The 142,844-nt window shown below is 49.5% G+C and overlaps 1 protein-coding gene across 3 annotated transcripts; it reads left to right on the forward strand.

The window, feature by feature from the left end:
• The first annotated feature begins 14,686 nt into the window (after positions 1–14,686).
• On the forward strand, positions 14,687–91,185 carry SH3BP4 (SH3 domain binding protein 4). 3 transcript variants are annotated; one of them, XM_084779880.1, is made up of 6 exons: positions 14,687–14,915; positions 47,059–47,128; positions 76,190–76,435; positions 82,130–84,483; positions 89,659–89,847; positions 90,562–91,185. In XM_084779880.1, the coding sequence occupies exons 3-6, from the start codon at positions 76,318–76,320 to the stop codon at positions 90,784–90,786; spliced, it is 2,886 nt and encodes a 961-aa protein (XP_084636006.1). In that variant the 5' UTR covers positions 14,687–14,915; positions 47,059–47,128; positions 76,190–76,317; the 3' UTR covers positions 90,787–91,185. The 3 variants fall into 3 exon arrangements, with proteins under 3 accessions (XP_084636006.1, XP_084636008.1, XP_084636007.1); XM_084779881.1 differs by lacking the exon at positions 14,687–14,915 and adding an exon at positions 15,039–15,303; XM_084779882.1 differs by lacking the exon at positions 47,059–47,128.
• The last annotated feature ends 51,659 nt before the right edge of the window (positions 91,186–142,844 follow it).

The raw sequence follows: 142,844 nt of genomic DNA on the forward strand, positions 1-142,844 counted from the left end.
AACAGGGTTCTATGTCTGTATTCACAAGTCAGAAGGAGAGAAAGGGATCCCTGAAAGTTGCCCTCTGACCTGCATACCAGTGCTGTGCCACACACATGTATGTGGGCACACATGTAATAAAAATTAACAAGCTAAAAGAAGAGTCTGTTTATTCCACCCTTACTTCCAGATGTGTGCGGCCAGATGTGCCCAGCACTCAGCCAGTGTGGCTACCGTCACTGAAGCAAGGCAGTGGCACCCAGGGCAATCTCTGGAAAACTGAGAATGACGCGATCAGCACATGTGCATGACCCTTTAGAAGCCCAGTGGAGCTGTGAGCAAGACTGGCCACAGTGTTTTCGGAGAACTTACTATTATGTGGCACTTGTGGCTTCATGCCACTTGCAATTTCCCAGGGATTTGTTCTGGGTGAAAAAACACTTTAGCCCAAGATCACAATAGCTAGGAAATGCTGTTCTGAAATGTACACGTGTCCCTAAGACTATGGGGGTGGGGGCTGGGAAGATGGTTCCATAGTTCAGAGCTCTTGCAGAGAATTGGAGTTTGGTGCCCAGTGCCCATGCCCAGCAAGCTAGCAGCAGTCATCTGTAACTCCAGCTCCAGGGGATCTGAGACTGTCAGCCTCCCCAGGCAGCAGCACCCAAGTACTCACACGAACACACACAGACACATTCAATAAAAAAAGAATAATAAAATAAATATTTTGAAGCCATTAAATAAAGGACAATCAGAGTCACATCGTGACTCTGCCCACAGGGGACTGAGAAGCAAGATCCGGAGACCAGGGGACAAAGAGCTGAGTAGCTCAAGCTAAAGTAGCCCAGCCTCAAGGTGCTGGGTACAGTGTCAGGAAGATGTTCCTGTGGGGACTGCTGATAAAGACTTGGAATGCAAAGGCACTGAACATTCCAAACAAGTGTCTAAACAGAGCATCAGTCCCTGGGGCCATGGAAGCTCCCAGCTGAGAGATGCAGGTTACTCAGGAGAAGAAGATGTCCACGAACTAACCACCTACAGTTCCACCCCACAGTCTCTGCCATGAGGAACTGCAAACCCACAGCAGACATTTTAACCTTTTGCAGGGCACAATGGTGTGTGCTTGTCATCTTGGCACTCAAGTGCCAAGACAAGGGAGTGGCACGTTTGAGCGGGGTTCCATGCCAGCTTCTGTTACATTAAAACTGTCAAAAAAGAAGGCAAGAAAGATGAACCTTTTAAAATGTGCAGTATGTGCTTCCATGCTTTTAATACAGTCTCCATTCATACTTTGAGACTATTGTCTTCTGTTGGTGTCTAAAAGGGCCTCTCACATGTTAGGTACACCTACTCTGACACACTGTGAGAGCCTCAGTTGTGGAATGTCCATCCTGTTTGTCTAGTGTAAGGCCCAGGACTGGCCGAGGACACCCCAAGGCCATGTCAGCAGCACAATGGAGATTTATTTGCCCCAGAGAAACAAAGGCCAGGCAATGAAAAGACAAAGACAGAGGACAAGAGAGAAAGGGAAGGGAACAAGGGACCAAGGGAGCAGGGGTGTTTGTTCCAGAAGGGGACAGGACAAAGGACTGCCCCTGGATAGAGAGGAGGCAGACATAGCCCGTAGACAAATGGCAGTGTATAAAGGTTCAAGGGGAAGCCTCATATTAGGATGACCTGTTTAATTTTGATTGGGCATATTAATTAGGTGAGCCAAAGGGGGCTTTTGATTGCTAGACGTCAATACTTTGAAAGCTGGACCTTGCTAGTCAGCTTCAGGAGGAGGAAGTGGCCAAATGAGGGAATAGACCTTGGTGGCTAGCTTTAGGGATGTAATATAATGGTTCTAAGCTAGGCACAGGAATGCGGGAGAAGGGCAAGGGCCGCCAGAGCCATGTTTGCCATGCTCAGGCTGGCTAGAGTCCCTTCACGTAGAGCAGGGTGTTGTCAGTCCCTCAGAAGCACACCCATGAGAGTATTTTCTGATACATTTTTTGGAGGCCTGGTTGCTCTGTGTAGCCTTGGCTGTCCTGGATTCACTTGTAGACCAGGCTGGCCTCGAACTCACAGAGATCCGCCTGCCTCTGTCTCCCCTAGTGCTGGGATTACAGGTGTGTGCCACTGTGCCTAGCTAAGAGTGCTTTCTTAATGGGTAAAGAAGTGATAACATGAATAAAAGGTTTCTGTCAAAGGTGAAACACCCACACACATCAAAGCAGAGGAATGCACAGCACCCTTAGCTCTTAGGTGTTAAAAAACCACTTGTGGAGCCATGTGTGGTGTCACACATCTATAATCCTAGCACCAGGGAAATGTAGGCAGAAGGACCAAAAAAATTCAAGGTCATCTTTGGTTGCATAGAGTTGGAGGAAATACACAAATGTACATAGCACACGCGCGTACACACACACACACACACACACACACACACACACACACACACGCGCGCGCGCGCACACACACACACACACCTACCTCAAATCAGCTACAACAAAACCCACATGTGGTCTAGAGTCACCAGCGTTTAACACTAATCTCAAATCTGTTTCCCCTGACTGTGACTCCACCCAGAATGGGCAATGAAAATACGAATGTGGTTTACGTGGCTGAAAGGTAGAGACATCTCTTATCACATGAGAGAAGAAGAGAAGGGAGGAAGGAAAGAAGACAGCGGGAAGGAGCGGGGGCAGCGAGGGATGGTGAATATGCCCTTTACAGCATTTTACACAGCACGTGCGGAGAGAGGAGTTCCACCCACCTGTAGGTGGAAGAGCAAAACAGAAGAAAAACCTACAGATGGTGTTGTGCAGTGATTTCCTTTGGGTTGAAACATTCCCTCTGTGTGGAGGAGGGAGGTTCTTAAGATGGGGGAAGTAAAGAAAATGTGCAAGGCTCTAGAAGCCTACAAAGTCTCAAGGCTCCCAGGCTCCTCTGGGAAAGGTGGGCTGTAAACAGTGGCTGCAGGGAGAAGTCTTCTGTGACGATGTCTCCACGTCTGCAAGCTGAGTGGGGAGCTCTCGGGATGCAGGGCAGTGGTCATCCATGCTGCGGGGGCGGTTTTTAGTGATGAGCTGCCTTTGAGTTCACCATGCTCCTGGATAGGATTCCAGTAAGTTCTTTGCTTCCTCAAGCTACACTGCTTTGAATCATTTCTTCAGCCTGTAATTAGTGCTCTGTCTATGATGAAAACATGTTTACTTCTCTCCAGGAAAAGTCATTCAACAAGTGGGAGCTGCAGAGGTGGCTCGGCAGTTATAAGCAAGCAGGGCTCTTGCAGAAGACCCAAGTTCAGTTCTAAGCACCCACACTGGAAAGCTCACAACGACACGTTACTCCAGCTCTGGGGGATTCAACTCACTCTTCTGGTCTCTGAAGGCAGTGCACCCACATGCACATAACCACACTTTTTTTTTTTAAATTTGCAGAATGAAAAAAGTAATGTACCAACTGAGTTTTCTAAAGAAATTACATCCATAGCAGTCTGTAGTATTTAAAAACACAAATTGTCTTCCAGACACAGATAATTACCATTTTAATATAAATTGACAAATTATATGTATTTATGAGTTACAAATGGATTGCTGGTGTGCTATATGAATGTATATGTAATTAAATCAAGATACTTATCATGTCCATCCCAAACACTCCTCTCTTTTTGTGGTGGCACTATTTGAAACTATACCTAGTGATTTTGAAATGTATAATACAGTGTTATTTACCATCTCTTGGTTACTTTCCTTGTTGCAGCGATGAAGTACCTGGCCAAAGCAACTCAAGGGAGAAAGAGTTTTTATTGGCTCACACTGAGATACGGTCTGTGATGGTGGGGAAATCTTGGTGCCAGGAGCTTGAGGAGGCAGCTGGTCAAATTGAAGTGAATGCTCCCTGTTCAGCTAGTTTTCTTCTCTTTCCACAGTACAAGATCCCAGGCCAGGGAACCGTGCTGTCTACCTTCAGAGTAGGTCTTCTCTCCTCAGTTAACCTAATTAACTAAGACAACACCTCACAGGCGTACCAGGAGGCTTATAACCCATTCTAGATCCTTCCAAGTTGACAACTGACCGTGACCATAAAGATAACTCTATTTGCATACCATGCAACAGAACTTGGGAAAGAAAAGCAACTCAGTGTATCTCTCTGGTCTGAGGTGAGGCTGCCTATCCTCTGCTCCACCTCGCCCCACCCCTACTCCAACCCCATAACTACCATTTTAATCTCTGTGTCTGTTGTTTTAAACTCTACAGATGAGTGGGAACACGTGGCATTTGTCGATCTGTGCCTGGTTTATTTCACTTAGCATAATCGCTCCCCAGTTTCATCCAGATTGCCAGAACCGACAGAACTTCCTTCTCTGCTAGACCTGGTAGCATTTGAGTTGCCCGTATGCCTCTATTTAGCTTCATTCACCTGCCAACGAGAACTTAGGTTCCGTAGCCATCATGGAGAACAGTGTCGCAACCTCCAGGGGAGTGCACGCATCCTCTGGCATTCTCATTTCAAAACTCCTGGGTAAATATGCAGAAGTAGGAATGTTGGATCATGCTAAGTCTATTTTCAGTTCGCAGAGAACTCTCAGTACTGTTTTCCATAGTAGCTGCGCTAATTTTCATCATCACCAACAAAGTGCAAGTGTCTCATTTCTTCTGTATCCTTGACAATTTGCATGCACATTTGTGTATGAATTGTGCGCGTGTGTGTGTGTGTGTGTGTGTGTGTGTGTGTGTGTGTGTGTGTTGCTGGAGACTGAACCCAAGGTCTTGGCTACATCCTCAGTAGCAGATACCCTAAGCAAATATCCTAAGTCTTCCTTTCCCTCAGCTACCTCTTCAGTGCTTATTATTTATATTTTATTTGTTTGATTGCTTTTTAATTTGTTTTTGTTTTGCTGTTTTAAGACAGGGTCTCCCTCTGGTGCCCACACTGGCTTTGGACTCACTTAAATGCAGGCTGGCCTTGAATTTGCTGCTTCTTCCTTCTGGGTAGCAGGGATTACAAGTCTAAACAACTAGACTTGGTTTTTCCTCCTCCTCCTCCTTCTCTTTCTCCTCCTCTTCCTCATCTTTTTCCAAGTTTTGTTTTTATTGTGTGTATGTGTGTGGGTATGTACACATGAGTACAAGTGCCCTAGGAGACCAGAGGTGTCAGATCCTTCTGGAACTGAACTTACAAGTCCTAGTGAGCTGCTATTCACAGCAGGTGCTAGGAAGTGAGCTCAGGTCCTCTGCAAGAACGGTATGTGTTCTTGGTTACTGAGCCATCTCTTCTGTCCTGGATACCTTTCATTTCCTTGATAATACACAGTCTGATAACTGCGAGTTGACACCTAACACTGTGGTTTACATTCCCCCAAATGGTTAGTGATATTAAACATGTTTACATACTTCTACTGACAGTCTGTCTATCCTATTGGGGAAATGTTTATTTCAAATCCCTTGCCCATTTTATAATCAGATTTTTTTTTACACGTAGAATTGCTTGAATTCCCTGTATAGTATTGAGTGTTCTGAGATAAAGCACTCAGTCTTGGAAAGAAGCTTGTTAAGACTCAAGATGTTCAAAGGGGAGGTGAAACATTCCATCCTGCAGGGAATTTGGTTAAACCTCATGAAGTCAAACAATTCAGCAGCCTTGGGAAGTCCCTGAAGCTAACCAGGTTCACTAGGCCCCTCCCTAACTAAGCATATATAAACAGTAAGAACTGCTAAGAGACAAACAGGAAATCAACCCTTTTCTCCCCTGAGTCACTCTTGGATATGACATGTATCACGACAGCAGACGCAAACTAGAACAGTCCACCCAGCAGCTTATCACTTCATCTAGGTCATTTGACTTACTGATGTAACTTACAATACTCTCTCAGGAGCCTCTGTATTTCTATGGTAGTTGTGATAGCTCTCTCCTTCCTGGTTCACCATGTCTTCTCTCTTTCCCTTGTAGTTAGTCAAGCTGAGGGCTGTTGGCTTTATATTTTCAATAAACCAACTCTTACTTTTTCTGGGCTTTCGGATTACTTTCCTCATCTGCACTTCATCTACCTCTGTTCTTTATTGTGTTCCCCCCCCCCCCATTCTGCTAACATTGTATACAGCCTGTTCTTTTTCTGTGTTCTGGAGGCTTGATGCCTCCAGGAGCACTGCCAGTCCCTGCCCCTAGGTGCTTCTCAAGTAGAAAGGGCTAGAACACAATGTCTTCTGCTCAGCACCTAGCACACTGCTTGGTACACAGTAAGAACTTCAGACACAGTCGCCGCATGCGTAAGTGAATAAAGGAGGGAAGTAGTGCATAGTTAGAATTACTTCCACAAGTTTCCTCAGCCATTTTGCCTGCATTGGATTCTGGATGGACCTTCTAGATTGTACACTGAGAGTCTAGTGCTCCCATGATGTCCTAGGTGTGTGTGTGTGTGTGTGTGTGTGTGTGTGTGTGTGTGTGTGTGTGTGTTTAAGGTAAAATAACCACGATGGATAGACTTAACATTTTAGAGTTTGAAGAACAAACATTTCCCAGTATAGCAAACAGGTCACCCAATGCTCTCTGACTTAATTAGATGTTTTTTCTTATATGAGTATCCTCATAAACTCTTGGTGAAGCTGTATTCTCTGGGCTGGTAAGGAAGTGGCAAAGAATAAAGCAGTGCCTGGAGGCCTGTGAGTTTTGGTTCCTTACCCGGTCCCCTTTGAATCCCTCCAACTTCACCGCATCCATTCCCACCTCTCTGAGTTCTTTTGGTTAAGCAACCACACACAGCTCTTCCCAGCTGCAAGGTCTCTGCGCTTGCTGCCCCTGCCTGCCACACCCCTCCCTTCTCCCGCTGTATCTGACCTCCGCTACACCCAGAGCTTTTGCTTTGTTCTTCACAGCTCCTTGGGTTTTCTTTAATGTCCCTATCATGGGCTTATGGCTCTTTCCTTCTCCATACTAGCACCCCAGGGCATGAGCAGATCTGCCTGTCTCTCTGGGGCTCATCCTGGGCCGTGCCCAGGGGTTGGCACATGGTAGAAAGTAAACAAGTACCTGTCTCAACAGCCCTTGCTGTGCTTTAGTACTATTCGGCTGTCCTAGTAGACATGTCTGGTTTTGTTTAATGTTTTTTTTAGAAAGAAGGATATATTTACTTGATTCTGAAATATGTAATTTCCTCTTGCATACTTGCAATGTCATGAAAATGAGGAACTGTTAAAAAGTAAATTATGGATCAGCATCTCACTGTTTAATCTGAGAAATAATATATAAAGAAGGATTGCAGGTGTAGTTCAGTGGTAGAAGGATTTCTTAGCATGTTAGCTGAGGTCTTGGGTTTGATTCCCAGCACACGCACAGTCATTGTACACACACATATAGTCATTGCAACTCATTGCAAACAGTGAGTCTTAGACTTTTATCCCATAACAATAAAATACGTAACATTTTAGGCTGAATTTAAAATTGGATTCATGCTTAAAATGTGTGTAGAATTTGTTTTCAAAGCAAGAAAAGCTAAGGGGTATGGGAGTAGTGTACCCTCAGTTCTGAATTCTGAGAATTCAGCTGTGCCCCTTGGTGTCACATACACGGTTGACCCCAGTGCCAAGGCTATTACTTTTTTAGACTCACAGCTGACTTTCATAGTTTTATTTTTGGAAGTGAGGTTGAGGTTTATTTAAAAAAAAAAAAAGAGGTTTAACACAGATTTAAATGTGGGTGTTAAGAGGAAAAGAGAACTGCCTTTTAAATTTTATTTTGTGTGTTCTTCAAGACACAGTTTCTCTGTGTAGCCCTGGCTGTCCTAGAACTCACTCTGTAGAACAGGCTGGCCTCCAACTCAGAGATCCTCCTGCCTCTGCCTCTGCCTCCCTAGTACTGGGGTTAAAGGTATGAACCACCATGTCCAGATTAAAATATTAATGTTTTAACTTTTGTTGCTGCTATTATTTACTTACTTACTTATTCATCCCTGCCTGATATTACAGGCACCTACCTAGTTTGCGTGCCGGCGGAATTGAACCTAGGGTTTTGTGCATGCCAGGTAAGTACTTTACCAACTGAGTTATGTCTCCCAGTGTATTGATTTGCTTATTTTGTTGTTGAATTGTTAAGACCAGGACTTGCTGTGTAGCCCAGGCTGGCCTCAGGCTTGAGGTTCTACCAGCTTGGCCCCTGAGTGCTAGATGACGCATGAGCACCAGCACACCCGGCTCGTAGTTCACTCTTCCCACTGCAATTAGCAAAGGGTAAGCGACAGTAGCTTGTTATGAGCCGAACTTTCTACTCAAAATATTACCCTAAGAATCATGTACATACGTTGTCAGTTTTAAAACAAACACAATGAAAGTAGATGGAATTTCCTGCAGATTCGGTTAAATAGTCTCTTAAATGTGAATTTTAAGCAAGGGGCATTTGTTACTGAGAGAAAGCCTGAGTCTTTAAGGAAGCAACTTTGTCTTCAGTCCTTCTTCCTCAGGCTGTCTGAAGAGTAGCTGTGGGGCTGTCCTCAGAGCCCTGGGGGTTTAAGGGCAGGCAATCTCTCTTCACACTCAAAGCCAGACACAACAGCTTTGAATTCCTTTCTTATTTTTTAAAAAACGTTTTTTAAAAACTCATTCCCCGCTCGTGTGTGTGTGTGTGTGTGTGTGTGTGTGTGTGTGTGTGTGTGTGTATGCATGTGCATGTTTGTGGGGTGCTCATGTATTGGGTCTGGTGTCAAGCAAATGAAACACAAAGGACACCCTGTAGTGGAGCAAAATGTTTATTTTCCAGGCAACAGGTACTGGCAGCCAGGGATGCAGCTCCAAGCCCCAAGCTCCCGGGGGGTGGGGGTGGGGGGGTGGGGTAGCTGCGACAAAAGCAACAAACCATAAGCAGAAAGGTATAAACGAAAAGCGGGAGGGAAGTCTTATCTGGACTGGTCAGTACCAGATGGACTCCTTATTTTAACAAGGCAGGGGTTGGCAGGATATGATAAGGACCAGGGAGCCAGCAGTGTGTGGAGTCAGCAACAGCAATCTAACTTGGGACTGGGAACATCTGTGTGTCCTTGGCTAGTGGGTGGTCTCTTTGTTCTGATGGGTTCCCCCCACCCCCAGAACTGAAGGCCTGTGTGTTAAGATGGAGGGGGGCAGGCCTAAGATGCAATCTGGTTTGCAAGTCCTTTCCCAGGAGGCTACAGGTGTTCCATGCCTTTGGTGCTGGAGCTATAGAGGAGTGATCCAGGTGATGTGGATACTGGGAGCTGAACTCTAGTCCTCTGGGGAGCAGTACAAGCTCTTAACTGTCGAACCATCTCTGCAGCCCCAAATTTTAAGTTCTTTTCACTCATTCAGCTGAATGGATTTGTGTTAGATGATTGATGGATAACAACTGTGGCCTGTTGTACATGTAACTCTCTCTTCAAATACTATTGTACGGCTCTCATGCTCCACTGGAAAAGCATCAGATACTGCATGCCGTCATCTCTTCTTTAGCTAGGTTATATATGTACGCATTTTTATTTATCCTTAGAGAACGTCCTACATGTATACAATGAAACATGATCATACCCATCTGCCATTCCCGTTAACTTTCCCTGGGTCACCTCTCCTAGTTCCAAGCCGTCTGCTTTTGCCTTTTCACTAACTCACTAAGCCCAGTGACCATTGCCTATCTGTGCATGGGTGTGGGGTCATCCAGTGAGAGGGGGGAACCCCACCAGTGGTTAGTTGCATCCTAGCAGCTCTCGACTTTTCACACCACTGTTTTGATCCGTATTGATTTCATTCCTCTGAAGAAACAGTATCTTTTTTTTTATTTTGTGGCTGAGCACGCACAGTAATAGATGGACAGGTGCTTTACTGATGGGCCTGCTTTTGATTCCTAAGTAGTTATTCCCTATATGACATTTTACAGGTGGCCAGAGTGTTGTGGCACACTAGAGTGTGTCTGCAGAGTTCAGGACAGTAAGCTACTTTGGCATTAGTGTCTTTGCTGGGGGCTCAGCACACAGCAGGACAGCAGCGTTTGGAGCAGGTGGAACATTGCTGGGTTTTAGAACTAGGTATTCTGTGTGGAGTCTCTTTTCTCCGCGTCTCAATTTCCTGGACACAGAGGTCAGAAGTCAGTGGCTTTTGCATCAGTGTAACAAAATAACAAAGTAACAAAATACCTCCTCTGGAGGGTGAGTGAAGCTGAGAGATTAATTTTGACTCACAGTTTCAGAGGGTTTTTCAGTTTGGAAGGTAAGGGGTGGGTGGGGGCTTAGTCCCGGTGGAGGGATGCTTAAGAGGCTTGCTAACGTCTTGGGTGGTCAGGAAGCAGAGCAGAAGACCCTGGGGCCAGGCTCTCACACAGAAAGCCCCAGCAACGAAAGCTTCTACAGCTTCGCCACCCCCTCCCCCAACCCCCAAAAGCACCACTAGGCTGGGGAATGAAGCTTCAAAACGTGATTCCTTGGGTAAATTTGAGGCTTAACAACACGTGAGACATCCCCAAAGGGCAGTTTCATAGTACACTGAGCACGCACCTGCAGAGAAACCAAGGCAGAGCTTAACCAAGTCTTGAACAGCCTCCCTACCCTGCTTCCTAAAAGCAATGTGAACATCTCTTTGAAAAAGGACATTTAATTTTTGTTGTTGTTGTTTTGCTTTTTTTGTTTATGTTCTCTTTTTCTCTTTTGTTTTTCCAAGACAGGATTTCTCTGTGTAGCCTTGGCTGTCCTGGACTCCCCTTGTTGGCCAGCCTGGCCTCAAACTCATAGAGATTCGCCTGCCTCTGTCTCCCTGAGTTCTGGGATTAAAGGCGCGTTCCACTACACACAGTATAAAAGGATATTTCTATTTAGAGTTTACTTAAAAACCTGGCTCATTCATCTGGATTTAATATGAACCAAAGAGTTATTTGTCAGAACATGTATATACAAATAACAGGCTGTGTCTGTAAGTAATGTACTATGTGCCTGTTATCTTAATCAATCCCTGCAAGCATCATACCCATCTTCCTTTCTTCCTTTACATTTCTTTCTCTATGGGGAGAGGGCTGTGCATGTGTCACAGCATGGGTATAGAGGTCAGAGGAAACCTTCTTCCATCATCTGTGGTCCTGGGATTAAACTCAGGCTGTCAGGCTTTACACAACAGGTGCTTTCACTTGCTGCCCCATCATCTGACCTACCCAACCACACCTATCCTACAATGAGAAAACAGGCACAGGGTGGCCTCACTTGATGTTACCCAGGCATCAGGTGGTGGAGGTAGCACTTGAGCCCAGATAATCAGATTTTCCAGCCCACCACACTGTCTTTCAGTGCATGTTCATGTGTCTATCCGTAAGTTTACATATCAAATTCACACAATGTGTGTGTGTGTGTGTGTGTGTGTGTGTGTATACATGTACATAGTCTTAATCCTCATTGAAAACTTAGACTAAGCCTCTAGACAGACAAATAATCCACCTACATCATGAGATTTTCAAGAGAGGGTTTGACTCAGAATCAATGTTTGCATTTATACCACACTTTTATGTGTATGTATATATGCATAATTTTTTTTTGTTTTTGTGTATGTTTTGAGACAAGGTCTCATGGATGCTAGGCTGACCTGGAGCCCACTCTGTAGGAGAAGCTGTCCTTGAATTCCTGATCCTCCTGCCTCTGTCTCCCAAATGATGGGACTATAGGTATATGGCACTGTACCCAGCTCTTGGAATCGCTCATTTTCTCCTTCCTTCCGTCTTAAGAGATCTTAAAAAAAAAAAAAAAAAAAAAAAGAGCAAGTCGTAGAAACTGGTGGAGCCGCAAAGCCATCGGTTCAACAGGAAGCATATCTAGAGACCTCGGTCCTTCCAGAACACGCATAATGCGTCACAGATGACTTAACCCAAACACACAGTGTTCTCTCTCTCTGGTTTAATTCTCCCAAAGTCAGATGTGACTTATGATAGGAAGGAGTGGCCTTCTCTCCTTCTTCCTTACTTTGCTTCAAGATCCTGGATTGAGTTCACTCCTGCAGGCCGGCTGGCTTGAAGACTAGACCGCAGACTCTGTCCGGTGGGCACTGGAGCCCACGCCCTCTGCTCCTGTAGGAAAAGCACTTAGTTCATTCGTGTTGCGGTCTGGATTTCTGGCCAGCTTCATACTGCGATGTGTGCTACGTGGACCTTCGCTTTCTCACCTCATTGCTCCCTTTTGTGCTTTTTCCTCAGTGTAGCTGAGGAGCCTCTCATGTGCTGGGCCACCTGCCGTGTTTCAGTAATCATCGTTTTATACCTTCGATCATTTACAACTCGCTTGACTTTTTCAATGTGTTGTAAATATTTCTTCTTCTGAGACAGAGTCAGTCTTCCTACAGATCCTAAGCTGTCTTCAAATTCCCAATCCTCCTGTTTTATCTTTCTGAATGCTGGGATTAAGGTACATGCCGCCTAAACCAACAAGCCTCCCGTCCCAAGACAGGATTTAAAAAAAAAAAAGATTTTATTTTCGTTTCATGTAAGTGAGTGTCTTGCTTGAATGTGTGTCTGTGTAACAAAGTGTGCCTGGTGCCCAGGGAAGGCAGAAGAGGGCGTCAGATCCCCTGAAACTCCAGTTAGAGATGCTTGTAAGTAGCCACAAGGGAGCTGGGAACGGAAGCTCAGTCCTCTGGAAAAACAGCCAGTGCTCTTAACCTCTGATCCATCTTTCCAGTCTCCAAGACAGGGTCTTACGCATCCTAGGCTGACCTTGACTTTACTGTGTAGTGGAGTACGACCTTCAACTTTTACTCCTCCTGCTTCCTTCAATCCCAATCCCTGTTCTTCCATCTCTTAAGTGCAGGCTTGAGCCACCACATCCTCGGCCCCCTACTTATTTAACACTGAGGATGCAACCTAGGGCTTTGTTCTTGTTGGGCAAGCACTCTACCCACTGAGCTATATCCCCAGCCCATGGTCATTTGTTATTCCCCCTCCTTCTGACATAATTTAGACGTTCGTTATTTGATGTAGCAGTAATACAAATAGCTAATATTTAGTACCGGCTACCTTGTCCTAGGCACTCTGCGCAGACTTATGCTCTGTATTTAATGTTCATACTCATATAGGTAAGTGAGCTTCAGAGAGGCCCAGGGATTACAATGCAGCAGCCGACTGGCTCCTGGCATGCCCTCCACAGTCTGGATGCTTTTGTCCCCTCCCCCCAACACAGGCTATGTACCTTTAGGAGATGGCTGCTGCTTGTTGTTGTTGTTGTTGTTGTTGTTGTTGTTCTTCTTCTTCTTCTTCTTCTTCTTCTTCTTTTCTTTTTCTTCTTCTTCTCCTTCTCCTCCTCCTCCTCCTCCTCCTCCTTCTTCTTCTTTTTCAAGACCGGGTTTCTCTGTGTAGCCTTGGCTGTCCTGGACTCGCTTTGTAGACCAGGCTGGCCTCGAACTCACAGCAATTGGCCTGCCTCTGCCTCCCTAGTGCTGGCATTAAAGGCCTGTGCCACCACACCCGGCAGGAGGTGGCTTCTTTTAAGGTCTACAGGTGCATTTTAGGAGCAATTGTACTCATGTTCTAAGAGAACACGAAATGTCACCCTCTGAGCCCTGGATTGACCTGTATGTTTACCTGAATCCACCAGGGCTGTACCTAGAGTAAATAATCCTCCATTCCTCTGAAGGGAGGCTCCCAGACCGGAGTGTGCAAGGCTTTCGGGGAAGGGGCGCATAAAGAACATGGGGGATAGAAAACTCCTGGCCAGAATCCCGGCTCTGACGCCCCCAACCCCCGGCGGATATGACAATCTGTGTTAACGTCTAAAGTCACTTTGAAAATAAAAAACGGTTTCTGTCGCTAGCGATGATAGTGAGGGCAGCAGGCTCAATGGGCTGCTGGGTTTGGATCTGTGACAACATTAAAGATGTGCTTGCTACTAGCTCCAAATTGCAGCCTCAGATCCCTGCCACTCTTTGCCACCGCAGTCAAAGGCTGGTTCGACTTCAGTGAGGCAGTCAACCCCACCAGCCTCTGTCCACTCCTGTGAGATGACTCATGAGAGCAGCCAAGCGTGGGCTTTTGCTCCGTGGCTTCGCAGTGCATTTATTCACTGAGCTCGTGCCCGAGCTTCTGCTTCTTTGCCAGGGAAGCCTGGGCAGAGGGAAGTGTAAATATGCTGACATGTATTGAGTTTGCAGTCTGCCTAGCAGGCAGATCTCCTCCCCTTGTAGTTGTTCCGTAAGCTGACTTTTTTTTCTTACTGTTTAACCACTGCCGGGGGACCGGAGGCGCCACCAAAACCGAGCACCAGCGGCCTCCACCAGATATTTTCTGAGTTCAGGGGCAAAGACCCCTCCTCCCCAAGGTCTCAACCCCACTCCCTCAGCTGGCGCTGTTAAGGAGGAACACAAGGAATGTTGGCGGGAATCGGGCCCCAGCAGAAGAGGCGCCAGGCAGCCAAGCGGCTTTTCTCTGCAAGCGGCCGCTCGATCGGCCCCTCCCCTCCAGGACGCCCCTCCTCCTGCATCCAGGCCCCGCCTTCGCTAAGAACTGCTTTCCCCCAGCTCCAAACACAGCCCCTATTCGCTCCAGCCTCTTATTGGACACGCCCCTTTGTTCACGCCCCGCCCACGTTCCGCCCAGTCTCATCTAGGCCCCGCCTCTCCGCCAGAGACTGTTACTAGAATGAGGTTCCGCCCCCGGTCTCTACGCCCCAGCCAGGGCTTGACCCCGCCTCTCGCTTCCGCTCCGCCCCCAGACTTAGCCCCGCCCCTCCCGCGGTCTCGCTTGTGTTCCGCCCTCCTAGCGCCCGCTGCTTGCGCCCGGGCCCCGCCCGCACTCGCGCCCCGCCCCGGCCCAGACCACCTCTGCGCCCGCGGGCGGGGGCCGAGCGCTCTGGGCTGTCGCGGCGTCTAGGCACCTCATCATCTCCGCTGCCTCGATCGCTGCCGCTTTGGTTCTTGGAGCAGCGGGCGTCCCCGGCCGGGCGAGCCCCGCACGGCGAGGGAGCCGCAGGACCCTTGGGGCGCCATGCGAGCCAGGTAGGCGCGGCGAGAAGCCCGGGGCCGGACGGCGCACCCGACACCCGCGCGCGGTGTGGCTTCGGGCGGCATCCCGGGCACAGGGGCGCGGCCAACCCAGAGCAGCTCCAGCTCTGGGTTTCCTGCCCTCTGTGGTCACAGCCCAGCTCGAGCTACGGATCGTAGTCGCTAGGGCCTGGGGCGCGGGGAGGCCGGGGAGGGGTCTCGGCGCCACCCGCGCGGTTCTGGGGAGGAGCGTAGAGCGCGCGGCTCCGGGTTAAACTTGGTGACAATGCACATTTCAACTTCTTCGGAGAGCCCTCCTGGAGGATGAAATTGAAAACTCCAGTTTCTGTCTTGGCTATCGAGTGACCGAGCAGCCTCGAGGTGACAGCGCTGGAGTGTGCGGGTAGGAGCAGAGGGATAGAGGAACCTTGTTCTGCAAGTGCTGTTTACCGGGAAGCCGCTCTGCGCCGCCGACTGACTCTTGTTAGAAGGTCCCAGTTTGGGGGCCAGGAGGCTCCTAGCTGGGTGGGATCTGGAGATGCAGTGTGCATGTTTTGGGGGACTTGGCGGTGCGGACTGAGGGACTGACTGGCTGGCGCTGGCCCTTCCGGGTGTGGGTCGCCGGCAGATGCCGCGCGGGAGGAGCGGTGGAGAGCTGGGTGGCCTCTCTGCGTGCGCAGAAGGTTGTGGAGCCTCGTGAATCAATGAGATTTGAAAGAGAATACCGTGCTGGGCTTAGTTCATATTTATTCTTCCCTTGTTAGCGCAGCAGATTGGTGTTCTGTGATTTAGCAGCAGAAATAAAGTTTGCATAACTTTTGCTCTGATTATAAAAGCAACGAGTGCCCAGAGCACAAATAAACAACCTAAGAGACCCACGCTGATCCCTCATTCGTGGTGGTGGTGGTAGTGGGGAGTACGGGGCGGGGGCGGAGAATGTCACAATCTTGTAGATTTAATCATTGGATTATACCTGGCACCCTCTTGCCTAACCCCAAGAAAACCCTCATGAAGCCGTCCCCTCTCCGCCTGATTGTCTCCAGAGTCCCAAGTTAGGATATTTTTGGCCTGCCTCACCACAAAGGCTGTTTCTGATAGACGTGAATCCCTTCTTGATGTGCTGGGGTTTCTATGAGATGGGTGGGTCCAGATGGAGAGAAGTGAAGACCCAGTACCTCAGCCCTGTCTGTGGCTTTGCTACCGAGCCTTGTTAAAAAAAAAAAAAAAAGATAGTTATGATTCCCAATCTGCTTCCTAGGCCACCATAAAAATTAATGGGTGGTTTGCAGAGTGTTTTGGCATCCTTAGGTGGACAGCGGCTGTATTTCAGTGTGCTGGGGAGCATTTAGCTGTTCCACGGTTGTCATCCAGTAAAACAGGCTACCTAGAGCTTGGCTACCCGGCTCAGGAAGCAGGATCCAGGCAGGCCCCAGGGATCCCAGAGTGTACACTCTTACTCCTCTTCCAAGGGAGAGGTTTGGAAGTAGCTGGTGTTCTCAAGGTTCCTTCCCTACTGCACCTCTTGGACTTGGGAGTGAGGTGGTGTGCCCCCTTGGACTTGGGGGTGAGGTGGGCATTGGTGCCTGGTGTATGTAAAGTTGTAGAATGCCCTACAAAATGCCTGCCCACAGCTCCCTCCAAGAGGGAACAGTTGGTTCTGGGAGGACGCTTGAAGTGAACAACCTGGTTTCCCAGCGATTTGTTTTATGTCTCACGTGTTTACACCGGCTGAACAATGACCGGCTCCGCTGCCGGCTGCAGAAATGCCAGCAAGGCCTCTGTGGACTTTCCTTTCTTTCCTGTTGTCCCCAGGTCCTGGCACCAGGCTTTTAATGTTCTTAAAGAACAATTAATAGGCATCCAGACAGAGAGGTGAGGCACAGGCTGCCTTTTGTCCTCACCCTGTCTCCCCGCCAAAAGCCAGGCTGGAAGGTTCTCTTCATGACACTGGTGATTCTTTGATAGTTTCGTTTTTAATTGTTGTTCCCATCAGCTCTTTGATGTGGCCGGGGGTCTGGTTGCAGATGTGAGCTCAGACAGGGGCTTGGAAAAGGCCAGAAAGCTGGCTGGAAAAATCGTTGATGAGGCATCCTTCACTCTCCAGCCATTGTTAATAGAAGTTGTGCTGTTAGTTTTCTGGGTGGAGGTAGAAAGGGAGGAGGGGGGTGGTCTTCCTGGAATTTTTCCTTTGCTGTTTGGTAAGCCCGCAGGAGGCTGGAATTACTCCCCTCCAGGCTGTTTGCATAGACTTTCTTTTTATTCTAATGTTGGTTTCTAGTCTGATAATGAGATAGAATGAATGATGAATGGGGTTTACACCCTCCTTTCCTGGGAGGCCTCCTGGCTTTGAGTCCTCTGTTCCCAGCCAATTAAGAGCCCTTAGCTTTCTGAAACTGCATGGTGTGTGTGTGTGTGTGTGTGTGTGTGTGTGTGTGTGTGTGTGTCTACTCCTGGGAGAGAAGGCCATTGATGTCTCTCAGAGAATGCTTGACCAGAAGGAGGCTAGAGCCACTGCGTTCCTAACTTGTAATCCTGGCTCCCGGCAGGGTATCTTAACTCCCTGTTGGAGTCCTATCTAGCAAGTAGACAGCCTTGGGGCTTCCTATTGCTTTGTTATTTTCAGGCTTGACACCTGTGTGGGGTTGTGTTACCGTCTTTTCTCCTGAGACTTGGAATCAGGTCCCTGGGACATCTCTCAGGGCCCTAGAGATAAAGCACCAAGGTTTCTTTGTCCCATGGCTACAATTCGACAACCGGGAATGGGGATACCCAGCAGATAGCCATGCTCACGGCAGTTTGCCACCCCATTTCCAACACAGCTTCTAGTGGCTTCAGCTAGGTCCTGGCTCCACAGAAACTCACACAACACAAGCTCTGCAGCTGCCCCTCTTTGGAGAAGTGACAAGAAAATTATTGACCAAACCCCAAGACACCCAGGGAACAATGCATCTGCATTCAGTGTCCTCCAAGAAGCCTTGGCCAGATACTCAGTAGGCCCCAGGGTATCTGTGTTGCATAACTCCACACCCCAGGCATGGAGGCCAGCTCTGGGAGAAGATACAAGTCCGTAGAGGGCAGAGATTGCACCGTGTTTCAGAAATGAAGGCTTTGAGGTTGAGTTTAAAGGAGGGGGAGGTGACAGCCTCTATAGAAAATCTAGTCTCCTGCCCACCGTGCTACGCACCTTCAGTTGTCAGCAAGCTATGGATCACTGGTACCCGTTTGATGCCACTCAAGAGCACTAGACATTAGTTGTGTAACACTTTCCTCTGTTGCATCCTGTAGGGGATGCTCCTTAAACAGGAAGGTAAGCAACTCAAAATAGTTTCAGGAAGTTCCTAAAACTGACCAGATTCACTAGATCCCTTTTCAGAGTAAGCAATAAAATGCAGAGAGCCACCACTCTCAGACAAGCTAATCTGCAAAGATGACTCGGAGATCAGATCAGCTGCCCGGAAGAAGCAGAAGCCGCCATTCCTAGCTGCCTGGAAGAGGCATAGACAAATGGACTCTCTTAGAAAGGACACTGCTCAACCTGTTGAGCCTCCAACAGGCTATGCAGTGTGCTCCAGGTTCCCAGCTTTTGTGAACTGTTACCCATGCTGGAGTGGGCCTTGGCGATCCAGCTGTCTTTCAGTCATTTCTGCTCCTGTAAGTAACCCCTCACCTACACTTCTCTAAGTAACCCCAAATAAAACACATTGATTCACCTAGTTGGACTTTGGTGGTATTTGTACTTTGGTCTGTCGTGGGCTTCCCTGTCTGGGGTGAATAGACATGTGTAGTGTCTCCCCAGGAAAAGCCTTGTCACATAACAACATCACACACCGAGAACCCAGTGACCCTTTCTGTGCCTTTTTGGAGTCTTCCTGTATGCACTTTAGGGAGTCTGCACAGATACTGTTGTCGATAGGAAAGCTGGCAGCATTTTGCTGAATCTTGCACCTCAAAGAGTTTAATGCATGCTTGAGCCAGCATTTGAACCTGGATTCATGCATTCCAGAGGCCTCCCATCATCCCTCACCGAGTGCCGAAATTAAGGAAGCAAGCGCTCCCAGTCATGCGTTTGGGAGTGTTAAGAAACAGGCATGGAGATAGCTGGATGCCATCTTTCTTGCACAATTCTAAACTAGCTCACACTCTGAAGGTGGTGAAACCTTTCCAGCCGTGTGGAAGGCAGCCAGCCTGCACCTCCAGTCCTGCAGCGGATGCCCTCACCCTGCCTGTGTGCTGAGCAGAGCTTGGATGTTTCTAGAAGATCTGAGGTTCTGCATGCAGATGGAAGAAGTCAGGCAGAATCGACCGGAGGCCTGCCCTTGTCCCTTTGAGAGACATGTTCTGGCCTGATGACGTCACAAAGAATCAAGATTATAGGGAGACTGTTCAGTAAACGTGAGATAAGGGTTCCACCTTCCTCTTTACAGCCAAATAAATGACACACTCATGAGATTATTCTTATCTGCTCAATGGAGGCTTGTCCCAGGAGAGCTTTGTGGATGCCTGTTAGCCCAACTCTTCTGAGCTGATTAAACAAAAAAAACCAAGCCTCTCTTTGAGAGAACTTTATGGATCCAAATTCTTACTCGGCCTTCTCCTGGCCACCATGACGATCTCAGGGACCCTCCTGAAATCTGAGGGCCTGTTTACCCAGCCGCAGGTGTAGGAGGCTAGGAGCCAGGTGTGTGCTGGGAACCTGCTCCGGGGGAGAAAAACAAAGAGCCTGAATGGGACCATCTGCCAATTTCTGTGGTGTAAACATTCCCAGCCTAGCTGATTTGAAGCTCCCAGTGTGGGCTGGCAAAATTCCTACACATTTAACTATATGTGGGAGTCAAGAAAATTAAAAAAACTGGTTCCAGCTCCCCTTGCATATGCTGAGCCCCTCTAACCCGTTCAGTAGGATGACTAGTTGCTTTGCTTGGGCAAGGTACTCCAGGAAGTAAATGATACAAAAGGTTTTGAGGGACGCCATGCAACCAAGTTTGACCAGCAAGGGGTCTTCAAAACTCAGTCTGCTTTAAAATCACTAGGGACCTCTCTGGGTATGGGCCTCCTGGTCTGTGGAGATAGGGGTGTGTGTGTGTGTGTGTGTGTGTGTGTGTGTGTGTGTGTGTGTGTGTGTGTGTGTGTGTGTTGTAAGATCAACCTTGCTGTCATCCTAGGGAGTTATCCACTTTGTAAAAATTCTAGATGTTTATTTAATTTGCTTACACATATATGTGCACCACATGAGTGCCTAGTTCCAGAGGAGGAAGTTCCAGAGGAGGAAGTCAGAAGAGGGTGCCTGATCCTCTGAGCCTGGAATCACTGGTGATACCACCATGTGGGTGCTGGGAACTGAACCTGGGCCCTCTGCAAGAGTGACAAGTGCTCCTAACCACTGAGCCATCTCTCCAGTTGCTTTCTAAGAAAAGGTTTTCCCTTGGCCTCAGACTCACCAAGTAGGCTGGACCGGCTGACCAGTGAGTCCCCTCGCCCAGAGATTACAAGCATGCATCCCCATGCCAGCTTTATTTTAAAAGTGGGCTGTTGGGGTTGAATTCAGGTCTTCCTGTTTTTCAAGGCAAACACTTTAACCTACTGAGCTGTCAAGTCCCCAGCCTGTCTGTAACTTTCAAAAGTGCCAGGTAATGCTAACAAGAACCCAGGCTTGGATACAGTAAGGCATTCCTGTGAGAAGGGAATTGGACAGGCAGCTTGGGATGAAACATGGCCAAAATCCTGAGTTTTAAGTTGGGGGTGGGGCCTGACGTTTCTCTGGTGTAGAAGATTATTCAGGGAAGTGCCCTGTTGTGGGGGAGAGGCAGGCAGAGGCCAGTTTTCACACTGCTCTGTTGGAGTCTTGTGTGGCCTTTTCATCACAGGATAATGGTAGGACCTTCCTTGTTGGGTCTTGGTTGCTTAAGACTGAGTAGAATGGCTTTGGTCCTTGGGTGTGTTTGAGGAGGTGATCTTGGAAGTTAAAGCAGAGGTAAGGAAGCCCAGCAGCCTTCCTGGGAACTACTCAGGTAAAGGAGGGAGAAAATCCAGGCCTCAATCAAGGGTCTTTTTTAAAAACCACTGGGCTTAGCACACATATAAGGAGCTTATGTTTTATCTACGATGATTAGCAGTAAAATGATTTTAAAATCTAGTTTTCTTTAGTAGCACTAAGTACACAAGAGAGAAGTGTCCTTCAGCCGCTAGCCATGGTTAGCAAGGCATCTTCAGCCCTAGCCAGATGTGTTTAGCAGGTCTGGTTGGGAGGAGGCATTGAAATCCGCTGGGTGGGGCTGGAGAAATGGGCATCTTGGTTAAGAGCCCTGGCTGCTCTCCCAAAGGACCTGGGTTCAATTCCCAGCACCCACATAGCAGCTCACAACTGTCTATGACTCTAGTGCCAGGATATCTGACAACCTCACTCAGACATACATGCAGGCAGAACATCAATGCACATAAAGATAAATAAATCATTTAAAAAAGAAAGAAAGAAAGAAAGAAAGAAAGAAAGGAATCTCCTGAGTGTAGTATGTGTAGTATTTAAGGAGACACCAGGTCACAGACATGGGAGAGTAGGACCACAGGAGACAGAACAGGCCTGGGCTCTTCTCTCCTTTGTGGGAGGAAGGGCTCCGGACGCTTACTGTGAAGCTGCCACCTTGGAGCACCAGTGAAGGAGGGCAGGAAGGCTGAGGGTGAGCCATTGCAGAAGCAGGTGGGGGCGTCAGGTGCTGTGTGAGGAAAGGGAACTGAGAGCCCTAGGTTGAAGCAGTAAGAGAAGCAGGAGGGTAAGCAGAAGTTGAGGGTAAGCAGATAGACAGGATGGGCGGAGCCGGCGTTGGGCAGACATCAATCATATGGGCTGTAGGATGGAAGGGCCCAGGGAGGAGTCAGAGACGTTCCTCATGACCAGCAGGTTAAGAGTAACGTAACCTCCGCGTACCTGCCCAGGTATCATGGTTGCAGCTTTTTGCACAGCCCTTGTGGAAATGAGGAGCTCTTTCTTGTTCTAAAGACACGGCTCATGGGATACTTTCATCCACTTAAGCCTCCCTGAACAGAGCGTCTCTGGCTTCCCAAGATTAGGAGCTGCCCTGCATCGCTTATCTGTGTGTCCAGTGTGCGTGGGTGAGTGTGTGTAACTTAACCTGTGTGTGGGTGTGCACCTCTGTCCAAGTGACCATCCATGTGTGTACACATGTGTGCAGAAGCCAGAGGACAGCCTTGGGTATCACTCCTCAGGCACCGTCTCCTTGGCTTTAGTTTATTGAGACATTATCTCGCACTGACCTGGAACTCAGCAGTCAGCTCCAGAGGTCAGTCTGTCTTTTCTGTCTGTCTCTGACTGCCCAGTGTTAGGATAAAAAGTGTGTGTCGTCACACTCTGGTTTTAGTTTTATTGGGTCCTGGGGCTCGAACTTAAGTCCTTTACTGCCTGACCTTCTCAGCCCCGCCCTTTACGCCTTATAATCTATGCATCTTTCATGCACAGTAGGCCTTCAGCCACAGCGTGTGAGATGGGGGAGGGTAGGAGGGAGCGAGCGAGGGAGATTGATTGATGAATTATTTGGGGGTGGTGTAGTTGTCAAGTGAAATACAGTGATGACTCTGTCCTGCCGTACAGTGACAAGCCTAATTTTCTGTGCTTAGGCATCTTGGTACTCTAAAACTTAGAATATATGACCAGAGTAATTTCTGGCTTTAGTATTCTGGCTTATGCATAATAATCAGCTTACTTATCAGTGCTGTCAAGTATTCATCCCGGAGTTGTATGCAGTTTAATTTTTAAGTAGTGCAGACATACCCTGTCTTTGCTTACCAGTGTTATGTTATTGCTCTTTGTAAAGGGGCTTGAATGTTCAATAGCTTTAGGATGCAGAATGGTCCGTGGAATACCCTAAAACATTTCAAGGGCGTTTAAGCATCTGAAATTCATCTGAACTATGGCTCTGACAGGCAGCAATGTCAAGAGTTTGCATGTAGCTCATGTGTAAATGGAAAATCGGGGTACTGTGTAATGATCTAGCTGAAACCAACTCAAAGGTGTTGATATATTGCATAGAAAAAAAATCATGTAGCATGCTGGCCCACAGCATCCATGTGCGGCCCAGTGGTGCATAGAGGGTGGACAGAGTGCAGCCCCATGGTCCTGTCTGCTACAGTTTGCCCTTTGCCTCAGTCCTCTCAGGACATCCTACCACAAAACTTGTGTCGTCTTGTCGCTGTGCTTTGCTTCAGAAATCTGCCCCTGATGCCTTTGCAAGAGCAGTTCTATTGCTGGCAGGATCGGGGAGCCATTGAACAGCTCACCTTTTAAGCGGGTGGGGCCAGGAAATGGCATTTGAATTTGGTACCTCTCCAAGTCTGTAGAGGAGGTGAGACTGTGGGTGACATCAGGATCCATCCCCGACAGCCATCAGCCACTGCAGACCGCTGCTGTTCACACCTGCACACTTAGTTTTGTTTGTATTTTTATCAGAATTGTTTGGATAGAGGCAAAAGACATGTCACTGGCCACAACACACACGTGCACGCACGCGTGCACATATATACACACACACTTGAAATGACTGTTTTTTTTAAACATACGAGTATTTTTCTGTGGTTTCAGATTCTTCCTTCCTTCCTTTATTGTGCTTTTTTCCTTCTAGCCGGCATTGCGGCCATGTCTGTTAGTAGCTGTTTCTTTGTGGTCAGTCAAATCTGAACCAGGCTACTTTGCATAACTCCTAAGTCACCTAGGAAGATCCCGGCTGGGAATTAGCTAACTGACTGCCTACCAGTTTCTCCTAGCACACTGCCTTTGCACCAGGCCTTTGTGACAGACAATAGCTGAACGAGGACTTGGGTGAGCTGGAATTTGAGAAGTTCCTTTTCCCAAGGGGCCTCTCCAGTGGCCTTTCGCTGGGCCTGCTTCAGTTTTGAGGAGAGAAACATCACAGTGCAGAGGGACCTGGGCTTCCCAGTGTGTCACACATCTTCCTTTTGGACGAGGGGCCTGTAAGTGGTGACCTCAGGGCTGACCTCCTGCTGTTGGGGTATCCAAATGAGAAGTATCTATACCCTGTCCAAGGTGGATTTGGGATTCGTTCTGGCTTGGGGCCTCTTCTGAATCTTGTTGCACACTGGCGTTGTTTTTAAGGTGGAGCAAATAGAGCATTTTATGGCCAGGGGAGTCACCTGATCAGGGACATCTCAGCATCAGAACAGAGTGCCAGGTTTTGATGCTTTGGACATTCCATCTGACCTTTAAAGATCAAACATGTTTACCTTGCCCTTTGTTCAAGGACCTGGGAGGAGGAGGAAGAGATGGAGCAGGATGGAGGTAGAGGAGGTAGGATAAGGAAGAGGAGGAAGAAGAGAGATGAGGTGCTGCAGTTTGCTCCCTAGGCTCCAGGCATAGGCTGGTCTGTTCTGCCTCACAGCATAGAAAGACCCTGGCCAGGCGGAAGCAGGCTGCTGGAGGCTTCTGTATTGTGCTTGGCGTGGGGCTTGGGAAGCGTTGACAAAGTAGACACTTACCTAAAAATTAGTACAACCTCACCCCAACCAAAACCCATCTTGGCATTGGATTCACATTATTACTCAATAATTTCATGTTCCTTTTAGAACAGAAGGAAGTGTTAAAGGGGGAGAGGGAAGTTCACACCAGCAACGGTCCACACAAGGATGGCGGAGCCATTCCCGTTGTTGTGGGAGTGACTGGGATACTTCATGGTGCTTCTGGCATACAGGGTTTTTTGTTTCTGTGTTTATAAATACATTACTCCCCCACTCCCTCCCCGAGACAGGGTTTCTCATGTCGCTTGCCTGTCCTGGACTTGATCTGTAGACCAAGCTGGCTTCGAACTCACAGAAGTCCGTCTGCCTGTCTCCTTGAATGCTGAGACTGAAGGTGTGCACCACTACGCCCATCTAAATAATTTTTTGGTTGGGGTTTACCATGAACATTTCACATTATTTTACCAGACTGGTTCTCACACTGTTGCTCTGGCTAGCCTGAAATTCACTGAATAGACCAAGTTGGTCTTGAACTCAGAGGAGATTCTCTCGCCTCTGTGTCCAGAGTCCTGAGTGCTGGCATTGAAGGCATGCTTACCATGTGACCACACAGATCATATATGTGCTGAATATAAGCTGCATTCCAGGGAACAACTCATAAGTATAAGCAAGCATCTTTCAGTATAAACTTCCCTCCGAATGACACTTACTTTTATTTTGTTCAAAATCTATAAAGCGCTTCCCACCATTTTAACTGATGGTGACTGTCATGGCTGTATAGTGAAGGCCCCCCCACCAGGCAGTGGGGGCCATTTCTGATTGCTCTCAAGGCTGCTTCCCTTGCTTACCCCTCTGAGGGGCTGACTCCCCAAGGCATACTGCTCTTAGACATTGTGCTTCTGTTGGGACCCTGGAGTGGGTTTTGGGGGCCGGGGGGGGGGAGTGGCACTGCACCTAGGACGGGGAGGACAGGTGGTGACTTCCATGTGTTCGGCTTGCAGAGCCGAGGCCCTGAGCTGTCTTCAGGTTGTACCGTAGTGTCTGGAGGTTTATGGACACTTGATCGGAAAGACTGCGTTGTGATTTCGCCCAGGGAACGAACGGTGCCGAGCTGACTTTTGGAACCTCTGAGTTCATTGAGAGAAGTTCCTGGTCCCGGCTGTTGATGGCCACACTTCTGTCTCCAGACTGCAGTCCCGTGTCACAGGACTTCTCCAGTCTGGCGAGAGAGGAAAGCCAGTCTACGGGTGGAATATTTTTTTGGCCTGTCTCCTGGGAACGGTTTTGGCACTAGCTGTTTGTGTGACTCATCTACCTATTGCTTACATGAAGCAGCATTTCGGGGGCCTTGTAAAGACCCTAAGGAGGTAAGGAGGGTCACTGGCTGGCTTGGCTGGCAATCTGGAACGCGCAGGGCTCATTAGCTTTGTTATTTGGTTCAGAGTGCCAGGTGCTCCCTGTTTGAGGTCGACCTCTGGGTTTAAAGTTAACTCTTTCACTGCCTGACTAGGCAGGTAGAGGAGGTATTGGGGACCCCAGAGACAGCTCTGCCTGGGTCACTGCCCATCGCAGGGCGAGTGTTAAAGCACACAGGGAAGGACGGTAGGGCTTGCAGGTTGAAGTTGGGCCGGGCGGGAGAAGATTCCCAAAGAGCTTTATGACATGAAGGAATAAGTAGGCCAACCTAGGTATGGTAGGACTTTTGGGGGCCAGTGGGTAGTCAGGTACCATGCATGGGGAATCCAAAGAACCGAAAGGGTTGCAGTAGTGACAGAGTTTCTGGAGTACTCAGAAACCAGAGGCCCTTCTGGGTTTCTGTCAGCTTTGAACTTCATTTGAGGACATTGGGGACATTTGATTAGATGTGTAGGCATGATTTGAAAGGCCAGAATGCAAGCAACCCAGGGGGTGAGCAGTCCAGGAGGTGGCATAGCTTGGGAGGTAACCTGGCAAGGGGCTGAGCCCTTGGGTCCTTTCTCACCCTGGGTCCCTTCATCATAGTCTCGCTGTGCAGAGGAATTGGGCTCCTTGCCTGTAACCTCACAGGTGGAACATTTTCCTCTAGTCTTGTTGTGGGATGTGCCCTCTGTTGAAGAGCCTTTCCTTACAGCTGGACATTTTATCGCCCGGTTGCCTCTGCCAATGGGAATAGCTGCACTGAGTCGGCCTTTTCTGAGGTTGATCAGGCAGGCCAGTCTACTGTGAAGACCATCTTTTTAGCACCCACGTTTACTATTAACTTTTAGTTCCCCGACGACCAGGATAATGTCTCTTTAATGCACGTACACCTGGATTCTCTCAAGTATTATTTGGGAAACTTGGATACAGCCTGCTTCTTAGAAAGAATCTGTGGTCTTCCGCATCCCCAGGGAGAGGTCAGAGGATGCGGCCATGAAACCGAAGAAAGGTATCATGAGCACCTTTTAAAAAACTCATCTGGAGACTGACTGCTCGTTAAGCGCGAGTGTGGTTCTCACTACAGAGAGAAGGAATGCTTCCTCTGAGCAGGAGAAGAGTGGCCACACCAGCGATTATTTCTGCAGTCAATACTGTGCCAGGAGGTTGGGTAACAGGTGACGACAGAGCAAAATGCCGATTGACTGCTTAGCATATGATGGGAAACTGGGCATTATGGGAAAATCGCAGGCGCTTGTGACTCTGAGATTATTAATTTGTTTGTGGTTGTCTTTTACCTTCTGTCGGTGCTGCTGGCAATCGTTTTGCTGAGCTCCCGCCCATGGCCTTGGAAAGGAACATGCAAATATCGGCTTGGTGTGAGATGTGACATGGAGGCGTCTCTCCCTGCTCAAGGAAACAAAGCAAAGCAGGCCTTTTAGCAAAGAGGGTCAGAGGCACGGTGCCTGGTATTTGCAGAGTCTTGCCAGGCAGTTACTACAGCGCGATCTTTGATTTATTCAGTCTCCAGGGATACTCACAGGGCTAAATGGTCCTGACCCTGGGTTATTGAGGAAGAACTGTAGCCAGATGATGATGCAGGAGAACCCGGGGCTCTGTCTCTGAAAACAGCGGGCAAACATGGCTAACCTGAGTACTTCCATCTTGGGCTTAACTCCCTGCCCCTCTCTGCCTCTTAAATACCTGGTGCCTGCGGTTTCTTGGGCTGTGGCTACTGTTTTGCCACTGTGAATTTGAAGGTTCCTCATATGAATTTGAAGGTTCTGGAGAAACTTCAGAAATTCAGTAATTTTCATGGATGGCCAGCTTCTTTTGATACCAACCTACGTGAGCATCGTCTGTCCAGCAGAGAGCACAACGCTTTGCTTTGTTAAGCTCGCTTTATCCTTGAGAGAGGAGCTATTGGAGCAGAGAGGCCAAGCTTGTTTATTTTCTCCTCCTGATTCTTGGATGTTCATGCCCTACCCATCTCTAGTGTGCTGGGATAACTGTACTGATAGACAGGGCCTCTAATGTTTTTTGACAAAGCTGTCCGCTGTCTTCAGCATTTTGCCTGGAAGCTATTTTCCTGGCCCAGTTGAGGGAGTCGGGACTCTTACTGCATTTGCGTAACAGACAATGTAAGTCACAGTGCTGAAGGAACAGTGAAGGCCGGCCTCTTCATCAGGCTCTTCTGCCCAGTCTGGACACCAGCCCTTCAGCTGCCAGGATGAACAGGCCATTGCTGCAACGAGTCTGAGGAGCACGGTGGGAGGCAGGAACCTGGAGTCGTGGGTGAGATGTGAGAATGGCCAGAAAATGTCCTGGTGGATGATCTGAGGAGCAAAGGCAGGAGACAAGGACTGGGTGAGAGAGCATGGAGGTGCGAGAGGGGCCTCAGTCCTCACCTTGATGCTTATCTTTGCCGTCTCTCACCTCCCTGCTGCCCCCCAGGCTACCTGGGCTCTTGGCCTCTTCTGGTGGTCTGTGTGCAGCCGTTACCACCCTCCACCCTGTTCCAAGTACATCTCTACACCTGAAGCGCAGGGCGCTGATGGTTGTTCTCCTGGTAAAAGAGAATTCTTCCCCTGTGCTGTGCCCAGCCTCTGCCCTCGCATCACAGCCACGCCCATCTCTTTTGCGTAAGCTCTTACTATTCTTGCTTTCCCTCTGTAGATAATGTCATTGTAGCCATCTTGTCCAGAGCCCTGATGCAAAGTACTCCTGTATGGTAGGACACTGGCTGCGTCTCCTCAGGGCGCCCTTGGCTCTGTTAGAGCCTGCTGCTTAGTTGAGGCAGTCTGCTCATGGCCCGTACCACCCTGAGGAGGCATCTTAGACTTCAGTGGTCTGCCTCAGATATCTCCGCTCCGTATGCTGCGCTCTGTGATTGCCCACCAGCAAGAAGTCCTCCACTCAATGGACCAGAGTGCCTCCTGGGCCACCTGCCACCTGCGCAGAGACCTACCCCTTCCCTGAGGGTGACCTGAGCCTCCTGGTTTTGGTCACTAGTCCTCAGTGGAAGTAGTGAAGGAAGCGTGAGGGCTGGTTAGATTGGGGTCTATCCTAAAATTAACCGAGCAATAATAGTGATGCCTGACAGACTGTTCTCAAATGACCTTTCTTCTAACCTACTAGTGATGGCTGATGGAATGTTCTGGATATTCTTTGAACTCTGCTCAGAGTGGGTATTTGGGGTTATTCTTGGGTACTTGCAAAGCCCTTGTGTTTTCTTTGTGATGGGGAACTTGGCATAGAGCAGTTGAGTTGACTTATGATTCCTGCTGTATGCTAGGCGCCCTTGTTAGGCAGCCCCAGTATTGACAGAGGCATCGCTGTGTGGCTGGAGCCTACACTTCACAACTTGGTGATAGCTTCCTTCCTCAATTCTTCTGACAGGTGGACCAGCTGCCCTGGTTCTAGTCTGTGTAGTCCAGGGACAGCTTCCTTTGTGTTGCTATGATAATCATCGTAACCAAATACAATGTAAGGGAGGAAAGAGCTTATTAATTCTTCCACTTCCGGATCACAGTCCATTATTGAGGGAAGCCAGGACAGGAGCTCAAAGTAGGAGTCTCAAAGCCGAGACTGTGGAGGAGTGACGCTCGTTGGTTTGCTCTCTGGCTTGCTCAGGTAGTTTTCTTATATAGCCCAGAACTCCTCTTCGTAGGGATTGAGAGGCCCTCAGTGGGCTGGGCCCTCCCACATCAGTCATCAAGACAGTCTCTCCCAGGCAAGGCATTGGCCAATCTGAGTGGGTAGTTAATTGAGGCCCCTTCTTCCCAGGTGATTTTAAGTGGTATTAGATTAACAACATAAAGTAACCAGGACAGGCAGTAAAGCTTACTGCAGCCCAGGGTTACACGCCCAGACCCTTTCTCCTCTTCCCAGCGGCCTCTGGTGTTGTAGTGTTGTAAAGTGTTTGTGGTGTTTGGTGTGGGCTTTCCTTTTGTGTGTTTAGTCTTGGTCTGTGAATGACTTTGGATTATGGCAGGTCTCTCTCTACCTCACTGTACCACACTCATCTTCACCAAAGCTTGGAGATGGGTTGTTGAAACGAATGCTGACAGGGTTCCTGGGGGCTTGCAGTCAGTCCTGCCACATCCTTTTGTGACCCGCGGTGTGACCAGTGAGTAGTAGTGAGTCTTTGAACCCTGCCTCCAGCAGTTCTTTCTACTTTCACTTCCTGGATTCACGCAGCAGACACACTCAGTACCCTCCACACGAGGACACTCCGTTGCAGTCTTGACTCTTTTCCTAGAACCCAGAATATGGATCCGATGGAGCCTCCTGGCCTGAAGATGGCCGAGGGCCTCATAGTGTCATAGAGTGAGCCCAGACTTCTAGGATGGTGTGCAGAGTCTTTAGGTGGCTTTCTAGCATTTTACCTCCATCCAGCCTCCTTTCATGGAAGGTTGGAACAAGTTCTCTCCCACCACTGCTGTCTGGAACCACCTGGAACCCTTGCAAATTGGGGTTTTGTTGTTTCTTTGTTGAGACAGAATCTCATGTAGCCTAATTTACCATGTAACTTAGGATGACCATGAAATTTCAGGCCTGAGCCATTGGCTGAGTTAATGTGAATGTTGGGGGACAGCACATAAAACATGGAGGTTCAGACCTGAGATCTGGGAACAAGGCTCTCGCTGGTGTGAGGCACAGAGGGAATTCTGTGTTTTGAGTGATCTAAACTCACTATAGATGGTTTAGAAAAACAGAACTTGGCAGAAGAAATTGAAAAATCTACATTGCCTCAAGATCCATCACACAGGCATTATTTTCAAAATGGAGTCCTTTGTGGTCAGTTTTGCACCTGGCTGTTTTTACAGTCCAGGGCACAAGGACAACATCCACTAGTAGGCACAGAGGTCACCTGCAGGCCTTCCAGCTGTTCTGGGGGAGATCACTTTGTGAGCATCTCCAAGACTGTTCATCGACTTAGAACATGAGTCTGCCAGCCCTGTGCATTCTTGGTAGTGACAGTTTCAGCTCCCATCCCCCTTCAAAATTGGAACAGCTACAGAGCTGTGCCACTTCGCTCTGCCTGGCTGTTTTCACAGAGATAGAATCATGTCCTAAACCACTGCATTTCAGGGGAAGATGGACACCCCCTGCCCGTGATTGGACAGCGAAGCTCTTCACACCTTCCAGCTGCCTTGTCCTCCTTTCTCCAGCCCTGGGGTCTGGGGACCACATTGCAGACAGGATCTGCATCCCTGAACATCCCAGGTCATTTGGGTTCTTTGATTTCAGCAGTGTCTCACCAGGCATAGGATGAACCACCTATGTGTGGGACCTTTGTAGAAACTGTGGGGGCTTTTAGCTTCCACCTTAGAGATGGGCTGATGTAGCCATGTAGGGCTGCTGTGATTTGGTGACGGTGTAGGGCTGCTTCTATTCCTTTCTGCATTTTACAGTGTCACGTAGCTGCTGCTTACAGCCGGGTGATAAGCTTCATAGTATGGGGAAAGCATGGGGTCCGTCCTTCCTCAGACTGTCGCCTGGCTAGTGCTGAGGAGAGGGAAGAATCTAAGCTGGTCTGCATCTCACACTGAGGTTGTGTTTCACGACTACAGGCCAATTTGTAATGGGGATGGTGATTTGTAATGGGGATCATAAGAAAGCACCCCGATTAGAAGCGGTCTGGAGTGTGCTTGGCACGAGCTGTGGTCCTGCCCCTTGAAGCCGCTGTGCCCAGTCTTGCAAGCAGCTGCCTTCTTTTTTATTTTTTATTCCCCAGGGGGTTCAGGAATTGCCAAGAGAAAGTAGTGAGCACTGAGCCTCGGGAGTCAGTTGTGTGAGGTAGTGGTATGTTTTAGAGAGTGTGTGCACGTGAGAGCTCCTCTGAAGGCAGGTGTCACTGTGGTTTGCATTGTTATCACGAAATAGAATTGGTTCCCTGCCTTTTAAGGTTCAATGGCAGCTGCCAGGTGGCTTGCAGGTCCCTGGGCTCTGCCTCTCTCCTGCTGTCCCCCTTCTGCATGGCCCAATGCCTTCCAGCCTCTCCTCCCCCCCCCCCCCGCCCCCCGCTGAGGTCACAGCAGTCGGACATGAGCCCAGAACCCTGGCTGCACCTGAGCATGATGTCCTTCACCTCCCGCACCTGGAATCCATTGTCACTGGGCTTTGCTGGAGACTCGGGCTTCTAGAATCTGACCAGCAAGGCATCTATGCGACACTCAGCATGTGGAGACACTTAAACACTTCAGCAGTTTGTCCAAGCTTGGACAGTCAGTCAGCAATTGGACACGGGTAGCTTTTCCTGGAGCCACTAGCTCCAGAGGGGTCCACTCACTTGAGCCTTCGAGCTTCTGTGCGTGAGAGTGTGCGTGCCGGTTCTGCCTCCTCACTTTCCTGTCATGCTTATCTTCCACATACAGTCTGACCCCAGGGAAGCCTGTCTCTGAACCCTGAGCCTTGTTCTCATAGCAAAAGGGGCCTACAGCAGAGTCCGGGGTCTGAGACGGTCATCCGTGGTTGGCTGTGTCCCAGTTTACCCCTGCAAAGGACACCTGCGAACTAAAAGCACTGCTGTCAGGTGGCCCCATCTGTCACTTGGGATGACCATCTCAGGCTGAGGGCGCGTCAAGCTTTAATTGTCAGATCTAGACTCATCAGAGAGAGTGTAGATGAGGCCGCCCTAGGATCTGCTTGGCTTGTGGGCATGTCCGTGTGTGATGTCTCGACTGCCTTAACTGATGAGAGAAGATCTGCGTGGTTTGGGACCCTGCACTATAAAAGAGCAGAGAAAGCTGGATGTACGAAGCATGCATGCGTTTATTGCTCTCTGCTCTTGATTATGTTTTGTTTGTTTGTTGTTTGTTTTCGAGACAGGGTTTCTCTGTGTGTATAGCCCTGGCTGTCCTGGACTCGCTTTGTAGACCAGGCTGGCCTCAAACTCACAGCGATCCGCCTGCTTCTGCCTCCTGAATGCTGGGGTTAAAGGCGTGCGCCACCACACCCGGCCTGTGCTCTTGATTATAGATGCGATACGACTTGCTGCTCTGACGTCACTGCTGCTCTGACGTCACTGCTATGATGGACCATAACCTGGCACTGTGGGCTATAAAACAGTTCATCTACCCAGTGTTGCCCACTTGGTTGGGCTGGCGTAAAGAGTGTGAGGAAGGCAGGTGGTATTCAGCCTCCTCTTTTGAGTTGTTCTGAGGTAAGCACGGGCCAGATCATCACCTCGTTTTCCTGCTAGTCCCACTGAGGCTGCAGTGAGCTTACAGCCCACTCTAATAATAGCATGGAGTAGCTGCCTCAAGTGTATCCAGATGTCAGGGCAGGTGGGAGGGAACCAGAGGTCTCATGTATTGCTGCCTGCACTTAAGCCAGGGCTTCCATCCCCTGGATCTGTGCTCCCTGTTGCATAGTGCACATGGAAGCTGGGACTCGGGCCCCTCCGGCCGGCAGTGGCACAGGGACATCTGTGAGCAGAAATGGGTAGGAGCCAGAGAAGGGATGGGAGCCTGAAGAAGGGGGTTGGGAGACGCTGGACAGGTGCCCACAGTCAGTCCGCCTAGCAATGCTAAGTCCTGCTCACAGTGTGCTGTGATGACAATGCCAGCCCCCTGGGTGGCCCTCCTGCCGGTGACACACAACCCCATAGGACTAGTGAGGCAAAGGCAAGAGAAGTTTTTAAAGCACCTGGCTGGTCCTCAGAGCTGTCAAGGTCACCTAACAGCAAGGTATGGGGAAATTACACAGTCAAGAGGAGCCTAAAATCACGTGACAACAAGATGATGTGTGGGATCCCGGAAGGCATCCTGGACCAGACGAAAGGACAGTGGGGAGGCAGTAAGTGGGGAGGCCCAGCATCTCCCTTCTCTGCAAAGCTGTGCTTAGCCAGCCTGGGCCTCTCCGTGCTGGGCCTCCTTTCTTTGTTCTGTCCTGGCGTGAATGGTTAGAGGTGAGCCGTCTTCCCGGCAGTGGTGAAGCTTCTAGGCAAAGCCTGGATTATCTCTGCAGAGAGAATTTGAGACAGGGAGAGGAGGGCTGAAGACAATGGGCCATTAATAAACTGCTCTGAAATTCAGAGCCCAGGGCACCAGGTCTTGGAGTGAATTGGCAGGTGTATTGGGAACCTGTCAGGATCCTCACTAATTCTGCTAGTGATTTAGGGAGGGGGGGAGGAGAGAAAGCCACCTGAGATTAGCTCTGCTGCAAGGTTGACTGGCTGAGCTTTGCCCAGATACAGAGTCACATCAAGGCACCTGTTGAATTAGACGGGGTTAGTTCAGTGTTACAGAGTGAGCTCGGGTCTTGGAGTAAGCGCGCGCACGCATGCACGCACACAGGCACACTCTGGGGTGGGGTGGGGGCGACCTTGCACTTAAGTTCCTAGTCTTATATATGCTGCAAACCCCTAGCCCAGCATTTCTCAGATCTTGCTTGCCTGCCCAGAAATGACCTAATGGTGTTGTAAGAATGCAGCATCTAGCCCAGCAGGTCTGGGATGGGGGACAGCGGCAAGCACTAACGAAGCACTCACTGCCTGGACTGTGCAGAGTTCTGGGTACCTCTCAAGCGTTCCTCACCCATCGTAACCTTCTGAGGCGAGAGACAGTCTGCGCTTCTAGGAGCTGAAGAATTGAGGGTGGGCAGGCCTTGTGGCTTGCGGGAAGTTCTGTAGGGAGGGTGGTACAGTGGGAGGTCTGTCCTGACTTCCGCACCTGAAGCTTCTCTGGTGGGACAGATGTCAAACATCCCATAACTTCTATGTTTACACTGCCGGCTTTGCTGGGTGAGGACCAGTCAGGGTGGTTAGCCTCCTGTCTGGGGCCTCTGAGATGTTGCAGTTGGGGGGTCAGTGTGTAGATATCCTAGAGGCCTTCCTGTGGTCCCTGGGCACGGACCTGGCTAGATGGCGCAAGCCACAGAACAGAAAAGCACACAGAGGGGACCTCACTTCTGTCCTGTGATCCTCAGAGGCACTGTGACAGAAATGCAGCCAGACTTGCTGGTCTACCTAGGCTGGAGCCCCTAGGACCACCCTGCTGTGGTGACTGCACCCTAACTTCACTTTCACACCCCCCACCCCCATGCAGGCTCACCTCAGAGCCCTGGTGTCACGTTTTGTTCCTCGTGCCGACATGAGCTCTCTGAGCTTGCTGAAGTATACAGCTGAGGTTCTATCAGTTAAACACAGCCGCCTATCCCCACCCCCACTCACCTGCTATGTCCCTCAGGAAGATTCGGGAAATTTGTGGAGCACTTCTTTTAGAGAAAGCCTGAGTATTGTTGTGGGGATTTTTCAGGGGTTTTCACTCCCTGGGCTGCCGTACTCTGTGGTCACACAAGTTTGGGGTTCCAGCTGCTGACAGCAGTTCCTTCTCTGGTCTCTTTATACACTACCCGTCTTCAACCACCTGTTGAAACACAGTCATCTGTTTGGCTCAGCTAGTATCCGATGTTGCTGAGGTGCAAGGGGCAGGCACAAGTGCCCTCGCTGCAGGGACCAGATCCTCTGTCCCTTCACAGTGTGAAGTTCTAAGTCACCTGCTTTCTGAGGCACTCCTTGAACCCTCCTGGTCTCCTTCCTCATTGTAGACTGGTATCTCTCCCCAAGTGTGTTTTGGAAGGCAGTACTGGCACAATTGATTGCACACTCTTACAAACAGAATGCGGGCTTTGTGTGACTCCCGGCTTCCAACGATCCACTGGTGTTTTCAGTTCCCAGAGGGGTACAGACACTTCAACAGTAGGCTGCTTCAGGGTCCTGGAGGGGAGCCCCAATCCAAAGAAAAAAGATGAGTTTTATAGTTACAGTACCTGTATTTAATGGGGGGGGGGGGAGCAATCTTTGGATACCATAATCCCTACCCGGGAAGGGTAACATCACCTCAGAGAAGAATCCGAGGTTGCCGTTGATGTTTGGGAAAGAGGATTTCCGGGCAGTGCGGTGGGCTAGCGCTGGCTGGATTCTTTCTCTGACTAAGATGAATAGGAGTCAGTGATGCCCTGCAGGAACAGGCTGGCTTTTTTGAGGCTCTACGCGTGCTGAGTAGCTGTTGCCACTTCCATGGGCACAAGGGACCACCAAACCAGGTGATCTCTTAACTTTGGGTAGATATAGGCAGAGCACGGGATGCCAGCACGGTCATTAAACAGTCACACTAAAGAGCTTTGCTCAGACTTAGGCAGCCACAGCCGGCCAGGCAGAGAACTTCAGCCCTAACTTTGAAGGGCCCTGTTTGAACTGTTTATTTTTCTAAAAGATTTTAAAATTAAAAAAAAATTATGCCTTTGAGCGTTTTTGCCTGCATGTATGAGCACTGTGTGTGTGCCCAGTGCCCACATAGGCCAAAAAAGGGCATCAGATAACCTGGCGTGAGAATTACAGATGGTTGTGAGCTGCCTTGTAGGTGCTGGGAATTGAACCCTGGTCCCCTGGAACAGCAGCAAGTGCTCTTAACCACAGAGCCATCACTCCAGTCCCAGTCAGTTTTAATTTTTTCTTATTTTAACTTGATGGGTTTTAAGTAAGCACCCAGAGCTATCCCTGCCTGGGGTTGTGTGTTGACCCTCCTCTGCTATTTGCAGTTAGACCACACCGAGTTCTGTCTGCTGTTCCCTCCTGCTTCTGGCTGGCCTACATTCTGCCTCTAATAAAATTCATCAAAATGATAATGTTCCAGAAGGGATCTCTGTTAGTATGTGGCCTGCCTGGCATGGACAAGGCCCTGGGTTCTGTCCCCAGCACCACATAAACTAGGCATGGTGGTGCACACCTGTGATCCCAGGAGGATTAGAAGTTCCAGGTTTTCCTGGTTCCATCTCCGGCACCGTTAGGCGGAACATGGTGGTACACTCCAGCTAGAGCACAAGTTCAAGGTCGTCCTAAGCCATGTAGGGAGTTTGAGGTCAGCCTGGGCTATGTGAATCTCTGTCTCAAAACAAAACACAGTGAAAGGTCAGTGCCCGGTCTGTGATTAAGGGAGTAAGCTTGCTTGATAAATTGTTGCTTTGTTCACAAACTGCCCTATGGTTGGGATGAGGGTGGCCTCACACTAGCAGCCAGCGGGGAAGCCACAAGCCACTGTCAGTTCCAGCCAGGCGATCTGGGAAGTTGATTCCTCCCTGTTGATGAGACTTTGGCCTTGCTTGAGAGGCTGAGATGACAGAAGAAGAGAGTCTCTTCACTGGGCCTAAACCAACCCTGACTCCCGAGCCGCTGGGAGGGAGAAATGATCGACCTCTGTTATCTGTGGTCATTGGCTGTGCAGTGCTGGGTTGCGTTTGGCGCTCCAGCCTGCCCTTGGGTTCACCTGTGCAGGGCATAACTAAATCTCTCCCACCTTCACTGTGGGGTTTTCTGTGGCATGCCTCTTCCTTGATGGATTTGCCCCCTTCTCCTGAACTATGGCAGAACGCTACAGGGAAGGGCTTTGTGCTTGCTGCCCGCCCCAGCATGAAAACTGCCAGTGGATATCAGATCTGCAAACTCCCACCCCACCCCCCACCCCCACCCCACCCCCACCCCCACCCCCTGCAGCCAGTTCCTCTGCATCAAGCTCCACACTGACCACCTTGTGATATTGGAGCTGGTCTGCCCGGAGTGGTGTGTATCTGATAAGCTTTCAATGCAGGTACACCTGCCACCCCTCCCCCAAACTCATGTTGTTCTCATTCGTTCCAACCAGAAGATTCTTTGTATGGTTTTGATCCACTTTTCTCACTGGGCCCTACAAAGTCTTCGATTTTTTTTCTAGAACATGGCAAATACCAGCCCTTCATCTGTCTTTCATTGCAGGGATCTCTTCCTCTCCCCTTGCCCTCCCCCACCCCATCTACCCACCCTCCAGAACTCTTTAAAAGAGAGTGAGGCTCCTTGGAATCCTTCTGTCCCAGGGGGATGCTTGGCAAGATTGTTTTCCAGTCTTTCCCAGCCATGACCTGGGCTCAGGCCCTGGGCTCAGCCTTCTGAGCATAGCTCTCTGTCCAGGTGGAGTGCGGTTTGTGGCACACCCTCCTGCCTGAGATCTGCCTTCTCTCTGGGCTCCCTGGAGGTTGCTGCAAAGGAATGTGGGCCCCTGGCTGAGTGTTCAGAACACACACATTCCTGGAGCAAGTTAAAATTAGAACAAAAAAAAAAACCTGCCACATTTCCTGCCATTCAGGCACAGTCTCTGGTGTTTGTTTGCACAAAGGTTCTTCGGTAACACTCTGGAGTGGGTTTCGGAGGAATGAGAGGTGAAGTCATGATTTTTCAGGAGGGAGGTGAGCGGGTTTCCATGGCGACCTTTGTTGTGGGCGTCACCCACTTTGAGTCCTTGCAGAATGATACTGAAATGGAAAGATGCTGTCAGACAGCTCCTTTTGATAGTTCACAAGAAAAATTTAATTTTACTCATTTATTTCTAGGAGGCAGCTGTGAAGGGGAGTGAGTGTCGCAGAAGGGGCCTCTCTTTTAAGTGACCCTGGTAATTTTTTACTTATTGACCTCTGCTTTCTGCCGGGTTCACCCCAACACACTCATCAGCCAGAGTTCTCAGGTATTAGGTTCAGCAACCTGTCCACAGCTAGGGGTGAGGACCTCAGTCCGTTTCCACACATGGGCACTGGGAAGTTTCCACACATGGGCACTGAGAAGACTCTGCAGTCACCCACGCAATACCGAGCTACTGAGTGGCTGCCAGCATCCAGGGGGTTCTTAGTGGACAGCATGAAGGTCTTGGTCTTTCTTCATAGAACACTTACCCTGGAGGTAGGGTGGTGGGGAAGTGCGCATAGAGGAGAGGCAGGGTTGGTGTGGGGCAGTGTTGGGTAGGGTGTGTCCCTAAAGATACCCGAACCCCAGTCTTTGTGATTGGGCCTTTACAGACTGAAGGAGCAGCAAGTGTCAAGATTTCTTGGTGTTTTACTTGATAAAGAAGAGGTTCAAGAGCCTCCCGCCAGCATCTACAGCGCAGTTTGGGACGTAGTACCCTGGAAGGAGCTTGGGTCACCAGGAGAGACTGGGAAACAAGGCTTTTCATGAATTATTTTTAAGGGCATCCGATTAAGTTCTGGCAGGCCCCAACCCTTAAAGCATTCATCCTTTCTCAGCGTCTCCAATCTGGGAAACTAAGGATTTAGCTTTCAAACTGCATCCAAACCGTAGCATGTACGGTTCTTACCTCTGTCCTACATACAAACACACGTGTCTTTGTAAGAGGGTGTAGAGAGGGGTGCGCCCACAGGAGCTGATGACAGACACGGACTAAACCAGTGTGCTTTGCTGAATGCTAGAAGCTGAGAAGGGCAGGGAAAGGGTTTTTAGCTCCGGCCTTCTCTGCTGCCTTTACCCCCTGGGACTGGGTTCAGGTTTTCAGCCCCTAAAACTGCGGGGGACACATCTGTGTTATAGCATCAGTAGGACACACAAGGATGTGGGGATCCAAAAAAGTGTCTGCTAAGCAGAACCCTGCCTTTTTTTCAACCCGGGATGGGCTTCCCTGCTCACTGGCCTGGGACCACGGCACCTGCATTAGTACCCAGACCTGGCCGAGAGCCCCAACCCCATGACCTGTTGTTGATCCACAGCCTGGGAGTGATCCATGGCGATTTTACGTATTACTGAAGAAAACCGTCTGTAGAGTACAAATGCCCCCTTGCTCTTCCCCTCGGATTTAGCAGGGTGTTAAACGCATCATACCAATGGAACGAAATGCTCGCTTGGCTTTCTAAATTGGGATTTTCTACAACAATACAAAGTCACCCTCCAGCATTGACCAGAAGCAACCAGGAGGCGAGTGCCCCCTTTTTGTCATTCAGCCTCGTGTTTGTGTCTTGGCGGAAAGCCAACCCAGCGACCTAGAGCCAGCTGTACACTTCCCATCTGTTCTGGATTGTGACCCTCCAACCCCCAAAGGCAGAGCCTGCTCTTTTAGATGGTGACTGCTCTCAGGAGCAGGAGGTTAGGTACCAGGAGGATGAGATGGGGAGAGAGAACAGTAGCAACGGGTGAACTGCTGAAGGAATGGCGTTATGGAACGTAACGGAGGCTGCACTGTGTTGGGGGTCTTCTTAAGGAACTATGAGACCATGCCTTGGAATTTGTCCCTGAGGACAGGGAGCATAGATCCTAGGGTATTTACTGAGCCCTGGTGTGAGGCAATGGGGAGCACCCTATGTGTAGGGAGCACCCAGTATGTAATTGTCCTGGCTGTACCCTGAAAGGGGTGTGTGTGTATGATGGTGTGACATCCATTATGGTATGGTGCCTCTTGTCGGGTGGACTTCTATAAGGCTTTCTTTCTGACCCCTGAAAGTTATCAGGGAAGTGTATTAGTCAAAAACAGAACTGTTAGAATGAACAATGGCTGCCTCCCATTGGCACGTCCAAGAATCCAGTAAACTTTCATTCCACGAGGTTTGGGAGTCACAACTGATGTTCAGTACACTCTCGAATCCCAAAGAAGTAGGCTCTAACACCAGGGAAGGAGTGGAGAGTGAGGGCAAGCAGGCAGGGAGCTTCTTTCTTCTATCTCCCTCCACCAGAAGGTGGGGCCCAGATTTAGGGTGGGTGGTCCCACTTCCAATAATTCAATCCTGAAAAACCCCTCACAGGTCTGCCAAGCTGCTTTGGTGGTGGGGGGCGGTTAGTTAGTTCCAGATGGAGTCAAGTTGGCAACCAGGAGTCGCTTCACAGGGAACATTTCTGCTTCATGCGGTAGACTTGCACACAGGTGAGTCTGAGCCATCATCGCTGTGATGATGCTTAGAAGGACGTGGGGAGAGGAGAGTTCAAGCGTGCAGTGACTCAGAGACGCCTGTCCTCTCTGCTGGCCCACAGTCCTTGTCATTCCAGGCTGGGTTGGCGGTGGTGGGAGGTGGTGCCATTTTGTTGTGTGCAAAGCGTCTAGGCAACTTTCATCTCCCATGTTCAAACTAACTTCTCTCCGATTCCCAGCACACTTGCTAACCTTTGCTAAGTTGCTGTTTGGCAGAGGCGGGGGAGGAAAGCGAGCTGATGAGGAAGGTGAGGTGACACAGCAACAACAACATTCTGTGACTTCACATCCCTAGGAACCAAATGAGCCTTAGCTGTGTGGGGCAGGAACTGGGTTTACGGCAGGCTAGCCTTCCATGCTTAATTAATGGGGCTCATGAGGAGGAAAGAAGAGTGGGACTAAACAGATACATGAAAGAGTCACAGGATGGAGAGACTAAGGCAGAGCCTAGCTTCATTTCCACATGGTCTCTCTGGGCTGCTGGGTACTGGATCACTCCTCTGCCTCTGTTGTTGCTTTAGCTTGACCAAAGCCGGGAGGGCGGCTGTGGGATCAAGGTAAGCAGAGCTAGCTGGAAGGTGGGTGGTCCCTCAGCCCTGTATCACAGATTCCAAGACCTCCCCAGATGCATTATAGTCCAACAGAGCGACTATCAAGTTGTCTGTTTTTCAAGTTTGCATTACTTTTTCATTAAAAGATATGTGTGCTTAATAATAAGACACTTCTGGTGTGGTGGCACACACCTCTAATCCCAAGACTCCGGAGGCTGAGATGGGAAGATTTCAAATTGGAGGCTTAAAAAAAAAAAAATTAAAGCAAGATATTTCTTACAGACTGGAGAGATAGTTTAGACTGTAAAGTGATCATAGCCTAGGCCTGAGAACCTGAGTTTGGTACCCAGCACTCATGCCTAAAAGGTGGTGTGGTGTGTACTGAAGACATGAGATGGGCAGGTCTCTGGGGCTCCCTGGGCTATCAGCCGGCCTCATTGGTGGGGCCTCAGGTCCCAGTGAGAAACCCTATCTCAAAAAAAAACAAAACAAAAACAAAACAAAGGGCAACTCCTGGGGATGACATCTGAGGTTCATCTCTGTCCTCAACATACACGCAGTAAATAAGCAGACAAACAAGTGACAGGCATTTGAGTTGCTTTGTGTTCTGGACACCACTACGGTCATCTCCGATGGAGACACTGATGTTTCCTATGTGAGAAATATTTAAAGTACAGATCGGTTTTATAACTTGATTCAGATTTGGGGCTCCAGCAAACATTCCCAGCCTGATTTCCCTTTCAGTTTCCACATCTGTTTGGGGGACGTATTTGAAAGGAATGGTCTGAGATAATGTATCAGATCAGTGAACCACAGGTCCTTATAAAGTAAGCAGCCCCTCCCCCTTCCCACCTTGTCTGCTGTCTGACTGGGCTTTCTCAACTGTGACTGTCACAGACCCCCCCCCACATGCACACCCCCCACCCTTCCCCACCCACCACCCACTCCTCGCTCTTCCTTTGCAAAGCTGAAGAGGGAAGGAGGGCTCTTGGTCCACCATGAGTCAGGCATGGCAAGCATTTGGGTCTCATTGAAAGGCTCGGGCCTCTGGCTGCATTTCTCTCTCTCTTGCCTCTTACCCTGTTGTCAGGGTGAGAGGTTGCCAAGGCGAAGGTTTGACCTGTATGTAGGAAGGAGTTCTCCAGAGGTCAGCTGACAGCCCCATCCTGGTGGTCCTTGGTCAGCAGGGCACCGCACTCCCTGCTGGCCCTGCTAGGCTTCTGGAGAGAGAGTCCCCTGGGAGGAGTTGTCAACCTTGGAGCCACCTGGTCTGTGAAAACTGGCAACTGCAGGGGCCGTAAGTGATGTCATCTTATTACTCCGCCCAGCATCCAGGAGGGAGGATTTCACAGTACTCTATGGCAGAGCTGGCACTCAAGTCCGTCTCCCTGTCCCCCGTGGCCCCACCCCACCCCCGCTTGAGGACAGATCACCCAGGCCTTCACATATTCCTTTGCAGCACCTTCCATGTTCTGTGGGCACAGAAATTCTCCCAAGGCTCAACCACAGCTGCCTCCGTCCGTCCTTAGGCAGGATATTTAACTCTTGGGAGGTTTTGTCACCTGTAAGCGAAGGCGAAGGAAGGAAGTACAACATGGGACTTCATTATGTCCCTGTTTGCAGACATCCGGTCCCTGCAGCCTGTTTTGTGTAGGACAGTTCTCCTTGTGTGTGGTGCCTCTAATTATCGAGGTCCCAGATGTTGGCTTTGTGCTGCATTGGTTCACAGTCCCAGCTCTGCACTTCTCCATCCGCAGAAGCCACTGAAGCCCTCCCTGGCCAGCTTCTGTTCCTCTTCTGCTCAGTGTGCTGGGTGACCGGGGTGGGGGGCAAGCACCTGTCAGGCTGTCTCACAGGCTTGCCGAGCACAGTCTCTGAGACAACACATTTCAGGTTCAGTATATACCATTGACTTCAAAGTGTCGGCTGGAGCCCCTGTGATGAGTGAGTGTACATTCTCAGACCCACCTTAGACTTCCGAGTCAGGAACCTGGGCAGGGTGGGGACAGACATTGGTCTGTGGTTAATAGTTCTCTGATACATGCCAGGGTCTGGCAACCCCAGCCTTACTCAGATATAAGTAAGAAATGAAGTTCTAAGCACCCGGAGTAGTTTCTACTGTGTCCTTGGCACTTAAGTGTTAGGTGTCTTCTGTTTCGAAGAAATAAATGACAAGATCTGTTCTCCCTAGTGGTTCCTGTTGAAAAGGCAGAAGGGCTCACATTGGGAGTTTGGTGGGGTTTTTTGTTGTTGTTGTTGTTTTCCTACATGCCATGGAGAGCCTTGTTTTTAACAGGCAGGGGAATGGAAGTCCAGAAACGTGTGGTGATGCCAGACCCATCAGCCTCTTCTGAGTGCACAAGCACACATGTGACTGGCGGTCACCAACCCTCTGCTCCAGGTGGTTGCTCACAAGCTCATGAACTGCTTGTTCCCGTGGTCCCCAAAGGTGGTCCTCCTTCAATCAGGACAGAGGCACCCAGCCTCTGGAAGTGGCTTCTTCAAGTAGCTTTCAGAGGGCGGTCACAGACATAGCAGGTAAAAGGCTTTAGCCTCAGGGGAAGGCAGGAAGATGGAGAGCCTAAGGCCATCCTGGGCTACAGAGTACATATAAGGCCAACCTGGGCTATATGAGACCCTGTCTCAAGAAACCAAAGAAAAGTAAAAACTCTCCTGCTGGTAGAGACCAGACATGTGGGTCAGACTCTGAGGGCTGTTAGGGAACTGGCTAGTGAAGTGAACAAGGCAGTCCAAACCTGGGCAGATAGCTTTTCAAGAAAGGATGAAAACTAAGTCCTGGTGGTTCACACCCATTTGTGGTGAGGGCCTTCCCCAAGCGCGGTGCTAGGGATCAAGTGCAAGTCTCGTGTTTATGCAGCATGCAATTTACCAAAAAAGCTACCCGACTTCCATTGGCAGTTTCAAGAGTGTTGGTGTTGACTTTCACGATCAGTTTCAAAAGCCCCACCATTGCCAAATAGTGGGAAGCATGGGGTTGAGTGTTACAGCCAGGCCCTGGAATTTTCAGGGCTCTCCTTGACGTCACGGGCTGCACTTGGAGGCTTTGGGAGGCACCAAGCCACCAAGCCACCGAAGGGACCTGGACTGCCTCCCTCCTTTGTGAAGGACCCTCGAGTGCTTTTCTCCTTCCCAGATTGGAACCAGCTCAAGCTATTGGCCTTTGAGATTGGGCTGGGTTGGTTCTCGAGTTCCTCTGTGGCCACCTCCTTGTCTTAGCTCTTCTCCTGCCCCTCACTGTGCTGGCTGCCCTTGGCACCACTCCTGGCCTCCAGCCCGCACCTGTGGGTGGGGGCCCACTTGCCCCTGGCTTGAGCCTGCAGCTGCCTGGCACTTTGCCCAATTGCGTAAGTAGCCTGGCATGGAACAGGGGCTTGTAAACATCTCTGGAAAGCCAGGGAACAGGTCTTTCAGCTTTGTGGGCCAAGAGGGCTCTGAAGCTGCCCCATGGTTGTAGCCTAGAAAGCCCCGGAGGGGAGATTAGCTGACACTTTGGCTTGTTCACGTCAGAATAAGGACACTGAGATTGGGATTTCACGGGATGCCCACCTCATGAAATATGCATCCTTTGATTCATTCCTCCCCATCCCCTATTTAAGAATGCATAAGCAGCTGGCTGTGTGGAGCCTGTAGAAGCAGATGACCATGTTGGTTGGGTTCAGCCCACAGGCTATAGCTTGCCTATGGGATAGGGCATTCACCTACTTCTGTCTTGTGTATTCATACTGGAACCTTAGCACTTGCCCATGGGGGTTCTGTGATGCGGGTATGAGGCCTCTACTTGGATCCATCGCTCTCCGCTGGAGTTCTGTATCAGACAACAGGACTTGAGGCGTTGGCTGGAATAGAGAGCCATGCAGGGCCCTTCCTAGAGAATTGGAACAAGTGAGCTGGGTGAGGACGTTAGCTGTCCCAAGCCTGTCTCCCACAGCAGCATCCAGAATGGCAGCGCCCTGAGAGTCTCTACCCTTGTTTTGCAGATGAGAATGGTGTGCTTGGGGTGGTGGATTACTTGATGGGCAGTTTCAACAGAGAAGTCCAAGCCACTGGGTAGCACAGATGACAGAAATGAGTTTTCCTGGAGTCTGGCATGGGTGTGGAGTGGGGGCTGCTGTAAGGCGCTGGGCCTGGGACAGCTGATGGCAGCCGGAGGCCATTGGCCATTACCAGCATCATGTCTGTTCCTTGTCATCATCACTGGGCATCTCCACGTTGTCGCCTTGTCATGCTGGATTAGGCCTTGATTGCATTTTACCTCCTTAGAGATTTCTCTCTCCAGATGAAGTCATGTTTTTAGAACGTTTGGTAGAGAGGTCATCTAAGAACTTGGAAACAGGGGCTTGCTAACTGTCCTGGAACGGGGTGTGGGCAGTCTCTTTCTCTCTGTCGTTTGCTGTTTGAATTTGGTGGGGTGGTGGCCATGAGGCTTCACTCAGCCTTCTAGGACTTAGCTAGGGTCAAGTTCTGAAATTTCATGTCCTCCGGGACCATGAGAGATGACCAAGGTGACACAAACATCTCTTGTTGGGCAGTGGGAGAAGACACTGGTGCTTTGAGACTCCTGAAAACAAACCAGTGTTTTCCTCTTGGCTTTGGGGTTTCTAGAGAGTTCCCCAAATCCTTTCCAGTGATGGCATTGGTGTTTCTTGAAGCAACTAGAGAGGTAGGCATCCTCTGCCCTTTACACTGACAATTGGTCATATGGTTATCCTTGGAGTCGTGACAACTGGGGAGCCTGGCTTTCTACTCACAAGCTTTCTTTTGTTGTTCGGAGACCTTGGGTTTCCAGATAATTAGAGCAAGAAGAAGAGACGTGAACAGGGACCATCTGGTCTTGTCCTCTGGACATCCTAGCACAGCAACCCCCAGCCACCTTTCCCTCCCATTACTGCCTCAGCAATGGCAGGTGGTTAGCGGGCCACCTCTGAGTCAGCCTGGCTTTGCTGTGCTCAGGGCCTTTCCCTCTTCTCACATGAGCTTCCAGACTGTGGAGTCCTGTAAGCAGTCTGACAGGAATTCCCCAGTACTGAGGACTCGTTTGACCTAAGAACAGGATGGCTGGCCCTTCTGCAGCAAGCCAGAGGGCTGGACCATGGTGCCCTGAAAGGCTCCTCTGACTCTTCTGTGGGGATTGAGGTCTCTCTTGTTTATGAACATTTCTTCTTACGTTGCCCTAGCCTTTTTGGTAGTATACCTCAAGCTGACTGATGCTTTTTCTGGTGCCCATGATGTCTAACACTGCCTGTGTGTTTACAAAGCCCGTTGTTTCCTCGTGTGACATTTTTCTGGGAATCTTTAGCGTGGTAAGTTCCTCCCCTTCCCACTATACACCTCTGGTGCATCTGGGATTTGTATTTCCGTTGACATGGAGGTTAAGCCCTAATGAGTGAAGTCTGTGCTCTGAAATCTCAGCGTGTGCCCTGGCTACGCGGGGGGTAGGGTGGGGGTGGGGGTTGTATATTACTTGGATGTGAGAGTGAGGCACGGGTGCTGGCCTTGAAGGTATGGGCCATGGATATGGGACTATGTGCATGACGGCTGTGGCAGGTAGAGTGGCTTTTGAGGTAGGAAGGTGACCAGAACAGGCTCTTCTCTTCCTACCCTGCCCAGAGCTGCAGCCCTATAAATGCCCACATCAGTACAACCACAAAAGTTAGCCTAGGGTGGATGGCACTGGGGGACTCAAGCCAACCCAACCATACCTTGTATGGTGATTGAGTCTGCTTTTGCAGGTGGCTGTTCTGTGGCTGTCTCACTGTGTCACCAAGATACCTCTGGTATGTGAGGAGGGGACCACACTGCTCCATTGGTCTGGAATCTGTCTGAATTTGGCTGCTGCTCTGATAACAGCCGGTGGCTGGAACAGAAATGAGGGCAGGCTAGCCCCCCAGAGGTGGTTGCTGTGAACCTTCCCTGAGCAGGGCAGCCCCACAGATACCTCTTACAACAGAGCCCACTCTCAGAATCTTCTCACGCTGCCCTTCTGTCTCGTAGGGTATCCCTCTTCTTCTGGATGGAAGGTCGGGTCTTCCTCTGACATCAGGAGGCCAACATCCCCCAGCAGGTAAGCAGCCCCTTGATGAAGTTGCTGCCTTTACCCGCTACCCAGCTGCAGCATTTGGTGCCTGAGGTGCACAGGCCCAGTGAGCGCACGCAGGGGTAGAGAAGAAGGAAGGCGCCCAGCACACAAAGATTCAATGAGGCAAGGAGCAATAACTTCCAGAAGTTTCTGGTGGCCTGTGGCCTTCCACAGGCACCATCAGCATGTCCCTTGTAGCTGTAGCACTCCCCCCCCCCCCGCCCCTTTTTGTGTCCTCCAGTTCACAGTGTGCCCAGCTGAGAAGGTCAGGTACCTGAAACTGGCACCTGTGTGTTTCCAGGATGGCCACGTTCTGTTTACTTTCTGAGAATCCCCATTCATGTCCTATGGACAAACCGGCTGGGCAGCTTGTTCTCTCTGGTGACAGGATGGGGCAGGGCTCGGTCACCCGTCCCGCGCTTGCACAAAGGAGCTCTTGTTATTCGAATGTAAGTTGCCCAAGTCCAGTGATGAACAGTTGGTTCCATTGGCCCTGAGGTTTATAGATCACCCCCACCCCCACCAATTGTTGGGGTGTTGGGAGGAAGGGATGGACTAGAGGGTTAGTGGGGGCTTGGTGTTGTGTTCAGGGTTAGTACCTGTTTGTGTAGGCCTTTCCATCTGGCTGTTAGTAGGACCACTGGCACTGTCCCCAGGAGAGTCAGTGGGGGAGAAGTTTCTACCTGATATGGCTTCAGCTTGTGTCTTGTGTTGCCCAGTGGAAAACACTGCCTATAACCACCGAGCTTAAGACTCCTGCTCTGAAGGCTGAAAACGGAGTTTGAGCAACAGCTGTTGGGTCATTGTCATCTTCCATTCTGGAGCGTGTATGCATTTAAATAAACCCACTGCTGGCTACAAGAGTTGGTTAGGGGTTTTCTTTAAAACTGCAATGCCCTCTGCAAAGCCAAGTAAAAAAGCTGCTTGGTACTTGTTTCTATGTCTCTCCCCATCTTTTTGTTTTATCTTTGCTCCGGTCCACATGTGCGCTAGGGTAGAGAGAATGCCTGGGTGTCCTGGGATACCGCAAAGTATGCAGGAGCTGTCAGTCTCCGGGGCAGTGTTCAGGCTCCTGAGGTCTGAGGTTTTAATGCCCAGGGAGTGGCCAGCAGCAGGCCCTTTTCCTTATAAGTGCAGTTCCCTGCCCTGTAGACGCTGATCTGTTTGGGTTGTGGAAACAAGCTGAGAGCCATCCACATTCCTCGAATTCTTCTGGGCTGGCATGGGCCAGAGTGGGGGGCCTGGGGCTCTGAAGTTACTATCAGTTGCTTGATTCTCTCTGGATGAACTCAGGGGGTTCCAGAGGGTGGTGAAGCAGGAAATGGGGGAGGGGCTGCTTCTACTCTCCCTCTACCCCCCCCCCCCAGTCTTACTGGTCTTGGCTGTACATTAGGTTGCTTGAGCAGGCCCCATCCTAATCTATGTTAGAGGAGACTAAAGGGACACTGCTCTTTGTCCCCAGCACTTTCCCTGGGTGGCCTTTGTGTGGTTTGCTTTTGCTGGCACTCTGCCAGAGTCACTGGGCCAGGGAAGAGGAAATAGGAAGAAAGATGTCCTGGGGTGACTTTGCCATCTCAATTGAGCCAGCAGGCCTTGGTGTCTCCCACCTATGAACCCAGTGAGGTGAGGCAGGCTGTTTGCTCACACTGAGGTGATACATCTGTGGGATCTTTGGGTGACGTTCAGGGACTAGACACCAGCTATCACAGCGCTCAAAGGGCCCAGCACTCAGTGGCTGTGATACCTTGGGGCCAGTTCCTGTGATTTTTGTCCCAGAAAACAAATGTCCCATGTTCTTGATCTTTAAGTTCCCAGCTTGGAGGTCACTATGAAGGAGAACTTCCCAGGGGTGCTGTGCCCAGAGTTCTGCTGGGGGGCCATTTCAGACGTTGGCCCTGTGCTGTAGGTTCAGCAACATAGCCTGCTCCAGACCCCACTTTCCTCCAGTTGGAAATATTTTGCCCTGTGATCACACATGTTGCTGTTCAGTGTGAGGAACGCAGTGGTCTAGTCACCTTAGAGACGACTGTGAGCGGCCCATGTACTTGTGATACAGACTAGGGATCCTGCTTGATGGTTCATTCCTTCTTCCAGTTAAAAGAATTAAAAGGCAGGAAAAGTATTGAGTGCCACAGGTAGCATCGTAGAAATCTCAAAGCACAGCAAACAGGAGCAGACAGAATCAGCAACTGGAGAAAGGTTTTTTTTATGAGGGGCGAGACACACACTCGTGTGGCAGATGCTCAGAGAGAAGGCCCTCTCCTGCAAAGCAGAGGAGAAATCCAGACTTATTAGGGATGGTTTGTTTTGGTTTGGGTTGGGTTTTTTGTTTCTAACTCTCTGAAGTTTTTCCTTCTCTAATTTAGGATTACTCAGTTCGAAGACAGGACAGTTGATGGGTCCATAGCTGTTGTGTGACCTGTCCTGATCCAGCCTTGTACTTGTTGAGCCAGACCGTCAGCAGGGGGCCTGCTGGTGGTAGACAAACAACACACCAGGCCTTTGTTTTAAACTATCAGGCTTTTCATCTGAGTGTAGTGGCACACGCCTTTAATCCCAGCCCTCGGGAGGCAGAGGCAGGTGGATCACTGTGAGTTCGAGGCCAGCAGAGTCTGAGCTCTTTGTTGTCCTGTGTGTCTCCTTGCCTTCCTGCCCCAGCTGCACCCCAGCCCACTGCAGCTTTGGTGATCGTGTGCTGTTCTGGAATTTTCTTAGACCCTGGGAGCTCTCTGTATGCAGTGCCCATTTTACAAATGATAGGCCTCTGAGAGGGCCTCACTCAGGTTTAGCCCAGAGGGTTATTATGAAATAGCAAAGCCCAGGCCCAGAATTCCACCAGGTTTCTGTGCCCTCCAAACTGCCTGCTGCCTGCTACCTTGCTTCTTAGCTGGTACCTGGGAGGCCACAGGAGCCACTGGTTTTGTGCCATACCCCTGATCCCTTCACTGAGCTGTTGGGAGACCCACAAACATGAACCACAAATTAGACATTAACAGGCGAAGTTAATATTAGGATGCTAAGTGTCTTTAAACGTCAAGTAAACAATTTAAAAATTAAATGGCCTAAAAGGAGGTCCCATCAATCCATGGTGGCCAGACTTGTGGACTTTTTCTTTAGGGCACTGGTTAAAACCACTCAGTGCAGCTACCTCCTGCCTGGACATTATGAAGAGTCACTGACAAACTTTAACTATGTCTTATACCTTCGATCTTGAATGTCCCTCCGGGGCCATCAGCCTCGGAGTCATACTGGGGATGATAGAACTGTTAGGAGGAGTGGCTTTATGGGAGGATGTCATGGACTCACTATTGAGCTGTGAATTAGAGCCGGGACACAGGTCAGGAGACACTGGATGTCACACTGAGTCATAGTAACTAATGCCACAGTCTGACTAACATGGAACACCCAGATGGCTCAGACCGTCTCCAGCCGGATGACATTCAAGTGCCGAGTCTGTCCCTTGGGTGCCTGTGGGGCTCTCTGGGGTCAGGTGTGACCTCATAGTTTCTGGCAGGTGATTAAGGAGGCTGTTCTGGGCATTTTCCAAAACCGCTGCCTTGAAATAGCCACAAAACCTGTGCATCTTCAGTCAATAAAGGGCTTCAGCTAAAGGCGGGAGGACCAGCAGCTGCACAGGGGGCCTGGGGAGCCTGGACAGAGAAAGGAGCCTAAGCCTACTCACCGTTTTTAAGAGGCTGCAGAGAGCCGCTTTTCAACAAGGTGAGCCCTGGGGACCAGTATGGCATTCTGATCATATTTGAGGCTTTGGGGGGCAGGTTGAAATGGAAGAGAAATTCCAGAGTTACGTTAAGAGCTTTGGAATGTCTTGATGAAATACACGTGGACTTGGAAGTCTGATCTAGTCAGAGGTTCTTTCGCCCCACCCCCACCCCCCACCCCCCAGCCCCCATGCCTAGCATCCCCATTAGTGCAGTGTTTAAAGCAAGCAGACTGAGCGGGCTCGCATTTAGGAAAAACACATGGACAGCATACACAGCTCTCCCTGGTAGCCTCAGGGGTGGGGGATGAGACCCCGAACCCCTTGGACCATCCAGCCCTCTCTACCTCTGTGCTGTATTTACTAAAATCCACACACACTCTCTACAAACTCCACTGCCGCCCCGCGTGGCTCTGGTACCTGATACAACATAGTGAATGCCGCCTAGTTTTCAGTGTGTTCTGGAGGGATTAACAGGGAAGAAAGACTCTGTGCATGTCTCGTGCAGACATGATTTTTAAAAGATTCATCTTACTGTTAATTATGTGTATGTGTGGGTGCAGATTCTCTAGGAATACAGAAGAGGGTGCTGGGTCCCCTGGAGTTGAAGCTATAAGAGGTTGTAAGCTGCCTGGCCTATGTGATAGGAACTGAACGCATCTCTCACGGGCTCCTAAGCACTCTGTAGCTCGTGGCATAATTTTTAAATACTGTTTTTCTTTACTCCTTTGAGAAGTTCATGCGTGTATATAGTGTATTTCTATCACATCCACTCTTTCCAGTTCCCCTTGGACCACCACCACCACCACCACATCCTCTTTTCAACTTCCTGTCCTCTTTGTTTATGAGCCACTGAGTCTAGTTAGCGCTGCCTATGTGCACAGGAGTGGGAGACCAGACCCTGGGGTGTGTCTAGCCTACCAGGAGAGGTGACCACGCACTAAGTGATGTCCGGAAGACGGCATGTCACAGCACCCCCCGCTCCCCCAATCTCCTGCTCTTACGTTCTTTCTGCCCCTCTCTTCCGTGATGATCCTTGGACCTTGGGGAACACTGATTTAAGTTCCCCCTCTATGGCTGAGTTCTCACAGTTCGTCTCAGCATGTTGGCCAGCTATGAGTCTCTGCCGCACACACTGTTTTTCGTCTTAAATATTTGTGCCTGTTTGGATCCCTGGATGCAGGGGCTCTGTTAAAGACAGGCGGTAGTTATTTATTTAGGTAGGGCCTCGCATAGTCCAGGTTAGCTCCAACACCTGACGCCTGCTTCCCATGCCTCCACCTCCGGAGTGCTGGGTTTATAGGATTGAACCTCAGGCTTTGTGCAAGCAAGGTAAAACACTCTACCGACTGAGCTACGTACCCAGTCCCGTATCTCATTCCTGGATTACTAAATTATCTCTATAAAGCGTTTATTCCTTGCTCTTCTAAGAGCTGGGTGTGATTGCACATACCTGTAATCTCGGCACCTGGTAGACAGAAGCAGGAGGATCTCTGAAATTTCAGGCCAGGTAGGGTTATATAGTAAGACGGTCTCAAAAACAAACCCCAAAACAAGCAACCGTCCTCTAAGCGCAGGCGTTTATTTTGGTTCTAGCCACAATAGCACTTGCATAAATTAATGTGGATTTACATAGATTAATTTAACATTTGCATAGACTAGTTTCCTTGGTCGGTTGTTTCCCCATCAGTAAACATGAAGCCAGGGTCTCCAGGGCTTCAAGGGAATTAACTCTGTGCTCAGATTTGATGGAGAAGAAAGGGACCAAGCAATTGGAAAGACCCAGCGTCTTAAACACAGCGGGGCCTGGGAACCAGACCTTGAGAAGTGAGGGTGCCCTTCAGGAATTGCAGAATCACATGTTTGCCCTTGCCTGTGCATCCTACCCTGCCACCAGGTCTCTGCTTCTCACTCAAGGAACATCTGACCCAGGGATAGCTGCCAGCCCTAGCGTAGCAATTCTTTGTGGGACATGGCCTTGGCCACTTAGGATTTCTTGGTTCCCTGGAGAAGACGCTGGGACTTCTAAGTAGGGGACAAACTTGGATCATGTGCTCCTGCAGTGTAGCCTGCTGTGTTGGTGTGTGACACCCAGCTGAAACACTCATTTCTACTTGGACGGAGACAGATTCTGGAGGCCAGTGTGCAGTGGACTGAAAATGACACAGCCACACTGCACTTGGCAGAGGAAGAAGCAGAGATTTAAAGATTGGTGGCTTGTTCAAAGTCTCATTGACGGGTCACCTATCCTGGCCCTGGCCCTGGCCAATGCTCTACCGGTGTTGCCAGCAGCCCTGGACTGTGCGCTCACTGAACACATCTTGGGTCTGTTCATTCTCCCTTGACATTGGCCACACTCTGTCCACACAGAGAACATAATGGTGCATACTGGGCTCAGGAACCCCTAGCGTGGTTCACAGAGGGTTCGAAACTCCTGCCATCCCTGCAAACCTTCACAGGCGCTTTGATTTCCTACACACCTCTGCTAGATTTTTTTAAATAGCTTAAATGTTTTTTTTTTTAATTTATTTTGTGTGTGCATGCCTGTGTTGCCTGCATGTGTGTCTTGTGTAGTGTCTAAGTGCAGTGCCCCGGTGGCCAAAAGAGGATGTCAAACAGATCTCCTTGGACTTGGAGTCACAGATGATTATGAGCTGCTGTGTGGTACTGGAAACTGAACCTGGACCCTCTGGAAGAGCAGCCAGTGCTCTTAACTAGTGAGCCATCTCTCCAGCCATCTTTACTGGATTCTTTAAGTATTGACAGCCTGGTCTTGGGAAAAGGTCTCCCAGGCAGGCCCTTGGAACTAACCGTGGGCCAGTCCTCACGAAGTTACTGAGTGTCTCCCAGAAGCCACAGGCAAAAGCCATTGTCAACCTTGATACGTTTTATTTCTTTGGCATTTTTACAGTGCTTAGGTTAATTTGCTTGCTTTTGGAGGTGCTTTCCGGGGACTAAGACAAGCCTAGGGAGCAGGGCCAGGCTGCTTATAAGTAGGTGGTTCCTGGACAGGTTAAAGGCAGAGAGAGCGTACTCGCAACCTCATTGAACCCTTGCTGCTGAGGTGCCGGGTGGACTCGTGAGGAGCTTGCCAAGGAAGTGGGTTATTTTGTTCTGTTTTTTTCTGAGCCAGGGTTTCTCTGTATAGCCCTGGCTGTCCTGGAACTCACTTTGTAGACCAGGTTGGCCTTGAACTGGGAGATTCCCCTACCTCTGCCTCCCGATGCTGTGACTAAAGGCATGCGCTACCACCGATTCCCTTTGGAGGTTGGGTCTTAAGTGATCCTCTCTTTGGTCCTGACACGGGATGACGAAAGGCAGCCCAGGTTTTATTCAGCGTTGGGAGACTCATCTGCCGTTGGTTTATGGTCAAGCTTGGACTGTGCTTAGTGTGCAGAGCTCCAATATGTTTGTCTCTCTTGATCTTCTCCAGGCTAGGTACCTTGGGCTAAGCATTTATTCAACCTGCATTTTACATACAGGGAACTTGTGCCTCCAAGTTGAACAACAATTAAACTAAGGCCAACTGCTGGGGGAGATCAGCCCAGACTGGATCAGCAGATTCTGAGCTCAGCATTGTTAGCCAGGGTCCCCCAGATACCCATTAGCTCAGATGTTGCAAAGCTACAGAAGGGTGTAGAAGTCTGTCTGGCAGTGGCAGGACGCAGAGTGGGTGTGCGTGAGCCTCTGGCTGTGGTGGGATGCTGAGCACTTGGCTCCTGAGAGGCTTTGCTCTCTTGGGTTCAGGGAAACTTGACGTCCTCTGGAGGGTAAGTCTGCATACACATCACTATGGGATCCTAGACCCAACCCAGGAAGCTAAGTTTCAGTGGGTTGTTGAACTTGGCCTTACTCAAAAACAAAAACAAAAAACAAAAAACCACACCTGGAAATTCATCAGGTATTCCACATGAGTGAGCATCAAACCGAGTATCCCAAGGATCTTTTGGACATGTCACCCATCTCCCTATTGACAGCCCATCCCTGCCTGCTCTGAAGAAGTAAAGACAGAGCAGGACCACACAGCAGGACTCCCTTTGGAGACCAAGTTGGCCTCGAACTCAGAGCGATCCACCTGCTTCTGCCTCCCACATGCTGGGATTAAAGGCATGCTCCACCACTCCCGTCACGAGTGAATTTTTTTAAAGACTGTTTGCCTTGCGAGTACATCCACAGACAGACAGTCTTCAGTTAGGCACGTCACTGACCCATCGCAGTCCTGGTGGCATTGCACCACCTCAGAGTGACTTTGTGTCAGTGTAGTCACAGAGTAACAGCTGCCTCAGTTTCCCTCCAGCACATTTTATGAAGACTCCTGGAGGTGATGCCACAGGCGCACCCCCACTTGGTTCAGAATAAAGCTTGGTCTCATGACCCCGTCTCCTGGTGTTTGACTTTGGGATCCACAGCTCCATGGATGTTTGTCAAGACTCTTTCCATCATGAGCTGTTAAGTATACAGAGTTAGGATGGTTTGTTCACTCATGTTTCAGCTTACACTGGGTGTTTCAGGACAGTCTAAGTCAAAGAACATTTGAGAATGTTCTGCAAACCTGCAACTTTCACTGAGTGGATTCTTTCCCCTAGCATGATTTTTCAAGATTCAGTTTTACTGTGATGTACACAAGCATTCTGCATCTGCCTATGGCTGTATGGTATTCTGTTTTGTTGGTCTATTCATTCTTCAGTGGTCACCGGGTCGTTTTCACCTCTTGTCAGTTGTGAATGATGTGGAATAAGCTGTTTTCATTTTTAGTTTTGAAGAACTGACTTCTCATGTCTAAGTTCACTGAGCCCTTTAGCTGTTGACCCCTGCTTCCTCCCCCATGCCTGACCATAGTCTGTCATGAATCCCCAAGCCCTTAGGCTTGCTCTGCCGGTGACACATGTGGGTCAGTCACAACCTTTGCCGTTGTCCCAGTGTACTGTGTGCGTCAACAGTAGTGTCCAGCAGCCATCTCCCAGTGAGGCCCCCGGGGTGTCAGGACAACCTGGGATGAGGTTTGCAGTCCAGGAGTGAATCACACAGGAAGCTTTATGAGGAAACCACTTCCGGGATATCCTTTGAGCTGTGATGTTTGCATCTGCCCTGATTACCTTGCTTCTGTTCCTGATGTAGGTCCATTTGAAAAGACTGTTGGGTCTCCGCTCAGTGGGTAGAGGCAGGAAGTAAGGGAGGACGGGCTCACAATGGCCTCCCTACAACCACACCTGGGGCTACCCAGGTTCCTCTTCTGGGGATCCCTATCTTCTGTGACCACTTCTCCTTCTCCCTGGCCCCCCATCTTTCCCCATAGCTCCCCTCACCCCATTCACATCCTGAAAGTCATTCCTTTCCTGTTGGGCCTTGAGTGATGGGTGAAGTCCTCCAAAGTGTGGCTGGGAGGCTGCGTTCTGAGTCTCCCCCGCAGGCTAGGTCAGCCTTCTCACTAAGCTTTGAGGCTTCAAAGGCTGACACACACCTTCTTACAGGGCGGAAGAAAAGAGGGGCAGGCGTGTTAAAAGGGGAAAGATGAGCCCAGCTCTGACACAGTCAGCGTAGAGCAGGTCTGACTGGGTCCTCTCATGCCGGCACCTGCTGGCTTCATAGCTTTCATTGTTGGAATCTCACTGTCTGTCCACTCCGTGCTCCTGGCCATGGAGGCCCCTCGGGTGGGTGAGAAGCAGGCTTTAGCCCCTGCAGCTGTTTAGCTCCAGCCCTCCTGACTCCATTGCTAATCTTGGCTGTAGCCGCTTGTCCTGGCCCTGGCCCTGGCCCTGGTGCTGGGCAGACTGGTGCATAGGAGAGCTGAATGTGATGCTGTTTTTGTGCCCAGAGCATGTGTTGCTACCAGCCTATCCTGTTTATGGTGCAAAAGAGAAAAAAGGACGCCTAGGGCAGACAGGAACTTAGTATCCCGCCTTACAGCCTGCAGTGCAAGTGCCTGCATTCAGGATCTCATAGAGCTGCTGGCTCCCCAACTGTGGCCCATCCCCCAGTGAGGAAACAGGCCAGACCATGATGGACATGGGGACTTGGAACTCTTGAAAGCAAACAGAAGAGGGAAGTCACCAAAGGAAGTTGAGGAGTCCCCAGAAGAGTGCTGGGGTGACATATTTGAAATGAACCTTCAAACAATAGCAGAAGGAAACGGGAGACAAGCATATGGCAAGGAGGTCACATGGGCCCTGGAGGGCCCACTGGGAAGATGTCCTTGAACCTCCAGGTGTCCCCTGACCTCCTCTCTGGCCTCATGAGGCCTGAGGTGGGTGTTTGGTCCAGAAAGGCAGGAAAGAGGATGTTTGTGAGCCTGGAGGAAGGAGATTTTCAGTCAGTCTGCTAAGACTGCAGGGGCTGGGCCAGCCAACCCTTAGGAGGGAGGGAGGCCCTACTGTTTCAGGAGCTGACCAGCTTCCTGCTACCCCCTGCCGGAGGGCCCAAGAGGAGAGTCAGAAGTCAAAGGTGTGAGAGGAGCACCTGCTCCTAAAGCAGAGCACCTGGTGGAAGTGGAGCTGTTTATAAGTGTTGCTTTTCCGGTGCCTCCACTAGACCCACTGCCACCCCTGTTGTGTTAGGCACTGTTCCTCAGGCACTTTAAAGCTATAGACAGAGAAGCTTCCAGAAACTGCCGTGTGCCCTCTGGTTCTAGGTCACCCTGGCTGTAGTCCCAGGAACCTCTCCCCTTGTTCCTTTCCATAAGAGTTGTAAGAAAACAAGTCTGGATTGCCAGAAGGCCCCAGGCCTGGCTGGGCCCATTGTCCCAGGAAAACCTGTCTGATAGGTTGTCCATCACTAACCTCTGCTGGGTCTCAGCCCACAGCAGAGGCTCCTTTGAACAGCGGCAGGCAGGTTCCCACAGGGATCACTTTGTGCCTTGACTCTGAGGAGAGAAGATAAAGCCTATCTGTTCGCCAAGTGTCCCGTTAGCACCGCTGTACCAGCAGAGTACTGGGAACCCAGTCCTGGTTGCCACAAACCCTTTACCCAATGAGCAACAAGGTAAGTTCAAGGGATCAGGGACCATTGGAGGGACCAGCTTGAATTTATCTTCCAGGACTGGAAGCCAGCTGCTTTGCATGAGATTGTGTTTCCATAGCTGAGAGCTCGGGTTTTCACAACTGACCTTTTGTTGCATTTGTTCCAAGAGAACCGGTTCCTTTAGAAGGCACCAATCTCCAGAGTACTTTAAGGCCTGTCGCTTGGGGGTGGGGCAGCCCCTAGAGTTGCCTGGCCCTTTAGCCACACATGGAATGCTTCTGTGGGCAGTCCCTCGCTCCGCTGTACCCACCTGTATTGCTCACCTTGGCCTGCTTGTGTGTGGGATGTCCCAGTGGTGGGTCCTGCAGTGGCTCATCCCTGCCTCCCTGAGGCTGGCAGACCTTAGCCAGGTGGCCTGGTCCTTTTGCGCCTTCATTTCCTCCTCTCTGCACGTGGTGTATGAGTCTCTGGCGTAGGGTGGCCATGGTGTTTTTACAGATCAGCACACAGAAGCACGTGGAATAGAGTCCAGTGCATGGCCACCCCGCAGCCTGTTGCTCTAGCAGCTAGTGGTAATCGGGTTGCGGCTCGGTTGTAGGGTGCTTGTGCTAGTATGTGCAAGGTGCTAGATTCTGGCCCTAATTGTGAAAAATAGTCTCCTGTTTAATTATGGTTCTGTAGATCTAGTCAACCTCAGAGTAAAAATATTCTGGGGAGAAAATTATGCTGTACCAAGTTTTATATCCTGGTCACTATTCCTTGAATAATATACAACATAATAACCTTTAAGGAGTGCTGGAGGGTATATATATATATAAGTTATCTGAAAGCATTATGCCCTTTTATATAGGGGGCTTGAAGGTCTGTCAGGTCCTGGGAAGCAGTCCCCTTAAATGGCAGGGGTAGACTAAACCACAGGAGAAATGCATTCTACACAACCTGGTGGCTAGAGGTTTACACTGGAAATATTGACAGGACTTCACCCTCTTAGGAATTCTGGGGAGCCCCTGTGTCTCTTCCTGGCTTCTCATAGCCCAGGGCTTGTGACTACATCCCTCCAATTCCCGTCTCCATCCTCACACGGCCAACCCCCTTGTTTCTTTGCATCTAAACCTCTTTTTCTTAAAGGGGTGCCCATGAGTGGATGGAGGGCCCACCCTAACCCCCTAACCCACTATGAGCAAGCCCCTGTTTGCACCTAGCCCATATGAATAGCCCACAGAGTAAGGACTTGGATCTGTTGCTGAGGGAGCACAGTACATCTCATGAGCATGTCTCCACACCTTGGTGTCATCTTTTTTGTGACCTCTGCCAAGTCAGGGAGCAGTCATGGCTTTGCTTTTCTCTCCGTTTCCGGTAGATGCCCAGTCCAACTGCTGTGACTGACAGCCTGGGCATCTGCAGAGCAGGAGCCTGCACATGCAGGAGCCAGTCAGCTTTGCACACAAGCACTTCTGATGCAGGGGAAGTGTTACAACCACACACAGCCCATAGACCTGTGTGTGCTGCGTTTGCTGGGTGATTGGTGCGGAGTCCCAGATGCTATGGTGGGTGTCAGAGACTGAAGAGAGGATATAGCTCCTGCTGTGGCCAGAGAAACATGGAGTAAAACCGTCAGTTCCAGTGAGGTACTTTTTACAATAAAACACAAGACACTGGGGCAGGTGACCATAGCCTCGGTGTCAACCCAGAGCCGTTTTAAAGATGTTCCCTTTTCTGCTGCATGAGAGTGTCACAGGATGCTGACTGCTACTCAGAGCACCCTGGGGACAGCTGACTGATAGGAGATATGAACGGCCCTGGACCTTCCTGGACAGGTTCCCAGGGTTTCTCTTACATTCAGCATTGGTCACTGATAGACAGTCATGCACCGTGGAGAAAGCCGAGGATAGCTAGCTGGTCCGTGAAGGGCTTTTGAGTGAGAGCAGAGCCACCATCCTCTACCCTCCTTGGGCCTGTTTTCATGCACTCGTGTCTAACTAAAGAAAATCTGGGAGAGCCCACGCTTCAGTGTGTGAGAGGAGACTATATCCCTCAGCATGGCGCGGGAGGACCTGCAAGTCCACAGTCCTTGCTTTTGCCAGCCTCCTTCCCCTTACCTGACTCACGAATGTGTTCACACTCAATCCAACTCAAGTTCCACATTTTTTTTCTTGCCATGCCACCTCCCCTCCTTAGTCCCCACTGTAGTCTGGGGAAGACCCTAGAAGCCAAGGACCATGCAAGAAGATTGTGCTTGCCTTGGAACACAGTGGATCCTGCTGGGTCTGGGCCATGGTGCTGGCACATCAAGCTGAGTGAGAAGTGTGTAGGGTCTTGCCTCTTTTTCTTTTATTATGGTGGTGACGGTCTGCTTATGGCCTCAGAGACAATCAACCTGTTACAAGGAAGACGGGTGTATGTTTATAGTCAGTTTGCCAATTCACTGGTCTCTCCCCACTTAACGGTCTCTTGAACAGTGACAAGATTCAGTTTGTTCCGGAAGGCATATTTTAAGACCTTGAATGTCTAGCCGTTGTGGTAGGAGATGAGTTTTTCGAGGCTCCTTGTCCATGTGGCTTTCTTCCCAGCCTATGCCGTTGATTCCCACTGTGGGTCTGTGCATCTAGTGTAGTAACTGTGTAGGTGTCCGGTTGCGTGGCTTTGTTGGTTGATGCCTGTTCTGCTACAGCTGGTAAGGCAGGACTTGTGGTAAAAGAGCATCCCCTAGCTATGCCTGCAGGGCTGTGGGGACCCCAGGGCTATGGGGAGTCCCATTCTCTGGTCCTGTTAGTCTCCCTCCCTCTAGAGGGGTGGTGCACTTCTAGGGAATCACATTGTGCAGACAGCATCTTCCCGTAGCCATCCTCAGAGGCCCAGTTACTTGCTTATCACTAAATGCCTCTTGAGGTAACTTAGTAGATATTTTAAATCCCATTCCAGGCCTAGAAGCGTAATTACTGGGTGCCTGCCAGTATCAGACTCATCCCTCAGGAATGTGACAAGCAGGACCAGACAGTGGCTGATGGTTTTGGAAAGTACACCGGAGCAAGAAGTCTTAGCACTCCGTCTGAGGGTGTGTGTCTAGGAGATGCTGTAGTTGTGACAGAGAGAGGCTTGCTGGGGGAGCAGGGCCACCCAGGGTCCCCAAAGTGGAGTGTAGTTCTGCGGACAAATTATATAGTGCTAGCCTCTGAGCAGGCTGTGCTGGCTCCCTGGGCTGCACAGGGCACAGCCACGTGTTGCTTAGCGAGGAAAGTAGTTCTAAGAAGTGTGACGACTTGTGTGAATGCTGTAGGGTGTGTGTACATAAGTTAGGCCACCTACGTATGGGTAATATGTTCTTATGAGTCCTCCGTCCCACTTGCAGTCCCATCATTGGCCCTGAAGTATTGTATGACATGTAACCGTAGCACACGGTGGCTTAACCAATGCAAGAATGTTCTCTGAATTCCAGAGGCCAGCGGTTCAAAACCCAGTGCCAGCAAAGTTGGTTCCTTGACAAACTGTGAAGGGAAGAGCCTTCCCACCTGTCCCGCTCAGGTGTCTTGGCATCACTGGAGCATGGAATTTTCCTGGCTCACTGGTTTGTTGTTATTGTTGTTGTTTTTTTTCCCTCTCTTCCTTCATGTTTGTGTCCACACCTGTCTCTTTTTATAAGCAAGGATTTCCTGTCGAACTCGATTAGGACCACCCCAATGACACTGTCACTTGGTCATTCACAAGGAAGGTTGCATTGGGCCTCAGAACAGCCTTCAGTAGCCAGCCCCTCCGCACCCCTCTGAAGTTTACATTTTGGCCAAAGCTGCTGTTCACACCACCATGCTGCATTCCTGTTAAATCTGAGCCCCTGGGCCAGTTCTTAAACATCTCAAACAACTGAGAGGAGGGTACCCGAGCATCTTTAAACCGTCAGTGCACACAGCCCGTCATGGCAGAAAGGCCAAAAGAGGTCATGCTTAGAATGTGAGTAATGCTTGATGAAGTCAGCCCTGCCTGTTTAAGGAAGCACCCAGAAACCCAAGTCGGTTTAAACCTTTTGTGTTCAAATCACAGTGGGGTGGGGCCACTGGGACGTAGCAGAACCTTAAAAAGCAGTCGACAACACCTGGGGGTACCCTGTAAAGCAATCCACACCACCTGAGGTTACCCTGTAAAGCAATCTACAGCACCTGGGGGTACCCTGTAAAAAAGTCCACAACACCTGGGGTTATATAGCACCTGAGGGTACCCTGTAAAGCAATACATAGCACCTGGGGGTACCCTGTAAAGCAATACACAGCACCTAGGGGTACCCTGTAAAGCAGTCTACAGCACCTGGGGGTGAGGAAGGCAGGAGGTCTGTCCATGAACTTCATTATGCTGAATGGCACAGGCTCTGCCTTCTGCAGAAGCTTGCTGTCCTGGCCTGAGCTTAGCACCAGGCTGTGTTTCCAGGCCTTGTACCCTGTCTTCTCCTGTTCCATCCCTTGCTCGTATGAGACCAGGGACCACTAGGATCTGCCTGCTTCTCAGGCCACACAGCTAAGAGCTAAAGAGAATGAACTTGGCCAGAATATGTAGGTAATGTGTATCTAGGTGTAATCGTTGCACCCTGGGGTCCTCTCCAGGGTCCTCTGGGGGATATAAGGATACCCATCTTAAGCTGTAGAGTTTCCCATGAGCCTTTCTGAGTCTCTGGGCCCAGGCAGCCCTCCCGGATGGTGCTGCAGGGAGAGGCCATACTCGGGGTACCTTGTGGTGGTGTTCTGGCACATCCCGGGGCTGTGGGAGATGCAGGCGGGCAGCTTAACAGGCTTCTCATGCTGGTAAGTATCAGTGTGACTGTGGGGGACTCTTAGGCTTGGAGGAGTTTATTTTGCAGCACTGGAGTCATCACACCAACAGGTGAGGGGAGGAGGTTGCTGGAATTATAGGAAAGGAAGGTGTGGTAGATCTCCTGTGTGTTGGGGCTAGCCCTTGGCACAGAAGTGCCTGGTTCCCCAAAGTGTGGGTAGTGTCAAGTCTGGGCAGCCTGGACCCTAGAGGTAGCAGGGCTGGCAGGAAGTGGGGGTGAAGAGGAATGCACAAGCCCTGACATGTCTCTAGACTTGGAAATAAGATATGCTGTGTGCATCTCTTCGTGTTTTAGAGGGCTGGGTCACTCCATGAGGGTGAAATAGGTTTTGTGCTAGGAGTGGGAGCAGCTTGCTCTGACCCAAGTTTCCAGGAGTGCTGCGGACAGAGTGGGGTCAAGCCTGACCTGTCGTCAGCCCCTCCATCAGCATGACCACAAGACGCCCATGTGATTCCAGGGAGGGGCACACATGACCTCTTGCGCAAGGGCATAGAAGATTCAGGGGACACAGAGAAAGTGACAGGTAGTTGAATTAGCTCGAGCCCAGTTCTGTAAGTCTTCTCTGTTTTCCTTTGGATAAATGACGTTTCTTTCCGTGTCACGCACAAGAAGGAAATACAGACCATGTCAGAATATTAAGATACTTCACCTCTGAATTCTTGTAAGATGCCTCACATCTACACTGGTCACAGGGGAGAGCTTGGGGATCTTGAGCCTGAGGCCAGCTGCATCAAGCTGTCTAGATGCTTTTGGTACCAAACCCTCGGGGCAGGGATAGGAGTAGATAAAAGATGATGGTGCGTGTTCTACCCTGAGCTAGGCGTGGTTCTAGGGGTAAAGGCGCGAGTGCAGAAATGATAACATTCAGTCCTCCCTATCTTAGTGGAGAACACGCTGTACCCTCCCAGGTTCCTCCTCTGGGCTGGTGGGTACACTTCCAGAACCTGTTGCCAGCCCTGAACTGTCACTAGACAGGAATTTCCTCCTCCGACCTCTCCTGGTTTTGGCAAGGAAACACTATTGAGGTTTGTGAGCCGTGCTTTTAATGGGAGTGGCTCAGGCACCTTTTAAATTTCCACCACAGAGCACCTCCAGGCGAGGCCAAGGAGGCTCTGGAGTCCTGGGGTTGGGGGTGGGGTGCTGTGTTCATGTGGAAGAACCTGGGAGGACACAGCTTGTTCGCCACTAAAATAAGGAAGTCACAGGACTGCACGTTGTCAGTTCAGCGCTATGCGCCCTCACTTTTAGCTTGTTTTCTTGTGACTACGCAATTTCCAACGCTGTGCGGGGAGGCAGCAGCATCAGGAGCTGCGTTTGCTCCAGGCACTCCGTGGGAGCTGGGAGACAGGCTAGACTCGAAGAAGGTGATAGAAGCAAAGACAGGAGCTAGAAAGAAAACACCAAGCAGAGCGATGACAGCTGCACTGGTGAGCGGTTGAGGGATCTTCTAGATGGACAGTGAAATGAGTTCTGTGAGGAAGAGCTTGCCTGCCAGAGAGAACTGCATCAGTCCCTGGGCAGAAGTATCTTAAACTGCACTAGGAGAGCGTGGGTATTGTGACAGGATGGAGGTTGGGGGGAGGGGGGAGTGGGTGGGAGAAGGGCAAGTGGTCTCCTTTATTGAGGCAAGAGTTCATTCAAAGCCCCGCGCGGGGCGGGGTTGGAGGGGTGGATTGGCAGAGAGAGCAGGTGAGAGGTCGCTGCTGTGAGCCCCACTAGAAGCCAGTACTTTGTCAGGATCAGGGACCAACAGAAACAAGATCAGGTGGAGGCTCCAGCCTGTCCAGGGTTGTATCTGAGGCCCGAGATAGGGAGAGAAGGGAATTGTCAGAGCATGTGGCATGGGGCTCTTGGCAGGAGGGGCAGATCTTACTATACCACAGTGCCTGTCCTAATGCTGTGCTGTCATCTCTTCAGGAAGAATGTCCCAGGAATCACATCCTTAAATACTGAGTTCCAGGTGAGCAGTCTGAGTCCCCAGTCTGGGTTCACTCTCCTTAGGGAAATGGGGCTGCACTGGTTATAAAAATGTATTGCTTTAAAGAGGACAGCCCTGCCCCCACCCCCGCTCCTGCTCACCAACACATTACTCACGTGGGGTCAGAGGACAAGTTGCAGGAGTCTGTTTGGCCCTTGGCCATATGAACCCCAGGATCAGTCTCAGGTTGTCCACTGGGACATCTCACTGGCCTAAGAGAAGCATTTCAAAGCTTTCGGTTTTGCTGTTGTTTTAATATGTAAGCCTGAGCCTGTGTGAGTGTATGTGCCTCATGTGTGTGCAGTGTCCATGGAGACCAGAGAAGGCCACATATTCCTTGAAACTGGAGTCACAGGTGATTGTGAACGGCCATATGGGTTCTGGGAACCACACCCCACCCAAACCCAGGTCCTCTGGAAGATTAGTAAGCGCGCTTCAACTCTTAAGTCATTTCTCCAGCCCCAAGAAAAGAATTTTTAAAAAAAGAAAGAATGGCCAATTAAAATTGCAGTTTCGAAATGTCGAACATGCAGATATCTTGTTTGGCTGGTTTGCATTTTGAGACAGGGTCTTCACTATAGACCAGAGTGACTAGAGCTCACCGTGCAGACCACTGCTGTTAAACCCATCCTGCCTTAACCGCCCAAGTGCTAGGATTACGTTCATGAGGCACCATGCCCAGATTCAAACGAAATAGTTTATATCAGTTATTGACTAGACTACAGGAAAGGAAGTCAGGGCAAATCAGTGTGCCAGGGAAGCGGGTGATTTGCGTGGATGAGGAAGTGAAGGAAGGGTGGCCATGCAGGGCAGACTGGCGGGCCAGGCCACCAAGCCCACGTCTGCACACGTTGCCGCTGCTCATCAGGTTCCCGGAAGCAGTGCTTCTCAGCCTTCCTACCGCCGCTGCCGCCCTGTAATACAGCTCCTCAGGTCGTGGTGACCCCCAAGCATAAAATTATTCTTCATGCTACTTCATAAAATATAATGTTGCTACTGTTATGAATCCTAATATAAATATCTGATAAGCGGGAGACCCGATGCACAAATGCTGGGGGCCGTTGTGAAAATACAAGAGAAAAAAAAAGATACTCACAGTGGCAACTGCATTGAACCCCAGTTTAAAATGTTTCTGAGATGCTTTCTGGACAGGAAGTGAGTTGTCTATTTACTCGCTAATGATGGGTTTTATATATTCTAGGCTGGCCTTGATTTCGGATTCTTTTATATTTCTAACACACCCACCTGAGGACTGATGTCTGGTGAGCACCAGGCTCTGATCTGCCAGTGCTCTTTAGCTTGACTTCGGGAGAGAGCAAACTATGGCCTGCCATTTAAGTTTTATTAATAATACTTTATTGGTACATAGTTGCAGACATTTGCTTTGTATTGTTTGTGATTCTTTTTGGACCAAAAAGAACAGAATTGAATCTTTGTAACAATATTTGGTCCCCAAAGTTCAATGGACTCTATGTCCCTTTACAGAAAATTAAATAAATGGATACTGGTCATACTTTTAGACAAAAAGAAGAAATAGTATAAAGATACAGTCCCCATCAATGTAGTGTCAAGAAAATCCAAGTAGGGTTACTCTTTTTGAGGGGATTAAGTGATGAAGAAACATCTCATTAAATTATTCTAAAGTTCATTGAAGGAAAAAATATGTTTAAAAAAAAAGAACTAACAGTAATTTTCAGGAGCGTGGCCAATGGAAGTGTTATCACAATTGCATAAGAGGGCATTACCACAGAATTGGCAGGCTACTGACACAGAATGGCCCGGTGCAGACCCTCATGTCTGTATGCATTAAAGTGTGTGATGGTGACATTGAATTAGTCAGGAAGGGACATGTTGTTCAGGAATGCCATGTAGGAGTAATTACTCAGTTCTTCGCTAATTAATTTTGTGACATTCCTCACCGAGAAACAAAATAAATTCTTTGTGCATTACTGTCAGCACACGAACCAATTTTTTAAGTAACAGGAAGTAGTAGATGGGACTGCTCATCAAGTTTTTCATTAAGAGATGGCACGCTGTGCATCCAGGGAAAGCCAGACAGGGAAGATTGATCTGTGTGCATAATTCAGACTTCAAGCCAGCTGCCTGATAAGCTCAAGCAGCGGGGTAGGAAAGATACTGCAACTGGCTGAGTAAAGGGCTCAGTGAGAGAGTCCTCGGGGTGGGAGACAGGGCCTCTGTACTGAGAAAGTGGCCGCGTCACGTCACAGCGGACCTGCAGCAGCCAAGGCTGGGAATGAGACCTGCTATAGAGTGCATCTTCACATGATCGAAAAGAAAACAATCCAGCACTCAGGGAGGCAGAGGCAGGTGAATCACTGTGAGTTCAAGGCCAGCCTAGTCGACAAAGTGAGTCTAGGACAACCAAGGCTACCCAGAGAAACCCTGTCTCAAAAAGCAAAAACAAACAAAACAGAACTAATAAGAAAACAGGGAAATTTAACATTGTGAAAGGAAAAAGTCCCTCACCACCAAAGGTCAACCTTTTCCTTTTATGTCAAATGTGCACCTCTGACAATGAAGTGGATTGAGATCTTACCGTTAAACATACTGATGTACATTGTCTGGATTTTCTGTTCTTTGAGCTTTCCTAAGGAACTGCAAGTTAAAGGTGCCTTTAAAGAGATGTGCTACCCTCTATCCCATGTGGGTGCTAAGGGGATTCCGTTTCCATGGCATCATGTACAGTCTGTCTCCATCCTTAACTTCCTAAGGACAGATAGACATGAGGAGCTACAGGATGGGTAGAGGGATGAGCTCCGTCCTCCATTTCCCCCAGTAAGCCTCTGATTGGTTCATTGCTCTGGATACTGGTCAGTGGTTCATAGGTCTCCAGGAAAGAAAGACGCCTTCATCCCAGGAATCTTACCATTTGCTCACTATGCTAAATGGTCCTTCTTTTTCTTTCTTTCTGAGGCAGGGTCTTACTGTGTATCCCAGGCTGACCCCTGCACTTGAGGTAATCCTCCTGCCTCTGCCTCCCTGGAACTGTGAGTACAGGAATATTCCACATAGACCTAGCTGGATGTGAGCTGCTTAGTAAAGGTGCTAGGTGACACTGAAACTGTGCCCTTCCATCTTGGCTGCAGGCCTTCTGGCTGGGAGGCAGACAGTTATCTGGTAATAACCGAGGCAGAGGAGAGAGCCCTTTGGGCATCCTGTCCTCACCTCACCTCACCTGTGCATGCGGTCAGGCACCGGGCAGTGTGGCGCATGTTGGTTTTTACTCATGCTCCATTTGGTGAGCACAGCTCTCCCCTCTCCCCTGGCTTTTTGCAAGGATTGTAGCGGGCCACCGTGCAGCGGCTTGGGTTGTGGTGACATCTGCTTTGTGCCCCTGGCAATAAATGTCTGCCTTGAACCTGAGTCTCAAACGTGGCACATGTGGATCGCCTTTGAGGATGTGTGGGGCTTTTGAGGACTGCGCAAGGTAGCTGCATCCCCCTTAGCCTCAGAGACACTCCTTCCAATATGGCCGAGCCTGGGCTCCTTCACTCGTGAGGCGGGCAGACTGGCCATCCCTGAGCTTCCCAGAGTAACCTAAGACCGCCTTAAGAATCCTGTGATCAGCAGGTACGAGGAGAGATTCTTTCAGTCCTACGTGGATACTTAGAAAGTGTATGTGTGGTCTGTGAGTGACTGCTACACATGTATGGTTGCCTACATAGCCTACAGAAGGTGTTCCAGGCTGAGACTGGTGCTACAGGAGCTTGTAGGCCATCTAACTCAGATGCTAGGAGCCGAACGCAGGTCCTCTGCAAAAGCAGCCAGTGCTCTTAACAGCTGGGCCACTGCTCTAGATCAAGCGTGCTGATCTTTTTAAAGAACGCTGTTAAGTTAGGCGTATGTGGTGGGATGTCTGAGCTTTGTGTTATGAGACAAGGTCTTAACTATGTAGCTCAGATCATCCTTGAACTTGAAATCTTGCCTCAGTTCCTAGATTACAAGCGTGTGTCCCCACATCTAGCTATGGATTTTTCTTGTTGTTGTTGTTGTTGTTGTGGTTGGTTGGTTGTTGGTTGGTTAGTTTTTTGTTTGTTTTCCAATATTGAAATCAGTGACTAGTGTTGGAAACCATACATCTTGCTGGCGTTCAGTCTTGAGTGGTGTGTCAGATGGAGTCTGGACTCAAGTTAGATGAATGGAATTCTCCTCCTCTCCCTCCCTCCTGCCCCCCCTTCCCACCCCCTCTCGCTCTCTCTGCTCTGACCACACTTCAGAGATAATTATGCCTTTTCTTCCTGGTCACTGAATGGAGATCAGAGCTTGGAAGTGTGTGCAGTCTGGGCCAGTCACAAGATCTTCCTCATACCCCATCTGTTGTCAGCTCTACCACACGCTGGCTCCGTCTCCTGCCCTGCTCAGCAGTACAGACCACAGACTTGGTTGTGATGACTGGTTCCGAGGTCCTAGGAGACAGGCATTGCCATACTCTCATTGGCTGGCCTCTAGACTCTCAGAGGTTTCCAGCAGCATGGCACGGACAGTGTGACCAGAAAGCAGTCTTGATCCCCACCACAATCCTGTGCTCTCCCAACTCAATCTTATGTATTTTGTTACTGGCCTAGAGGGAGCAAGGCTTCCCAGCTGTCACTGGCCCATGAGCTCCCCTTCCAAGTATCTGGTGGCTCCTGCAGCATTTCAGGGACAGTCCTTGAATGTGGGCAAATTACCACCTTGCCCCGAGGCACGTGGAGCCTCAGCTCTTCTCTGAGTCTTAGGACCCTTGCATCTAGAAGCTGGTTCTTAGCTGTGTCTCCTGTGGTGACATTGTGCCATGGTTGAGGTGGGCATGAGAAGGGCGCCCCTTAACAGCATGCGACAGAGTCTGTTGGGCTTGCCTGCCTTGAGCTTTTGTCCTGCCCTCCCCCTCCACTCCCTCTGTGGTGGAGCACGGGCTTCCCGCAGCTATAAACCACTGCTGCCTCCTACACTGACTCATGTTCTGAAACACTACACACAGGCGCCAGCGCAGGTGTCAAGTCCTCAGATCGCCTTCGGAAGCAACAGGGCAACACTTTGCTTTATCTACAAGGCGGCAGGTGGGAACAGAAGCCTGTCCATTAAGCTGTGGGCAGGGGTCCCCCCCCCCATGGGCAGAGTTGACCCCCTCAGGAGGAGGCATCTGAGCGTGTTCCCTCTCATCTGCTTTTCCTAGGAAGCCCTGCCTTAGAGCTGTGCTGTCTCTACTTGGGCTAATGCTTATGCCAGCCTAGGCTAGGCTTGGAGGCACAATCTCCATGGCTTAGCCATCCTTGTGAGATCAGGTGCTGCACTAAGGCCATGGTAGTCTTGTAGTCTCAGGACTCCCAGGAAACCAGGCCACCTTCTAGTACAACTGTTTTCTTGGGGAGTCAGACAGGGGGCAAATACTGGGAATCATAAGGACGGAAAAAAACTCATACTTTTGTTGTTGTTTACTGGAAGAAATCTGTGGAAATCAGCCCCCAGCACTCCACAGACTTCAGGTAGATATAAAAGGTGAGTCATCTTTTTTTTTTACTTTATTAATTTATTCTTGTTACATCTCAATGGTTATCCCATCCCTTGTATCCTCCCATTCTTCCCTCCCTCCCATTTTCCCCTTATTCCCCTCCCCTATGACTGTTCCTGAGGGGGATTACCTCCCCCTGTATATGTTCATAGGGTATCAAGTCTCTTCTTGGTAACCTGCTGTCCTTCCTCTGAGTGCCACCAGGTCTCCCCCTCCAGGGGACATGGTCAAAGTGTGAGTCATTTTAATCCAAACGCAGTGGGGAAGGGAGTGCCTGTAGCATTCATGTCCTGGTCTCCTCCGGCTTTGGCTCGCCCTCTCCGACTCGGTTTCTGCCCAAGGCGCACACAGTCCTGCGAACCCAAGACACACCCCATCTTGGTGCCTTCTCCGGATTGGGTTGCTTCATTGTTCCTGGAGCCAGGGTGTTGGCAGAAAGGCCACCACATGCAAATCCTGTGACTGGGAGGTGCAGAGAAGCAAGCTGGCGGCCTCAGGGAGGGCACGGAGTGCTTGAGGCTGCCAGCAGGATCTGTCAGCGGTTCTGTCTGTGTAGAGAAAGTGCTTGCCAACCTCCTAGCTCCTGGGGGTCTTGTCTTTAAACAAGTCAGCCTTGACACACAGAAAAGGAAAAGTCGGGAGTTAGGAGCAAGCTCCTGGACCCGCAGAGGGATGCCTCCATAGCCAGACACCATCTGCAGCATTGGGAGTGGAGCCTGCCCCTCTCACTGTCCTGAGACTGACCTCGAGGGTCAGCCTGCCCTGGAGAAGGATGGCTGAAGCCTGAGACAAGGAGGCGGGGCATCTTTTGTAGAAATGTGGGTGTCTTCTTTTGCTCAGCCTGGCTGCCTGGGTATTTCTGAGGTATCCACCCAGGAAGTCTGTCAGTATTTAGGGGGTGTAAAATGTCAAAAGGGTGGGTTTCCCATGTTGAACATGCTGTGTGTCATCAGGTTATTATACCAGCATCTTGGCTCTATCAGGATCATTCGAGATGCCTACAAAATACCTCTGACTGGTGTAGTAGGAATTCCTAACAGCCAATCTTTGAGCCTGTGTAGCACAGCAGGACCAGAAAGAGACTGAGTTAAGCTCGTGTTCCATGGGCATCTTGTTCAGGAAGGGTAGGACTTTAGTGGTGATGAGAAAAGTACAGGAAGAGTGTGGGGTGACGATGTTCCTCTTGCTGTGGATCAATGAGTGTGGATGGATGGATGGATGGATGGATGGATGGATGGATGGGGGATACAGTCCAGTGAATACCTGGGGACAACTTTCCAGGCCTCCAAAACATAATGTAGTGGAGTCTTGTTATAGGAAATGAACTTTGGCAAGACTGTGGAGGCAGGTGGGAGGAGGGCAAGCCCTATAGGAAACTGACCCAAGAGACAGCAGGGTGGGTCTGGAGTGCACAGTTTGGAGATGGTATACGCACTCCTGAGAGCACAGAAGGGTGGGTGGAGAGGCCTGGCAGCCTCTGACTGCTGATTGAGGTGTGGACTACAGGATGCAGGCAGCCTGGAGGGGAAGGAGCCAATTACTGTAATTGAGCTGAGGTGGTGTGCCAGTACAGAGAAGGGTCAGGTGGGGGTTACTCTCTGCCAGTAGAGGGTGTGTGTGTGTGTGTGTGTGTGTGTGTGTGTGTGTGTGTGTGTGTGTGTGTGTAACTGAGGGGTATAACAGGGTCCTCTGGCTGTCCTCCAGCTGGTTGGCTGGTTAAATGGAGCCACCAGTGTCAAGTAAAAGCTCAGGAAGGTGCGAAGGCAGCTTTGGATTTAGACCCAGGAAACCCTAGAGACCAGTGTGGTCCTGTATCCAAGATAGGTTGGCGGCAAATGGGAGCCTGGCCATGTGCACTCGAGCCTTGAAAGGCCCAGAATGCAATAAACAGTTCAGGAACGTAGTAATAACTGGAGATGAGAGCCCCGGGGACATTGGTTGACTGAATTGGTCTGATGAGAGCTGGTGCCCATGAATCACCTAGAATTTGCAGAGCCCCAGGGAAGAGGATGGAGCCAAGAGTGAGGGGGGTGCAGAAGAGAAGCCTGGCTTCTTGGAAGCCTGGGTAAGCCAACATGGTTCTCATTTGGGGCATTGAATGAAACCTGCAAGGGCAGCTGCCAGGCAGGCCTGAGAAATGGCAGGTCCAGATGCCGTCAGGGTGGGTGTGCAGTGAAGGGAGGCAGCCAGAGAGCTGGAGATGAAGGTGAAACAAAGCCATGAGGGCGCAGCATGTCTGCCTGAGAAGCTTGCTTCCTTAGAGACAGGAAATAATCCCCAGAGGTCTGAGGGAACCAGGTGGTATGTCCTTGGAGAAAGTGAGGCGCCCACAAGGACAGATAGTGGAAGAATCGGGAAGCCCACAGCACTGGCTTTGAGGCTGAGGAGGAAGTGGCCAGCCAGGCAGCAGAGAGCATAGCTTCTAAGTGATGTCTCCTTGGCTGCAGGGTCACCTGACCCTCTTGCCAGCCTCTGGGCTGTCACAAGGCCTCCTGGGATTAATTTCTTGTACGAGGTGAGTGAAAGACTGAGGGTTGGTGTCCATGCCTTGTCAGCACAGTTGGGCAGTCAGGCTGGGACAGCAAGGCCCAGGTAGAGTGAAATAAATACATTACCAGGGTGGTGATGGGAGCGAGAATTCATCTTCTGGGCAACTCTGGGTGCTGGTAGCTGCCGTGGCTTCTGTGTGCCTGGCTCAGTGATGAAGCAGGTAGAAAGGGGCTTCACTTTCCACCTGCCTGGACTGCACCTTGAGGAGGGAGGAGCCCCTTCCCCGTCCCCAAGCAGGCCCAGGGGGACTAACTGCTCTCTTTCTTCGCTGTAAGAAAATGTCTCCAAAGGATCGGGTGGGTAACGTCCCTGTTTGCACTCAGTGTGGTAGTGACAGTACCAGGATCCAATTCAAGGACGGTTGTCTCTAGAGGAGAGAAAGGAAAAAACTGTCATTCTTGTTTTTTTTAAAACCCTCCCTCAGATAAAAGCCCTCTACTCATGGAAATGGGGGTCATGTTTGAGTGAGCGCATTGGTGCCAGTGTGAACACAAGGCATGTCAGGTGCTGGTGGTCACACTTCAGAGCTTGGCTTCTCCATCGGATGGAGGATACATAGGTGGTGACTTATCTGTTCCTTGAAGGTGTCTTTTTTCTATATCTTGCTGGTTTGCTCCCTTGCCCATGTCCCCTCCATAAGAAATAACTGTATTTCATCATCATTACAACACTGTGTCCACTCTGGAGGCCTGGATCGGATCCCAGGTCTCACGGTCACGAGAGAGTCCTGGGTCACTTTTCTGTATTGATCACTGACCTCTGAGTCCTTGGTGGTGATTGTGCGGATACTGCACAGCCTTGCCAATTCAAGGGACTGGTGTCCACCCCTGGCCTGCTCTGAGAAAGCTGCCTGCTCAGAAATCTCCCAGGTACCTCTGTGTGACTTGGCCTTCTGTTCACGACTTTGAGGGAGATAAAGCTAACCAGCTGAACCTTCAGTGTTGTCCTCTGCCCCTGCACCTGGCCAGCAGTTTTCCTAGACCTGAAGTAACCATTCTCAAAGGAAACAGCATTTTTTTCAACTACGTCACATGAGAGTTCCCAGCCAGGAGTGTAAGTTACTTTTCTGTGGCTGTGATAAAACACCACAACCAAAAGCAAGAGTTCATCCTGGTGGGGAGGCATGACAGCATGACATGACAGTGGGGACATGACAGCATGACATGACAGTGGGGACATGACAGCATGGCATGACAGTGGGGACATGACAGCATGGCATGACAGTGGGAGGCGCAAGAAGCTGATAGCCACAAGCACAAAAAGAGTCAACTGGACGTAGCATGAACCTTTTAATCTCACATACCGCCCTTGGTGACCTACTCCCTCCCGCGAAGCTGCACCACCTAAAACTCCCCAAACAGGGCCACTGGCTGGGGACCAAGTCTTCAAATTCTGGAGCCCATGAGAGACATTTCTCATTCAAACCGCCACACCTACGGTGGCTTCCAAAAACCCTCAGGGAAAGATGAGCCGACCCATCCAGCCCTGCTCCCCGCTCACTTTGCCCGCCGTTCTTGGCCAAGCCCTCCAGGACCCACCCCTGGTCCAGTACCAGGCTCAGGTGCCTTTGAGCGGGGCTACACTGAACTCCATCTCCTGTGATCCATCGTTTACATGCAAACCTGGGAAAGATTCTATCCAAAGCTTTCTAAAGCCAGGGGGCTGCCTTGGAGCTCAGCACTAATGCCCCATTTTGTGCCATTTGGACTCTACTTCTATAACCCTCTACAAATCAGTTCTTGTTGCTGGGAGTGGGATGGTCCATAAAAAAAACCCCCCACTTCCTTGAGGGAGGAAGGATGGCAAAGGTGCCCAATTCATTTCTCTTGGAAGGATGTATTAGCCACCAAGAGGAAAGCAGACACAGGTAATAAATACTTACGTATCTACAGCAGATTAAGAGCCAAAGCCAAAGCATGCCCCCTTTTCATTTGGGGTCCTCAGAGCAGCTCTGGGCTGTACCAGCATCTGCAGGACAGCATCTGCGTGCCTGTCATCAGCTGTTACAGCCAGGAGGCATTTCCTGACCTCACCTTCCCTTCCATATTGGCTGCACAGTCTGTTGCCTCTCCTTAGAGTCTCAGGGGCCACTTGATATTGTGGCCCCCAAACTCCCCCCTCATTGTGAGTTCAAGGTTACCTTTGAGCTCTGACCCACTCCTGAAGTGCCATTCCCCCTCCCACTCTTGGGTCTCCATTTCCTCTGCCACTGAGTCTTTGGCATTAGAGCACTTGCAAGCAGTGATCCTCGTCTTAAGGTGGATGAGAAGTCGGAAGCCTTTTCTTGGATCTCTGCCCACTGGTCATGGGAGCCAGGACTGGCTTTTTACGGTTGGTGGTGGTAACTGGAGTTCATGGAGACATTGGTACATGTTCTGTATCATTCCATTGTGTGTATTCCTTTAAAAAAAAATCAAGTCTAGTTAATGTGGTTTTAACCCTGGATGATAGGCACAAATACTTGGGCTGAACAGGATTCAGGTTGTATACAGGTGGCTCTTCTCATCACTAGGAGGTGGGTGTGGAAGCTTCTCATTCATTACTTGGGGCCTTTGAGCTGGGGGTGCGGAGCCCGGGCCTGGTGTGAGCTCTTTATCACAGAGTGCGGCATGAGGCCCTCACACATGCGTCAGAGGCCCCATTTCCAGCCATGGAGTATTGAGCCATAAGGTACTCAGGTCATGTTGTAAGAAAGAGTACAGTTTGATTGGGGATGACAGTGGCCAGCTGCGGCAGTATTTATTGGTTTCTGGTAAAGGAGGTGCAAAATTCACACATCGAAGCCAGCTCTTTGTTGTCACTATTTACTGTCCATCCATCCATCCTAGCCTAGACTCTTCTCCAAGCTAATGAAACACCCCACCACAGGTGCTTAAGCCCTGCCTGCCTTATCCCACTAAGAGTAAACCTTGCTCATCGTAATGTCGTCCACCAGCCTAAGAATTAGCAGTTCAACAGTGTGTCCAATTTCACATGTATTAGCTACACACCGAATACCTAATTCCCCAAGGACTGGGTTTATGATGTGCTGTTTTAGGTCCGATGGATATGTACAGGCAGGGAACAGCCTAGCCCACCCTCTGAGCCACTGGGGCAGAGCCTCAAGAGCAAATGGTGCCATTGGCTCACTGTTGCCTGTGCCAACCTCCCACGGCTGCTTCTCCAACAGGACCCGCCACTCTGGATGGACAGAGGCTGTTTTCTTCCCAAGTCCTGGAAGTGGCAGTGTATTTATTGCACAGTCCCAGGCATCCCCTTTGACTGTACTGAATGGTCATCCAGGTGCTGGGACACATTTCACAGACCCCCCATTGTGCCCCAGGAAGAGTATCTCTGCATGCCCACTGGGCGCACAGAGTGTGGGCAGCGCGCCGCTTCTGCTCCCAGGCCAGGGCAATGAATGGGGCCACTCTTCGATGGACTGGCCTGGAAGAAAGAGGATTCCCTCTTCCAGTAAGATTACCCCCGAAGCCGGGCTTCACTTGTTCAGAGAACGGTTTCTTCTCTCCCTTCAGGAAGAAGCACACGGCCAAGTTGACCCTGTCGTGCAGTGTGACTGTATGAGACAGCAGCTGCGGTCCCTGCTGGAACTGGGGGAGGAGACATGAGACCTTAGTGCCTCACCGACCCAAGAGGTTCAACCATGGCGGCCCAGCGCATCCGGGCGGCCAACTCTAATTGCCTCCCCCGGTGCAAGTCAGAGGGGACGCTGATTGACCTGAGTGAGGGCTTCTCAGAGACAAGCTTTAATGACGTCAAAGGTAAGCTCCTAGCCAGCCCCTGACCGAGGGGGACACTGGGATTTTGACAGCCTCCTGACCCTAGAGCTTCTTAGGCTTACCAGCAGCCTGGTTTATGTTTGACTCTCTAACCCTCATGTTATTCGCTCCTCCCTGAAAGGGTGCCGTTTATCTCTGGATGGGTAGGGAGAAGGTTGTGTGTACACACATGCACTTACTAATTTATGTGGGCAGGAATGCACATGGGTTGGGGTGCACATGGATGCAAGTCCACTTGGAGGCTAAATATCACTCACCTTCTTTTGTTTTTTGAGTTTTGATTTTTGATTTTGAGCCAGGCAGTCTTACTGAACCTGGAATTTGCCAAGTACTCCAGGCTCACAGAATTGAGATGTTGGACAAATCTGTCTCTTAGCTACACATGTGGACCCCACTCAGCATTGATTCTTGAAAGTCGACTTTGACCTTGTTAGACACATCTAGTGACTTGTGACTCGGGATGCATTGGATCATGGTCACCTTTGTCATTATGGCCAGCCTTTTTGCAGCATTGGCAGTTCACTGCTGGTGTGTGTGTGTGTCTGTCTGTCTGTCTCTCTCTCTGTCTCTCTGTCTCTCTCTCTGTCTCTCTCTCTCTGTCTCTCTGTCTCTCTCTCTGTCTCTCTCTGTCTCTGTCTCTCTCTCTCTCTCTCTCTCTCTCTCTCTCTCTCTCTCTCTCTCGCACACACGCACTCCCCCCCCCCCCCCCGTCCCCGTCCTCCTTTGAGGGGGTCAGATAACATTGACAGCTCACTCTGAAGTCATGCCTTGACCTCCTTCTCACACCGAGCACTCAGAACTTCATCTCCATTCTTTCTCCCTTGGCAAACTCAGAACCAAGGGGTCCTGGACTGAAGCCACAGCCCCCCTGTCTTTAGCCTTTGCATCAGTTACCTGTTCCTCTGCCCCTGGCTTCTGCAAGCCGTCCTGAGCACTGCTGCAAGTGTTCTTTGAAAGAAAGAGAACGAACTGGAAGGTGTTATAGCACCAGAGTTAGTGGGTGTTGCTATAAATAATGGAACATTTGTGGGTTTTTGCAGTCGGGTAATGGGCAGCGTGTTCTTCACAGTTTGGGGATGGGGGCGGGACTAAAAAAGGCAGGGCTAGAAAAGGTGAGCAGAAGATGCAGGGTTTGTGCTCAAAACACAGACTAGAGAGCCGAGTGTTTAAAAGTAACAGTAATGACCCGAAAGCAAACAGCCTTGACCAAGTGTGCATAGCCGGTGTATTGCAGGCAGGAAGGGCATCTGAGAATCCGAGGTCACTCAGGACTGAGGAGCCGTAGTCTGCACGTCTCATCCCTGGGCCTCAGTGCCGGCCTATCCCAGCTGGCAGCAGCGCATTCATTTTCCTGGTATGCACATCAAAGGGCAAGCAGCTCTTGCCACAGCACTCACTTTGGAGTCTCCTACCCCGTTTCATGTTTTGCCTGCATAAAAACTTAGGCCAGGGGATAAAAAATGTATTATTCAGAATCCTGAAGTTGCAAACACCCAGGGATGGTGATGATGATGATGATGATGATGATGATGATGATGATGATGATGATGATGATATTAATATTAATATCAAGGTGATTTTTAGTTGGCCTAGAACTCCCCATATCTCACTAAGATAGGGTTGTATGAAAGTCTGGTGGAGTGGAATCCTGTCCCCGTGTCCTCTTGTTCCCAGGGCTTCTTGTCAGCAATTGATGGAGATGATGCAGATGTGTCCCTCCAGAAAAGAACTGACAACATAGCCCGCTGTGGTAGTTCCCCAAGGGAGGGGCAGAGGAGACTGTCCCCCCTTTGAGGAGCCAGATCTCCAAGTGAAATGTATTTCCATGTCTCCTAGAAGGGGAGAGTGCTCAGAATTTTAAGTAAAACCATTCCTACTCTTCAGTCTGGTAAAAGCTAAAGTGATAATTTGTATTGATGTATTTCAGAACATGTACAAAGCATGTTTTAGTCTCTGGCTTTTTTTTTTAACTTTGAAAATATTGATGTAAGGGAATTGATTATCTGACGGGAACCCAAGCGGAAATAGCTGTGAAGGGAGTCTGACAAGGTTTTAGTGGCCGGCGCTCGACATTTAATTTTCACTTGCGCTTTGGGGGAGGTTGTTTGTTTGTTGTCTTTCATTTCTGGCATATGCAGTAAATGAGTGTTCTGTTACTAGAGGACACGACAGGCCACAGATGTGGGAGAGAAGAACTTCCCGCCCAACTCACTTTGCCTTCCCCACCTTTCTTCCAGGGTCCCTTGGGGTTCAGAATAAAGGCCTCAGAAGCACAGTGTTACCTGCCCTCCTGTCTCTGACCCTTCTTGACACATCATCAGGGAAAGCTCTGAGTCACATGTGAGGAAATTAAGGCACTTACTCTAGAGAAGCCCTCGCCCCATGCACCAGGGAAGCCCCTGCCTCATGCACCAGGAGAAGCCCCTGCCTCATGCATCCCGAGAAGCCCCTGCTCCATGCACCCTGAGAAACCCCTGCCCCATACACCTTGAGAAGCCCCTGCCCCATGCACCCTGAGAAGCCCCTGCCCCATACACCTTGAGAAGCCCCTGCCCCATACACCTTGAGAAGCCCCTGCCCCATACACCTTGAGAAGCCCCTGCCCCATACACCTTGAGAAACCCCTGCCCCATGCACTCTGAGAAGCCCCTGCCCCATACACCCTGAGAAGCCCCTGCCCCATGCACCCCGAGAAGCCCCTGCCCCATGTACCCCGAGAAGCCCCTGTCCCATGCACCAGGGAGGAGAAGCTGACACAGCCAGAAGTTAAGAATAGGAGCAGACAGGCCTTGCTAGGGCCTCACCCTCTCTGGATTTCCCATGGCCCCTACCCTTCTCATCCAGTGGTGTCTCTGTGCTTGGCCACCCAGGGTTCTGCAGTGACCATTTCCCTGGGACCAAGGCTCTTCAGCCTGAAGGCTTTGTGTGATTTTGCATCTTGTAGACTGGATGAGCTCTCTTCCTGTCCCCGTAGCCCGTGCCTGTTGCCCACAGCATGCATGCACACATACAGGCAGGCACGCATGCATGCACATAGCACACCTCTAGAGAGAAAGCTGGCTTGTCCCTGCGGGGGTCTTCGTTCATCCTCACCCTTTCAGAGGCAGTATTTGGGAGATGATTAAATATGTTCAGCTTGACAGAGTTGAAAATCACCTAGGAGACAAATTTAGCCAGTGAGGGAATTCCCAGACTGGGTTAATTGTGGTGTGAAGACCCACCCTAAGTGTATAGCACCATCTCATGGGCTGGATAAAAAAGGAGAAAACGGGGAAGCCAGCTGACCACTGGCATTCACCGCTCTCTGCTTCCTGATTGCAGACCGCTAACTGTGCTCTCTGTCATGATCCCCTCAAACTGTAAGCCAAAACAAACCCTTCCTTCACTTAGCTGCTTTTTGTCAGGTATCTTGTCACAACAGCAGGAAGAAGAAACTACTCCAGTTTGTCATTGTTGAGACTTGGTGACAGAAGGACACAGGCCAGGGGAATTCTGGCCTGTCAGCCAACACCATGGTTAAACGGTTCTGGTCCTAACATGTGCATATTCCCTGCCTACCTACTGTGCGCCAGGCTTAAATGGCGCTTACGTCCCTCTGAGAAATGAAGACTTCCACCTCTCGGACATGGCCTCTTTGACATAGACTAACAAGCGTATTAACAAGCGTAATGCACACAGGCTGATGACGTGTGTGCCAGCATGGCATGGGAGCCTTTCGAAGGGAGTGAAGACCCCAAATTTGAGGCTAAACTTAAAAGTTTCTAGGCAGGTTTGATGATGCGTGAGGAGGAGTAGGCAAAGGTGACAGGACATGAAGGGGCGAGCTAAGTGTGCCTAGCTGCGTGGCTCCCATTTGCCTCAGGCCCGAGGAGGGTGGCTCCAGGGACTCTGCACCTGATGCTCCTGACAGAAAGGACTTCCAGGTACTGTTTGGAGACACTAATTCCCCTCAAGTCTGCAGTGTGGTGATGGTAGTGAAGGGGCCGCAGGCCCAGCACCCCTGTGCTGACTAACAGGTGGGGTGGGGGAGGGGGAATACAGAAGGACCCAGGGAGACTGCCTTCCCTCCCTTCCTCAGTTTCCACTACTGAACTCACACACTTGGACGGACTTCATCGTTCCTTGTTGGCTTCCCCATTCATATTAAAGAGGGTCCTTTCTGAGCTGTGTCCCAGGCCGTGGCATGTTCTGCAGGCATGTCGCTTGCTGCCCTAAAAGTCATGCACTGTCTTCCTCAAAAGGTTTCTCCCTTCCATTTAGAGAGGAGGGAATTCCCAACTCCCCTTTTGGCACGCTAATGAATTTTTTTATACCTTTTCTTTAATTTAATCTTGGCCTTTTTGTTCCACTGAATGTGGAGGGTAAAGGAGGTATTTCCCCTTGCCCTGTATTAAGTGCTGTGGAGGAGGGGAAAAAAACAAAAACAAAAAAAGTAGAAGGGAGTGAGTGGACTTCAGATGGATTATGTGCAGCTGAACACCGTCAGGCCTCACCGCAGCCTACTGAGAAAGATGTCTTTTCTCCATCAGGGAAAATAAAAATAAGGGTTCCAGTGGTTACATGGCCCCCAAAAGACCATTCAACCTAGGTCTGCGGAGCCTGGCAGCACCTGGGCACTGAGACAGAGCCTTGCGTCCTTTTAAATGAGTGGGAGAGGAGGTTCCAGGGCCCAGCTCTGCCAGCTGTGAAAGCCAGAGACGCCTTGCCTGCTTCCCAAGCTTAGCCAGGAAGACAGAATTTGGTTAGTTGTGTCCCGTTTACAAAGAAAAAGGAACCCAGCAGGAAATGGTGTGTGGGCAGCTGGTGCGATAGCTTTTGGCCCAGTGGCCGTGGACCTCATCCTGTATTGAGCAGCTGTCAAGTTGGTTTAGCTGAGATTTTGGTCCTTTTGCCTGTTTCTATCTACAGTTGGTTTGGGGATATACTTTGTTTAGTGGGCAGGATAGTTTAGTGGGCAGGAGTGCTTGTTGCTGAGGCCCGAGATCAATTCCCAGACTCCTCAGTGGAAGCAGAACGCAGTCCTGAAAATTACCCTCTGCTTCCTAGATCCATGCCATGTGTATGTGTGTGTATACAAACAATTTGAATTTAATTTTAAAAGGAAAGAATGTTTCTCTCCATTAACTAGAGAGGCCAGATGTCTATAGACTAACAAAGGCCATGGAGGAAGGCTTGCCCTGAGAGGCGTTCCACATCTGCTTTCCCTGTCCCCTGAATACTGTCCCACTGGGCTGGCGCACATGGGAATTAAACACGCCCGTTATTTCTCCAAGCACACATCCTGCTTTGATTACATACTGTATCTGTCCCAGGTGTTGTCTGGTACTCACAGGCATGGACAGAAATTAGATAAAGACTTTTATCAAAATGAGATGTTCAGAACATAGGACATGTGCACAGCCTGTCACGAGGTCTGTTTTTCTAAGGTGGTTTAGGGACGTTCTTCTGGATGGTAGAGGGTTGAATTGGAAAGTGGCTGCGTAGCAAAGCAGCAGAGCGCTCCTGAGTCATGACACGGGGCCCGTGGGGCTCCCGTGAATCTTTACCCTGGCTGCTTCCTGTTGTTTGCTGGCTGGGTTGGTGGACTGCATCATGGCACCCCGCTCCCCTATTTGGCAGCGTCGCCTGTGCCTGTGGGCCTGACCTCACGCTCCTATGTTTCTGTGTTTTGTGCAGTGCCTTCCCCCAGTGCCTTGCTAGTGGACAACCCCACGCCTTTCGGAAACGCTAAGGAAGTGATTGCAATCAAAGACTACTGCCCCAACAACTTCACCACCCTCAAGTTCTCCAAGGGCGACCACCTCTACGTCTTGGACACGTCTGGCGGGGAGTGGTGGTATGCCCACAACACCACGGAGATGGGTTACATCCCGTCCTCCTACGTGCAGCCGTTGAACTACCGGAATTCCACCCTGAGCGACAGCGGCATGATTGACAATCTCCCAGACAGCCCTGATGAAGTGGCCAAGGAGCTGGATCTGCTAGGGGGCTGGACAGATGACCAGAAAGAATCTAGCAGACCCTATAGTAACAACCCTTTCTGGAACGGAGTCCAAACAAACCCCTTTCTGAACGGGAATCCACAACCCAGCACGGATGAGCTAAACCCCAAGAGCACTGTGGATCTCCTCCTTTTTGACACGGGCACATCTTCCTTCACCGAATCCAGCTCGGCTACCACCAACAGCACCGGCAACATTTTCGACGAGCTCCCGGCCACCAATGGACTCCTCAGGGAGCAGCCGGTCAAGCGAGACAACCCCTTCTTCAGAAGCAAGCGTTCCTACAGCCTTTCGGAACTCTCCGTCCTGCAGGCCAAATCAGATGCTCCCCCCACATCCAGTTTCTTCACCGGCTTAAAATCACCTGCCCCAGAACAGTTTCAAAGCCGAGAAGACTTCCGGGCAGCCTGGCTGAATCACCGGAAGCTGGCCCGTTCCTGCCATGATTTGGACCTGCTGGGCCAAAGCCCAGGTTGGGGTCAGACCCAAGCGGTGGAGACAAATATCGTGTGCAAGCTGGATAGCTCTGGGGGCTCCGTGCAGCTTCCTGACACCAACATCAGCATCCACGTGCCCGAGGGCCATGTGGCCCCTGGGGAGACACAGCAGATCTCCATGAAAGCCCTGCTGGACCCTCCACTGGAGCTCAACAGTGATAGGTCCAACAGCGTCAGCCCTGTGGTGGAGGTGAAGCTCAGCAACCTGGAGGTGAGGACCTTCATCATCTTGGAGATGAAGGTCTCTGCCGAGGTAAAGGGTGACATCTTCAGCAAAAGCACGGTGCTCCTGCAGTGCTTGAGAAGTGACTCAAAGGAGGGGCCTTACGTGCCTATCCCCCTTGCCTACAGCTATGGGGACACTGTACAAGTGCAGCTGGACAATCTGGAACCCTGCATGTACCTAGCTGTCGTTGCCCAGGGCCCCAACATCCTCTACCCTTCCACCGTGTGGGATTTCATCAATAAGAGGGTCACCGTGGGTCTCTATGGTCCCAAACACATCCATCCATCCTTCAAGACAGTGGTGACCATTTTTGGACACGATTGCGCCCCCAAGACCCTCCTGGTCAGTGAGGTTACCCGACAGGCTCCCAGTCCTGCCCCCGTGGCCCTACAGCTGTGGGGCAAACACCAGTTCATCCTGTCCAGGCCCCAGGATCTCAGAGTGTGTATGTTCTCCAATATGAGCAACTATGAGGTCAAGGCCAGCGAGCAAGGTAAAGTGGTGAGGGGCTTCCAGGTGAAGCTTGGAAAGGTTAGCCGTCTGATCTTCTCCGTCATCTCCCAGAACCCCAACGAGCTGTCCGACTTCACACTGAGGGTCCAAGTCAAGGACGACCAGGACACCATCCTCACGCAGTTCTGTGTCCAGACTCCGCAGCCGCCCCCGAAAAGTGCCATTAAACCATCCGGGCAGAGGAGGTTTCTCAAGAAGAATGAGGTTGGGAAGATCATCCTGTCGCCGTTTGTCGTCACCACCAAGTACCCAACGTTTCAGGACCGCCCCGTGTCTAGTCTCAAGTTCGGCAAGCTCCTAAAGACCGTGGTGCGGCAGAACAAGAGCCACTACCTGCTGGAATACAAGAAGGGTGATGCCGTGGCCCTGCTCAGCGAGGAACGCATCCGGCTCAAGGGACAACTGTGGACCAAGGAGTGGTACATTGGCTACTATCAGGGCAAGGTGGGCTTGGTGCACACCAAGAACGTACTGGTAGTCGGCAAGGCCCGGCCCAGCCTGTTCTCAGGGCCCGAGCTGAGCACCTCGGTGCTGCTGGAGCAGATCCTCCGGCCCTGCAAATTCCTCACCTACATCTATGCCTCCGTGCGGACCTTGCTCATGGAGAACATCAGCAGCTGGCGGGCCTTCGCCGATGCCCTGGGTTATGGGAACCTGCCGCTCACCTTCTTTTGCCGGGCGGAGCTGGACAGCGAGCCAGAGCGGGTGGCGTCTGTTCTGGAAAAGCTCAAGGAGGACTGTAACAACCCTGATAACAAGGACCGGAAGTCCTTCCAGAAGGAGCTGGTGATGGTGAGTGTGTTTCAGAGTGTGTCCCAACCTCGGGGTGAGCTTCCTGAGGCAGTCAGGCATGGGTCGTACTGGGCCAAGTCACAGGGACAGTGTGACAAGTGCAGTAGGGTAGAATTCTTAAGACACCAAGGAAGGTGTCTGTCCCCTCTTGTGCTACATTTATGAGCATCCCTATAGTTTCTGGTGGGCCTGTGTTCACTGGTTAGGTTTTGACCACTTGACACAAACAGGAAGAGGGAACCTCAATTGAGAAATGACATCCATCAGACTGACTTAAGGACAGGTCTAAGGGACATTGTGTGTGTGTGTGTGTGTGTGTGTGTGTGTGTGAGTGTGTGTGTGTGTGTATGTATCAATGATTGATGTGGGACAGCCCAGCCCACTATGGGGTGTGCCTGCCGTCCCTGACAGGTCTTCCTGGGTTGAATGAGAAAGCAGAGTGAGCAAGCCATGGGAAGCAAGCCCATATGCAGCGGTCCTCCGTGGCTCATACCTCTGCTCCTGCCACAGTGAGTGACTGTGGTCCAGATGTGTAAGCCAGATAAACCCTTTCTTCCCCCAGGTTGCTTTTGGTCATGATGCTTATCACAGCAATAGAAAGCAAGCTAGAACCTGGAGGGGACGGATGGGGCTATGGTCCAGAAGCTTGTGCTTGGTCTTTGGAGGGAATCCGTGTGTCAACAGGCTCTGTGAAATAGCACTAAAAGCCTTTGCCCCACAGCCTGGCCTTGCTTTATGTGAGTTCTTGCCTTATGCTACCCGACGCCTGTAACATCTGTCTTTCTCGTGATACCTTCTCCCTGCCTGGGCTTCATCAGCTCTTGGCTGATTACAAAACTAATTGGCGTTCTGAGAACTGCTTGGAAAGGAGAGGTCCCACGATTGGTTCTGAGACACACTGACCACAGGCCAGAGAGGGACATTTTCTGAGTCCTTCTTGGGTCTCCCAGCAACCTGGACTTTGGAGCATAGGACAGGTGAAGAGCCCTGTGGTTTCCCACAGGCAGCCCGACCCAGTTGTGTGGTTCTGATGGTCGCCGTTGTCAGTAGGAATCCTCAGCGACCTCTTCTTGATCCTTCCTGCCTCTGTGGTCCCCAGCTTTTTGGCTACTCTCTTGTCCTATCCCCACCTGCCCCCTCTATATGACATCATCAAGCATCTCTGAGTGGATGCAGATGACCCTCTGAGGTAGAGCACGGCATGAGACCCTTTGAATATGGCCCATGGTAACATGCCATGCCACAGCATGGGACAAAAAGGCCTGACACTGCCCAGGAAGGAAGATGGCAGTGTGGATTGCAGTTATGAGGGCCTTTGACCATTAAGATGGGGCCGAGGGGGGCACCAGACGGCAATGGTTTCACTGGAAAGCAAGCCAGAAGTGAGTGGGGACAGCCATGGGCTCTGCATGTAGGTCACCTACAGAGGTTGAGCAGGTCTCTTTCAGCTGTATTGCCATGTGAAACAGAGTGCCACAAGGCCATGGGGACATTCCCCCCTCCGTGACCTTGCCCTGGCCTCCCTGGCTGGCTGGAGTTCCCCAGGGGCAGGAGCATGTGTTCCCTATGAGCCCACTGACAGCACCCTTCACAGACTGCATTGCCTGTCCCTCCCACAGCTGCAGGATGTTAACCTGGAATAGACCCGCTTTCTCCCTCTGTGGGCAAGCATTGTGGATAGGGCTTTCTGCCTACTTATGTAATTGCTCTTCAGGGTCAGGCTCTTACTCAGCATGGCAAGTTTGGGGAGGATTATTTTTCGTTGGTCTGTGGGAGGGGTCAGGAGGAGTCCTGTGTACCTCTGAGTCTCCTCTGCCTTCCTTCGAGATGCAGTTTGGCCTTAGCTTGAACTTGGCCCTGGGGCAAGGGCAGTTTTATTAAAAAACAAAAACAAAAAAAAACCAGGGTCTTCCGTGTTCTGTTTTCCCCAGCTATCTCAGGCGCTGCCTCCTGAGCAGCTGAATTTTAATGCCTGGCAAAATTTCAAAAACCCATGTCTGGCTAACCCCACCATGGACAACCATGGTGGTTGTCAGTCAGGCGTCCTACAGACTTGGCCCCAGCCAGCAGGCCACACCTAGGCCAGTGCCCCCTTCTGTTTGTAAGCTGCCTTTGCATCATCAACGTCCCTGCTCTGGCCACTATAACAAGAGTAAGTAGGAAGTTGAAGGTTTGAGGCGGTCACTGTGCAGAGTGGAATGGAAAGGTCTCATTGAGGTCTGGAGGTTCCTCGCCAGTCACCGGATGCTGCACCTCCCCTGCACCCGGGGCCTGTGACAGCCCTGCCTGTGGCCTTTTCTCTGTGTCTTGCATGCACCAGCTGTCCCCTTGCTGTGGGCCCCACAGCTGATCTCCCTCTTGCCCTGGGGACCGCATCCTGATGATGCATTCTCTCAGATGTCACTTCTTGTGTTCCCGCATCTTCACAGTGCTTGCTCAAGGCAAGATTGCTGTATACCTGTTGATCGTTACTGCGCCCCACCCCCCATTAGATCTGCACGCCATGGAGGAAACCCTCGAAGAGGAAGAGAGGGAGAGAATGTGAATGAATGAATGAATGAATGAATGAGTGTGTGTGTGTGAGAACGACTTGAGCTGAGATGCATCTGACCCTTCTGTGCTCTTGTGGGTCACACTGTGCTTCCCCTCTATACTGTCAGCCCCTCCCTGTGTGTAACAAGGGCTAGCAGCCTATGTCACTCAGGGCCTCCAGTGTCCCTCTCCTACACAATGGGTAGGCTATTGCGGTGAGTGTTCCACAGTTGGCTTTTCTGGGGCAGCCTGCACTCTGGTACTTTCGCATACTTGATGGGAGGCATTGATGATTTTGGTGACCACTGAGGTTGGGAGCCCTGTGGGAAGCGTGTCAGTTGTGCTGTAAGCCACAGGCTAGAAAGCACCACTGGGTACATAGCTAGCCAGTGTCACTTGGAGTCGGTTGCCTGAGAGTGACAGGAGATGCTTTGAAAGTTCTGAGATGCACCATCTCTGAAGTCATCAGCTCAACCCCCGGCAGGGGAGGTGGGACGTAATTCTGTAGCCTGAAGTTTGTTATGGGAACTTGGGGGTATTAACCGAAGGGGAGAAACTGCAGAGCGTGCTCCGTCTTTAATGATGGAACCTTGGTGCATCTTCTGTGGTACTGTGCAGGCCTTGAGAGGGAGGGTTTTCTGAATATGTTTGAAAGCCCAGGTGGAAACATCTGTTCATGTATGGATATTCTGTGAATGCACTGAGAGAGGCAAGTGGTTTGCCTGCAGGCCTGGGTGGACCTTCTAGATCTGAGTAATTGTCGTCCACACTGGAAGGGTGACAAGGGGACTCAGGCTGGATCGGAGAAAAACCTACCTTATCCCACAGACCAGGAGGCCACAGAGACAGAGGGGCTGGCTCTGTAGTTAACTGGATGGAGAGGTAGCTTCACCGGCCATGTCCCTTGTGCTGTATAGAACTTTTCCATCCATACTGGAGTATCTCAGAAAAACAAACAAAAAAGCCACCCAAATACTAGCTTACCTTATTTTCCTAAGAGCTTGTAAAACAGCTTAACAACTGCACAGCCTGTGGCCAACTGTTACTATAAACAATGCATCTTAACAGTGACACAGCCATGGCCCTTGACCTCCCACACTAACCCTTTCCTCCCATGTTGCTTTAGGTCAGGATGCTTATCACAGCAACAGAAGTAAAACTAGAAGAATGACCGTTAGGCAGAGTCTTTGCCCCCTCTGAAGCTGGCACAGAAGCCGTGTGCCCACAAGCCACAATTTCAGTCTGTCCCTTCACTCATGTTAGCAAGATTCTACCTGAAGTCAGAATTGTGTTTTACTTCCCCCGGTATTTTCCAGTATGCCTTTGTGTACTTGAGTAAGCCATGTTGGTGGGTGGGACTCTCCAGAGCTGAGATCCAGCCGTGCACCTCCTACTGCCGAGACTTACATGCGCCCAAAGTTCACTGTTGTAGAGAATGCGCTCAGACACACTGTGTGGCATGCATGAGCAGCTGAGTAACTGACAGGGCTAAGGCTGGGCTCTGTAGAAGCAGGGCGTGAGAGGAACTGAGAAGAATGCAGGAAAGGTGAGATACCCTCGTAACTGACGTCAAAAGCACTAGCCTCCCCATTCATTGGCTATACCCAGAAATGCCATGTGCTCTCCTGGCCAGCAGTGGCCCCAGAGTGGCCTGAATCCCAGGACCTTTGTATTCTGTGCCCAGAGCCCCTGGGGAGAGAGTGAGTTTACTGACCTCTGCCAAGAGTGACTTGAATGTGAAGCAGGTGATTTTGACGCACTCAGTCACCTAGCACATGAGGCCACCGCTAGAGCCGGGCAGTGCAGTGCTTGTTTGATGTTGCTGAGTGACCTAGCGGTCAAGCCCTGTGTTCATCTGCGTGCTTTCCCAGGATGACAACACATAGAGCTGAGGTGACCTTTCCTGCCTCAGTTTACCCCTAAACTCTCAATGCATCAATGAAAGCTTACATCTCCCCAGCACTTGACCACCAGTATATCACAGATGCACTCGACACACGTGACCACACACGTCATCATCATCATTATCATCATCCTTTTTTTCTGGAACATGAACACATTTGTGTTTCATTAAAAACAATTTCATTCCAGATATCAAAATTCAGACGATGCTCGACCAATCTCTAAAATACATAAGTAGTTGAGATGACATGTGACCCTTCCACCCTGGCAGCATATTTGCTTGAACTCCTGGTGTCGTGTGCCCAGGGACAGAGAAAGCGCCTCAGGAAGCTGGGGCCCACTTCTGCCTCTGGTCTCTGCTCTCCGGCCTTAGATTCTCAGCATCTGCCAATGTGTCTTTCTGTCTGCACAACAGATATGCCTGGCCAACTTGACTCAGGACTTCCTGTGTCTGGGAGTACCGCTCACTTTCCCTCTACTGCTCTGGAAAGCCCTGCGTGGGTGGCTGTTGTAAGGACCTCAGCCACAATGGCCTTGCCCCTATGGTGTTATTACATGTCACATACTCTCTGAGAAGGCTTCTTTCGAAACTTAAGTCACTTTCTGGGGCCCTGGATGTGAGTTTTGGAGGCGGTGCTAACCCATACGCTCTTTGGGACAATAAAAAGCATTGTCTGCAGATGGACCTCGCCCCCCAAAGCCAAGCCTACCCTGGCATCACACTGCATTCTTTCTTCCCAGGCTTTGCTGAAAATGGACTGCCAGGGCCTGGTGGTCAGGCTCATCCAGGACTTTGTGCTCCTGACCACAGCTGTCGAAGTGGCACAGCGCTGGAGGGAACTGGCTGAGAAGTTGGCCAAGGTCTCCAAGCAACAGATGGATGCATACGAGTCACCCCACCGAGACAGGAATGGGGTGGTAGACAGTGAGGTAAGTGGGGCTCCAACCCCTTGGTTACTTAAATTAATTCACCCCTCAGGTCCTGGGACCCATGGGGTACAATAATAATTGATGTACTTCATAGCACTCTAGGAGGGTAAGATGAAGTAGAGTGAGTGGGCCCAGTACAACGTACACCCCGCTTAGGTGGGAGCCATCTGCCTGTTCAGGGAAGTGTCTTGAGACCCTGGTGTAGAAGAGAGCAGGGCTACCCTGCCACAATTTGGGGAAGTGTAGACTGCCCTCCCTTGCTGGTCTTGCTTTTAAGTTACCTCCTGTCAGACCATCAAGTGTGTTAACAGAGCCTTGGTGGTGGTGGTAGGCCACTGCATTGGCTAAATTCCTGCTGACGTAGAAAGGGGTGTGTGGTGGAGTCATGCCCATAGACTGTTTGTGGAGGTGACCCTGGGAGCTGAGTCAGACTCATGAGACAGGGAAACAGGAAGTCCCAAGCATCAGGGTGTGCTTTCTTTGTGTGGTCAATTTCTAATACATGGCACGGGTGAAAGTGAATGCTATGAGGAAGGAGAGATCCATCCAGAGATCCTCAGACACGGGAGGGCACGCCACCCCTCTCCCCGGTGTTGGCTGGGTGGCACAGATGGCTCAACCTGCTGCTGTAAGCATCACACCCAAGTGGCTGACTGGCCATCCTGTGACCTTTCTTTCTCTCTCTCTCATTTTTGTGGTAACTCCATCCCTTAGGCCATGTGGAAACCGGCCTATGACTTCTTACTCACCTGGAGCCACCAGATTGGGGACAGCTACCGAGATGTCATCCAGGAGCTGCACATAGGCCTGGACAAGATGAAGAATCCAATCACCAGGCGCTGGAAGCATCTCACGGGGACACTGATCCTGGTGAACTCACTGGACATCCTGAGGGCTGCCGCCTTCAGCCCCGCAGACCGTGATGACTTTGTGATCTGAGTGGGGCCTCTGCCCTAGTGCTCACCCGAGCTGGAACTCTTCCAAATATCATCTGCCCGTGATCTGTCCACGGTGGGGGCTGTGCCATCACCAGGTGGTGCAGGGAGGGATGGCTGCTCAGGTAGATGCCCCATCTGCCAGCCACACGCGGAAGCGACTGAGGACCTTTGACTCTCCCTCCGCCCCTCCCCTCTATTCAGGGGCAGGTCCCAGGGGCTTTCTACGTCCACTTGTTGCCAATCGTGTTGCTTTCTATTTGTTGAAATGTACATTTACATTTAAGATCACTTTTTTAAACAAAAGACTTAGAGAGGACAAAAGAAAGGTGGTATCTAATTTTTTAATGGACTGTAAAGGTTATTTAAAAAAAAAATCACCTTAGTAAAGGCAAATGCTGTTGAGGTTTTTATGTTCTTTAAAGGCCTTTTAAATTATGTTCTAGGTGTATATAGATATTTAAAGGCCACGTGTGTTTCTGGGTCCCAGGCATCTTTGCATTTCAACACTCAAGAGTGGAAAGGAGTTTGCTCCATGCAAACATTTTCCGCTCGTCGCCAGTGAGAAAGCGAGTCCATGGGGCCTGGTGGCTTTCAGTAGATGGGCCTAGGATGCCCAAGGCCCCACCCTTCCTTTCTTCTGCCTTGTTGTCCTCAGGGACCATCCACGGGACATGTTGGTCTGTGTGCTTAGCACCCACATGGTTCTGCCAACAAATAAGTCAGTTGGAATCGGGGGTCCCTGTCACCCCTGTGTGTATGCAGTTACCATTCAGAAGCACAGTGCCCCTTGGGAATGAGGTGGTCCCCGCTGCTCTGGGCCATTGACTGCTGTCTCCCTCAGGGTAGCCCTGCCTCTGCTGTAGGTGGAAGGAAAATCCTAGCACCCAGCCAAAGCCTGGTGGCCCCTGACTCTTCCTGTGTCCACCACAGTCACCTGGTGACCTTTCGGGTGATGTCACGTGCTGGCGTGCAGAGATGCCACCTGTTGTTCCCAAACTTCCACACTTCATCTCTCACGTTTAACCTTCTCCTTCCTAGTGCAGCCACATCTCCTTGGGAAGAGTAGTGCAAGGAGATAACTGGCTACCCAGCAGGACAAACATGAGCTCGGGGAACATTGTCTCTGGGCGATGTTCTGTGAAGAGCTGGGAGCTTGCAGAGGATTGTGTCGAACTTCAGAGTGGTGGGTCATGTGGTCCCTGTTGACTTTCCAGGGTCACACAGTAGCTTTGACATTTGGGGAGGAAGCGGGATGGAGAACTCACACCAGAAAGATGAGCAGTTTAAGTGACCCTTGTAACGCACAGGACTCGGGCCGTTTGTTTTTTTTTGGGGGGGGCGGTTCCAGACCCTGGGGGCTGCCCTCTAACTGTTTCACTGGCACAAGCTGATGACCTTGTTTTACCAGTGTGCAGCCCCGCGTTCAGCCGAAATGTCCTATAGCTTCCGAATCAGACATGGCAGACCAGCAGAGTCAAACGTAAACAGTAGGCGTTACTGCTGCAGGAACTAAATCACATGACATGCCCATCATTCTGCGCCTTCATTTTGCCCAGAGAGCATCTCTTTACCTTTTTCCCCAAAGAAGAAACAGAACCAGTCGCACCTTAAACCATGGATATTTTTCCTCAGGGGCTTTGAATAGTTTCCTATGCAACAAGTCTTGTAGCACAAATTAAATTCTACAAAAGTTGCAGTAAATTTTATTTGGATATTTTAACTGGTTAGCGTGTATGTGTGTCTTTCCATGCCTAGCCAGACTTTTAAATAAAAGCCCAGCATAAAGATTAGTCAGTGAGCCGGGCAGTGGTGACATATGCCTTTTAATGCCAGCACTCAGGAGGCAGAGGCAGCTGGATCTCTTGAGTTCGAGGCCAGCCTGGTCTACAGAGTGAGTTCCAGGGCAGCCAAGGTTATACAGAGAAACTCTGTCTCGTTAAAAAAAAAAAAAAAAAGTCAGTGAATAGGTTCCTGTCAGTCACCCTGAGTGACAGTGTGGCAGTTGGTGTAGGGGATGTTTTCTCTTGCTGTTCACTTAATTGCTCCTGAGTGGGTAGATCATTCATTACAACCAAGTGGGAGTCGGTGTTATCCAGGGCACACAAACGAAGCAGACAGATGCCTCTGCTTGTTCCTGGTTGCCGCCACCTGGAATTAGTGCCAACCATCCCTCAGCATGGAGTTCAAGACCCAGCAGTTTCTGAGTGTGTTTGGCATCTTCCTGGCCCTACAAGCAGTGGAGGCCTTCTGTGGGTATGCCCTTCCTGCCCTCAGGGAGAATGGGGCAAGGAGTATAGGCACTGCTCCTGGGGACCAGCCTCAGGTGATGGTGAGGTGCTGAGCTCATGAAGAGCCTGCCTGAGAGAGTGACTTCAGTTGGACAAGCTGGACCAAAAACCAGCCCGACCTGGGAGCTGTGTCTGTAGCATTGAAACGTGGGCAGCTTAAGCTTGTTGGATGGCTCAGAGGCCCCTGAGCTCAGCCCCCTCCACTTTCTACAGCCATGTGAATTCGGGCTACTCCCGTCTTGGAACTTTTGTGTCCCACGGGCCCTGGAGTTAAAGGTGTGGTCCCCAACAGGGCACTGTTGGGGGTGAGTGATGGAACACTTGTGAGTTCAGGCCTGATGGGAGTATACCCTTCATGTGAGTTGGGGTCTCCGTTCTCTCTCCTAGCCATGAAATGAATGGTCTCCTTTACCACGCCTTCCCTCTTACCTATGTTTCCACAGGCTCCATTGCAGCAGGGCCAATCAGTCCTGGACGGTGAGTCCCGGATAAACCTGTTCTTGCTCCAGGATGATTTGCTGAGTTTTTACCTATTTTGTAGTTGAAGACATAGTCCTGTACGGCCCCGTGATTTACACGTTACTTGTGGCTGATAGGAAACTGGGGTTTTTTTCTTCCAGTGCTAAACATGGACTCTGCCAGGGCCTTAATTACACTACGCAAGCGCTGTACCACAGAACCATAGCCTCCCCCCCCCCCCCCCTCCGCCAGCCCAGGGCAAGGATCTTACCCAGGAGCATGAACTTGAGATGGGCATCCTTTCACCGTTCGGAGGCCGGAAGTCTAAAGTGAAGGTACCAGAGGACCTAGCCAGCTCATCCCCCTCGCCATTACAACATTAGTCGCTGAGTTTAGGTCTCATTGTGATCATCTATACAGACTTTAATCTACATAATAACACGTAGCAAGACTTAATGGCGTTTGGACACCATGCAACCCTAATGCCGTCTGCCTCCTTCCAAGCCGCTTGGTGAAAAGCGGTGTTTTAGTCCTGCCGTCAATGTGGATACTGTTGGTTTTGACAAGTAACATAACAGTCTGGGAATTTGTAGGTGCCCTTTGGGACCAAATACTAAGCAGAGAAGACGTGAAAATTAGGCGCCGGGAATGGTGGCACACACCTTTGGTTACAGCGGATGGATTCTGCTGTATCTGCTGCGGAATTTTTTTTTTTAATGGCTTTAATTTCCAAGAAAAAAAAAAAAGATGAGTTTTACCCATGAGAAATTCTCGGTGTGACCATCTAACTGCCACTCTTGTCACCCCCAGTGTTATGTGCTCCGAGTCATTCTTTTTGTAGTTCTTATCTCACCCATGTTAAGTATTTGTCACCTGGCCACGACACTCAAGTTCAAACATTGTCATAGAACCTTACTGATCTCACCAGATCTCACCAGCCGGGTAGTGTGGCTGGAAGTGAGATCTTGGCTCTCACCATGGCCCTTACCCGCTACCCCAAGGGCTCCGAATCTTCTGCTGTCTCTGCCCCACCCCCACCCCCACCCCCATGGAACACAGTCTTCTTTGGGGGAGTCGCTGGGGGATCAAACCCATACCCTCACACCCAAGCGCTCTACCATTGTGCCAATAGCTCAGCTCTTTTGTCACTTTTTTAGATAGGGTCTCACTACTTAGCCAGGTCATCTTTGAATTCCCTCTGGAGCCAAGGCCTTGCTTCCTATGTTCCTCTGCCTCGTTGTTGCAAGTTGCTGGGATTCCAGGCCTGGCTCCAGAAGTCCACACTGTCCAGGGTGTTCCCTTCCCTTCCTCCTAGCAGGAAGATGAGCACTCCCCCTGAACTCTGAGCACACCGAACCCTTCATAGAAGCGGAGTGGCTGTCTTTTAAACCCCATGGCGTTTGTTGCAAGAGGGAGTCTTCCAATCTACAATAGAAATAACATTTTAAGCTGTGAGGTGCTGCAGCAATTGGAGTAGATAATGGGGCCTTTGTGCTGTGTTTACTGCCACCATCAAAGCAAGTGGGAACCTGAATAATGAAAACATCAAAACCAGCTCACATGCAGAGGTCAAAGAGCATCACAGGCATGGAACTCGGTGCATCCCCAAGAAGAGTTACACAAAGAAAGCATTTTTATTCAGAATCTGATGCTGTCACGCAATTTGATGTTTTGTAAACTAGCTTGAAAGAAACTCAATTAGCTCTTTGTGCCACAGACTCCTTGACGATTTGATGAAGGCAGAAGACACCTTCTTAGGGTTATGTAAATGCATAAAATAAAACCTGGGCAAAGACAAAGAAAGGCAGTCTTTACTACAGGTTACCAAGGATTATGATTAAAGATTTTAAGTGTGGTGCTTTATTCATTAAATAGCTCCACCTAGTGAGAGCACTCTCTCGTGCCAGACACTAACTGCAGTGAGTGAAGGGCTCACCACCACAGCCAACATTGTGCACCATGGTCGGGCTTACCCAGCCAGACACACAATGGTAGGAGTCTCCTTAGCACCAGACACTCAGAGCACTCAGATGGAGGCCTCATCTGACCAGACACTCAAAGCAGTAATGGATGGTCTCATCCACACTAGACACTCTACCCATCAATGGAGTCGATCCAACCAGACACAAAATAATGGAGATTTCATCCCACCAGACTCTCAACACAGCGATAAGCACTTAGACCTCTACAAAAACATTCACAGACATAAAAGTGAATTCTCTGAAGTGTGTACCATTAGTTCCTTGGCTATATAAACTCTTGACAGAAATGGTAACGCCCAGAAGATAATAAAAATGAAAATGCAATTTCCCCCTCATTTAAAAAAAAAAAAACTCATTCTAAGGAGCCAGTCTCCCACACATTAGCTATCTGTATTGTTTTTAAAATCTCTTGTATTAGTATTTTTTGCTCCAGGCTAGGAAGGGTGGTTTTAAATTTTTGATCCTCTAATTAATATTCTGCCTAATGGGAGAGAGGGGAAGACCTGAGGAAATTAATTTGTGTGTGAGGTGACTTCTTAAGTATTAAAGTCATCTTTCTTAATTTCCATTTTAATTGGTTTGTCTTAAAATATCTGTACACACATATATGATGTATGTGTATATATAATATATACATACATATATGTAGATATATATGAGCAGTGTTGAGTGTACTTTTCATTTCAGAGGGCAACCAAAGACTTCTCAGAATGCATCATATATGGTCCTGTGAGCTGAGGGTAGATGGAGCCCATACATGTTGAACAGTGCCTGCCACCAACACGGGTGTTCAAGAGCATCCCAGAAGGGGACTGCCAGTTATTTTGGGGAAGGAGCGAACAGCTGAAGTCCAAGGAGGTTGGCAAGCCATCAACAGAGTGGACAGGGAAGGCAGAAGGAGGGGAGGAGCCCATAGAGGGGGCCTCGAGAGTGCAGTGCAGGCACGAAGAGCAGCTGCAGGGAGTCAGGCAGAAAACAGGTACCCAGAGAGCAGGTGCTTTGACCTCTGTAGGACGGGTGGGAGGGGCCATGGAGGAGAGGCTGGCTTGGACGATCTAAAAGGGAGAGATGCTTTAGAGATGAGCAGCCAGTGAGTGACCTTTGTCATTTTCTAGGTACTGCTCGAGGCCCTAGAGGTGTGCTGTCCCCAAGGAGCCCACAAGCTGTCTGGGAGCCAGCAGTCTACCAGAGCAATATTAGGGCTTAGGTCCAGAAGAAGCCAGAGCTAAAGAGAAAGATTCCACCTCAGGACAAGAATAGAGTGTGCAGCCTTGGGAGGCCTCTCTGAGGAGGTGCCGTGTGAGAAACAGTTGGCTCTAGATACACCCACACACAGACACACATGACAAAATAGATAAATATAGTTTTAAAAGTTAAGAAACAGAATGCCATGTCGTTTTGATAAATGTCTACACTGTGTTACGGTTGAACCCAGTTAAGTGCCTATCTTAAAACATTTTTCTTCTTTTGACACAGGTTCTTGGGTACCCCCAGGCTGCCCTGAAACTCACGATGTAGCCAGGGAAGACCTGGGAACTCCTGATCCTGGTGCCTTTACCTCCCAGGGGCTGGGGTTGCCGGTGTGCAGAGCCGTACAGCCATACCCAGCTCTCAAGCAAAGTATGTTATGGTAAAAACGCTCCAAGTCCTTCCAGCTGTTTGGAATATGTAGGGCACTGTTGCTGTTTCCAGACAGCCCCTGTCCAGCAGCTCACCGTGCTCCCTCTCCTCAGCCTCATCCTCCACAGCCCTCAACTCCAATGAGGGCAGAATTCTTCAGTGTGAGTGTGTGTCCGTGTGTGTCCGTGTGTGTGTGTGTGTGTGTGTGTGTGTGTGTGTGTATACATGTGTTTGTGTATATATGCATACATGTGAGCATGTATGTGCATATGTGTAAGTATATGTGTGTGAATGTGTGTATTGCTGTGTGCATGAGTGTGTGCATGTGGCTCCTGGGTGTATTCATCTTTGCATGCAAGCGGAGGTCAGAGGTCAAATCTAGAGTCTTCTGTTCTCTATCATAGCCCACCTTATTTGTCTATTTAGAAACACAGAGCTCACTGTTTTGGATAGACTGGATGGCAAGCAAGCTCCCATATTTACCTGTTTCCCGACCCCTGGTTCAGAGTTACAGGTGCGCACATAACAGCCGGCGTTTAGGTGGGTTCTGACAATCAGAACTCACATTGCCATGCTTATACAGCAGCAAACACTTTACCCACTGAGCAAAGACAACCTGAGGGCCGTTCTCGGCCTTCCAATCTGTAGCAGTCACACGCCTGAATTCACACACGTACGCATGCATGCAAAAAATAAATCAGTAAATGGCAAAGAGAAAACCATGTGTGATGCGCTATGGTTGAATGCACCACTCAAATTTTCAAATATTAAGCCAAGTGTTGTGGGTACATGTCCATGATTTTGGGGTCCAGAAAGCTGAGGCAGGAGAAGTATGGATCTGAGGCTTTGGACTACATAATGAAACCCCATCTCAAATATTCTTTTAATTCATGTAGGGAGCTAAGGAGTCGGCTCACTGGTTAAGAGTACACACTGCTTTTAAAGAGGACCCGAGTTCAGTTCCCAGCACCCACATAAGGCAGCTCACAACCACTTGTAACTTCAGGTCCAGGGAATCTGACACTCTCTTTATGTACTCTCCATGGGCACCGTACTCGATAACCCACACACAGACACACATATATGTGCATGATTAAAAATGTAAAAAATTTAAAAAGTAGATATGAGGTATAACAGCCACTGTAATGGTGTTCCTGCCCTTAAGAAGTGATTGGGTCAATGAAGGCTCCTCCAATAGCATTCAACTCACTTGCTCCTTTGCCCTTTGCCCTCGTCCTGTGAAGGCACAGTGTCATCTCTTCTGCTCTCCTTAACCCTCAACTTCTGGTCTTGAGGGGTGCCCAGCATCAATACGGGGCTTTCCTGGAAAGTGGGGGCAATAAGGTCAGATGCTGGTGGGCGGGGGGGGGGTGTCTAGAACTTCAGCTCCACCTTGAAAGACTGAGGATGGAGCTGAAGGACTTTAGACCAGAAAGGAAGCTGGTGAATAGGAAATATCGTGCAAGACTCTCTTGTTATTTCTATCACAGTGGCTGCTAGACTTCAAAAATCAACTACGGCTCGTCCTGCTCCCTCTCAGCTACCATATTTTCCCCACGGCTGTTACTCTAGTCTTGCCCGCTTAGCTCATCCCCTAACATGGTGGTCCTTCTGACTGTTAGCCTCTGCTCCTCTCTGCTCATTCTGCCTCTTTTTGGCTCCCCTTGTTCCCAGCAGAGGAGTGGGTGGCACAGAGTGTCACCACACAGGTGACCGAGGACCCAGTGTGACTTCTACCTGTGCACATAAAATGAGTGAGTCCGGACATCACACTCTAGTTTTCACTGAGTCACATTTTGGCAAATTGGTCCTACTCCCAAGATGCAGCCCTTTGTTTCTTTGGGGTGATGACACGCCTTTTATCTGGAACTGCCGTTGGTTGACAGTGGGCCCCGATGTGATAGTTATTTTGATGCCTTACTTGGCAATGCGGAAGAAAGCTGACTGGGGCAGGCCCCACACATCTTTCAAGAATTTGGGCTGTGGACATCAGGAGGGATGCAGAGCACAGGAGGCTCTTCATGGTTCCCTGAGCCACGGGCTCTCCATGCTCTGGACCACACCTTCTGTATGCCTTGGGTCTTGCAAACACTCTTGCTATATCTGGAACACTCACAGGACAGATCCTCAGCTTCCCTTGCAGCTAAATATATACGCGTGACCAGCTTCCACCACACGGAGCTCTGATCTGGAAGCCAGCAAGTGGAGGAGCAGGCACTGAATCAGCAGAAGTCTGCTTTCCACCAGGGGTGAGATGACCCCGCCATGGGGTCACCCGAGACCGTGGCAATTTACAGTTTCCCCTAGTGCTTGGCAGGCCTGCTGCAGCAGTACACTCTTCAGGGGGACAATTCTAGACATTTCCTGGATGTTTAGCATTGGGTGAGGGGCATCCTTCCTGAAGCCCCAGCCTGAGTCAGCCCTTGCCACTTGACTCACTGGTGTCGAAGCATCTGCCTGTGGATTGTTGACCTGTTCAAGCTTCAGCACTGTTGGCCAAGACCCTCTTACGGCATCTTCCCTAAGAGGCTAAAGTTCCTTCCTTCACTTTCCACAGCCTTCTGCCCTTGTTTCACAGCAGCCGGGTGTGACCCACGCTGTGAGTGTGGCAGCCAGAACACCTAAACACACAGGCAGTCACTTTGTGGCTGCCTGAACAGCTAAGGCAGGGACTGAGGAAAATGAAGACATGTATTCCTGGCCCAGAGATCTTTGGGGTGTACCTGGCAGTGCTCTTTATTTTGTTAAACAGATAGAAATTTTGTGGGTGGAAGGGTGGGGGGTATCTAGACTGTTTCTAGAAAGTTCTGTGTGTCTGTTTGTTTGTCTTGGTTCCCTGGTCTTTCTGCTGTAATTTTGCATCTGCTCAGCCCAGCTGAGGTTCACACATTGGGATAACAAGTGCTTGCTTTAGTTTTCACACACCTACGTGTTTTTTCAGCACTCCTAGTACAAAATTAGCTCACACGCAGGGTGCAGACTGTCCTTCATGGGTGTGAAGAGCAGGTGTGTACTGGGGAGTACCCAGGTCAGCTCTGAGTGGCCAAACCCTTTCTGAGTGTTGGTCCCTCACATCCAAACAACTGGGAAATGGGGAGGAGTATGTGTGAGGGGGGGGGTATGTAGATAGTTGCCTGGCAACCCCAGCATGGCTGCCTGCCTTCCTATCTATGAGGAAAAACAGAGCTAGAGAACTGTCCCCTTCCTGTTTGACTCCCCATCTAGTTGGAAAAACAAATACAGGATGAATTTGTGGGGAAGTCAACATTCATAGGAACTTGTAACGCTGGCATCTACACAGACCTGTACAAGACATATTTTAGGGAGGTGGGTTCTTTGTGCAGCCAGCACATCCTAGGAATGTAATTATGCATTAAAAACTTAAGGAGATCAGATTGCCCTTCTCCGAGGCTTCTGCACAGCACCTGTATATAACTAATTATCACCTTCTCCAGGCAAGAGATGAGTTGAGAAAATTAAAGGCAGAAGAGGTTGTGAATGTGTGCTAGAGACTTGGAATACTTGACCTAGTTAAGAACAATTCACACAGACCTGGGGATTTATGTACAATTCCTATGACAGGGGAGATGCTATGGCTTTCAAACATTAGATTTGTACAAGACACCTAGAGATGTCCTGATGGCAAGTGTCGCTATCCTGCGGGCACGCTGTCTTGAGCTACCACAGCAAGAGTAAATGTGCGCTCTACCCCTCCTTCTCTCTCTCTGTCTCTCTCTTCTCTGTCTCTCTGTGTCTCTCTGTCTCTGTTTCTCTCTCTCTCTCTCTCTCTCTCTCTCTCTCTCTCTCTCTCTCTCTCTCTCTCTCTCTCTCTCTCTCTCTCGGGTACCCCTCCCTGCTTTCCTTCTCAAAAAAAAAAAAAAAAAAAAAAGAGTAAATGTGATTTGCATGAAGCAGACCTGAGGCTGATCTTTCCCTTCGTCTTCCCTTGTTGGTTGTCTTAGTTAGAGTTCTCGCTGCTGGGATGAACCACCGTGACCAGCTTAGGGAGGAAAGGGTGCATTCTGCTTGCACTCTGAGACAACAGTTCACCACTGAAGGAAGTCAGGGCGGGAATGCTGGGGACCAGAGTACAGGCAGTTGCTCTTCAGGTTTCATTGTTTTTCCTACAAAATCAAGAGGATGTGTAGTTTACCAAGAACCCGAGGCTTGCTAGAGGGAGGGTCTCTATCAGCGGTGTCCCCTTAGCACTTTGAGGAGCCTGTTGATTGAGAATGAATACTTCACATTAAAAAAAAAAAAAAGGTCTCCTTTAATCCCTTTAATCCCAGCACTCAAGAGGCAGAGGCAGGCAGATATCTCTTAGTTCCAGGACACCCAAGGATACACTGAGAGACCCTGTCTCAAGAACAAACCAACCAACAAAAGCTAATGGAAACAGCTTACGATGTCTGATCTTACTTTGCGAGACATTCCGATAACAACAGATCTCCGGTTACATATAAAATGTAATTACGATCATTTTTCCCCCTCCCAGCTGTGGGAGGAGTCAGACTTGGGCACCAGCCTGGTAACCTAAAGAACACAAAAGGACTTCAGCCAAGACCATTTTTTGTTTTTGTTTTTGTTTTTGTATTTGTTTTTGTTTTTGATTGGAGCAGTGCAGGTCATGGATCACCTTTAGACTCACTAGGAGGTGCACAAGAAAACCAGTGACACTGGATGCTGCGGGGAGAGAGGGAGATCCGCATTTGGCAAAGCTTTTACCACATTCTTAGGAGCACTGAGGTGTGAGGACAAGTTTGGTTTTAACTCAGTGCTAAGACCCTAGGCTGAAAGGCGGGCTGTGGCTTGCATTCTGGTGGGAGTAAGGAATGCCTTCTGTTGAGACCCCCCTGCAGCGACATCCCCTGCAGACCTCTCTTTGCTGTCCCACTTGTCACCGTTGCCCTCTGGACTCTAATTAAACCTGGGCCATTGTTTTCTGGGGGGGGGGGTTTCTCTGATATAAACTACACAACTGTGACTCCTGGCTGCCCCCCCTCACCCCCCCTGCATGAGAGATGCCCCCACCCCCAGGAGGGGGCGGTGTTATAAACAACAAGGCCTTTATCACCTTTGCTGGCGACTCCCAGCAGCACACTGAGTTCCCAGCCCAGCCCGGTTAGGAGGAGAGAAGCCACCTAGAGGTGTGAACACAGGACTGACAGATGGGCTATTTTTGGGAACAGTGACCTTTCAGTAGATTCCCAGTGTGGACAGCTGTATAGGTCTAGAATTTGGTGCTGACCAGACTGTAGTTGGGACTTCCTGGAAGGGCTTTCCCATCATGAGGACAGGCTCAGCAGGCCTTCGGTTTCAGGGGGGGAGTGGTCTATGTGTCTCTGCAGGATGTATCAAAAACAATATGGCTCCTTACTGTGGGCAACACACTTGCTTCAGAAGGAGTCCTCCTGCTGTCATTACTGGGGCGTCCCCCAACTAGACAGTACCGCTCCGTGGGTCAGGAACGGGTGAGAAGATAAACCACTCCAGAGACAGTTTCGGGGAGCAGCGTTTGCTTTATTGCGTGTGAGCAGCAACCGCTTACACAGTGGAAGCGTCTCAGGGTCTCTATGAGGAAGAAGCACGTTAAAGAAGCCGAGGAGAGTGCAGGCTCGTCTGGAGCCCAGCTCCCTGCTACTCACAATACTTCAGAATTCAGTATGCCCACTTCAGGAGCACGCGGTGCCAGGCTTCTTATTTAGAAGCACAGTGTGCCAAGTAGGCTGGCTGCCAGGCCACGCCTGCCTTTTCTCCCACATCCCTTCTTCCTCCGTTCCTTCTCCCACTGAGTTTCATTCACAGGCACCCAGACTAATAAGAACCTCAAGACACTTGCTTAGCCCTTACTTGATATCCATCCTTGGTCACGGCCCTTCAGAGACATTAGCTTATCCGGTCCTGACAATGTCTTCTGTGGTAGGCACGGTTAGGGTCCCTGTTTCATAGATAAGAAGGGAAGCAGAGAGGCTAAACAGTTTTCCCGCACTCACGCAGCCAGAAAGTACGGCACTGAAAGTCTAACCTGGCCAGCCGGCCTCTCACAGCATGCTGTATCCCTTTCTCGGTGTCTTAGTCTTGTGTTCCATTGCTGCAAAGAGACACCGTGACTAAGGCAACTCTTGTAAAAGGGAGCATTTAGTTGTAGGCTGGCTTACAGTGTCAGAGGTTTATTTCATTGTTGTTGTGGCAGGGAGCATGGCAACACACAGGCAGACATGGTGCTGGAGAACTACATCCTAACCTACAGGCAGAGACAGAGACAGAGATAGAGAGACAAAGAGGCAGAGAGACAGAAAGAAAGACAGAGAGAGAAAGAGAGTGATTGGACCTGGCTCGGGCTTTTGACCCCAGGCCATCTTCCTCAAACAAGGCCCTTCCCTCTTAATCCTTCTAATCCTTTCAAACAACTCTACTCCCTGGAGACTAAGCATTCAAATACCACCCAGTATGTTCAGGTGGTGGTTTCTGTGACTCAATTACCCCTGGCTTGAAGAAGAGCCCACTGAGCAAAGTGCTTGCCACACAAGCATGGAGACAGAAGCTTGGCTCTCCAGTACTCATAAAACAAACAAACAAAAAACTGAAAGGGCATGGCTGCCCGCTTGTCATCTCACTTCGAAGGGTGTGGAGATAGGGAATGCCTGGAGCAAGCTGGGCAGCCAGACTGCTGAGACAGTGAGCCCCGGGCTCAACCGGAAGACAAATGGAAGGGGACATAGGAAGGTACCTGACATCAGCCTCAAAACACACAGACAGACAGACAGACAGACAGACAGACACATAATACACACAGAGATGCACACACACACACACACACACACACACACAGATGCACACACAGACACACACACAGAGACACACAACACACGGAGACACACATACACACACACACAGAGACGCACACACAGACACACACACACAGAGACACATACACACATACAGAGACATGCACATACACACTAGGGCATACACTCACAAACACAGTTATAAAACCACCCACCCACCCCCACCCTCCGCAAAAAAAAAAAAAAATCCTTACTGCAAAGGAAATGGTGAGGTAAACGGAGATGTCCAGCTTTGGGATGTTTTGTATAAAAGAGTAAGCAGAAAAGGGTTTTAAAGTTTTAGTTATTATTGGTGTATGTGTGTGTGTGTGTGTGTGTGTGTGTGTGTGTGTGTTTGTGTGTGTGTGTGTGTGTGTGTGTGTGTGTGTGTGTGTGTGTGTGTGATGTGTGTGCCACAGGATATATATGACCGTTAGAGGGCAGCAGAGCTGATTCTCCCTTCCCACCATTATGTGTGTTCTCGGGGTCAAACCCAGGTTGCCATATTATACAGTAGCCATGTTTACTTACTGAGCTGTTTTGCTGAGTCCCAAAGAAGGGTTTACAATAAGCTTTGTGGATTTAGTGTTTTTTTTTAACTTAATTTTATTCAGATGAGTGTTCTTCTCGCATATGTGTCTATATACCATGTGTGTGCCTGGTGCCAAGGACGATCAGAAGAGGGCATCAGGTTTCCTGGAGCTAGAGTTACAGACGGTTGTGAGCCCCAGTGTGGGTGCTGAGACTCAAACACAGGGCAGATTTCATGCCTGCCCACACACTGGGATTGCTGGCCAGGAAATAGCCAAGAGGTCAGCTGGGCTGAGGGGACTTCCTGGGACTTAAAGGAGCATCCTGTCCACTCACAGCAGGGCAGGAAAATTATGCGTAGCACATTTATGCAACAGAACGCTGTTTGGCCATGACCAGGGGAAAGGCCAATGACTGAGGTAAAGTCTCTCCAGGACTCTCAAGGAGCAAGTCTGACTGGAGGTCTAGAACTCACAACAAGAACACATATGGGAGCCTGGCATTTTGAGGAGAACCAGCTTCAGTTTACCTCCTTTGTGCCATTCAGTTTCTTACTCTGGGTCGGTGCCATTTTTCCTAATCGTACAGATATTACAGACAGCAATTTATAAAATGACAGCAATTTGGAGTTGGCTGTAAGTACCCAAGTAATAGAATGAATACCCCGATTTGCAAAATTAAAAATCAAAGTCTCTAATTTACATGCCATTGATCAGCAGAGCAGACATGTATCCGCAGATAATCAAAATCGAGGTTATATGCCTAGAATAGGGCCTTTTCCATCCAGGACCCACGCATGGCTTTTAGGGGTCTGTGAAATCTCAAATGATGCACACGTTCTGTGTTGAATTGGTTTCTGCCTTCTGAGGATACTCACGGGTTTTTAGAGACTCTTAAATAAAAGACTCAGCATCCACAAAAACTTAGCTGCTAGCCTAGGGCTGCGGAGGAGAGGAAGGGATCGCTAGAGAAAGCCTGCCGTCTCCCTCGGTGCGCTGCCAGCTGGAGGGGAATTGGTAAGCAGAAGTCAGAAACAGCTGGAAGCGTCTAGAGTTCATGCTAGCTGAGCCCACCTGCACCCCCAACTTGCCAACGGTACATCTGTGCTCCCTGCCCGTGAAGAGCACCATCTACCAGCTGCCAGGGAGGCCTTGGTACCCAGAGCAGCTGTGCGAATGAAAGAATTCATTTTTCTCAACTAACCAGTCGTCCCTGTGGGTGCATGATCTGGGTTAGGGGACCAACCTCCTGTTTCTCCCTGCGTGCTCACTCACCCACAGGGTATGGCTTTCCGCCATGGTGGAGGGTGGCTGGGCACCTCCAGACAGGAGCCCCATCTCTCCTTGCCAAGGAAGCAAGGACTCTGCCACGGCGTCTCAGCTGGCAGGGCTACACAGCGGGACAGCTGGGGTTCTGAGGGTCTCTCGGGGTCTCACAGGGACTCTGTGTGTATGAAAGGGAAGGGCCAGGGTGGACAGCAGGGCAGATTGGTTTCCCTGGCCGGGCAGGAGAGCAAAGACTTCACCTGCTTGGGAAATACAAACCAGAAAGTGAGCCAGGCCTGAAAATCAACATCCAGTATGGCCGGAGGTCAGAACTCCCCCTCCGGACTGCTGAGAACAGTATGTGACTTTGAACTGTTTCTGTCCAGTTAACAGCAAAGTGAGAGGTTACAGACCTGGGGCATCCAGGAGTCCCGAGGAGAGCAAAATGTGTCTCTTTTACTTTTATTCTGTGTTTACTTACTTGTGTCTTTCTCCACTTATTTATTCCAGATGAGATGTCACTGCGTTAACCTAGGCTGGTCTCCATCTTCCGGGCTTGAGCAACCCTCCTGTCTCAGCTGCTCTGGGAGTTGTAGGCAATCTCCACCATGCCTAATACACAAACAGATATAAAAGTCCTTTTATATATAAACATTATTGTAAATTTTAAATTTAGTTTATTTATTTAGTGAGCTTATGCCACCTCGCACATGTGGAGAGCAGAAAAGGACAGTTTCCAGGTGTCTGGCCTCACCTTCCAGTATGTGGATTCCAGAATCAAACCCAGGTTGTCAGCTTTGACGACGTGACTTTACCTGTCATCTTGTCAGCTCCAAAATGTACTTTAAAAAAAAAAAAGCTGGGCAATGATGGCGCACGCCTTTAATTCCGGTACTTGGAAGGCAGAGGCAGGCAGCTCTCTGTGTTCTAAGGCCTCCTGGTCTACAGAACAAGTCCCAGGATGGTAAGGGCCACACAGAGAAACCCTGCCTTGAAAAAACAAAACAATACAACAAAAAACAAACCAACTCAAAACAAAACAAAGCCAAAAAAACAAAGATACAAGAAAAGAATATATAAAATAACCAAGTGAGCTTGGTTCATTTGTAGGCACAGCCAAAGTCCCAGCTTTGGGCCCAGCCTGTGTTTGTCTGCTGTTACTCTTAGCCAACACTTTCACAAGCCTGGCCCAGGCACAGCTCGCTCTGCTCTCATTCTTCATGGCAAAGAGAGCTGGGAGGCCTTTCTTCTAGCCCTCTGCTGGGTTCCCTCGGGGTCTGAGAACATGATGGATTGTCTCCTAACTAGGTTCTCAAGTGGGAAAGGATCCCCCCTCACTAGCAGCCAGGCAGGTGGAAGGCAGCAGGAGACGCCAGAATAGAGAGGAGAGAGGCTTCGAGTGACCAAAGAGGTGCCTAGGGCACACAAGACTGTCAATGCCACCTTCTCTGTTAACATAGAGTTCAAGACTGTGAGGTAGACTAACTTCCTGTTCCCATGATGCTCCCAAGTCCCTACTGCAGGCCTTCCTCTCTGTGACAGGAGCCAGCCTCTGAAGGCCATAGCAGGTTGGTCACCTCAGACATGAACGGTCCATCACCCTGCTGCACCTGTCAAACTGCCGGTGACCTTCTTCTAGGCTGGGCCACTCTCCAGAGATTTAGGGGTATTTTTCCAAGGAAATTTGTGCAATTTGGCAATTTCTGAAAGACCAAGAATGCATTAGCTGATCCACGTTTCAACGGAAATTTAATTTTTATACTTTTGTAGCCCCAGGTATCCTGTACTCACGGCCATCCTTCTGTCTCAGCCTCCCTGAAGGCTGGGGTGACAATCATGTGCCAGCAGCCCCTGCTAAACTATTTTAAAACGCAAACTTAAAAGCATTCTCCCCATCTCCCTTCCTTGTTCTTTATGTTAACTATGGAACTTAATTGGAAACTCTTTAGTCTTAAAGAGATATAGCTGGAAAATGCAGCCTTCAAATGTCCCCTGATTACGATATGACGGCTCCCCTGAGCGTGCTGGAGATCATCCAGGCTGGGCTGTAACGTATGAGGGAAAAATGATCGAGTCTATCTTTGGAAAAATACAATCTAAGAAAAAGAGTAACATTTCCTCCTTTTCTGACAGAAGAAACTCAAAATACATGACTCCTGGCTCGGTCTTTCATTAGAAATTATTAGAGAATAGTTTCAGACCCAGCCTCCCTTTCCTGATGGTGCAAGATGGTATTTTTTTAAAATCACCCAAAGTGCCTTTGATCTATGTCTTCTGCACACCCGAGGGAATAGTTGTGCGCTTTTGAGGAGCTGTAATTCTGGGGCCTGTCAGCCCTTTCATTAAGGCTCTGAGGGTGAATTGGAATCCCGGTCTCTTTCCCATAAATCCTCTTTGTTTATTGTAACTCTAAGCTATCTTAAAGGAGGTGTATTTCATGTAGTGTGAGGCGTCTTTAGAATATGTTAGGCTTTCTACCAACGACTTGTGAATCTTAAAGTGTCTGGGGCTTTACCAAACTCAAGACAGGCACTTCCACCGGCTGTGCAGGGGGTCCTGGCAGCTCTGTGAAAGCTGGCCTACAATCCTGTGTGGTGCCCGGTGTGATTCCAGATGCTCAACAAGTGGCCAGAAACTGTTATCAAACAACTCAGGAACCAAAGGCATGTCAGTCTATGTGCCTCTTCCAAAGCAGGGCCTCTGAGGGGACCGTGTGAGGCCACCAGGGGTCACAGTTGACAGCTGAGAAAGCTAAGTCCAGATGGAGATGTCGCCTCTCCTTATCTGGACTCCCACGCCTGCTTCGGTGACTTCTCCAACAGCACCCTAGAGGACCTCCAAGTCCCTGGCCTTGGTTGAGCTTGGCTTTGCTGTAAAACCCTCCTATTTCCGTGGGAAGTGATGTCACTTCCTGATTTATTTATTTATTTATTTATTTATTTATTTATTTATTTATTGCCTTCTTCACAAGGACTGCCGCCCTGCAGTGCCTCCCCCCAGGAGACTCTGGGTGGGATTCTGTCTGGTTCCCCTACACATCTCACCCCCGGCGGCCAGCAGAAGGGGCAGGGGTGGGCACACTGAGCATGGCATTAGGCAGGGTGTGAATCGAAGGAAAGAGAAGAGGAGGGAAGAAAAAGAGGCTTTGGGAGAGGACGGGAGGAACATTACTGGGCCAGCTAAGCTCCAAGCGCTAAACAGAAGCTGAGCAGCACTGCGCTAACTCTGATCTTACATTCTAATGCTGTGGCTCTCAGACTTCCTACCTCTGCGACCCTCTAACACGCTCGCTCATGCTGTGGTGACCCCCAACCGTAAAAAATTATTTTTGTTTCTATTTCACAGGCGTAATTTTGCTACTGTTATGAATCAAAATGAAAATATCTGATCCACGGATGGTCTTAAGCAAATCGTGTGGAACTGGTGCTCAACCCAGGGGGGTCGCGACCCACAGGTTGAGAACCACTGTCCTAATGCAAAGCTCTAATCACAGTCAGTGCTGACTGGCCAGAGAGTTTCTTCCTCCAGAGACTCCAGCCAGCTCTCTTGCTGCCTCTTCACCTCTCTCATTATTTGAAATTGTCCTATGTATGGGTGGGTGTTTTGCCTAGGTGTATGTCTAGGCACCACATGCATGCAGTGTCTGAAGAGGCCAAAAGAGGGCGTGCGAGCCCTTGGAGCTGGAGTTAGAGACGGCTGTGGGCCGCCCTGTGAGACCTGAGCCTGGGAGAGCAGCCTGTGCTCTTAACTGCTGAGCTGTCTCTTCTGCCCTCTGCTTGCTTACCTTATTAATGCCCCTTAAAGGAGCAAATCTTTAGCTGTGCTTAGGGTGCTTAAAGGAGCAAACACTGTCATCGTGTTTTACAAAAAGCCGTCTCACACTCCCAGCCCCGAATGCCTGTTACAGGAGCTTGACGTCGTTACTTGTAGCTTTATGGGTGAGCTTTGTCAAAGTAAAGGGCTTTGTGGGCTCTCATGTGCCTGGGCCACACTGTCGCTGTCCTAACAGCCCAAGATCTACCTGGGGAGGGAAGAAGTGTGGCAGGCAACATGTTGGGCAGTTACTAGAACACGCGGTCCTGGTCAGCCAGGCAGAAGACGGCAGCAAGCAAGCAGGGCATCCAGGGAACAGTTCAAAAGGTTATATGTTACTCATAGGCAGGAACCTTGCCGGGAGCCAAGGCTATGCTACACCTGGAAAAAAACGCTAAGTCGAGTATCAACTAGATCGGCCTGATTCAAAAATAACTTAATGCCAGCCACAAATGCTGAGTCACAACCTAGAGGAGGGCAGTAGAACGTAGCTCCTGGGCGGTGGAGGAAGGATTCAGCCCACCCAGCATCCAGCCCGGGGAGAGAAGGGGATACATGGTTACAGGAACAGACTGCCGTATTTCCTTTTCCGGTTGCTGTGATAAAAATGACCAGTCAAAAGCGACTTAAGGAAGGGTTTGTATTGCCTTGCAACCGGAGTTTGAGGGGAAGTTTGAGGCAGGCACCTGAAGCAGCTGGCCACATTAAGCCAGCCCTTAGAAGGAAGCAATCAATGCTTGCAAGTGCTCAGCTTGGTTCCTCTACTTTACACAGTCTAGGATCCCAAGCCTAGGGAATGGTGGTGCCACCTATAGCGAGCAGCCTTTCCCACCTCGATTAATGTGATTAAGCTAATACCCTGAGGCCTGCCTCCCAGGTGATTCTACAGTCTGTCAAGTTGACAGTTAACGCTAAGCATCACCCATACCCAGGAAGTAAATAAATGATGGAACAAGCATGTTTAGCAGAGAAAGACATGAAGAAAAAAAAAAGGCTGTTATGGAGCTGGAGAGATGGTTCAGCTGTCAAGAGAACTTGTTCTTCTAGAGGGCCTGAGTTCAATTCCCAGTACCCACCTCAGGCTCACAGTTCCAGGGGATAAGACACCCTCTTCTGGCATCCTCTGGTACTGCATTCACACAGTACACACACACACACACACACACACACACACACACACACACACACACACACACGCATTACAACCCTCCTAGACATATAATATAAATGAATGTTTTAAAATATAAAATAAATAAATGGTTTTTAAAAAGAGTTCCATGGAGAACAATAACATAATGAGAAGTGGATTTGAAAATTATAGGAGAGAGGAGGGTAGAATTAGAACAAGAAAAATGCGATGCTTTTGAAGCAGAAATTGAGGGCTTTACAATCCAAGCCAATAGCAGGAAAGAAAAGATTAGTGAGCTTAAAGATAGAGAGAAATAGCCGGGCGTGGTGGCGCACGCCTTTAATCCCAGCACTCGGGAGGCAGAGGCGGGTGGATCGCTGTGAGTTCAAGGCCAGCCTGGTCTACAAAGTGAGTCCAGGACAGCCAAGGCTACACAGAGAAACCCTGTCTTGAAAAACCAAAAAAAAAAAAAAAAAAAAAAAAAAAAAAAAGATAGAGAGAAATGACCCAAGTGGAGACCAGGTAGGGAAACTATTTTAGTGAGCTACAGAACAGGGCCGAACAGTCCAGTGTACGGACAGACAAAGTCCCATCAGAAGGACTCTGTGGAGGAGCTGGGCAGGGAAGTATGTGAGAAAATGATGCCTGAGATGCTCTCAAACTTAACAAAACAGCCAAGAAACGCAACAAACCTCAATCACGATAAACAACGAAAGTGTCATCAAGGCACACAGATGCCAGCCTACATCCTCTGTACCTACACTTACATCAAAGCTACATGTCTCTGTCTATGTTTATATGACATTACTGAAAGTGGGTGATAAAAGAAACTTAGAGCACTGAGGTATGTTGGCACATGCCTTCAATCCCCACACTCAGGAGGCAGAAGCAGGCAGATTTCTGTGAGTCCCAGGCCAGCCAGGGCTACATAATGAGATGCTGTCCAGGGCAGGGGCTGCTTAAAACTGATCCGTGAAGTTAAGACAACACCCAATCAGGTGGGAGGTCATGTCTAAAAGATATGGGCAGGGGCTGGAGAGGTGGCCCGGTGGTTGAGAGCACTTGCTGCTCTTGCAGAGGACCTGAGCTTATGTCCAACACCCACATGGTGGCTCACAAGCACCTGAAACTCCGGTTCTACAGGATCTGACATCCTCTTCTATTTGTTGGGGTACTAGGTGTACACATGGTGCATCGACACACCTGCTCACGGCTGAGGAGAGCTCTCAATGCCGGCAACAGTAGAAAATTCTTCAAATCAATGAAGAAGAAAAAAGTCTCCATGAAAATGAACACCAATACACTTAAAAAAAAAAAAAAAGACTGACCTGTCTTCCTGGGCTCAAGGACAAGGCAAGGATATAACACAGCAGAGGGTCTAGCCATAAGATAAGAAAAAGCAGAGGCAGAAAGAAGTCTCTGGGTGAGTCCCTCACTTGCTGCACCAGCTTGATGGCTTGAGTTCAGCTCCCAGAATTCTGTGTAGAAGGAGAAAGCCAGCTTCATAAAGCTGTCCTCTAAACCACACACACACACACACACACACACACACACACACACATGTATGCACATATTATGCACATGCTTGTACAAATAATAATAACTTACAATTAAGTTTTTAAAAATTAAAAAAGAGAGAGAGATAAAGATAGGGAGGAAGGCAGGCAGCGGGCAAACTGCTTTTATTCTCACACGACTGACTTCTTTCTGTGGCAAATCCCGGGGAATTCATTAACTCTGTTATTAGACCTCATACATGAGTTCACCAAAGCCACCAGTATCAGGTTAATTTGCTAAAAGCACTATCATCTTATAGGTACTGGAAAGCAACGAGATAGTTAACGAACAAGTCCTGTTTACAGCACCACAAAAAAAAAAAAAAAAAACAAACAAACTATAAAACACCCAGGAATAAAGCGAGTAAAACCAATATAATTATGAGCAAAAGTCTTGAGCTGGTGAGATGGCTCAGCAGGTAAGGGCTGACCTTTGCCCCCAGGGGGAGCTATCTCTTTAATCTTTTAATGGGAAAAAAAATAGAAACATACACAAAAGTATGGAATATGAAGAATCCCCGGTGCCCATCCCCCACCCTCAGCTACATTCTGATCTTTCCATCTCATCTGTCTTCCTAACACTGATGTTTATTGGTCTGTAACATTTAAAGCAAATCGATCATGTCAGCTCATCTTACAAAAACTACCCAAGGACTTACTTCCAAAGTCTAAACACGTACAACACTATTACCACAGCCAAAGGATTAGCAGTGCTTCCTCGATACTCTAATAACCCGCCTTGCCCATTGAGTTTCTGATTGTCCCCATTTGCTCTGACTACGACAGTTGCGCCCACATCCCTTGGCTTTTCTGAGCTACTCATTTGCTGGAAACAGCCTGGTCATTTCCAGGTCTTTGACTCACTACTGGATTTGGCTGGTTGAGTGGCTGGGGTGATCTAAGGCTAGTCCTGTGCCTCTTTGTCTCAGAGGGTAGGATCTAGAGGGGCCAATGTGGACTCAGGCTGTCCTTCAAAGTACTGCAGGTTGACAGGAGCCATGAATTGTGTGTCCCATCATTTATTTATTTTATTTTTATTTTTTTATTTTTATTTTATTTTATTTTTAAACTTTGTGTGTGTGTGTGTCCCGCCTTTTATAGGTGTGCTAGTCAGCTTTCTGTCACTGTCACAAACTCTCTGCCTCAGGCTAATTACAAAGAACGGGGGCCTTATTTAGCTCCTGGTTTTGGAGGTTTGAAGTCCAAGACTGGCGGCCCTGTTGTTCTGCCCCCTTGTGAATTTACATCAGAGTGAAGACAGTAGTCACTTCTGGAAAAGGAGTGTGAGCGTTGGGGGCGGGTGGCCATCCCAGACAATGGGAGAGACTTTCCTGACATGCTTCTCTAGAGAATCACCCTCGGGGCTGCACAAGAAATTCCTCATCTTCCAGTGGCCTACAGACCTCCCTTCGCTCTCACCTTCCCACAGGACCACTTGGAGAACAAGCCCTTGATCACAGAGGACCCTAGGGGGTGTAAGCCATATCTAAGCACAGCAGTGGCCATGATGATGATAAGTGAGAAGTGGCCGGCCCAACCCATCTATTATCTAGTTTGCTATCAGATTTTCACCCAATTTCCTCAGCATTATAACGCTGATACATCTTTGCTGATATGCCATAGGTGAGAGATTACAATGTAGCTTTATTAGCTGGCTGGCTCATTTAATTGGTTGGTTAGTTGGGTGGCGTTTCTTGATGCCTTGTCATCATCCTAGGGGACTCCGCTATGATCCAGCTTCCTTTTTTTTTTTTTTTTTTTTTTTGAGGCCTTTGCATCACATCATGGTCTCTGGTCTGCTCCTTGGCATCCCTTCCCATCATCCCTTTGGACTGCTTCATCATGTAGAAATAATTCCATCTATGCCTCTGGGGAGCGTGCTAGGCTGTAGATAGACCCGGCCCTGGTTTCAGTTTCCTACTGACAGGTCCGCTTGCTTGTCCAAGCCAAGAGTCAAACCTTTGAAGCAGCCGGTTCTGCTTCAGATTTGCTGATATCTCTGCGAAACCATGTTGACCTGCCTGAGGCTGGACACACCACATGGTTGGAGTCTGAAAGGCCAGGATTGGCTCTATTTTCCAATGTCGTATTGCAACAAAGCATCAGTCATTTATCAGTCTGTATGGACATGCCAGAGAGTGAGCCTGTGGGGGGGTGTGGGGAAGGGAAAGGGGGAGCACACTGAGCTGGCTGTGTCACTGGCTTAGATCCCAGTGATCGCACAGACACAGAAAGAAAGGAGACATGGATCGGCTGTTAGGTCACCTAGACCTGCGTGCACCTGAGCCAGTGGTAAGGAAGCCCCTGGATTCCTCCATGGATGGGAACGTGGCTACTCAGTGCTGGCAGAGGGGACATCCAGGTGGGGGCTGTGCGGCACAACCTGATTCCTGTGGAAAACAGAAGAAGGTTTAAAAGGAGAGATACACAAAGCTGTACTGAAAAGAACAGGGGAGTGCTCAGCCCTGGGGAGACCATCTGTCTAACCTTCCCCTTCCCCCCAAGGCTCAGGAGAAGAGGAGGTGGAAAGAGAGTAAGGATGCATGGGTGGGGGGTCGTGGGGGTTCTGTGAAAGGGCTGCCATCTGGATAGGTCAAAGCTGTCACACTCATGAACTCACCGCAGCCGTGGTTACATGCACAAGACCTGTATAAGACCAAGCCAGGCAGAACTCCAGCACAGATGAGGGGGGGGATGGGTGGATTGGGGGTTGGGGGTAGGAGGGCAGGTGGTGTCTTTCCAGTCTTCAGCCTTAAAGAGGAACTTCTGGTGCTCAATAGCAGCAGGGAGAAGGGGAGCCTTGTTTATTTGTTTGTTTGTTTGTTTGTTTATTGCGGTTTCTCACTGGTAGATTTGACTTCACACCCGTGTGTTCATTGGATTTCATGGGTTATCTAAAAAAGAAAAAAGAAAAAATTGGGAGGGCATGACCGACATGTTGGGAGGATATGGGGGTGCTGAAGGAGAGAGATGGGGAGTAGGTATGACTATATTTCATTGTGTGTGTGTGTGTGTGTGTGTGTGTGTGTGTGTGTGTGTGTGTGATTCTCAGGAGTAAATTAAAAGAGACACTACCCAGGAGACATTGATCATGAATAACAGGAGACAAGCCCCTTGTTGCACTGCTGACCTCAAGAAAAAAGCAATGCATTCTGGGTCAGGAAGGGTGGCAGAACAAATCTCTCACTATTACACACCAAGCTAATAGAACCTGTCTGGAAGGGAAAGCAAGGAGGTGGCAGACTCCGAGACAGCCGCAGGCTGAAGAGGACAGGCAAGAACCGCTTCTGCCAAAGGTGAGGCTATTGTTTGAGGCATGATATCTCGGGCAATTAAAGCTAAGTCAAGAACTAAAGAAACCAAATAGCTCATCCGTGAATCTATGAAGAAGGTGTGCCCAGACCGTTGATTTGTCCAGCTCAGCACCCTGAGGCCCAGCCAGGCAAAGGAACAGGGAGGAAGGAATTGCAGAGATCACGTGGGGATAGTCTGCAAGGCCGAGCTGGGAGGAGAGGACAGTTGTTAGAGTAGACAGGGTCGGCATGTTATCTGTTTGCTTTTTGTTCCTTTGCTAATGACAACAGTCCAGGAAGTGGGGTTGGTACAGGGAAGGGAGACTTTCAGGGCAGACTTCGTGAGGAGGCTAAAGGGAAGGTGATGAAGTGTCACCCAAGCCTTCCTTCTGGGAGTGAGGATCGCCCTCCCTCCCATGCCTCGGCACCTGCTACGGTGCACGCTGCTCCTTTGTGGCTTCAGCCTCACAAGGCAGCATTTCAAATAAGAGACGTATAGGGGTCAGGTGTTATAGTTATCTGAGAGGAGGGAGCCTAATCGGGAACACGCCTCCATGAGACTGGGCTCTAGGCAAGCCTATAGGGTGTTTTCTTAATTGGTGTTTGATGGGGTGGGGGGCGGCTCATTGTGGATGGGACCATCCCTCAGCCGGTGGTCCTGGGCTCTATAAGAAAGCAGGCTGAGCAAGCCATGGGGAGCAAGCCGGTAAACAGCATGCTTCTTGGCCTCTACATTAGCTCCTGCCTCCAGGTTCCTGGCCTGTGTGAGTCCTGGCTTCCTTCGATGATGGGCTTCAGTGTGGAAGTGTAAGCGAAATAAACCCTTTCCTCCCCAAGTTGCTTTTGCCTTGGTGTTTCATCCCAGCAAGGGTAACCCTAACTAAAACAAAGAGTGGTGGCGCATGTCTCTAATCCCAGCACTCTGGAAGCAGAGGCAGGTGGATCGCTGTGAGTTTAAGGCCAGCTTGTTCTACACAGAACAGCCAAGGCTACACAGAGAAACCCTGTCTGGAAAAAAACAAAACAAAACAAAACAACAACAACAACAAACAACAACGAAGCAAAGGACAGAGGGATTTGGGGAGCCAGATGGAGTCCTGGGACTGTATTCTTCAAATTCTAATTTTCTCCACGATCTTGGATAACTAGAAGACATAGGCTGGAACAGGTGAGAGAGAGAGACAGACAGACAGACAGACAGACAGACAGACAGAGACAGAGAGGAGAGACAGAGACAGAGACAGAGACAGAGACAGAGACAGAGACAGAGACAGAGACAGACAGAGAAGTGAGGCGGAGACAGGAACCCGGGTGCTACACACTGCTTGGCCATGTGTTTCCCCAGTTTCTGTTGTTAGTTGTAGTGGAGAAAGTGGGGAATAAGTGTGCAGCCTCTGGCCCTTTACAGTAAGTAACAAGAGGGTGGAGACTAGACTCTGCCCAGCGTGGGTGGACCTGCCTGAGGGTCCGCATCCCTTGATGGGAGGGCTAGTGAGCTTATCTTGGAGATGCAGTTTAGGATGGAAGTTTGCATTCTCTCCCTCTGGCAGCGAGAAAGAGGACTGTGTTTCCTCAGCAACCAGGGAAACATCTCCAGAGAACGGTTATACTGTTTTTGAAGTGTTTTGAAATCTTATCAATGGTTTCCAAGGAAACATGAGATGATGAATAGCGGCCTTGCAAGGTAGATTCCAGAAGCAGGGGGTGGGGCAACAGGCTGAGTTCACAGGACACGGGCCTTTGGCTGTTTACAGAGCCAGAGAGATGCTTCAGCTCAGATGGTTTAATTTTGTTGCTCACTCAGCTTTCCACACAGTCACTCCTCAGGGGTGTGGCACTATTTGAATCTCAATTAAAGAAATCTTACTGTGTTTAAAAATGATGGAACATGGGTCTGGAGAGAGAGTTCATTAGCAGGTCAGAGCATTTTCTTCTCCAGCAGAGGACGACTTTTGTTTGGTTTCCAGCCCCCATGTCAGGCAACTCACGACCACCTGTTCCTAGGCTTCTGACCTCCAAGGGCAGTAATACTCACACACTCTCATGTACACACACACACACACACGCACACACACACACACACATACACACACAGTCACATTACTTAAAGTAAAATCTTTTTAAAACAGTAGTATTTGCATAATGTTAATTATGTGTTATTGCACTTAGGGAAAATAAAGGTTAAAGTGACAACTCAGCCATCAAACTTCGTCCACAAGAGTTTGTCAATCAAATGCAGCTGTAGCATCTTCATGGGACAATGGCAATCATCCCCAGAGAGCACTAGCCAAAGCCTGGAAGTTTCTGCCAGCCACCCTCAATAGCCACAGTTCCTGCAGTCACTGGTTTAAAAGGCTTGGTAAGTCTGAAGACCCAGTGGAGACTGGCTTCACCATTGTTTGTATACCCAGAGGTGCTAGCATGCTTTAGGCTTGTGTCTATGTGGGGGCCACAGTGGGGAAACATTTAAGACATGGGGACCAGTTGAAAGGTAATTAGGTCATGGCGTCCAGCTCCATGAATGGATTAAGTCTGCCTGTTGGATTGGATTAGGTCTGGAGAAAATGGGTTGATATAATCAAGTTTGGCATCTGCCCCGAATCCTTCTTCCAAGTGCATTCCCACAGCCGTGGGACCATCTGTCATGGCCTCGCAATAGCTAACCAGATGCTGTCACTCTGCTCTTGAAACTTCAGAGCGGTGAGCCAAACCAATCACTTTTCTGTTTAAAGCACTTAGCCTCAGGGACTTTGTTATAGCAACAGGACACGTACAGGCATATAGTGCTTTTCATCACTGGGATAAAATATCTGAGAGAACAACTTGAGGACTGAAGGATTGATTTTTGATTCATGGTCTCAAAGGTTTCAATCCGTGATCTCTTGCTTCGTTGCTTCTGGATCCACCATGGGAGGCAGAGCACCTTGGCCAGGGGCCCACGGGAGAGCAAAGTGACTCAGCTCATGTTGGACTACAGGCAGAGAGTGACAGGAAGAGGCCAGGATAAGGCACACCCCTAACACTTATCCCAGTGACCCAGTTGCTCTGACCAAAGCCACCTCCTAGTTTCCATCACTGCAGGCAGAGGAGCCAAGTTCAGATCTCAGCATCCACATCCTTATCTAACACCCTCTTCTGGCCTCTGAGGGTACCTGTACTCACATGGTGAGCGTACACATGTGCACACACATGCGGTCGCCCGCGCGCGCGCGTGCACGCGCACACACACACAACTGTAACCGAAGTTTGGTATCAAGCTATGAGTCCACACATGGGCAATCCACTGAAGAAGTTAGGGCCTCAGGTCCCAGAGGCTGGGGAGATGTCCATTCACTAAAGTGTTCAAGGATCCCCAGAACCACTTGGGATCTCAACTGGAAAGGTGGAGACAGGCAGATCCCAGTGCTTGCTGGCTTGCTGGCTTGCTGGCCACACCTCCTTGGTGAGCTCCAGCCCAGTAAAAGACTGTCTGAAGAAGAAAAGAAAGAAAGTGGGGCCAGAGAGATGACTTGGTGAATACATTACTTGTCCCTCAGTGTGAAGACTGGAGCTTGGTTCCCCCAAATCCCGCGTAAATGTCCAGTGGGTATGGTAGCCACTTGCAATTCCAGAACTTGGATGTGGGGGCAGGGAGAAGCTGGCCAGCTAGATTGGATGGATAGCCAAGCTCTGAGGTCATTTGAGAGACTTGTCTTAAACAATAAGGTGGAGAGTGTTGGAGGGACATTCTCAAAATCAACCTGAGGCCATCTGTGTGCACACATGTGCATTAGTGCAACACACACACACACACACACACACACACACACACACACACACACAAAGCCCCATCATCAGGCATCAGCCCTCAACACACAATATCCCTTCTGTATTTTGATCTCTTGAACTCAGAAGATGTTCCACGGCCCCCTCACCAGGCAACACTTTCACTTTCTCAATCCATCCTCGAGCTACCTCAGGCTTCCTCTCCACTCTTACTTAAGATAAGGGAATGAAGAAAAACCCAAGAACTCATATTCTGAGACTGGCCCAATTTGCATTGCATCCATTTCATCTTCAACTGAAATGAAACCTCGATCCTAATATCCTGGGAAATAGTCCTGTTCTTTGCGAAGCTCTCCACGTGTACCCTGAAAGGAAACTCTCCCGTTTTTATCCATTGTTAAACATGTGTTTATTTACTTGCTTTCGATCAGAAGCGGATGATGGGATGGTGGAGGTAGCTCCCTATCGTATTGACATCACCCCACAGGCACACAGAACTTCAACAGGCTTTTGAGATTTCCCCTGGATCCTCCCAGAGAGATAAATCTCAGGATGAGGCAGCTGCGAGGCACTGCCGAGTCTTTGCTCAGTGTCTTTGTTTCCAGGAGGAGGAGTAGGGTGGTCCTTACAAAATGATTTTGTATGCCATAAGAGTGGGGGACTGTGAACATTTATAGGTGTTGGGAAGTGCCAGGATGGGAGAAGAGAAATAAACCAGTAGGGGGTGCGGGGATGTGAGGAACATCCTACAGATAATGGATTGGAAGTAAAGGCATCTCCAGACTTTTTTAAAAAATGTATTTCCTGTCTCCCCAGTGACACCTGACAGTGATGAGCACACAGGCACCTAGTTGAGTTTGAAACACCAGTCTCTACCAAAAGAGACATGACATATCCAGACCAGCATGAGAGATGTGACAAAGTCAGCCTGAAGTGGCCTCCAGTCTCAGAGTAAGGATGTGCTCAAAGATGACATGGAGGCAAGCAAGGATGGCTGGTAAGGAGGGCTCCACTGGCTAAATGTGGACAATTTGAATATACGCACACACCCAAAAATAACACCGTAGAAGATGAGGAAGAAGCAGGTTGTCCTTATGAAATGGTACCAATTAACAAGGAAGGAGAGACCTCAGGCACAGTTCACCGTGGCAGGGGAGCCACTCTTCAGGTAAGGGTGGAAAGCTGTTGGGAGCCACCTCTGACTGCTCACCAGGGAAGTGTACCTTTATTAATACTAACAGTACCACCATTGATGGCGTGGACTCATTTGTCTACAGCAAGTGTCCTCAGGCCTGGCGGAGCCCTGCCCCGATAGCTCAGGTTTCTTAGCCACTTGCTGTCACCCAGGTGCCCCTTTTCCTCTTCCAGGCCACAGGGAGGCTGGCCCTGAAAGGAGGGAGTCCATGAGTGACCTCGAAACCTCTGCAGCAACTTTCTTAGTTGTTGGCTTGTTTCTTGTGCTGTGTGGACAATGGCTCCCTGCCCTGTGGGGTGATACTGAGCACCTTCTGGTCTAGGTGACACTGGGGTTTGTTACTTCTGGTTTAAGACTTGGCATAGCTGCTGGCCTTTGCCCAACTCAGAGCAGTCTTCATCAGACTTCTGCTTTTCCTAGTCATCACCCCTTCTCAACCGAAAAAATGTTTGTGTGACACCCCCACCCCGATATATAGATATATATGCAGAGTTGTACAGACCGCACACTTACCAAAAGTGCATCATAAAGAAAAAATGAAATGTAATGTCTATATTTTTCACTTTGTTATCTGTTCCTTTGAGCATAAATAAAATGTTGGGTGAATGTGGTGGTTTGACTAGGCATGACCCCCCATAGACTCATGTGTTTGAATGCTTGGCCCATATGGAGTGCCACTATTAGGGGGTGTGGCCTTGTCGGAGTGGGTATGGCCTTGTGGGAGGAAATGAGTCACTAGGGGCAGGCTTTGAGGTCTTGTAAGCTCACATCTGGCCAGTGTGACACAGTCCCTTCTGCTGCCTGTGGACCAAGACGTAGAACTCTCAACTCCTTCTCCAACACCATGTCTGCCTGCACGCTGCCATGCTTCCCGCCATGATGACAATGGACTAAATCTCTGAAGCTATAACAGAGCCCCAATTAAATGTTTTCCTTTGTAACAGTTGCCTTGGTCATGGTGTCTCCTCACAGCAATAAAATTCTGACTAAGACAGTGATTTATGTGATAAGGGATGCATGGCTAACCAGAACAGGTTTTGGGGAGGGTTGTTTTTTGTTGTTGTTATTATTATTATTATTATTATTGTTGTTGTTGTTATTATGATGATGATGATGATGATGATGATGATGATGATGATGATGTTTTTTTGGTCAGAGTTTCTCTGTGTAGCCTTTGCTGTCCTGGAACTTACTCTGTAGGCCAGGCTGGCCTTGATCTCATAGAGATCGGCCTGCCTCTGTCTCCCACATGCTGGGATTAAAGGTGTGAGCCACCACCGCCCAGCCAGAACAGGTTTTGGGTTTTTTTGTGTGTGTGTGAAGGAAGGCAGCCTGTCCAGGAGAGTGCCTCACCAGAAAATACACTATAGCTACAAAGAGGCTGTGATCTCCTCATGGGCACACACACAAATATAGCTTGTGTCCAAAACACCAGCCATATTTGCTCTGTGGACTTGGAGCTGTAGGTTGCTTTCTCAAACATGCCTTCACTTTGTCCTATCGACTCTGCGAGTAAAGCTCCGGAGAGAAAGCAGTGGGAATCCTGTATAGAGTTTCAGGAAGCAAGAGCGCATTTGCTCTGTTCAGTCGAACCCTCGGGCTAGCCTGAGGCTCCCGAGGAGGCAAAATACAAAGATGAAATACATCAGAAGGAGGACAGGGCTGATTATCAAAAGTCAGCACAGAGCAACTGCGAGCATCTATAGCAAAAAAAAAAAAAAAAAAAAAAAAAAAAAATCAAATAAGCTCAGACCACATCACATTGCAACTAATCAAGTAGACCGTGGGCTTGAATATAAGGTGGGGAACTTTCAGATGAGGGAAAGAGAGGAGCGAAGATTTAGGATAAAGGGTCAGGCAAAGATGTCTCCTTAGACTTGACACCCAAAGCAGATTCAGAAAAGGGGAGAAAAATCAACCCAGACAAAAACAAAGAGCATTGCATTTATTTGGAGCTAATTAGGACTGCAACTTAGGAAAACACAGGCTCCAGCAGCCTAGAGAAGGACTCTCTGTGTTTTGCTTTGAACCTCAAGGGGGGTTGCCAATGACGTCATCCATTAGTCAGGAGTTTGAAGTTAAGCTGTTAATAAGGGCTTGGGATGGCTTAGCCCCTGGCTCACTGGGTGGGTGGGAGGGGTGGAGGGGGGGTGGGGGGGTGACGATGGGGGATGGGGGGGTGAGGATGGGGGATGGGGGGGTGAGGATGGGGGATGGGGGGGTGAGGATGGGGGATGGGGGGGTGAGGATGGGGGGTGGGGGGGTGAGGATGGGGGATGGGGGGGTGAGGATGGGGGGTGGGGGGGTGAGGATGGGGGATGACAAAGGAGCTTCCTCGGAGAGCTTGCTTCTGAGTGGGTGTGCCCGCTGGCCTCCTGACACCTGCTTAATTGCCTGAACCAAAGCGCCTCCATTTTAAAGTTTTCCTCCTTGAGGCCCTTCACAGACTGGCTTCTCCTGTCCCGTCACCTATTTGGAACATGCAGTGCGGCTGCCAGCCAGCCTGGCAGTGCAGGCTCGTCACCCCGGCCATTTGGAAGCTGAGATAGAAGGAGGCTGATAAGTGCAAAACCAGCCCTGGTTACAGGGTGAGTTCGAGGCCAGCCTGGGCAGTTTCTGGAGCCCTCATCAGAAGGTCTTTAAGAAGGGGAAAGAGAGCGTGATGCCTAGTTTAGTGTCAACTTGGCACAAGCTAGAGTCGTTTTGAAAGAGTAAACATCCACTGAGAAAATGCCTCCATCTCACTGGCCTGTCGGCAAGCCTGTGGTGTTTTTGTTTTGTTTTGGTTGGTTGGTTGGTTTTGTTTTGTTTTGTTTTGTTTTGATTGACAGCTGAAGTGAGAGGGCTAACTGGGTGTGGTGCCAGCCCTGGGCAGGTGGTCCCGGGTTAGATAATCAGGCTGAGCAAGCCAGTAGGCAGCCTTCTTTCATGGCCTCTGTGTCAGCTCTTGCCTCCAGGTTCCTGCTTTGATTTCCTGCCTTAATGTCCCTGAATGACGAACCACGAGTTGGAAGCTGAAGGAAACCTTTTCCTCCTCACGTTATTTTTGGTCATAGCAACAGGAAACTTAACTAAGATAGAGAGGTGGGGATATCGCTACCTCAAATTCTCTGTGCCCTAGGTTCAGTTCCTAGTACTTATGCAAGGGCTGGAGAGATGGCTCAGTGGTTAAGAGCACCACCTGCTTCTCAAGAGGTCCTGAGTTCAATTCCCAGCAACCACAGGGTGGCTCACAACCATTTATAATGTGATCTGATGTCCTCTTTAGCAGACAAAGCACTCATAGACAAATAAAGTTTAAAAAATATATATTAAAAAAAAGAATTAAAAAATATAAATAGATACCTAATCTGACATAAGAAATGGCCAATCCCAGATCCCAAGTTTATGTGCTATGATCCCAGCCCTTGGGAGAAAGTGACATCTTGTGTCTAGCCCCCAACATCCAGTCAAAAGTGCCCCATTCTCAGACTCTGTGGGGCTGCTGACATCCCTGCCAGAGCTAGAGGACTGGACCATTTTGTTCAAGAAACCAGCGTTATGTTGCTGTGCAGGCAATTCAACTGGCCTGCCCTCGGGGGGCCTTTACGGTCCTGACATCGTCCTATGTCACCACTTGTGTCCTGTGCCAGGTGCAGGTGCGCTGTGCGGGCAGGTAAGAACCCTCCTGCCACCCAGCTTGCACTCTCTCTCTCTTATGGCTCTTTCTCTTACTCTCTTTCTTCTTCTGTCTCCCTGGGGTGCTCTCCCCCCTTTCTCTTTCCCCTCCCCCTTTCCACAATAAATCTCCTTGTACCAGATCTGTCGCATGGCTGGCATCTTTATACATTTTAACAACCATCACCAACCTTAGTGCAAAAGGCAGTTTAAGGAGCCCATCATGGGCCACGAAGATCTTTATCTATCACACAAACCCTTCAACCTCCCATGTTCCACTTAACAGCAAGTGTTAGGGCTACCTGTGCACTCTTTCTCAGAAAGGGAATCCACGTTTCCAGCCATCACACTGAAACAAGATTTTTCAGCTTTAGCAGCTGAGACAAACCTCTGGATTAGCTTTATGTATCCAGAAAATTAAATTAGCCAGAGCATTGGCCCCTGAGGCAGCCTGAGAATCAGTTTCATTTTGTAAATCCAGATCTCCAAAAGCAAAAAGCGTGCTCTGTGAATGGAGCCCGGTGACCCCCTTGCAATCCCTTAAGCTTTCTAAAATCATTACTTATTACACTGATAAAATAATCTACCCGGGGCTAGTTCACGGTGGAACCGGGTCTCAGCGCATAGGCATTTTCTTAGAATAAAGTACCGTTTCTTCTTAAAAACAACACAATCGCCAAGGCAAAGGCATGTGAGATAATTTATCATCCTCCATACTGTCAGGGAGATTTGTTCAACAAGTGGGTCATGGGCTCAAGGTCAGGTGACTGAGACTTTGCCTTGCAGCGGGAACCAGCCAGGTGTTATGTATCAAAGCATAGTCTTGGCTATAGGAGGCAGGAAAGGGGGGCTTCTTGTGTACAAAATTCCTTGGGAAGGATTTCCTGTCTTGTGAGAGCATTTATGCAGCCAGGTCATGGCACCACACGTGTCCGTGTTGAATAAATAAATGAGCCTTGGAACATCTGCTTCCTGGATTTGGAATTTATTATTGACTTAATCCCATAGTTTGGCACTGGAGTGTTCTTTAACATTTTTAAAAAATATTAATTAAAAGCTGAACCCCATAGTCTTTCACCATGGAATTTTCAAAACAATCAAAGTACATAAAGAAGTTTCTAGAATGGCTTTGATTCTTATCCTCCCCCTCCCCCAGGGCATTGAAGGAGGCCAGAGGTCTTTCAGGGGAAGTGGGACCCAGAAGCAACAGGTTGAGACCAGAAGAGCGGTGCGCAGGCTACAGGCAAGTGTGGCGTTAGAGGGGCTTTGAAAGTAAAAACTTCTGGAAGTCTTGCTGCTGCCTTGCAGGTGGGGAGGAGGCCATTAAGCTGAAAATCACATTCCAAGCATGCCATTCCAGAAGGAGGGTAGATACGCTTAGCAAAGCCAGGTTCAAAGAGGGCTCTGCACTGTGTCTGGCTGAGAGAGAGCTGTGGAACTGCTAAAAGCCAATGCCAGTACAGAGTCTCTGTCAACATTTCTATCGGAAGTCACACCAAGACAGCACTACAAAGAATCCCAGTGACACGCTGTGGAAAGAAAATGGAGATTGGAGGGGTGGCTCCCTAGTGGAGAGCGTTTACAAAGAGCACAGTTGGTTTCCAGCACTTATAAGGGTGGAATGGTCTTGCAATGGTCTCACAACCATTCCTAACCCCAGTTCTGGGGGATCTAGTGCCCTCTTCTGGCCCTTGCAGGCACTACATGTGTTCAAACAGAACTGGCGAAGTGGCTCACCAGTTAAAAATCATTGGCTGTTCTTTCAGATAATCCAGGGTTAATCCCATGGTAGCTCAACCCCCTCCTTCCCCGTAACTCCAATTCCAAGGGACCTGACTGTCATCTTTCTGCCCTCTCTGGGTACCAGGAAGGAAAGAGATGAAGACATACATGCAGGAAAACATACCCCCACACATTACAAACAAAATCCATACTTACAAAATAAATGACTCTTAAAAGAAAATGAATGGGGTGTCAGCAGACTCTGGGGTGTCTGTCCTACAGCACCCTGCCACCCTTGAGGGTGAGGGACAAAGCAGAGAGTACATCATTCCCAGACCAGGTTATATTTTGTAAGATGCTATGTCTAGGTGACCTTGGAGCCCCACAGCCCCACAGTGTCAGTGTTGTCAGAAGGCCACTTGGCTGGACCTCGAGCACGTTCTGTAAGAACTGCAAGTGGGCCTGAGAATGATCCGTGGCTACAGGGGGCCTTAATCTGCCTTCAAAGCAGGGTTAAGCCAAGGGGACTATTCTGTTCTCGGAGACATTGCCACCTGAACTTGTGTCCCCTAGAGGACTCTAAAGATCTGATTCTTTTTCAGAAGCTAGGTGCTTCTTCCAGGAATTTCCCAGGGCAGAGCCCAGCAGGAAGTGTCTGAGGCAGTGGTTGCCTGCAGCTAGGCGTCTGTTTGCCTTTCACAGCAGACTGATAGACTAGAGATCTAATCAGGATGTTTTAAGATGCAGTAAAGGAAGGAAGGGAGGGAGGGAGGGAAGTCACATACATGCACTGGTTCTTCAGACCTGACTCTCAGCTGAGGCTGGTCTCTGGGGACCAGGGCTCCTGTTCAAGGATGAGGCTGAGTGAAGAAAGAACGTGTAGCAAGCACACTCCAAGGAAGCAGCTTGTGAACACAGCTTTCCCGTCAGAAGGTGATAGGGTCCCAGGGTACATGGCTCACGTGCCAGCCAGTCCCAGACAATGGAAGCTCCACACAGGTGTCAGCCTGGGTCCCTTGCTCAGCTACTTGAATAGATGGAATCCAGGGCACTCCTCTTTCCTGTTCCCTGTCTTGTCTGTGCTGATGACAGCTTGCTCACCTAGGGCCATTGCTTATCCATGAATCACTCATGTACTATTAGACCTTTGAGAGTCTTCCTAGCTTTTCCTTCTTTTAATCAGTTGTTTAAGGGTACGTATTTGGAAACCCCAACTCCCCAAGTAGCACACATTGTACACGTGAGATGTGAGCATAGCCACTAAGCACCCTGGGACTCAGCCAGAGATACCGCAGGTGCAGTTCCTTATCCTGCCACAGGGTGGCGATGTTTTAAATCCAGTGTCTCACCTGAGGCCTCTGGCCCCTGAAGATCCTAAAACCTGGACTTGGGCCCCACAGCTCTTTGGGAATGAAGAGCTTGACCCTCTTCTAAGAAATATTTCCTTTTTCTTTTTCTTTTTTTTTCCCTTTTTCTCTCTTTGTGTTGGATGCTGCTTTGTTTTGTTTTGTTTTGTTTTGTGAGACAAGATCTCAGGCCTCGAAGGCTGGCCTTGACTCCACTAAGGATGGAACCTTCTGCCTCCACCTCTCAAATGGTGAGACAACCACACCCTGACGTCTAGGCAACATTTCAAGATCCCCAGAGGCCCTAAGCTGCCCGAGGAACTTGCAGTTTTAATGACTCCCTTAAGTGATTTCTAAATAAATTCGGTATCCAAATGGAAGAATCAGGCAGCACCCACACACGCCTCAAGAATTGGAGTTCTATGAAAGTGAACAGCTTTCAACTGCAAATAGCAGTGGGAGTGGGCGGGGGAGGAGGGGTGGCCGTGGATGAGGGGAAATGGGTGGTCTCCAGGGAGAAGGTGACATTCAGAAGACAGGGAAACTTGCCTGTGAAGTAAGTCAAGGAGCCAAAAGAGAAGACAATGAAAAAAAGTTACGGTCCAATCGTACACCCTCTCCACCCCATCCCCACCCCCACCCCCAAAGCGCAACCTCCACCCCCGCCCCCTCCTCCTGCAGCTGGAATCTATGCAGAAGAAGAGACTCTTGGGGAAAGGGGGAGATTTCACAGGTCTTGATCAGCTGAGGAATAACGGATTCATTATTTTACCATCAGGATCCATGGACTCTTCCCCTAACCCCGTCTAGGCAGAATCCTACCAACGTCCTCACCATAGCCCCCAAGACCTCGGGCGGGCACGGGATGTTTGTGAGTCGGGTTAAGATGACAGAATTTTAAAACAGGGAGGAGAGCCTAGACTCCACGGGGTGAGCCTAACCTGGTCACGTGAGCTCTTCAGGGCGCAGAGCGGCTCTAGCTGCAGCCCTAAGACATTGCAGGTAAAAACACTGGAGAGAGACTCGCCCGCTGCCGCTGGAGGGGCCACCGGAAAAGGGGGAAGGAACAGGGGCAGCCAACAGGAAACACATCTGAGGAAATGGGGTTCCTCCTTGGCACCCACAGAGTTCCTGGCCCCTGGCTTCCAAGGCGTTGTGGCACGGACCTGTGGGCCTATGAGATGAAAAGTGGTATGTTTTTCAGCACCGTGTTTGAGATGTTCGTCTGTTGTCGTGCGCTGTGGGGGGTAATGAGGGAAGCCTGAAGTGCACTCTGGCACGGCCTCACCTAAAATACCGACTTTGTCCAGCCTCACCTGCAGGACCATGGAGACTGAAGAATTCTCACAGTGCTTCTGGGAAAGGCCACATGAGAGGAGGGGACGCAACTGAAGTGTTGGCTGGACGGCTCCGTGCCGCCAGCTCTGCGGTGCAGATGTTTCCAATTCAGACTGGAGCTTGTATTAGGAAGGGGCCGATGGAGCTGGTGTTGTCCACTTCAAATCCAGCCTTTTACCCCCAGAAACAGAGGCCTTTGTCATTGCTGCTTTGCTGTAGTTACTGTCCATTTCCTGGTCTTTTCCTGCCAGGGTTCAGGGTACTGTACGGCTGGATTGTTAGGAGGGTGGAGTTGGATCTGAGCTCTAGTGTCCTTACTTGTGACATAAGGGGACAACAGCCTCCCACGCACCTGAAGTTCTTCTTCCTGAGGTTTCAGTGGACCATGGTTGGCTGAGGTTCAGAAGTGTTAAGTGGGAAAACTCTAGAAATAGCACTAAATAAGTCTTCAGTTGTACGTTCTACTCCTGTCTCACTCATCCATCTCTCACAGGATGTGGCTCCAACCACTGCCCACCTTTTAATCATCCAACAGTTGTCTTGGGTATCAGCCTGGTTGTCATGGCATCACAGTTCTATCTCTGAGTACCTAAATAATGACTCCACAGCTCAATATGAGTTCTCACACACTGACAATTTAGATAGGACAACCGTGGGAGGGTGATTCTGGGAGAAACCTCAGGCTTAGGACCCCAGGCTCTTTCATGTAACTCGAGAGCCATCTTGTTCTAGAAGGTCTTTGGATCCTCCTTCTAGAATAAGTAACCTTTGACCTGGACTCTGAACCCCAAAGCTAGCATCTAGCTCTCATGAGCCCTCTTTTCAATTAAAATGGAAGTTTTAGGGTTTTTTTTTATTTCTTCTTTTCTTTTTTTCTTTTTCTTTTCTTTTTACAGTGCTAAAGATCAAGCCCAGAGCCTCAAACATGCCAGGCAAGCACACTATATTGAACTTTACCTTCAGCAATATGGAGTATTAACAAATATTTATTTATGTTTATTCTATGTGTATGACTGTTTTGCCCATCTGTGTACCACATGTAGACAGGTCCTGCTGAGGCCAAAGAGGGAGCCAGATCCCCTGGAACTAAAGTTACAGATGGTTGTGCTATGGGTGCTGGGAACCGAACCCATATCTGTAAAAACAAGTGTTCTTAACTGCTGAGTCACCCACCCCTCCAAATAGAACTTTTAAACATTTTTCCTCCTATTTTTTCAGGAGAAGCCTCAGGGAAGGTCCACTGTGGGCACCTGTGTCTCACTCATTAGGAGTTTCCAGCTGGTTCTCCCAACACCCCTTACTGGAGCCATCAGGCTTTGGGGGTGTGTGTGGAGAGGCGTGTCAACAAATGCCCAGTCTTCTTGCTGTGTTGCTCAACAGGGTGTCAGGCAGCTACTCAGGGCTGCAGCGTGACTTAGATTTTAGCCAATATTTCGACAGTTAACCCCCCACCCCCACCCCCACCCTCACACATATTTTCCCTCTTCTCACAAAGATGATGGTCCCCTCCTCTCCGTGTCTAAAGAGGGCAGGCCAGGGAAGTGACTTGTACCTGCTGTGGTCAGGTACTGTTTAGCTGGAAAGCGAGCGCCCCCTGCCGGCACGGAAGTCCCATATTTGGGTTCGTTTCTATACCGAAAGACAGGACCTACAAATAAGTCCCTACCCATTTAGGAAAAACTCCTCGACCATCTCAGTAATGTTGCCAAGTGGATCTGTCTTTGATGTAGACAAAAGGAACCCGTCCTTGACCAAGCTTTAGACTCTCAATATCATTATGGACACCACCTCCCACGAAACAGGGCAAAACCCACGTGCACTCCAGCACCAGTGACCGCTCTTGCACAGGACCCGAGGAACAGCTCCTCCCCAGGGACGTGACCTTGAGATGGCAGGCTTCACCCCAGAGCTGGATAAGGCTTGCAGGCTGTTTAGCTGCACATGCTGGGAGCATTTGGAAAGGACACTGTTCAAAAACAATCTATCAAAACTCCTTTTTACAAAAGCTGAGCATCCATTTCCCATTAAGGAGTCTAGAAAGTCCCAGAGAGGAACAAGGCACTCGTGGCACCTGCCTCTGGTGTCTAAAAAGCACTTTTTAATGTTAGGCTGTTTGTGCCACTGTAAAGGTTTGCTTGTTTATTGTTAATTATACTCCGTGTTTGTTACTAGGGGATACATTCATGCTGCGGTACTCACGCAGAGGTCAGAGCACAGCTCTTAGGGGTTGGGTCTCTCCTTCCACTAGGAAGGTCCCCCAGGATCAAACTCAGATCGCCTGAGACCCAGCAAGCCTCTTTACCAGCTGAGCCACCTCAGCCACCTCAGCGGCCCATGTCGCTTAAACATTGTGTCTGTAGATATAGGAGACCCATAGGAACATGTGCAAAGTCCAGCCAACGATGCCATTTCTCTAGAAATTGTGACACTGCTGCCTGGTTCTGATTGGACTTTTGAAACTAGTTAGCCCAGACAGGTTCACAATCCTCCTGTCTCAGTCCCCCAGGTACTGGCATCGCATGTGAGGAGCTCTACAGCCAGCTTCAAGGAACAGTGAGACACACGCAAGCAGTAATAGTTTCAACAATAAAATTGAAACATTTTGTACATTTTATGCTGATCTTTTCAGTGGAATCCTTTTGCCATGTTAAATACGATGTACGGGTTCCTGGTGCAATTCAAGATTTGCGTGGACCATTTTAATTGCTATATTAGCTGGCTGGAAGTTCTCGAAGATGACTGTTATTGAAAACAACCTGAGAACCTTAGTGACTCAGGAGGTCCAGCCTGGCTGTTACAGTCCACAGAAAGGACTTTAGGACAACACTGATTGTAGCAACAGAGGCAAAGTTTCTGCTGAAATGGAAAAAAAAGATAAATATTAAGGTTAATAGGAGCCTGAATTATGTATGCTGTCACTTAGTGGCTAGTTGACCGGTCTTTGAGAGGAGCACTCAGGTGTAGGCATCGTTGAGTTAGCACAGATGCCTTTGGCACTTTGTCAGTTTGCAGTCATTTAAAACAACATCTTTTCATATGTTGCTCTAGTTTTGGGTGTCATGAAGATATTTTTAAAATGACAAAAAGGTTTATTGGTTTGTGAACTATTTTTATCTTTTCAAATGACTATGCATTATATCTATCTACACCACACACACACACTCACACTCACACTCACACTCACACACATTATGAGTTGGTCATCCTTTGTGGAGCTGCCTAAGGCATAGACATTAGGGAACTATTACTGTTGAGTTTTATAAACAGTAAACTCGTTCAAGCGGCTCCTGTCTGTAGATGGCATTCTGGCTTTTATAAGAGGGTGGGAGTGAGCTCTAAAGGGAATTCTCTGACTTGGGCACAGGGAGGACAAAGATGGCCAGCTAATGACGTCACGATGAAGAGACTGAGGCCCGAGAAGCAGTGGGCTGGCTGGAGGAGCCTGTGTTGGGTTTAGGAATCCTCAAGGCAGCTTCCAGAAAACTCCGATCCCTTCTGCAGCTGGAATGAGGAACCGCAGCAGCTGCCCCTTTGAGCTTCTCAGGCCATTGAGACAAACTGCCCCCAAAGAACTAAAATTTCCCCAGGATCCCACTGTAACCTCCCTTCACCTATCAGGCTATGGAAACAAAGGGACCCAAAGAATTAAAATGTCCCCAGGAATCCCAGGCTGGGGGAAGAGAAAGGCTTTGCCTCTGGTGCCAGCGGCAAGAGGAACTTGCCTCCCAGAAATTCCATAGTGCCGACAACTTAAATGAATGAATAGTTTCTGGCAGTTGTTTAATATAAAAAATTGACTCTGTGTGGGGAAAGCAGAGAAATCTAGAGTTTAGTATGTTCTGCCCTAAGCTATTGGGGGTACACCTTACTGAGAAACCCTTTGTTGTTGTTGTTTATTGTTTTTGGTTTTTTGAGATAGGGTCTCTTTGTGTAGCCTTGGCTGTCCTGGACTCACTTTGTAGACCAGGCTGGCCTTGAACTCACAGCAATCCATCTGCCTCTGCCTCCCAAGTGCTGGGATTAAAGGAGAGAAACCCTAATTTAAAGGCATTTTTTTTTAAGATAGAGTCTTAGGTAAACTAGGCTGTCCTGGAGCTCACAGAGATCCACTTGCCTCTGTCTCCTTAGCACTAGGATTAAATGTATGTGCCATTATGAGTGGCATGTGCAGCTTTTGACTTTAAATTTTTTAATGCATTTGAATGTTTTGCCTGCATGTATGTGCGCGCAGCTCATGCATGCCTGCTCCCTCAGAGGCATCAGGAGAGGGAATTTGATCCTTGGAATTGGATTTGCAAGTGGTTGTGAGCCAGCATGTGGGTGCAGGGGACTGAAACTAAGTCCTCTGAAAGAGCAACAAGCAGCTCCTAGCAGCTGAGCTCCTGCCTGTCGACGGCCTTGAGTGCACACACGTAGTTAAGATGACTCTTGGCTTTAGTGGGCACACCATCCCCCCATCTGTCCAGTGCCACCCACAGGACTCTAACAAGCTACTCACGCCTAGAAGTAGAAAGAGTGCTGCCATATGAATAGACGAGAGAGGTTTGGGATGTACTGAAATCCTATCAGGAAGTCCCGGCCCCAGAACTATCTGAGGCACCAGACCAAGGAAAGGTGCCCCTCCCTCCCTGGCCCCAACACTGCCATGGCCATGGACCCACCGACCTGACATCTGGTAGATCTGCTAAAGGACCAAGAGGCAGAGGATGTTTGACCCCTGCAGAGGCTAGCTCTGCATCTGTCTGTCTGTCCGTTGTTTGTTTGTCTGGACCAGGTCCTGCCTGTCCTCTATGGCTTCCAACACTCCATCCGTGTGTACCTCACCTCTGCAGCTTGACTCAACCCAGAGACCTGGCTGGAGCCCGTATCCCTGCTGCTTCCCGCTGCTGCAGAGCTGCCCCCAGCAAGAGCCCCCGTCAGGTCCACTCTGACCCAGTGCCCTCTTCCACAGACATCCTCTTTGCAGCCCTGCCAGCCGCCCATGTCTGACTCTCACATAGCCTTTCTTGGATTCTGTTGCAGCCTCTTTAGCCTTTTAGAGCCATTCTGTAGTGGCCGATAACAAAAAGTGACTCTGATGGCATAATCCATTTGCTGTGCATCTTATCACAAGTAAAAAAAAAAATAAATTCTTGCTGTTGATTTCCATGTGCAATCTGTGTGTGTGCATGCTCATGCTTGAACTGCATGCACATGTGTGGATGCACATGTGTGGAGGCTAGAGGTTGATGTCAAGTGTTGTCTTCCATTGTTCTTTACCTTTGGTTTTGAGTCAGGGGGCGTCTCTCGCCGAATCTGAAGCTTGCTGATTGGCTAGACTGGCTGTCCAGCAAGCCTTAGGGATCATCTTTTCTCTGTCTCCCCAGTGCCAGTGTAACAGTACTCTGGATGCACCAAGCTTTTGTTTTGTTTTTGTTTTTGTTTTTCAAGACAGGGTTTCTCTGTGTAGCTTTGGCTGTCCTGGACTCACTTTGTAGACCAGGCTGGCCTCGAACTCACAGCGACCCACCTGCCTCTGCCTCCCGAGTGCTGGGATTAAAGGCATGCGCCACCACGCCCGGCCCGCACCAAGCTTTTTATATGGGTGCTGTGGACCTGAACTCAGGCCCTCATGTTTATGCAGAAAAGTGTTTGCTGTGATGGTTAACATTACATTGAAAGTTCAGGCTTACTGTGCCTGAGAGACCAAAAAGTGCAAGAAATGCCTCCAACATATAAGCCTCTAGCTTGTACAAGCTGTAGCCTGTCAGGCCATGTGGTGGCTTGAATAGGTTTGGCCCCCATAGACTCATGTGTTTTGAATGCCTGGCCCACAGGGAGTGGCACTATTAGGAGGAGTAGCCCTGTTGGAGTAGGTGTGGGCTTGTTGGAGGAAGTGTGTCACTGTAGGGGTAGGCTTTGGAGGTCCTCTATGCTTAAGCTCTGCCCAGTGTGGAAGCCCAGTCTCCTTCTGGCTGCCTGCAGAAGACAGACTCCTCTTTGCTGCCTTCTGGTCCAGATGTAGAACTCTCAGCTCCTCCAGCACCACGTCTGCCTGCCCGCTGCCATGGTTCCCACCGTGATGATAATGGACTGAACCTCTGAAACTGGAAGCCAGGCCTCTTGTAAGAGTTGCCCTGGTCATAATGTCTCTTCACAGCCATAAAACCCTAAGACAGCCCACTTCCCTTTCCCCCTAGACGTTGAGACTATTTTTAAGTCAAATGATCTTGGAAAATTTGCTGCTCTCGCAAGATAATAGGTCATAAAGCTAACTGCCGTTTCTGCTTTTGTAGTCAAACTTGCTTACTTTGCTCGATGACTAGGCCAACTGCTGGGCATATATGCTAAAATTAGACTCTGCTTACACATAGAATACATGTAATCTTGTGGGGTTTGACTATATAGGCTTTGGGCTGATATGATGAACAGATGCATCTTGGGAGTGCTGTCAGGTGCACACCTGGCCTTAATCAGTCTTGGTACCAGTATCTAAAAGTAAAAAGTCTCTTCATCTTAAGATTTATTTATGGTCATGGTGAATCTCTGAGCATCCCTAGACCCAGACCCATAACACTACCACTTGAGCCATGTCTCCAGCCCTCCAGTGAGGGTTTTTTTATGGAGCTCAGCAATGGTGCTAAAGGCACTGCCCAGGATAGAACCATAGGAGGAGGAGGAGGCCCAGCTTGAGACAGGCAAGAAGGTCACAGAGTTGAAGGTTCCAGGTAAAATGGCTCTTCTCAAAGACCAAGAGTAATCTTGAGAAGAGCTCTTCTCAGCAATCTGGGCTGTTTAATTTAAATTGGAGAATCACGGTATTGTTTATTTAAGGGGAAAGGGTTTACTTGGCTCACAGTTTGAGGAGACACAGTCCATCATGGTAGTGAAGGAGGTAGTTGGTCACATAGCATTTGCATTAGGAAGTAGAGAGCAGACAGAAGGAAGGTACAGCTGGGCTATAAAACCCAAAGACCTGTCTCCAGTGACTCACTTCCTCTAGAGGGCTTTTCCTCCTAAAGGTTCCACAACTTTCCAAACCTGTGCCATCTGTTGGGAACCTAGTGTTCAAACACATGAGTCGGTTGGGGGGACATTTCACATTCCGCTGCAATCGTGCTACTTGAGACTGACAGAGGATCCCCACACTGATGGGCAAAGGCTGCTTCCTGCTGAATCAACACTGGGACATAGGTGGCCTGGCCAGCAAAGGGTTGGGTGTGACGCCATCTCTTTGGTCTCTTATATCATCTATTTCTCCCACAAAACATTCTTCTTGCACTGTAGTTAACGTACACATGGGACTGTCCAGTGGAGGGGTTCTTCAGATTTCCAAGAGTGACACCCAGGAAGGATTGCCTATATGTAATGGGAGTTTTTGGTTTCTTTAATAACTCAGTTATAGAGCCGGGCATGGTGGCTCACGCCTTTAATCCCACTACTTGGAAGGCAGAGGCAGGTGGATCACTGTGAGTTTGAGGCCAGCCTGGTCTACAAAGTGAGTCCAGGACAGCCAAGGCTCCACAGAGAAACCCTGTCTCAAAAAAAACAAAAAACAAAACAAACAAAAGAACTCGGTTATATTTTAAATATGTTTTTGTTTTAATCCCAGGTGTGGGCTATGGGGCAGCAGACTGCTTGCTCTGAGAGGGGTGTGATCATTGCCAGCTGCGGAGGGTTTGGTTCTGAAGACTCGGAGAGGGAATAAATGCCAGGGCCTGGGAGTGAGGGTCTCTGAGAAAGAAGGCGGCAGTGGCTGCTTCTCCCCTGCTGCTCCCGGTTGCTGATGTTGCAGTTTGATGAGGAGAAGAAGTTGGAGATGTCCTGAAACAAAGATGGGACTTTGGAGCCCGATAACCCTAACCATCAGGAAGTGTCTAAAGAGAAGTACGTCCCTCCTTCCCACAAACTTTCTTTCTTTCCTACCTGGTATTGGGACGTTGGAAGGGATTGTGGTGGAGAAGGGATGTAGAGGCATAAGAAACATAAATAAAATAGATAAATATGTCAACACCTCTCTCCTCGGGCCATGCAGTCCTCAGGTACAGACTCCTCAGAGAGGACACACTGGTTAGGTGGGCATTGCTACGTAAACCACGAAGTGGCCGCACACTCAGCAGCCATGAGACAAGATTCCTCACAGAAAGACCTTTTGGAGTGAAGTTGGCATTTCAGCCCTGTCAGTACCCTAGATTTGTGGCCTTAATAAAATTAAGATGGCCTTTATTCCCCAGAGGAGACGGCTCATATAATATATGCAAGATAAAAATGCAGATGAATGCTTTGCAGTCTCTTGACATGGATCTAGGCGCCTGTGGCTGATATGCCTACCCTGAGCCCACCCACCCTGGGTGGGTATGGGGCACGTTGAATTAAAGACGTCACAAAGCAGGGCTAGGGAAATGGTTTGGTTGGTAAAGAGCTTGCCCATGTGATCATGGGGATCTGAGTTCAGATGCCCAGGAGCCACATAAAAAAAAAAAGAGGGGGGGCATAGAGCTGGGCGTGGTGGTGCACACCTTTAATCCCAGCACTCCGGAGGCAGAGGCAGGTGGCTCGCTGTGAGTTTGAGGCCAGCCTGGTCTACAAAATGGGTCCAGGACAGCCAAGGCTACACAGAGAAACCCTGCCTCAAAAAACCAAAACAAACAAACAAACAAAAAAGGTGGGGTGGGAGGCATGGCAGTATGCATTTGTAATCCAAGCACCAGGGAGCTAGAGATGGGAGGGTCCCTGGGGCTCACAGGACAGCCAATCTAACTGAATTGGTGAGCTCCAAGCCCGGTGAGAGATCCTATCTCAAAAAGAATAAGGAGAGCCAAGAAGGAAGACACTGGATGCTCATATCTGGGCTCCACATGTATACACACATACATGCATGTCACCTGCATACATAGATGTATGTCACCTGCACATATTCACATCTCCCTGCCCCCCTGCCCCCATGCAGTACCGTAAACTGACAAGCTCTATGTGGAGGCTAATTTCATGAAACAGCTTGGCGTGGTTTGCGCTCAGGTGCCTGGTAAGACATCCTCTCAGCCTTGTGAAAGTGATTTTGGACGTGATCAAGACAGAAACCAGTTGTTTTGAGGAGAGCGGCTGACCCTCCAGGCTGTGGGGATGCACCACCCTCTCTCCATTAAAGGCCTCGAGGAAAGTCTGAGGTCCCACAAAGAGGAAGAGAATCTGCCTGATGACAGCCATGGGGCGGGGGACTGTAAGACCAGACTCTACTGGAATTTCCAGCCTGCGGCCTGTGGCCTGCCCTGAGACTTCAGACCTGAATGTTTCACAGCATTTATACTTCAGGATTTGGTCCTAGGGCATCCCCCCACAACCTCCTCCCTCTTGGATGCCTAAACCTGTGAGACCCCATTCCCTTATGTAAAATGCTGCAGTATCTGCATATAACCTTCAAGCGTTCCCTTGCATATATTAAACCACTTACAGATTACTTTCAAGATGTAATACAATATAAGTGCTGTGTAAATAGATGTGCTGTCCTGTTTAGAGAACATTAGAAAAATGAAATCTGTCCATGTTCAGTACAAATGCAATTTGTCTTTCTTCAGTTTTTTTCCAAACTATGATTGGCTGAATTTGTCAATATGCACTATCATACGTGTTTTCATTGTGCTGTGTGTGTGTGTGTGTGTGTGTGTGTGTGTTCTAAGGCTTTTTTGAACCTCAGCAATATTTGTAAAATGCTCATTGGTATGTGTAAAGTTACCAGTGAGTCACACTAATAGATGCAAGAAAATGTTTTGCTCTTTTTCTTGGAATAAAGCCCGCTTAATACAAATGATGAATTGGTCAGTTCTCAGTGGGTTTTTTGCATTTTTTTTTTTTTTTTTACAAAACTTTGATACTGTTTGGAATCTGATCATTGGTATCCAAGAAAAGTTAATCAAACTAGTAGATGAAAATATCTGATCGGCCTGTTGGCATTTTATTCACATGTTGGCTTCTTATACATTTACTTTCTAACAGAGCCTGCTTACTGTAAACAGTGCATTGGTCACCTGATTGGGTCTCCTCTGGGATTGCAAGGTTTTCTCCAGTGCCCACTAAAGTCCTTCTGGGCTTTTCCAAGGAAGTTCTTCCTTCATGTCCTCCCTCATCTGTCCTTTCCCTTCCCGTAATTCCTCCCGCTCTTCCTTGGCCCTCTTGAGCTTCCATTCTCTGATCTTTTCCTGACCTGTTAGTCCTTCCAGACCCTCCTGGTTCTGTTCCTTGGGGAAGACGCCTTTCTTTCTGTTTCTCTGTTCCTCTTCCTCTCTGGGATCCCCTCTCAGCCTTCCCTCCTGTGGAGGCTACATATTCTGACTAGGTGCACCTCCCTGTTGAGTGGGCTCAGAGCAGCTTGGGTCTTACTACTCTGAGCTATGACAAGGGTTAAAAAGCCTTGTCTTGGGGGTTTTAGCCCCATGACCCCCTGTAGGCCTCACAACACTCCTCTGTTTGGGTGGCAAAGGTCAGGTTTGGTAAGTTTACACCTTTCTACTAGAACCCAGCAACTGGCCAAGGAGGAGCTCAGAATGAAGCCAAGAGCCCTCTTTCCAGCAGGCAGCCGATGAGGGAAGGGTTCCAGCACCTTCCTGGGCCATGAGCTGGCTCACTGCTGAGAGACCATGGGCTGGGAGGAGCAAGACCCCTACTCTGTGCTCTCTGGTACTCCCCTGTGGACCCTCCTCTTAGATCTGCATAGTCAGGCAGAGCCCTGAGGGCCAAACATCCCATGTTTTGGGGACCATCCAAGGGATGTGGTGTCCAATGTTCTTGGGCTTTCTCCAGGACCCCCACTTCCTTATGCTGCAGAGGAAAAGTCACCCATGCAGCGTCCTTCTCCAGGCTTGAATTATGTGATGTGGAAATGACGAATGGGATGCAATGAGGTGGAGGAGCCTCTCCAAGAGAGAAAGGCGTCACTGAGAAATGCAGTGTGTGAGTCAGAGCTGGCAGGCCTGGTGAATTCAAGGGAGTTTTTAGGCTATTGTCATATGGTGGGGACCTTTTCACTGTCAAGATAAATTCCTCCCCATCTTGCCCAAGAGTCATGTGAAGCTCATGGCTGCTCATTTACATCTGTACTTTTATGAGCAATCACTGTGCCAGGAAACTGACTGAGGTACCACCTACTAGATGTGCCTAACCTGATGCCTATAGGTCACGTGCTGCCATGGGGGCTATGATGTGTCGAGAGATACTTTTGTATATGACGTCATGTTCTGTGCTGATTCTAAGCTTTTAAAAGGCAATCGCATCGACGAAAAACACAGGCGACGATAATGGGCCATTAGAGGCCAAAGAAACACTATGCTAAGCACTTGTGCCATTTAAAGAAGAAAGCCTTGAAAAAGTATTAAGGGTGATTCCGAAAATAATAAAAATAAATAGAAGCATCGTGGAGGTTGGTGTAGCCCATTTTGGTCACTTTTCTCATTGTGTGACTTTAAGGAGAAAGGGCTTATTCTGACTTACGGTCTGAAGGGTTCAGTCAGGGATAGCAGCTGCAGGGGACGCAGCTGGTTACCTACCGGAAGCAGAGAGAGAGAGGAGAGAGATAAATGCTGGATTTTTACTTTTTACTCAGTCTAGGACCCCAGCCTATGGGATGGTGCTGCCCACAGTCAGTGTGGGTAAATCTGTCTTGGAGACACCCCGACAGACACACCAGGATGTGTGTCTCACTACACGTGATTCTAACACCAGCCAAGCTGCTAATGAAAAGTAACCATTATAAAGCCTTCGATCTAAAACACAGGGAGTGGAATAGTGCTGGCTGCAGGGCATGTGACTGATAGGTCTTAGTGTAGAGCCAAGATTTATTTAAGTTTGGAATGCCTGACGGTGGTTAAGAGACCAAAACCAAGGACTGAGAAAGGTCAAACTGCCCTATAAAGGACAAAGCCGCACAGGAAGGGTGGGTGTTATGAGCTTTCTAGGCAGCAGGCAGGAATCACATGCCGTTGTGCCCTTCCTTCATAAAAAGGGCCTTAATAAACACTAAATCGCTTCGCTGAAGCCCTGAAATCCACAGTGACTGGCCAGTAAGCCTTGATCAAAGTGCTCACCGATTCCAGCTGAAAGGGCCACACATCTCAGGGAAAGGCATCAATATGCATCTTACTTTTCCAAAATTGCAGGGTGAGGTCATGTTCTGAAGGTTGCCCCAGCCCTCTGCAGCACCTTCAAAGCTCCAGGGATGCATGAAGTCAGCTCAGGAGATTCTTAGAGTCCCTTCCTCCCCGCATACCCCAGCAAAGAAGGGAGGCAGCTGGGGCCTAGCTAAGACCATTCGCCGCTTGTTAAGTGAGATCTCTGCTATATTCCTAACACCATACCTCCCCCTGGTGGAAATGAACAGGCTATACCGGTTGTGATCCTTTTCCTGAGGCCCTGGCAGCAGGTGTGAGGAACTAGGAAGGAAAATCAAATTGGCTGGAGAGGGAGGGCTCAGCAGGAAAGGGCACTCGCTGCCAAGCCTGAAGACCTGACTTCCATGCCATTTTGACTTCCACGTGTGCATGCATGGGCTCATGCGCGTGCGCACACAATGGGTAAGTCAATGAACGCAAAAAAGAAAATCAAACTTCCTTCTTTGCTGGTATTTTTTAACTCCATGAACTAATAATCTCCTCCCTATTGGCGCTGTGTCTGAAAAGTGTTTCTCTCTCTCCCCCTCTCTCTCCCTCCTCCTCCCTCTCTCTCTCTGTCTCCTTCTTTTCTTCCTCTCCCCTTCCCCTCCCCCTCATTCTCACTCTGCTCACTCCATGCTCTCCTCTCTTTCTCTCATGACTTTGCAACTTAAATTCTTTCAGACAAAAAGACGTGGCTTTAAGCAATGTTTCACTTCCTAGGATTACACCTTTGCCTTTAGGACTTAGTTTTAGATAAGTTCCAGGCCCCCTGAGCCAGCCCCAGCTAAAACCTATAGATTCTGTTATGTTGGCCTTAAATGTCTTTCATTATTAAGACCCACAGCCAACCATTAGGCAGAGCTTAGGGAATCCTGGAAAGAGGGAGGAAAGATCATAGGAGCCAGATGGGTCAGGGTACCACACGAAAACCCATAGACTCAATTAACCTGGGCCACAGGGGCTCACAGAGACTGAACCGCCAACCAGGAAACCTGCGCAGGACTGACCTAGGCTCTCTGCACATAGTTACAGCTGTGTAGCTTGGTCTTCCTGTGGGACTTCTAAAGTGGGAGCCGGGGCCGTCTCCGACTCTGTTGCCTGCTTTTGGGCCTGTTCCTCCTGCTTGGCTGCCTCTTCCAGCATCTCATGTTTCTATACATACTAAAAATAAAGACACAGTAAGGAATTTCCCACACATCAAAGCTGAGAAGCAGGTACAGGCAAAGAACTAAAGACGGGAGTGAATCTTCCGGACTTTGGTGTGAAGACTAATTTCCCAAACAGTGGAAAAGTAGCACTCAATACCGAAAATGCAGCTGATGGATTAAATACAAGTTGGTAACTGACATTATTTGTCCACCTCAAAATATACCTTTAAGGGATGAAAATTTCAACTTGAAAAACATACATGTGTTTATAAAGCATGCAGCCAACCAAAGGTTAGTGTTGGAGGCAAACAAAAAAGATGTGACCAAGAATTTTCCAAAATTGCCAAAGAAAAATGTAACGCCACTAGTCATCAAGGATATGAAAATTAGAGGGACAAGAAGAGTGGCTGCTTTCTTGCTAAGTCTTTAAATGAAAAAAAATTTGTTTGTTTGTTTGTTTGTTTGAGATCAGGCAGGAGAGCATGTGAGCATGTGTGCAGAGGTCAGAGGGCAACCTGCATTTGTCAGTTCTTCTCTTCCACCATGTAGGTCCTGGGCCTAGAACTCAGATCCTCAGGTCTTTAGCCAAGTGCCTTTACCCTCACACTGAGCCATCTCACCAGCGCTACCTAAGTCCTTAGACTTATTCTAAGTTAGCTAAAATAGAAAGACTAATTCTACTAATTTGGCGAGGCAATCGAGGAACAAATCTGCACACACTGGGACGGTAGGCGTAAGGAGATTAATGTAAACACTTGGGGTCTGTCAACACTGAACAGGTCCCACACTCTCTGTTTCACACAGCACAGGTAAACTACACTGCAGAGGCAAGGTTGTGTTCATAGTACCCTCAGGCAGAAATTCCCAAACCCAAAACAACACCAATGCCCTATAAGAGCCGAATGATGTGCACTTCAATTGTGCCTCTTGTGTGATAAAATGTAACACAGAGATGCAAATGAGCCACCACACGGATGAAGATACCCACTAAGTGATGAGTGAA

The sequence above is a fragment of the Acomys minous genome (genome assembly GCF_964271855.1).
Source record: "Acomys minous genome assembly, chromosome: 4".
NCBI classification, from domain to species: Eukaryota; Metazoa; Chordata; class Mammalia; order Rodentia; family Muridae; genus Acomys; species Acomys minous.

Excerpts from the sequence above, each read along its gene's own strand:
- SH3BP4 (XM_084779880.1), top strand. The coding sequence starts at position 76,318 with ATGGCGGCCCAGCGCATCCGGGCGGCCAACTCTAATTGCCTCCCCCGG. Across the intron at positions 76,436-82,129 it reads AAGCTTTAATGACGTCAAAG|TGCCTTCCCCCAGTGCCTTG; the intron begins GTAAGCTCCTAG and ends TGTTTTGTGCAG. Across the intron at positions 84,484-89,658 it reads TCCAGAAGGAGCTGGTGATG|GCTTTGCTGAAAATGGACTG; the intron begins GTGAGTGTGTTT and ends CTTTCTTCCCAG.